Raw genomic sequence first — 144,179 nt, forward strand, 5'->3', positions numbered from 1 at the left:
TGTGACAGTTTACTTATCGCCATGGTTGCTTTCCATAGGCGACAATATATTTTCTGCCGGTGTTTTCTGCCAATAACACAAAATCCCAATTGATTTTTTTTTTTGATTGTTTAAAGTTAATAGAGAATATCTTGTAAATATCTTGTCAGCGCCTGTGCTGCCTTATACTTTCGAACAGGCCATGAGGCCTAAAAGTTTTGATCAAGCCTTGTGTCTAAAGGCCTAAAAGGAGCTAATGGGCCATGCCAACCATAACAACGTTCACCCTTTGCAATGTTTATTTATTTATATTTTGGAATTATTTATAACTGGGCTGCTGTATTCCAGGTGATCTAACTGGTGTGTTAAATATTATGTGCACAGATTTTGATGGGTTTCATCTCAAGCTAAAATTTGATTTTGCCTGAAGACAGTAAGTTCCTGTTTCAAGTGTTATATTTTTAGATATTTTTTATATTTTTTCATAAGTCTGAGGAAAAAAATACAACACCAAGGCGACTCAAATAAATGCTTGCAGTGCTTTCTTCTGATTTCAGTTAGAAAATACAACATTTTTTGTTGTTGTTTATATTTATTGGCCATTTTTGTTGTTATTATGCAGTTTAACAGATCTTGTCATATAAACACTGATTAGACTTTCTTCACATCAGCGAGAATTGCAAGATGTTTAATAGGGCTACAGATAAGTTCACAAGCATTAGATCCAGAAGGTGCTCACGGTTGCACTTTAGATGAAGAGTTCACAAAAGAGGAGGAGGAAGAGGAAAGCATAACCCAGACCAGAGACTAGATGCTAAGACAAAATATACTGTTTAGTACCAGGCAAAACAACAAAACAAAACAACAACAACAAAAAAACACACACAAACAATAAATCTGAATTTACATGAATAAAAACATCAATCAAATTTTCTGGGCGAATGGTACGGTAAAACAAATTATCTGGATAAACAGCATAATCACATACTAAATTCCCAAAGTTATACCTACAGCATAAATCTCATTATTGAATAGTTTTTATGAATAGTTTTGTAAATAGCCATCAAAGCCAAACTATGGATACACATTGAGTAGTTTTGTAACAGAAGTTGTATTGCTGTACAGTGTTTTAACAAATTGTAGATTGTTTATAGTTTACAGAAAATAGTTTCATGAAATGTCTGTTACGCCATGGGAAATTTGTATATGTGCATGTAGTCCATTAACAATAAAGTAACAATATGAAAATGCCTGTATCATATTTTATATCTCTCCCTTTTTAGGACACAATCAATAACATATGATACAACAAAGTGCCCCCTCAAACCTTTTGACTCCTGACTCGACTATTTTATTATTCATTTTCTCTTTCTCTTTTGATCAAGCCTTGTGTCTAAAGTTAATCTTTGCATTATTGATCTATCATAAAATGACTTTGTTCTGTTTGCCTTGGATTCATTCATTATTAACAACTTTGCATCCTCTCTCTTTTTCTCTCTTTCTGACCTCGACCCCATGATTCTCCCTTCACAGTTTTTCTTTCTTGAAGTCCAAACCCACCCCTTTCTTGTCTTATATCAACCCCCAGAAGCAGACCTCCCTGCTGTCTCTGTCTGTTGAGCGTCTGCTGTACTTGTTATTGAGATTCCCTGCTGACAGCCCGACTCTGGGAGACCTGTGGAGAGGGAGGGATCCTGGTGTACCTGGCACTGCCATGAGGGAGGAAGGTGGGAATAAGTACTTACAACAAGTCATGGAAGTAATTGATTGCCTTACAACCACAAACTCGCCTCAAACACGCATTAGTGCACAGCCACACACAGCCCTGGTGTAGATTATTCATAACTGTGAGAGAAAAGCGCCTGTGGTAGCCAGGCTTATTTATAAGGCTTCACACTCCTTCACAGATACAAATTTGCTCATTATTTGAGGCTCTTGGCAGTCTTTCTTTTGTGTTTTCATGAGAATATAAAAGCCTGAAAAAGTGTTTTACTAAATTAAAATGGTCTGAATATCATAGCATTAGATTATTAAATATTTAAATATTTATTTTAAAGAAAGATAGCACAAGTACACTTTTCAAGCAAACCTTTTCACAAAAAATAAGTTTGATTGATTCGTGCAACATCGCTTGTGCAACAATTGTGTTGTGTGTTAACTGCACTGGTGCATTAACATGAAAAGATGTAAAGGAGTATCATTTAAGTTCTCTAAATGCAAAAATGACATGCATTCAAATGTTGTGCACAAATATTAAAATTGTATTAAAAATAATTTTTCCTACTGTATTCTTTATATACATTAGTTCATAGGCTATAGCTATTTAGATCTTAAGCATCTGAGGAACAAGTGCACAGATGTCTTTTGAATTCTTAACTTACCTTCAGGCTGTGGAAATACAAATGGAAGACAGAAGACAATGAGCGCAACGCTGAAAATGGGAAGAGGTCATTGCACATTGCATTCTGGGTAGTGGCCGCCATGTTTTAAGACACACTAAGTAGTGTACAATGAAAACAAATACAAATCACCAAAGGAAAAAACGACTGTATTTACGTTACATTTTTAAAGTATGTAAATGTTTTATTTTAAACATTTTAAAATAAATGGACTAATATTTGAATCCCTTGTGTTCATTCGAGCGCTCAGTCGTGTGGCCAGGACACGACACATACACACTCATAGAAATCATACAGCCGCTTTCTATCGTACCACACACAGGAGCAAAGTGATTTTTCTTTTGCAGTTTTTAATATGATAGATAAAACAATAAACACAATTATAGCTGGATCTCAGCCTGTTGATCATGTATTTAATCAACATATATCATATCGCCCTAATTTCTTAATGTTAAAGTATTATGGGATAACATAACTGTATTGTCCTTTGTAATGCCATGCATTGTATTGTGGAAGCACTACACCAAGTAAGTTTTACTGGACTTAAATCTAAAAAATACAGAATTGCTTAAAGAGAAACTGAACAATGAATCAAAGGAGTGCTCTGTGATCATAACGAGCTTTATACAACACAGAGTGATTGTAATGAGCTTTATACAACAGTTCTTTCTTGTCCTCGAATCTGATTGGCTGATTAGAGTGCAATATTAGAGTCCAACAGAACCGTTTCACCATTTGTATCACTCCGCTTGCTGAAGTTGCTGTATTTCTCACATTGAGTGTCATGGGGGACGCCTAAATCCACTATAATTTAAGAATAATACTGTTTTTGTGTCATGGAATGTAGTTTTAAGAGATTTTTAGGTGAGAATGTAATTGTTTAAAACTCAAATCTGCAGTTTATTTATAAAGACAGCGCCTATTTTAAAATTTGCTATGCTGATTTCGGAGCTCCAGGTGATCACCAGGCGCTCAGTTCTCATGTATCCGCCTAGAGCAGCCTTAGCTCGGCTAGTCCTTCTGACATTTGCCGCTGGCTCTGATGTCTCTGTAGTGAATAAACATGAGATACAATTCGTTTTGGGTATATTTAACAGGCATTCGTGGCCTCATGAATCTATTATTTGTTCCTGGTTAACTTTATATATTTATTTTGAACTTTACAGTACAGCGCTGACTTTGTAGCATACGTTTGACTGAATTGTTTACATTTGTCTTTATTTCCTCTTATATAAGCCTCTTATACTTTGTACTTATACTTTTATAATGGCTATTATTGTTCATTAAAACTGACATTTAACAAAAAGAGGCAGAGTTGTGCTTATTGTCGAGCTTTATCGTCGATCGCTACTTTCCGTTATACACCATGCCTATCAAGTAAGGGTACTGTTGGCGGTGGAAACGCAAGCTGAATCAGGGTGTTCCATCCCGAATCGTACCATATACTGTATTGTAGCCTACTGACCCATACCGCTCGGTGGAAACGAGCCATAATAGACTATAAATCTACCGCCACTATTAGCCAGTCTCTACTGTAGCTCCCATGTCCTAAATTCCCAGAATGCGCTGTGACGACACATTTCAAACGATATTTATATTTTCTTAATAATTACCCTGCTGAAAAAAACAATAGAACCCTGCCCAAAACACAATAGAAAATGTAATGGTTTTAATGGATATAATGGGAATTGTATTGGTTTTAATGGAAACTATAATGGTGTCTACTGGTATGTGATGGATTCTATTGGTGGGATGTTAAATCCTATTGGAAAATGCCCAAAACACGCTACAAAAGGGAATTTTGTAATGGTTTTACTGGAAAAAGCTAATGGTATTTTAAATGGAAACCATTGGAATTTCTGTGATGGTATCTATTGGGCTTCTATTGTTTTGTTTTGTTTTTTAGCAGGGAAATAGTACTAACAAATGTCTGCTATGACAAAGTGTCACTATGAAGAGGAAATTACATCATTTGCAATCTCAGATGTCTTTATGAATTTTTGAAACAGGCTCATCACTTAATACAGACATGAAAAACATTTTTTTTTTCTCCTGATATTTCTAGAGAAGTCACACTGAAGTCTTTGAATGCCAATGACAAGGCTATAACAGTAGCGCCATTTTGGTATGAAATCTTTCCACCTCATTACATTCCCCCGTCACAAGCTTGAATTCCTTGATATTTTTTTTTGTTAATTTAGCTTCGGATGACTTAATGCAATTTATTACTTCTACATTGCATAGCAGACATTTCTTGTCTGACAGAATTGCAGAAATGTTCTTTAAAAATGACCTTTTTAACATGGAGGCGACACCCTTTCACAGAACGACTCGTTACTGTCTTCGCATTATGAATGAAGGCATGAACAGTATCCATTTGAGATATTCACTTGATTCAGCACTGCCATCGTGTGGTCATTGATCATAATGGCAACAAGAGACATGAGAATCATAAAACATTGTTTTTCATGCATCATTTGTAGTTTTATATAACTAAGCTTGCTCACACACATACACACTCGCCATTCTGTCTCCCAAGGACTGTTGGATCTGGTTCCACAAGTTACCTCAGGTCACAGAGGGCACTGGTATCGGTACAACATACACACGCACACACACTACTTGTTGGCGGTGATTGTATTTGACAGCTCAGAGGCGTAGGAGAGAGTCGGACTGAGGTTGTGACAGCCTCTCTGCTGTCGGATCTTGTGGCAGCATTGATTGCTGGGTAATGGGTGCGGCTCACAGCCATCGACCGGCTGCTGGGCTTCATCCGCCTACAACTCCCTTTGGGCCGAAGGAGGCAGACAGACAGACTTTCCTTTCCTGCTCGTGTCAGATTGTGCTAAGAGAAACAAGGTGACGAGAAAGGATGTATCTCAGTCCTAAAGCTAATCAACAGAGTGCTGGGTACTTCTAAATCTGTGAGAGTATTGATATTTTTGACAAGTGACAAGACTTTCAAACTTGGAAGGTTATTAAGGAGATTTGCAGAGAGGAACACTGTAGCAAAGTTAAGGACATTTTTGAAAAACATATATACTGTATATGTGTGTGTGTATACATACATTATATATATATATATATATATATAGACTAAAAACTGAAATCATTCATTTTTATCCATCATTCTAAAGTCAATTTAGCAATAATGTTCAGAATCAAAATGAATATTAATTTTGAGATTTACTAAATATTAAATTTGAGTGTTTTAAAGATCAACTTTAAGTGTCCTTTAGATGATGGCAAAGGTAATCTAAAAGAATTTTTTTAATGTCAATTGATAACCATATGGTACCAATATATTGTGAATCCCTACAATACCAAGTAAGGAAATTAATTTTGGTAACACTTTACAATAATTTTAATTTGTTAACATTATTAAATGCATTAACACAAACCGACAATGAGCAATGTATTTTTACAGCATTTATTAATCTTTGTTAATGATAGTTAATAAAGATGAAATAATATCAAATGGATAAAACTTTTGATTTTAAAAATATATTAATAAATGTTGAGATTAACAATGACTAAGAATATATAATAAATGCTGTAGAAGTATAGTTGATTATATAGTTATGGATAGTTTATGTTAACTAATGTACAGTCATGGCCAAAAATATCGGCACCCTTGGTAAATATGATCAAAAAAGGCTGTGAAAAGGAGGACGTGTGTCTATATCGTCCTAATGCACGGTGAGAAGGAGAGTTTGAGTGGATAGACTCTCCAAGGACCACAGCTGGAGAATTGCAGAAAATAGTTGAGTCTCGGGTCAGAAAACCTTAAAAACAAATTGTCAAAGAGCACCTACATCACCACATGCTGTTTGGGAGGGTTTCAAGAAAAATTCTCCTCGCTCATCCAAAAACAAACTCCAGCATATTCAGTTATCAGACACAACTGGAACTTCAAATGGGACTGGCTTCTATGGTCAGATGAAACTAAAAAATGAGCTTTTTAGCAGCAAACACTCAAGATGGGTTTGGTGAACACAGGGATAAAAAGTACCCCATGTGTACAATGAAATATACTGCTGTATTTTTGATGTTGTGGGGCTATATTTCTGCTGGAGGTCCTGGACATCTTGTTTAGACACATGGCATCATGGATTCTATCAAATACCAACAAATAAGACAGACTGACTCTGTTAGAAATCTTATAATGGGCCATGTTTGGATCTTCCAACCAACAAACACAAACCTCAAAAACAACACAAAAATGGGTCACTGAGCACAAAACCAAGCTTCTGCTGGCCATTCCAGTCCTCTGACCTGAACCCTATAGAAAATGAGTGGGTGAACTGAAGAGGAGAAGCACCGACATGGAGCCGGGAATCTGAAGGGTCTGGAGTGATTCTGGATGAAGGAATGGTCTCTGATCTCTTGTCAGGTGTTCTCTAACCTCATCAGGCATTATAGGAGATAATTTAGAGCTGTTAAACTGGCAAATGGAGGTTTCAAAAATTATTAGAGTATTAGAGAAAAACTTTTATTTCATAATGATGTTTCCCACCATTTTAAATTCTTATTATCCAATGAAAGATTACATTTTTGTGATTTTTTTTTAATAAAAGATCAAAATTATTAACAATGCAGATTAATTTTCACAGCCTTCTTTGATCATATTTACCAAGGGTGCCAATATTTTTGGCCATGACTGTAAGGAACTAATGAAACCTTATTGTAAAGTGTTACCTGATTTTTTGCAGCGGAAGTCAAAGTCATACACAATGATGCATCAGTTCACATGATATAAATTATTTATTTACATTACAGCAAATAAAAACAAAGAAAGAACATCACAAGTATGTTAACCTATTGGAAATATATAATACATTACAAAGGGAGCCCTGGAGAGCTAATTTCTTCGATGGTGTCATTGACAACAAATACAAGGCAACATGTGGCACACCTCTCCAGTCATTCATCCATCATCCATCCATCCATCCACAAGCACTTCTCTTTTCCAGACTGTTGCAACCCCAGGGAAGGGATGTTTTTGGCTGTACGCTCTGCCGAAGCAGACTGCCTGTTCTCTTTCCCACTGAGTCTGACTCCAGCCTGCAGGCCAGGTGGAAAAACCACTGCAGGCCCGTCCCGTGAGGCTGTCCCCTGTTTGCGTCCTACGGGAATCCAGGGACGGTAAGGTTTGTACACTGCCAGGAGTCCTGCCTCAGTTCTTACACACACCCAGCAACACCTGTCTGGAGGGGTGTGTGCTCCCACGATTCCCTGGGGCCTTTTTCTCTGCCGTCTTTAGCACATGTCACTCTAAGTTTAAGGGTTCGTCAGATGAGTCTGGTGGAGGCCCGCAGGGTGTTTTCCGAGTTGAAGTGTGGAACGTTTTGTTTCTGCCGTGCTATCCGATTCCCACGTGGACACCTTCTGGAAACACACAAAGAAGGAAGTTTATATTCCTCATTCTTTGATTTAATAGGGCTGCACAATTCATTAAAATGAATCCGAAATCGCAATATGTTTTAGTCTCATATGATCCAGTCTCAGAGTGCCTCAGTTTGCAGTAAATGCTGCTCAACATGATTTCATGTCTGAAGGTGTAAATTGTAAAACTACTATTGTGTGTATATTGTAATATAATTATTTTGTACAGGGCAATATCACAATAGTAGTAGTAATTCTTTATTACATTATATCATTTTTATTTAATAATAATAATAATAATAATAACCATCTGTTGTCAACAAAGGAGATGCTTAAAGGTTTAATACATAAAGGCCTGGTTGCACAGACAGGGCTTAGTCTAAACCAGGATTAGGCCATAGTTCAGTTAGGCCATTTAACTCATTTTTATAAACGTGCCTTAGACAAAAACATTACTGGTGTCCATCTTGAGACAAAACAAAGGCATTGATATATTTTAAGATCAATCAGTGCAAGTTTCTTTCAGTTGAAACAGCTCAGACTTACATTTTAGTCTGGGACTAGGCTTAAGCCTTGTCTGTGAAACCGGGGAAAAATCATTAATAAAATAATTAGCAAAAGTAATATTTCTTATTTTGTTTATTTCTATTTAGTAATAATTTATTATTATTATTATTACTGTCTGTTGTCAAGAGAAGAGAGGCTTTAAGGTGTAAAATGTAAATTGATTACCAACATAATAATAATAATAATTGAATATTAACAATCCAGCACTGCAAACCAGGAGCTTTTATTTTTATTCTTAAACGAAAAAAATAAAATAAAATAGATTGTAGACTAGGGCTGTCAATTAAAAAAAATATGCAATCAAATTAAATCACAACTACATGTATCAATATTTTCTGAAAAATCCCCTAAAACTATAAAGTTACTGACAGGAATGTATTGACTTTAGACATTGACATTGAATTAGACGGTAATGATTTATGACCAGACCAGATTTGTTCCTGTTTTAATTAGTTCCATCTTCTTGCTTACAAACATCAGATTTTACACAGTGAAGACAACCTTTAAGTTCAACTTTAATTGGCTATACAGGTTAAGGGAACAAATCACCTACCAAGTTTTACATTTACAAAACTTTAGCAGTCAATACAATGTTTTTTTTTTTCTATCATTAAAAAGCCTGTCACTGACCTACAGTCTAAATAGTGATCCACTTTGCAATTGCATTTTGCCAATCTGTCTGAGGCAGACTTTCACACGGGACTGTTTTTATTATATTATTGATTTATGTTCCTTATTACAGCGTTTACATAGGGTTCAGTGGGCATGATTAAATGCGTTCAATTTTTAACAGGTTGTTTTTTATATAATTAATTTTACTACATTAATACATTAAACTGACAGCTCTAATCATAATGTATAAAATGCACAGAAAGAGGGAGATGGAGAGAGACGAATGGAGATCAGATAGCGACAGACAGGCACTTGCTGTGGTTTAAATTGTCTCATTAACAGCTTCTCTCTCTTTCCTAGCAGGGGAAACCTTCCACCACAGGGAATCTTTATTATATTTTCCTCGTCGCTTTATTAAATGTCATGTTTTGCATAGGGCAGAGTGCGCCCCTGGCTCTTAAATCGGCTCGGAGGCAGCAGGGTACGCGGGGGACACTGATTCCAGACCAGACCAAAGCTGTTCCTGTTTTAATTAGTTCCATCTTCTTGCTCGCAAACATCAAGTTTTACGCAGTGAAGAGAACCTTTAACTCACTGCCTGAACGGTTTGAGAAAACTAATCACCAAGTCTTAAAGCATTCGATTCACAGCCTCAAATGAACTTTTTGCCATGACAGCCAATGGCGGGTGAATTAAGAAAATGAAGCATAAATATTCACAAGTTTTGTGCATTACTTTTTATTAAAAACTCTTTTTCTTTTTTTGCTGTTTCTCACTCGTGACAGCCTGAACTAGTTTCTCTTGCTGAAAGATCAAGTTTGAGGTTGTTAAGATTTCTGAAAGCAGTGACCCTGGGACCTTTAGCTGGTCTATAAAAACCCAGCTAAAGTCATTTCTTCGTAATTCACTGTTTTTTTTTTATTTTGTTTTTTTTACATAAAATCATTCTACATAATCTAAAGATCATTCTGTGAAAAGATAACCTTGATATCTTTAATACTGATTGAGCAAGGAATGTCAAAGTTTATGGCCCATTTACAAGCTGAGATTCATCCTTTTTTTCAGTGATATATATAATACACTTATTGGAGAATTCTTAAAGTTGTGTAAAATAGGTCTATTTATTATGATTCGCATGTCAAATATAATTGCAATTCAAAATAACTGTTTTCTAAAATAATACATTTGAAAATGTAATGTATTCCTGTGATGGCAAAGCTGAATTTAACATTTATTACTCCAGTCTTCATTGTCACATGATCCTTCAGAAATCATTCTATGCTGGTTGTGCATCTTAATATTTTCTTCTTCTTTTTTTCTGGAAACAGTGATGCATTTTTCTGGATTCTTTGATAAACAGAAAGTTCAAAAGAACGTTATTTATTTGAAATACATTTTTTGTAACATTATAAAGGCCTTTTTAGATTAACTTGACGATAATGTTCTGTTTATTATAAGTGCAGTTTTCAGCTTTAAATACTCACTTTAAAGACTGTTGGATTCTGATTGGCTGTCAATGTTTTTATCATTCATCAGCTGGAAAACAAAAGTTCCAGCAATGTGATTCCAAAAATACAGGTGCATCTCATAATGCACACAGACTGAAGTAGTTTACGTCTTTGGTTCTTTTAATTGTGATGATTTTGGCTCACATTTAACAAAAACCCTCAAATCTCAACAAATTAGAATACTTCATAAGATTTTCATAAGAAAACATTTTTAGTGAATTGTTGGCCTTCTGGAAAGTATGTTCATTTACTGTATATGTACTCAATACTTGGTAGGGGCTCCTTTTGCTTTAATTACTGCCTCAATTCGGCGTGGCATGGAGGTGATCAGTTTGTGGCACTGCTGAGGTGGTATGGAAGCCCAGGTTTCTTTGACAGTGGCCTTCAGCTCATCTGCATTTTTTGGTCTCTTGTTTCTCATTTTCCTCTTGACAATACCCCTTAGATTCTCTGTGGGGTTCAGGTCTGGTGAGTTTGCTGGCCAGTCAAGCACACCAACACCATGGTCATTTAACCAACTTTTGGTGCTTTTGGCAGTGTGGGCAGGTGCCAAATCCTGCTGGAAAATGAAATCTGTATCTTTAAAAAGCTGGTCAGTAGAAGGAAGCATGAAGTGCTCCAAAATTTCTTGGTAAACGGGTGCAGTGACTTTGGTTTTCAAAAAACACAATGGACCAACACCAGCAGATGACATTGCACCCCAAATCATCACAGACTGTGGAAACTTAACACTGGACTTCAAGCAACTTGGGCTACGAGCTTCTCCACCCTTCCTCCAGACTCTAGGACCTTGGTTCCCAAATGAAATACAAAACTTGCTCTCATCTGAAAAGAGGACTTTGGACCACTGGGCAACAGTCCAGTTCTTCTTCTTCTTAGCCCAGGTAAGACGCCTCTGACGTTGTCTGTGGTTCAGGAGTGGCTTAACAAGAGGAATACGACAACTGTAGCCAAATTCCTTGACACGTCTGTGTGTGGTGGCTCTTGATGCCTTGACCCCAGCCTCAGTCCTCAATCCTCATAAGGCTGCGGTTCTCTCGGTTGGTTGTGCATCTTTTTCTTCCACACTTTTTCCTGCCACTCAACTTTCTGTTAACATGCTTGGATACAGCACTCTGTGAACAGCCAGCTTCTTTGGCAATTAATGTTTGTGGCTTACCCTCCTTGTGAAGGGTGTCAATGATTGTCTTCTGGACAACTGTCAGATCAGCAGTCTTCCCCATGATTGTGTAGCCTAGTGAACCAAACTGAGAGACCATTTTGAAGGCTCAGGAAACCTTTGCAGGTGTTTTGAGTTGATTAGCTGATTGGCATGTCACCATATTCTAATTTGTTGAGAATTGGTGGGTTTTTGTTAAATGTGAGCCAAAATCATCACAATTAAAAGAACCAAAGACTTAAACTACTTCAGTCTGTGTGCATTGAATTTATTTAATACACGAGTTTCACAATTTGAGTTGAATTACTGAAATAAATGAATTTTCCATGACATTATAATTTATTGAGATGCACCTGTATTATGTCATTATGATTGCAGCTGTTTTAAATCACACTAACTGCAAACATTTAAATGGAAGGTGCATACCTTTTTATAAAAGGAAAGTATAACGAATGTCATTGTCACGTTGTATGTCCAAGTGTTCATTTTTCGAATAAGTTTGGTTGGTAACACTTTATTTCGATAGTCCACTTTAGACATTCTACTAACAATAAGTAACTTTGCAAGTACATGTCAACTAGCAGTCATTAGAGCATTAGTAGACTGTCTGCTTAATATCTTCTAACACTTTATTTTGATGGGTCCACAACATACAACATACTGACTATGAGAAACTTTGCAAGTATATGTCAACTTATTCTACTAACCCTAAACCTACCCTAACAGTCTACTCTGAGAGTTAGTAGATATGTAGTTGCAAATTAATGAGAATTAGTTGACATGTAGTTAGTCTCAGCCTCAGACGTCACGCCCACGGACCGTTGGCTAAACGTCTAATGCATATGGCACACAAAAGTGGAAACACTTCAGGAGTTTTGAAGTTGTCGTTGGATTGGTTGAATTATACAGGATTTCCGGGAGACGTGTGTCGCGTTCTGCCTGGAAACAAAGATGCTGACATTTCCACGCCCCGAAACGTGACACTGAACGAAATGAACTGTGATTGGTTGTTTGACATGTCGGTCAAACGGCATCATGGGCGGGCCTTGGCCAATGAAAGCTGCCATCTATTCCAGACCTTCAGCCGTCAGTCTGAAGGTCTGGCCACGCGAGACTAACATGTAGTTGACATGTAGTTACAAAGTTACTTATAGTTAGTAGAACGTGGACTATCAAAATAAAGTTTAACTGTTTGGTTTTAGTTATTTGACACTATAATAATGGGTTGTGGCTCATGATTGTGAGCTTGTGATTGGCTCTGCGGGAGTTTGGTGGGACTTTGATACTACTGCACAGACTTTGGCTCCAAATGACGGCATCAGTGCAAAATTTGAAACTGAGATTTATAATCCTGAAAGCTAAATAAATAAGCTTTCCATTGATGTTTGGTTTGTTAGGATAGGACAATATTTAAGTTTTGATATATTTACGGTAGGAAATTTACAAAATATCTTTATGGAACATGATCTTTACTTAATATCCTAATGATTTTTGGCATAAAAGAAAAATCAATAATTTTGACATACAATATTGTTGGCTATTGCTACAAATATACCCGTGCTACTTATGACTAGTTTTGTGGTCCAGGGTCACATTTTGGCTTCAATTTCCTACAGTGGAAGGAAATAAGCACACATTCCGTCTTTTTCATTCAGTCCGTCTTTTTTGCACATATGACTGGCAGACCAAATTGCGCCACTTTTTGTTTTGTTTCATTCTTTTACTAAGGGTTTGTTCTTCCTAATGATATTACGACAGTTGTAGCACCCTCCCACTTTTGATGTCCATTTAGCCCAGTTGTACACCCTCTGAAACTACAATGGTGAAAGTTATTCTAAAAACGCTGGACGTTAAATCTCTGCAAAACATTTTTGCTGCATTGTTGTGTCTCTTTGGCAAATCTTTCACCGTCTTTAATCAATAAACCCTCTCCTTTAGAATCCTACAGGGCTACTTTTGGAGAGTTATATTAAATGGATTGTAGTCGAAGCCCATTTGTGCTGATTATACAAAAGTGTGGTGGCAATTTCCCCCTTGGGAACAAACACTGAGGGCAACAGAGCCATTACGACAACATGGTCCATTCCACCGGCCCGCGTGTCCCTGGGAGCCTCGTTACGGGACAAAGCAACAATCAAAACAATCGTAACACATTAGAGCCCTCAGAAAGCCTGCTTACAGGTGGAGCGCGGAGGAAAAACAGACGAGCCATACTGAGCGTCGTAAACTTTTAAAAGGTCAAAGAGTCTGAATGATCACTCATCAGAGAGAGCTTGATTTTCTTTCCTCGCTCTTTGTATTTTCACTCTCTCAACCATTACTTTTGCTACCTCCCTATAGCTCTTACACTCTGCATGCAATGCGGCGTCAGAGAATCATTACAATCACCTAATCACTACGCCGGCTCTGCGCCCTTGCAGGAGTGTGTTTGATTAAACATGTGCTTCAGTCTGAGCATCTTTGATTAGCTCGACGGAAAGACAGAGAGCGAAAGACGCCGACAGACAGAGGAGAGCGAGGGTGCGAGACGGTGAAAGACAGGACTTGAGAAAATTAAAGGGGGAGAAAGCAAGAGGAGACAGATAAGAGAAAGACGTTCCTAAGTCACTGCTGCAGTTAGAAAGTGTGTTGCTATAGAAACCGGTTGCAGGCTGTAAGGTGAAGGAGGGCACTGCGGTGAACACCGTGCACTTCTGAAACACCTTTTACTTCATGACTATGCATGCGTGCAGGTCAGGTTTCATTATATGATGGTTATTCATAATTGATAGTTAGTTCTCTGGATATTGCAATCAGAGTTGTTCTGATTTACAGAAATTTCATTTATAAACTTGCGTGCCTGCAACTGCATGCCATAATATTTATGTATGTAGGCTTCATATTTAGCTGAGAAGTGTTACTGAATTAATTTGCTGCTTCGTGCATCAGACAATCGTGGAAATCACACTGCCCTTCTCAGGCACAGGAAAAACAAAAAACTGTTGAATTTTGAATCAATTATACAGAGGAACTGTGCAATGCGACAATACTCGAACACTCCCATTCCATTATAATCAGCAAAGCTGTGACTGCAGCTCTACATGTGTGTGTGTTTCTGTATAAACACAGTTCATAGTCACATCAAAAAATACTTGGACACTTAAAGTCTCACTTAAAATTATTAATGCAAATAAGGATGTTTTCACTTAAGTGTCAAGACACTTTTGTAGTAACTGTATATTATGTATAATAAAAAGGGGATAGTTTGTCCAAAATAACTGAAATATGACCATACCATTCAAAAGATACAATTTAATTTATTCCTGTGATGCCAAGCTGAATTTTCAGCATCACCTCCAGTCTTCAGTGTCACATGGTACTTCAGAAATAATTCTAATATGCTGAATTGGTGCTCAAAAAAAAAAAAACATATATTATTAATGTTAAAAAAACAGCTGCTTTAATATTTTTGTGGAAAACATTTTTAAAAATTTTAGGATTCTTTAATGGATAGAAAGTTAAAAAGAACAGTATTTCACAGTAAATAGAAACCTTCTGTAATGTTAGAAATGTCTTTACTATCAATTATGATCAACATCTTTAAAGACGAAAAAGTGTACATTTCTTACAAACAAACAAATAAATAAAAAATAAAACAAGCTGACTCAAACTTTTGAATGTGTGTATAGTGTTATTTTTTCTATGAAAAATAAAGAGCAGAGTTAACTAGAATGTTCAGGCAGTTTGGTTCTATACAATGATAAATAATAAATATGGCTATCCATGTCAAAAAGATAAAAGTTTAGTACAACCTCTAAAATAATTTGATAAAGAGTTAAAGTTTTATGACAAAGTAAAGAAATTAACAGTACATCAAAAAATTAATTTAATTAAAAAAATAATTAAAATAAAAAAACATATTGAATAGGTAATACATTTTTAAATATAATTCAGTTTATTTGTTAGTTTTCACACAAAACAAAAAGAAAAGAAAAGAAAGAAACTTAAAAACCTATTTTATGAGGATCACAAAAACAAGGAAAATATAACAATATGTCCTTTTTGGGCTTCCATATGTTCTGCCATGATTCCTGTCAACTTGAAATCTCTGTGCTGTTTAATACTGATTAATACTTATCTACTGATTAATACTCTTGTGAAATAACAAATAAAAATACAATTTTACAGCTTCAGTTTCATACTGAAAAAACTATGCATATGTGGATAGACTCCTGTTTAAACACTGTCTGTTCATTTAGCTCCAACATTCCTGACTTATTCCTGTAACTTTTGGATTTCATTTCCAGCTGCAAAGTGATTGTCATCAGAAACGTGTGACTGTGCATGTGTGAAGTTCTGTGTGTTTAATTAACATATCTGTGTGATTTGTGTGTTTAAGCTCACCGTGTGATGCAAAGCACTACGAGGCAGATAATGGCCACTTGCAGAGCCCCAATGATGGATGCGATCAGAGCGTACCGCAGTTTTCCCGAACCAGGTACCACGTACATCACGTTATCGTCCTTCCTGTCACACTGCGGCCCAATGAAGCCTGAATGACAACTGAAAAACACACACACAGACGAGATAAAACAATGTTAGAGTTTAAAGCAAAGAAAAGACGGGGAGACCATAATCAATAACTACTTTCAGCAGGTGATGATAGAGGGCAGTGTGCATAATCACATGGCAGTAGGATGTTGATGTCACTATTTGTGGATAATTACTAGGCATTCAGTGTTTATAGGTGCAAAAAAGCAGTGGAAGTGTGTGTGTGTGGGAGTGAGTGTGCAGCGGGGAGCTGGTGCACACTGGGAAAAACATAGTCTTGTTTAATTAGAGCCTCGACCTCTCAGAGGAGGCGGTTAAAGGGACACCTGCCAGCTGACACACACACACATACATGCACAGCTGGTAGGAATGAGTCATCTTTCAGGGGGAGGCACACACACAATTTCTCTTCTCTTTTTCTCTTTCCTTCACACTTTTTCTCATCTTCTCTCATTTCTTGTTCTCTCCCCTGCTTTTGACTTCTCAGCGCTTCTCCAAAATCAATCTCACACTGTCCTTTAAAGAGTCTGTGGGCACGTGGGTGAGGGAGAAGGAAGAGTTTGATATGTTGTCCGTGTTGTGTGGTGCGGTTACCTGCAGGTGGGGGGCGAGAGGTTGCTAGGATACTCGCACTCTCCATGGACACAGTAGTTCTTGTAACGCTCCGGACACGGGATGTAAAGACCCCACGGTACCTCGCTCACCTTGTCTTTCTCCTCTAAACACACCCCAAACAAGAGAGAGAGAGACTGTAATTCCACAAACAGGTTTATGTTGTCAGGTTAGTTGTTGTGAAGGGTCAGTTTGTGATGAAATCGTGAAAGTGGTGTAAAATAGTGTATAAAGCGTCCTCACGTAGAAAAAAAAATAAAAAATCCACAGAACCACTGCAAACATCACAAGTGGTTTGCATGGTGGCAAATTAACACCCACCACCAGCCAAATGCAGGTATTTGTTTGCAGTCTATCAGCCAACTTGGCAAGTGACATGCTCAAATTATATTTTAATAACGACTCGCTCTTGTCGAAGCAACACATTAGATTATGCTTTTGAGAAAAAAAAAAAGCTTTGCTTCAAAGGGTCATAAAATGAGAGACTCAAAATGTTCTTGATATTTACACATTTAAGAGGTTACTCTGCAATAAAAACATACTGCCCCAGTTTAACATATCAATTATTCTTTTCTACCCTTCTAAAATGGCAGGATTTTAAATCTGGAGAATTGTGACATCACATTTTACCCTCGACATGTCCGTAACATGCATCATCGTCGTATGTACTCAGGATTTGTTCTGAACAAGTCATGCCTCTCTCCGTCAATCATAAGCGTTACACTGCTGTTAGGTAAAGACCTTTTTTGGTACAAGTTTGCTTTGCAAACTTTATAAAGTAACCTTGAGAAACAAAAAATAAAAATCACGATTCCTTGATTAAATTTGAGTACTCATTATAAAAAATCCCCGAAGGCATTTAGACCGCGTTCCACACACAAGAATCCATGAAAACCATTATTAGACCGTTTTCTAAGGCTGCGCAAAATAATAAAACCATCCTAATAAAGCATAGTGCTATTGTGATTTCACAAAGGCTGCGATTCAGTTAAATAAATATATGCGCTGTGGGTTTAATATGTGCTTTATTTATATGCGTGTAGGTTATGTGCATCTGAGAGCGGCTCTGTTCACAGTAAATGCTGCTCCACACAAATACTTATCATTTCCATGCACGGACCGTCTCAAACTCCATCTCTGCATATGCTGTAAGTCTGAGTTGCTTGTAGAGTTAAATCTATCAGATTTATAAGGATTTATAAATCTAGGATTTATAAATCTACACTAACTCAGGAAAATATATCGTTATCTTTGTAAATATGCTAACTGTTTATCGTGACTTCACAATAAAAGTTTAAACCCTTGCTCTGAGTTTATATGTTTTGATGTCCAGCATTTCTATTATAAAGAAGAAGAAATTAAAGATTAATTGGACATTTGAATTAAATGTTGTTTAGTCAATATTAAACATTGATTAGATGTAAAGTGTAAAAAACAGTCGTCAGGCTGTTGAGGCCCTCTGTAGGCATTTGATATAATACATAATGTACATTAAGAATTATACATTAAATATGATTACTTACTTGCTTTTGATATTTTACATGAAACAATTATTATTGCATCATTGCTATATATGTATTTCAAATGATTTTAAAGTACATTGTTTGCTTAGGCCTATTTTTATAAAAAAAAAAAAAAAATTGATTACTCGACTAATCGTTAGAATAATCAAAAGATTACTCAATTGACAAAATATTCGTTAGTGACAGCCCTAATCTGAAACTGCATTTCATGACTATCATGACCTGTAATCAGTGTAATATGTAAGGGCTCATGTAGAGTTGTTCACAAAAGGTTTACTGTTGTTTATGCATAAGTGAATCAAGCCAGTGATTAACGATCAACTTCACACTGTTGTTAGCAGTTAGTAAACCATCTGTTATCTATATTGTGATTATTTTATATACAGAAAGTGCTCAAAGTGATTTGATTTCAGAATTTTTGCCAAAACTCCTAATCATAATCAATGACACAGTTTACACTGCTCAACGTGTCTCTTATTCTTTACTTCCAATGGACTGTTCAAATCAGAGGCTAAATTCAGGGTAGAAAATGACCATTTGTATCTAAATTTATGACGATTTTTTTTAATGAAGAAAAAAAAAAAACTCTGAGATTATAAGTGCACCTCAGGAACATTATAAAATAAAATTTGCTGTCTTTTTCAAGACACGTAAAATAACCATGTTGTAAAATAAAACGTGAAAATATCTTGAGCTTCTTTTACCCACCATATTTCAGGCATTTAAACAAAAAACATTGATTTTGGGACTTTTGGGAAGTTCAAAAATGCTAACTTGTTTCCAGGTTTTAGGACTCATTCCTGCAGGACTCTATATGTGAATGCGAATGAAATTTGAGAGCTGTGGTCTTCAATTTCTGTCTGTTCCTCACAGACCGTTCTAAAATTATATGGACTTTGCACAATGAGGGTGAGTAAATGATGACAGAATCTTAATTTTTCGATGAACTAGCCCTTTAAAATACTATTTAGGACAGAGTGCAGCGTTTCGTCTCTAAACGGTGAGGAGAAAGTGTGTGTGTGTGTATGTAAGAGCGCATTTGAAGGGTATCCATGTTAAGTCAATGGAGGGATCAATGCTACAACAGTGACACCACACCGTCCTCTGTTTACTCAATTAATCACAATCTTTCTTTCTTTTCTTCGCTATCTCTCTCACTTTTAAACTCTCTCCTGACACTGTCTGTGAAGCAGGTCACAGCACTCAGTCAAACTGTCACACACACTGGGAGGTATCAGGATATGGTGGCCTGTTGAGGACACATAAAGCAGGCTAGTTCTCCAGAGACTCGATATGCTCCTTCTCACTGCTCTGTTTATCACAGGAAAGGAGCGACACTTTGTTTTTAGAGCTGTTAACATTTATGTTTGGTGCCGTTTTATTTAATGCAATTAACACTTTTAGTGAATGTGAAAAAAATAAATAAATAAAAAATTTAACGTACTATATACTGTTCAAATGATTTTTATTGTTCATGAAAGAAGTCTCTTATGCTCACCAAGGCTGCATTTATTTGGTCAAAAATAAAAACAGTAATATTGTGAAATATTATTACAATTTAAAATAACTGTTTCCTATTTTAATATATTTTAAAATATAATTTATTCCTGTGAGGGCAAAGCTGAAATTTCAGCATCATTACTCCAGTCTTCAGTGTCACATGATCCATAGCATCCTCCTAATATGCAGATTTGGTCCTCAAGAAACATTTCTTATAATTATCAATGCTAAAAACAGTTGTTCTGCTCAATAATTTTGTGGAAAGAATGTTTTTTTTTTTTTTTTTTCAGGATTCATTCATAAATAGAAAGTTTAAAAGAATGATTGAAAGAATGATTTTTGTTTTGGTAACAATGTAATACCGCCACTTTTTATCATTTGAATGTGTCCTTTCTCAATAAACATACGTCTCTTCAAATAAAAGCTATTTTAGATTTCTTCATTTATTTTGAATTGAGCTAAAAATGCATCAAAAACTGGTGTGAGGGTTTGGATGGAAGGGGACAAAAACATTAGATACAAAAATTATGATCAGGAGTTTAATTTATGACTATGATTGGGGCTGGGCTGGGTCAAATTGTCAAAAATTATTTGAATCTACTAACATTTATGTTGCACTATTCAGTTGACTATAGTTACACTTATTAAAAACCATCAGCAAAACATAGTTGTCACGGGCGTGTGGTTGTGGCGTAAGCGGAATGAACATAAAAGAAAGACGGGAGAACGAAACGGCTTCAACACACTTTTTCCCATTTATTTTAAACTCAACTTAACATTAATAACGGACAAACACAAAGGGAGAACTGAGGATATTTAAAGGAGAGAGAACAAAAGAGCAAACAACGTAATCAAACTCAGGTGGGGACAATGACAGATAATTAACTAACAAGGAACGGAACTAAACCAAATAAGGACAACGGGGACTTCAGACGGGGCAGACACGTTACAGTACCTCCCCCTCCCGGTAGGCGCGTCCCGCGCCGTAACAGTACAACCGGGGAGTGGGGGTGGGCGCCCTGGATGCCGGTGCAGGACTGGGATACTAAGGAGGCATCCAGGGCGGAACAGGAGACTCTTAGTGACCATGGCGGGTCAGGGGACTCCGAAGGCCATGGCGGAGCAGGGAGCTTGGGAGGCCTAGGAGGAGCAGGGAGCTTGGGCGCCCAGGACGGAGCAGGAGGCTTGGACGACCATGGCGGATCCGGGAGTTTGGGCGCCCAAGACGGAGCAGGATTCACCGGGGAATAGCCCCCCCCAAAAAATTTTAAGGGTGAAATTAGGGGCTTTCAATCTTAGCGCGGACTCTTGGGGTCGCTCTGGAAGCGAGGACCTGGACGGAACCAGTGGAGACTCTTGAGGGCGCTCTGGCAGCGCAGACACTAGGGGCGCTCTGGAAGCGCGGAGCTGGACGGAACCAGCGGAGACTCTTGAGGGTGCTCTTGAAGCGTGGACTCTTGGATGCGCTCGGACAGAGCGGAGCTAGGGAGGCGCCTTCGCGGCGTAGGCACAGGGGGCCGCTCTTGAAGCGCGGGCTCTTGGATGCGCTCGGGCAGTGCGGAGCTAGGGAGGCGCCTTCGTGGCGCAGGCACTGGGTGGCGCTCTGGAAGCGCGGAGCTGGACGGAACTAGCGGAGGCACAGGAGAGCTGGACACTTCCCAGACACCGAAGAATGGCCTCTCCCCGAGCCGGAACATCTCGATGATGGTGGAGTCAGCCAACGTAGTTGTCGCGGCGAGCTCACAAAACTCCCAGGTGAATTTATAGAATGGGAGATCCAGGAGGACTAGGGCGGCGACAGCTTCCACGAATTCCATTCTGTTTTCGGTCCGTTATTCTGTTACGGGTTGTGGTTGTGGCGTAAGCGGAATGAACATAAAAGAAAGACGGGAGAACGAAACGGCTTCAACACACTTTTTCCCATTTATTTTAAACTCAACTTAACATTAATAACGGACAAACACAAAGGGAGAACTGAGGATATTTAAAGGAGAGAGAACAAAAGAGCAAACAACATAATCAAACCCAGGTGGGGACAATGACAGATAATTAACTAACAAGGAACGGAACTAAACCAAATAAGGGCAACGGGGACTTCAGACGGGGCAGACACGTTACAATAGTAAGCCTTTGTGTGTGTGTGTGTGTGTGTGTGAGAGAGAGAGAGAGAGAGAGAGATTTGTGTGAGGGTGAACCTTCCTCATAACCTCCTCAGATCGTGAGCAGAATGAATGTGATTAGACTCTCAGGCTGGAGCAGAGGTCAATACATTTGTGATAAATAAATTGAGAGTTGAGACTGACCCTTACAATGTCCGAGGTATTTGACCTCAATCCTCTCCTGCTTCTGACACGACACCTCTTTCACCTGGCAGGGGTTGTCATAGGAACGGCCGTCAGATGCACAGACTGGATTAAAACTGATGTGGGAGCAATCAATGTTGCACACACACCTGCAGAGTGAGAAAGAGAGAGAGAGTAAATTTTCATAGCGGAGTAAACTTTAGTGTTCAAACTAGATGGAGATTCATGTCTGGGCTTTGCTCATAGAAAGAAGGGTCAGGCAATAAATTCCATATAAGAGTGTACATGATTCACATACATTTTTTTGTGTAAACTTTATTGTAGTCTTGTCCCAGACCAGTGTTATTTGAGTATCATGAGATACTAATATATATATATATATATATATATATATATATATATATATATATATATATATATATATATATATATATATATATATACATATATATATATATATATATATATATATATATATATATATATTATATTTTTAATTCGTTTTTATTTTTCTGTTTTCACTTAAATGTTTTTTATTTCAATTTTTGTTTTTGACTTCATCTTAAAATAAGAAAATCCATCATGACATTCATTTTTAAACTATAATGATCTAAACAAATAGGTAAATAAACCATTTTAATACGTATTGTATGAAAATGATTTATTTACATTTTTAAACTCATCCCTTCCGCCACAATCAACAATTTTGTTGTTTTTATTAAAGTTAGTGTACTTGGTTACAATGGCAGTGTGCAAAATTGGTATGAAATATGAGATGTGATGACATTTGTTCATTAGGGATCAGTTAATGCATGTATAGTATATCCACTGTTGGACGTTTAATGAAGGACTTTAATTTCCAGAAGTCCACAGGGCCCAAAGTGCCCAGCGTTGAAAAAATGCCCATAAATAATTATGCACAATAAGAAGAAAAAGCCATTTAAACAAATCACAGCAAATTAAATGCCAACTATTAAAGGAATTAACAAACATATTTAAGTTCAGTAATAATAATTTGTTTCTGAAACTTTCAAAAAAGAGAAATACGGAGTCTGTTAACACTTTGGACTTTGATTAGTGTTGGACTTTCCACTTCCAACAAAGAAATATGTAGCTTTGGAGACACAGATGCTGAACCTCCAGCATCTCATTGATGATTTGAAACACAACGTTTCAAGTAAAATGACACATTCAGTTTCAGCAGCAGGAGGTTTATTACTGTTCGAACAGTGTGATTCTCCTCCACATTTTAAAATCTAGTTTTATTCAAGCAGCATGTCCAGAACAACTGCTGTAGCAAAGCAAAAGCAGCAATGTTGAGAAAAACAAGTAACTGTGAGACAACAGACTGTCATTTAACAACATATTTTGCTGTTGTTTTGGCTATTTAGGCAGTTGCGCATGCATTTTTTTCCTGTTTAGCCATGCAATAATTTGTTCTTTTGTGTCAGATGTTTGCCATGAATCATCTAAACCAATTCACAAAACAGGTTAGAAGATGATTTGTTCACATTGTTTTGCTCTTATTAACTGAGAAATAATTAAAATTCAATAGCAGAGCATAAAAAATAATAAATAAAAAAATAGTATGCTTGCATGACAGTTTCATCAACACACAAATAGGTTTTAATAAATATGGTTGTTAAATATGGCTGCAACAAACTGAACTGGGAAACACTGCTTTAAACCACCTTATTAATAGATAAAATGACGGGATATTAGAGACCATGTGATCGTGTAATTATGTGATGGCAAAAAAAAAAGAAAGGTGAATCAGTTCATCGAAACGAACTGTTCAAATGAACCAATTTTGTGGAAATTTTGTCAGAATTTCATCACCATTCTTGATGTTCCTATAAGAGTAGAGATAAGCACTGATGAATAGATGCACACACTCTTCATTCCTTCAAACGTTATTTCATCAACCGTATCTTTCAGTCTATTTTGCATTGCACTTACAGTTTATCTGTTCATTTATTTATCCAAACACACACTTCTGCCAGGCACCCCATTACTGGAGACTGACTCTATCCTGGCAGAATGAGCATCGTCTCTCCCTCTCTTGTACTTGCAGTCTGAGATATTTATCTATCTGGATGAGCTTCGATATTGCCATCTGTTTGCCTGTGTGGAGTCAGATTAAATATATAATTTTTTTTTTTACCAAAATTGAGTTTGCCAATTTGTATGGCTCTATGCATCTTTATGGATATGTTTGCAGTCAATAAGTCTCCACTAGTGGAAATGTAACTATTTAGCATTTTTGTAATTTAAACCTCTTTTGCATGGTGACCACTATAGTGTAAATTTCTCAGAATGAATCATTTGGAAGTATTAAATACATATTATTAGATAAGGAATCATTATGTTTTGTTCTGTTAAAAAAAAAAATCCCAAATGTTATAATATTAATATAAATTGAATATTAATATTAAGATGCTAACAAAAACAAAATATTTGAAAATAGTCGTTAGACCTTAGGCCTTAATATTAGATGAAAAACTTAAATAACATTTAAAAAAATTAGAAATGCTTCCTTGGCAACTAACTGAAATAAAATATTATATATATATATACACACACATTTATATATACAAAGTACTAAAACTGAAATAAATTAAGCAAAATTAAAAAACACTAAAACTTTCAAATTAAAATTACATTAAATAAATAAATCTAATTAAAACATTAATCTGAAAATATTGAAATATATAGGAACATGAACATATATATATTTGTGTGACATTTTATGTCAAGATATTTCTTTGGTGACATTTAAAAAAAGTTTTTCCCTACATGTATACTTTTTTATTTTCAGTTGTAAACTTGGTTATGAGGATCCCAGATTTGGTTTCAGGCTTTTGTAACCCACTGTTTGTACTCACAACATTGAATATCAAAGAACTTCATACATAGTCATATAGTTCATAAGATGAAAGTGTTGTCTGGCATTGGAAAGTGTCTAACTAGGACCATACAGTAATTGCCATACAGGTACATTTACAAATTCTTAGAGAGAGAAAGAGAGAACGCTTTTAGACCAGATATATTTGCTGCATCTCATCTGTCTAATATATTTACTGGTGAGCACTTCATCTCTGAGTCTGGTATTGATTTATAAAACCCCGCTGTAATATTTCTAATCCCTCCATATATGCCCAGAGGATAACAGACCAGACCTGGCAGCATTCAGCAAGACATACACGAGACAAAGCAACATGAACTATGTCTGACTCTATTTATCCACACTTATCGTGTTTTCACACATCCATGTGACACAAAAACACGCACATGCAGGCATGCACGCAAAATGTGATTCTTATAGCATGAAAACAGCAGATTCATTGCATTCTCACTGAGCTGAAGTAAATGTGATTAGAGGGTATGAATAGATTACTGTTAGTTTGAGCTGGATTCTATTCTATAGGACTGGCCGCATCAATGCTCGCAGATGTAGCTGCTAATTGGTTATCAGATACAACACGCACATACAAATAGATTCCAAGGGGAAGAAAGGTAAAGAAAGAGAGAGAGGAGTTCTATAACGTCTGGAATTTCAACTCTGCAAATCAATCTAGCACACTCACTGTAGTGTTCGCTGTGGCTGATGGAAACTATATTTTCTCATTTTTCACAGCTTTCCAAAAATATAATTGATGAAAGCAACTTAGAAAGGATCAGTAGGGATTTCATGACTCTCAAAGATATACTTAATCTTGTGGAATTGGAGCAGCTATATTTGGTTTAAAGATTCCCTGCATATTGAACCACAAAACCTACAGCGAATGTCACACACAAACATCTTTTAACAGGCCATATTCTACACATTTGTAGCCTTTTCCATGATTAAGTCTGCTTATAAGTTATTATTATTTTGTTTTATAAGGTTTTCTCTCTGACCCTTATTAAATAGCCTAAATATGTAAGACTATATATATATATATATATATATATGTTATATATATATATATATATATATATATATATATATATATATGTGTATTCTGCTTATGTTCAGTAAGGCTGCATTTATTTGATTAAAAATACAATAAAAACAGTAATATTATTATAATTTAAAATAACTGTTTTCTATTTAAATATATTTTCAAATTTGAATTTATTTCTTTGATGGCAGAGCTGAATTTTACTACAGTGTAATCCATCAGAAATCATTTCAGGATTCTTTGATGAATAGAACATTTATTTAAAATATATATTTTTCTAACAATCTAAAAGTATTTACTCTCACTTTTGATTAATTTAATGCATACTAAATAAAAGTAATTATTTAAAAAAATCTTACCCCAGACTTTTGGTACTATTTATTTTTTTTCTAATATTTTTGAGTATCTTGTGAGTACATTAAAACATTTATTTAACACAGGGCTTTTTAAGTGAACTCAAAAAAAAAAAAGAAAACAAAGAAGCATGCACTTTCTCTACACATTGTGTACCTGAAACAGAAGAAGCAGAACACATCTTTCAGAGTAATCAGCAGAATGAGGCAGAGGTGTGACTGCAGAAGAATAACCCTCTGATTTCACGGTGAAAAACGGAGCGCTGTTCTGACATGTAATTGGCAGGTGTGGCACAGATCATTTTGTAGTGCTGCTAAATGACATTATCTTTGGTCTGTGATGATAAAGGGGTTAAACTGGAGTCAAAAAGTATATACCGTATTGACCCGAATATAAGACGATGTTTTTTCCTTGGAAATACATCTGAAAAAATGCGTTCGTCTTATATTCAGGGTCTAGAATTTGACATGTCAGTAATACACCCACAACAACAGGTGGCGCCAAAAACGCATAAAACGAGTGTGCCATGAAATATGTAATGTGATGTGTGTTGTAAAGATCGCGAGTGAAAACAAAAGAAAAAGAAAAGCTTACAGCAGCATGATCGTGAATGTCATTGTTGGTGCATTTTACCAGTATTATTTACCATACTTTCAAAACAAAAATTAAAATAGGAAAAATATGCAATTTGAAAATAATTTAAGAAAAAAGAGTTGTACAGAGAGAGAGAGAGAGAGAAAACAAAAACAAGATTTGGTTTTCAAAAAGCCTTTTTCCAAAAGGTACATCTGGAAAAAGGGGGGTCGTCTTATAATAGGGGTCGTCTTATATTCGGGACAATACGGTACTTTTTTTTTTTTAGCTTAATGGTTTTGTAGCTCCTGGCACTTTCCATGACATTTCTAAACCATTAGTGGCACATATCCCATGCTTTTGTAGTGAGAACTATTAGATATGTTAGATATCTTACATCAGATTTATCTAGAATAAAAAGTGATGTCATAATTTAGACAGCAATGATCAAGCACATTTCTTTCATTTATGGGGAATATCAGTAAGCTATATATATATATATATATATATATATATATATATATATTTAATTTGAATGGTTTGTTGTTGTTTATTGCAAATCAGGGTTTTAGTGTAAACGATAGACATTTTTTAAAATTTGATGACAGGTTTGCTAAAATAAAAACTTCTTATTAACTGTTCGGACTCTCATTCTGAAGGCACCCTTTCACTTCAGAGGATCTATTGGTGAACAAGTGATGTAATGCTATTTTCATTGTTTGGTGAACTATTCCTTTAAGCACCTCCTTTCACTGATCATTTGTTAGAAAAAAAAAGAAAGAAAAAAAAAGCATTTATTAAAAAATCCAGGGCCTATTTTCAATCGTATTTTGAAAGTGCCCCCCGCACCCACTTTTAACCGACCACATGAACCTTAACGTAGACGCACTCACACACATTAACCGCTGCGATGCCTCATTTCCCTCTTTTCATCTCTGTCTCTTTCTGACATTTTCTCCCTCATTCGTTCCCGTCCCTTTTCACATCTCTATCTCTCTCCATCCCTCGGTCTCCCTCTGATCTGTCTGGTTAGTGTATTACCGTGAGGGATATTTGAATGGTAATTGCCCTCCCATGGTCCTGAGGTTTTAATCTGTCTGCTAGGGAAGAGGAACTCTATTAATTGAAGATGGAATTGCAGTGGAGAGCTGCACTCTTTTGCCCCTCCATCTCTTGGGTTGCCAGTCCGCTGTCCTGAACGTTGGGTCTCGTACTAGGAAATAATCCATCATCCTTCCAGACAGAGAACTGACCCTCACAGTCCGGCGACAATACAATTAACATTTACAATCTGCTCAGAATGCCACAGAATGCCACGGCATAACATGTTAGTCAATGGGTTAAATAAATTACAAGGCTGAAACGAAAGAGAAACCTGAAGGGGAAATGATGGCAAAAAAACAAGCCTTGTCCATGTGAGTGATTACAAACTGGTCAGAACATTGACCTGGAATCTATTTTTGGTATAGATGTGTCCAAGGGGAGGCTGCCAACGTCATCAAAATTGACTTTTGCAAATAAATGTTTCATCAAAATGTAATAACGGGCTCTGACTCCAAAATTAGTTTTGCTGACATCATAAAAATCAGTCTTGAGCAGTACTTTTTGTCCAGATTTCCAGTAAAAAATAGCTAAACATCCTCAAAACAGGATGAATTAGCTTATCTTGAATTAAGTTTATTTTACTTACCCTACTGGTAATTTGTTTTTCTAGCTTTAATCATAAGCCTCACTAAAGATAAGGGACAGATATCACAAGGAAGCAAGAAAGAGATGAAGAAGACAAAAAAGAGATGGGAAGACAATCGAATAGAGATTATTTACTGCAGTGCATTCCGTACAGCACGCACCCTCGGCGATGCACTGTAATGTATCACAGTGAAATGGCGTAGACTTTATCAGCCTTCAGAATCAGTGCCAGGAAGAGCAGAAACTCACAAGAAGCAGGCCTGCAGAAGACTCTACACCAGATACATGCCATTAGACACACCCCCGTATTCCTCAAGCCCTCTGGCTCTCTGAAGAACAGAACGTCAGGACCCTGAAAAGCTGTCGCGTGTCTTTGTGACTCACCACACGTCCTCAGAATCCTCGTCGCACTCGGCCCCAAACTGACAAATGTCGCACGTTGATGTCTCCTTCTGACTGATCTCTGCTGAGCCCTCGTTAACTGCAGAGAGAGAGAGAGCAAATGAGATGAGAGATCTTGAGAGCTGCACTTAAAGGGGTCATATTATGAGGAATCAAATTTTCCTGTATCTGTTCAGATAAAAAGAGTTCAGTGTTCTTTTATGAAATAATCCTAAACTGCTGTTATTTGATTTACAGGAGTCAAAAGAATAAGTGAAGAACATGTTTGAGATCAAATATGAGATATGTGAAAAAAAAACTAGGTAAATGTCACTTCTGAAATAAGTGTATATAAATTATAAAAGTAATTATAAATGTAGTTTCAAAATATGTGTTTATTTAGGATAAAATGCTAGCTGTAAAGTTTTCCTAGGCAACACAAACAAGTTACCCATTTTGTTTAATTTCCATTACAGAATTACATAGTTGAACATAATTCATGCACATTAAAAAATACTGGTAAAAACTGGGTTCTAAAAAATGCCAGCTGTGCTAGAAATGATAACTGCACATTTCATCAAGTGATATAATGTTAATATAACAGAGTCTGCTTTGTACCTTAAAATATACTGATAACCACTATAATACATGTGGTAAAATAGAAAACCACATTATGAATTTGAGTGTATCATAAGTGGCCTATCCATAAAAATAGCCACTTCCTAATGTACGTTTCTGACAACAAACTAAGAAAATAAACGTACAGTTAATATGGTGGAAATGAGTGGAAAAGATTGCTGTACATTGCCAGTATACAAATTAAATGAACATAAGTGTGTTTTAAGAGATTATTTTTTAAAGTCAACTTGACCAAGTTTCCATAGTTTAAGTAATGCCCATATACTGTACCATGAAAAAGTCATGCCATATTCCTTCTATAATTTAAACTGTGAATAACTGAATGTAAGTGGGTTCTAGATTACCATAAATAGACAATAGTAACAGCCATCAGGTGTATGGTTATATAATAAGTTGATTATTGCTGGGGACTGACCGCAGTATCAGCCAAGCTGCCCCTCAATGAAATAAAAAAATGTGATGGCAAAGAGCCATAGACACTTCCGTTAGCCATTGCCTTCATGAAAATCTGGCATTGCCACGAGTTCAACACCACAGAGATGAAGACACCTCACCTTAGTGGTTTTATGCTAAAAGAAGAACATTGTTCAGTGTGTACTTGCAATGCAATCTAAACTTGAATAGTGCCCTTTCCTAAAGCACTTCAATTAGGACAGTGCTAATTGCAAATTTGCAGTCCTTGAGCAGCTACTGGCGGTAAATGAAAGAATCTAGATAAACATAGCATGTGAGTGTTTCTGAAGGCTAAATATGGGTCAAGCAGCAGTTTTTCACTTAAAAAATATCTGGCTTGAGTGGGTGTAAAGGAACGGCCTGATTTTCTACACATCATGGAGTATAAAGTGTCAGTTGCTGCAATGTGGTCAGATTCACCGAGTCAAGGATAGTGTGTACTGTAGTGTTGCTAATAAAAGCTAGACAAAGCATTATCCACTGTGAGTTGCTCAAGGAAGCACATTTTTACATCAGTTCTTCATACTGTATAATGATTCATGAGGTAAAGTTTGAACTGTAGCTACCCGTAGGTTCCTGTGATTGTTACTGTATATCAGAGTGGATCTTACAAGCTACACCAAGATCTCTGATGGTGAGAAGAAGGTTCAAGACGTCTGTGTCTTCCAAACAAGTAGCATCATAGCTGGACATTCTGCACATGATTTAAGCATGCAAGAACAAATGAAGCGACACTTAAGTTTCCAACCACATCAAACCCAACAGCTGGGAATATATTATTGTAGTCTATTCTTGTAGGTATTGCAAGAACATAGTTTTGAACACTGATTTGTTAATGTATTTCGTCAAAATAATATTTCTAAAGAAATGTAAGATTTGGGTCATATGTCTTTCCCTATTGGATACATACGATCTTATGTTCGACCATACAATTTCTCTCGTGTTTGAGAAAATGTATGTTCAGAAAGCCCCACTTGTATCTAACAGTGAATTTCTCATTTTTTCTATGGTAAAAATGGAAGAAATGCCTTCAGCTAGTTGTGTTTTTTGTCATTACTGTACATTTACGTGTGTGTGTGTTGGAAAACTCTTGAGTAATATCTCTGCTCAGTTACATGAGGCTCTCAGTTATGTGAGAGTGAGGAGGAAGTGTTGTTTCCACGTCGATGGAACATATCTGATTCTGAGTGTGTGTGTGTATGTGTGTGATTTAGAATGTATGAGCCAGAGCTCATCAATGATTTACACTCAGACATTAAAACATGTTTGATCCTACTGGAGGAGGGGCAACGCTTTCCTCAAGCTAAACTCTTTTCTTGAGCCACACCAATCTGTCTCTTAAGTGGCCGCACCCCCTCCATCCTTCTCTCTTCTTGTCCTTTTCTTTTCTATTACCCTCCCTCTCTCGCTCCAGCTCCCTGTGTCTCGTCTCTCCCACAGTGGCTATATTTGTTCACATGTTCTGCGCTATCTATCTCCTGTGTCATCCCTGTTATAATGCTTTCAGATGCCGCTTTCGTTTTTATATCCTCTCTTATTTCACTTCTTTTCTTCTCATCCTCAATTTCCCGATCTTTGCTCTTTGAGCCACGTTCTTCTGTTGTTCCATTTTTTTTCCCCAGACCCTCGTTTTGTTATCACCTCCTGATCAGTTATAGGGATGGCCAGGATGGCTAGCCATTTAACTATTTGCGTAATAATACACTACTTTAAAAAACATTGGTGAGAAATTCAGTGAGATTTTTTTTTAAAGAAATGACTATTTTATTCAATTGATATATTAAATTGATCAAAAGTGACATTAAAGAGATATACAAAAAATTATATTTTAAATAAATGCTGTTCTTTTGAGTTTTTTATTCATCTAATACTAAAAAATGTATCATGGTTTGTACAAAAACATTAAGCAGCACATCTGATTTCAACACTGAAAAGAAGAAATGTATCTTCAGGACCAAATCAGCATATTAAAATGATTTCTGAAGGATCGTGTGACACTGAAGGCTGGAGTAATGATGTTGAAATATCGGTTAAATATTAATAATATTCCACAATATTATTGTTTACTCTGTTTTCTATCAAATAAATGTAGCGTTGGTGAGTATAATAACGTTTAGCATTCTAGAAGCATGCTGTATTGCATATTAAAGTCTCGCAGTAAAGGCCCTTTCACATGGCTCACATCAGCTTTGCCCAGTGAGTTGAACTCTAGGAGCTATTACCTCCAGCAGCACATTGCGTGCCAGTCAAGCACTGTTAATGCGTCACTCAGCGTTCAAACAATTTTAAGTGTGTGACCTTTTAAAGTACAGCCAGTGATTACTGGAAAATTCACATGATGAATGCAATTACAGGTCTGAAGTATGTGATGTTTGCACATGCTTTTGCATCTCTAACGAGACCTTTTGGAGTTTTTAAAGCCTCAGAGATTTTTTCACAAACTTTATGAGGAGATCTTGAATTCCTCAGTTTCATTTTATTCAGTTTTATATACCTTAATATTTCCAACAACAATCCGATTCAATCCAATGTAAATATAAATGTAAATGCATGTGAATCAATTTTCTGTGAGTACTTTTTCCTCATTCTGCAGTGTATTAAATCAATTCCCATGCCCCATTTATATTTAAGCTTAAGCTTAAATATGTTTTCACTGTTTACTGTGTGTGCACTCCTGCTTTCATGGTACATACAGTAGCAGCCTCATAGAATTGGCTTACCGTAACTCTATCTGCAATGCTTTTCATGTGGTGGTCAAAAGGGCACATTATGCTTGCATTGAAGCCTTGATGTGAGTCATATGAAAAGCTGATGTATATGGACAATTTGCATACTATTTTCTGAATACAGCACAGTATACAATGTATAGTGCCTACTATGTATGTATGTTTGTGTGCATATATATACAGTATCTCACAAAAGTGAGTGCACCCCTCACATTTCAGCAAAACATTTTGTATATCGTCTCAAGGGACAATACTACACAAATGAAACTTGGATATATTTTAGAGTAGTCAATGTGCAGCTTGTATAGAAGTACAAATTTACTGTCCTCTAAATATAACTCAACATATAGCCATTATTGCCCAAATAACTGGCAACATAAATGAGTACACCCTAAGTGAACATGTCAAAACTGTGTCCAAAGTGTCAATATTTTGTAGGGGCACCATTGTTATCTAGCACTGCCTTAATCCTCCTGGGCTTTGAATTCACCAGAGCTGCGCAAGTTGTTGCTGGGATCCTCTTCCACTCCTCCATAATGACATCACGGAGATGCTGGATGTTAGACACATGGTGCTCCTCCACCTTCCACTTGAGGATTACCCACATGTGCTCAATAGGGTTCAGGTCTGGAGACATACTTGGCCACTCCATCACCTTCACCTTCAGCTTCATCAGCAAGGCAGTTGTCATCTTGGTGGTGTGTTTAGGGTCGTTATTATGTTGGAAAACTGCCATTCGGCCCATTTTCTGAAGGGCATCATCTTCTGCTTCAGAATGTCACAGTACATGTTGGAATCCATGTTTCCCTCAATGAACCGCAGCTCCCCAGTACCAGCAGCACTCATGCAGCACCAGACCATTATGCTACCACCACCATGCTTGACTGTAGGCAAGATACAATTTTCTTGGTACTCCTCACCAGGGCGTCACCATACATGCTGGACACCATCTGAGCCAAACAAGTTTACCTTAGACTCATCAGACCACAGGACATGGCTCCAGTACGTGAGCCATTCATGCTCTTGGCCAGGATGTCTTCAGCAAACTGTTTGCAGGCGTTTTTGTGAGCCAGCTTCAGAAGAGGCTTCCTTCTGGGATGATGGCCATGCAAACCAACTTGTTGCAGTGTGCGGCGTATGGTCTGAGCACTGACAAGCTGACCTTCCACTTCTGCAACCTCTAAAGCAATGCTGGCAGTACTCATGCATCTGTTTTTTGAAGCCAGCTTCTGCACTTGACGCACAGCACAAGGACTCAACTTCTTTGATTGACGCTTGCGAGGCCTGTTCCGAGTGAAACCCGTCTTGGAAAACCTCTGTATGCCACTGGTCACTGTACTGTAACTCAGTTTCAGGGTGTTTCCGAACTTCTTATAGCCTCGGCCATCTTTGTGGAGAGCAACCATTCTAATTCTCAAATCCCTAGAGAGTTCTTTGTCATGAGGTGCCACGTTGAACATCCAGGGGTCAGTATGAGAGAATTGTACTCAAAGCACCAAATTTTAACTGCTCTAAAACAAGATACACAAATTGGTATAGTCCTGTCAAGCAGACAAAAACATGAACATGATGAATAGGACATGTGACTTTGCATGGTTAAACGACATATAGCTGTTTTCATGTAGGGTGTACTCACTTTTGTTGCCAGCTTTTTTGACAGTAATGGCTGTATATTGAGTTATTTTCAGAGGACAGTAAATCTGTAAAAAAAGTTGCACATTGACTAATCTAAAATATATCTAAGTTTCATTTCTATAGAATTGTCCCTTAAAAAGATATACTAAAATGTTTGCCGAAATGTTTGCAGAATTTCAGAGTAGATATATCATCCCTCACTTCATAGCATCCCTCCGTCTCTCTCTCTCTTGATCTTCCCATCACCCCATCCTGAATCTCTTTTTAATTAGCCATGCTCTAGAGTGAAATTCTTCATCCTGGATTCACTTCATAAGTACTGCTGGCATATTCACATCTATCAGGAGAGGTAGACAGAAGCTGCTGTCATCCGAACTCTGTATGAGCATCTTGGTGTGTTCGGATGTGAACAGACAATGCGAGATATGAGATCATTATTGTAATGCTCTGTATTAATTAGAGATGAGTTGAAAATACTCACCATTATCCCCTGATCCAGAGCCAGCATCTGCAAAGCAGAAAACAGACGGTCAGGAACACAAGCCTCATGCCCATTCAAACAGATTTATTTCTATTTTTGAACCTATTCTAGATGCACCTCCCAACAAAAAGACTATGTATTTGATAATTAGATTGCACACTCATAGACACAAAAGATGTTTGTCTACAGCACTGTGGCAAAATCATCCATCTAAAACCCCTTTGGCCAAACAAGTCGCTGCTTCTGTAGATTATTTGCATTAAATTGAAAATTCTGTCATCATCTACCAAGCCTTACATTGTGTCGAACTTTTCTTGTGGAACAAAAAATGAGTCTTATCAAAATTTCTGTTTTCCATTCAATAAAAATGCTTACTGATTACTGGCTGACAAGTTCAGTTGCATTTTCACTAGGGATGCACGATATTGGATATTTGCCATTATCCGATATGCTGATATTTTTCAACTTAGTTTGGCCGATAGCCGATGCCGATACCGATATATTTCCTTTTGCTTGGAAACAACACCAAGTCTCTCCTGTGTGGAAATTATAAGCAAATAATTTTTAATTTTAATTAATAACTTATTTGTTAGAATTAAATGAACAATAATTAAGTTTTTTTTTTATAATGACAGTACATTGAAGCTTTGAAAGTAACTATAAGTAAACTATATATCAATCGCTGCATTTTTTTCCAGAAATATGCATTTTATTTTAAGATTTAACATTTGTAAAAGAGTTGTAAAAGTTTTTAAAAATTTTTAAAACTCATCATTTGTTTAAAAAATATAACGTATTACACATTAATGAATAAATCAGTATATATAAAATAATTTAATTTAATAAAGTGTAATGTTTATGATTTTTTTATTCATGTAAGTCTAAATGTTATTTGAGTATATTACCTTCGTTTTATTAGAAGTAGGCCAACAGCGCCCCCAACAGATTAAAACACCTTACTGAGCAGACGTTAAGACCCGGGGGAGGCTGCCGCTGCTACCACTGCTGCCACTGCACTACTATTAGCAGTGAATCTAATTATCATTCAGGAAAAACTTTGATTCAAGAATGAGCCACACTGCTGACGTGATCTAATCGCTAGCACACCCTGAGCACATGTGAGTTAATGTATTCCTCTTATTGGCGAGACATATCGGCATAATTTTTCATATCGGGCTGATGCCGATATTTACATTTAAAGCCATTATCGGCCGATTCCGATATCGGTACGATAATATCGTGCATCCATAATTTTCACTTTATTAAAAGTAATTAGAATGGGATTTGAACACTGGCCCTCTTTGCGCACTAAGAAAAAAACTGCAGTTTAAAAAAACAAAGTGTGAAAAAAAAAGAAAGTGAAAGTGAAGTGACCCATACTCGGAATTCATGCTCTGCATTTAACCCATCCAACGTGCACACACACAGCAGTGAACACACACACCCGGATCAGTGGGCAGCCATTTATGCTGCGGCGCCCGGGGAGCAGTTGGGGGTTCGGTGCCTTGCTCAAGGGCACCTCAGTCGTGGTATTGAGGTGGAGAGAGCGCTGGACATTCACTCCCCCCACCTACAATCCCTGCCGGCCCGAGACTCGAACTCGCAACCTTTGGATTAACCATTAGGCCACGACTTCCCACCAAATAAATGCTGTAGTTTAGTTAAGTGATAATAAAATGAAGAGGAGCAAATTGATGCTAAAGGGATACTCCATCCAAAAATGAAAAATCTCTTCACAAATCGAACACGACAGAAAGAAGGAAGCACAAATTTCACGTAAAACTGTCACTTTATAGGTCAGACGGTCACGTCCTGTAACTGGACAGTTGTTGGCCAGAAGAATCTTCAGATTTTTGCCTAGAATGTGGGCTGTCGCCTATGTCATACAGTTGTGCATGCTTAGATTAGAAATACATATTCATATCTAATACCATTTTCCTATCTTTATGGCTTTTCAACAACAGAAAGCGATATCACAGATGTCATGCAAAATAAAAGTCAGCATGGCACGTGCAATTCTCTCTTAGCCCTATTTATACAAGGCATTTATGGAACACTAACGAACACTTGAGGCTTATAATTCTAGAACATTCCTGGGACGTAAACTGAGCTTTTATGAGCCCAATGGATTAAATCTGTAGAACTGAGAACTAGTGGGTGAAAGAAAAACAACTATAGAGGGAAATGTATACATTCGAGTGGAAAGGGAGGGTGGAAAAGAGCTTGGCTGTCACCTCATTTCCCATTTTTAACACTTATAAATCTGCCCTTTGGCTGCATCTGTACCTCTCAAAATATAAATAATGGAGTTCTTGTGGTTTCATTTGAGGTGAAAACAAAAAGTAGCCCCAGATAACCCCACTTCCTCTCTCTCAAGTTCAAGGGCACAGCCGCTATGACTAGACTGTACCGTGCTCTCTCGCTCTCAGTCTTTCTCGCCATCCGCCCCTGGGCTCGACGGCAGCTTTGGGAAAATCTGACATTCATCAATTTGTTATGATGGAGAGGAGCAGCTTATAGCTCTGTGCCCTCCCATCAATCACCCCACCAATTATTCCCCGCCCAGAACAAATATAAATCTTCGTTTGAGATGGCCACAGGAAGGCAAGGCCTTAATGTGTTATTCCTTTAATTCCAAGCTGTGCCTCTCCTGCATCTCTGCAAAAGTACTCTTCTTAATAAACCTTTTTGTCTCGTTTTTTAGTAAAAGTATCTCAAACCTACTAAGTAAGGGATAATGTACAGTATCACAAAATAAATAATTTTAACAATAGAAATTATTCTATTAATAAAATGTATTCTAGAGATGGTAAACAATAAAGTTTTTTATATAAGTCCGATTGGATTCGTCTAAAAGAAAAAAGTCATATACACCTAGGATGCTTTGAGTGTGAGTAAAACACAGGCTAATTTTCATTCTTGGGCTTTAATGCTTACTTAAGTGGCCTCCAAGTTACAATGTAAAAATCAGATCTGAGAAAAAAAAATGGAATTGAGCACTAATGCTTGCAGTGTGAACATAGCCTGTGAACGTGACATGGTTGTTGGTGTCAGAGTGGCTGGTCTTAGTATTTCAGAAACTCACTGATCTTCTGGGATTTTCACGCAAAACCATCTCTAAGGTTACAGAGAATGGTCCCAAAAGAGAAAATATCCAGTGAGAGGTAGTTTTATGGGCACAAATGCCTTGTTGATGCCAGAGTTCAGAAGAGAATGGCCAGACTGGTTCAAGTTGATGGAAATGCAACAGTAACTCTGAGGTGAAAAGGTTGATGAGTCTTGATTTACTATACTGAAAAAAGGAAAAGCAATCCTAGCCCTACTTAGCCATATTATTTGTGAACTACATAGCAAAATTGTTTCTCTTAACCTGATTTCTTGGCTTTCAATTAATGCAAATCTCTTAAATGTGCAATCTACTAGAATAAATTACGTACAGTGAATGTGAGCCAATCAAGCAGGTTACTGTATTTTCATACTGAAACTGTAATTCACAGCATGTGTTGCATGGAACTTATTGAGGCCTTGAAATGTTGAAATTAAATACTATTTACTATTTGACAAGGATGAAAAAATGGAAAGACATAATGGTGTTTAATGTTTAGTTATGTTGGGATTTGTTGGGACTGGTTGGCCATTGTGGTGAAGGGTGCAGTTAAGAAAAAAGAGCCAACAATTAGTTAGTTAGCTAGTACAATGTTGTAATTCAGTGATGTGACGCAAAACATATGAACCTGAATAAATCAATCCTGTCAGGGAAGCATATGAAATCACTTTGAGACTATAATTGGGTCACATAAAAATAACTTATGTTACAGTTATGTGAACAAATTATGTTTGTGTCGATTCAGGAGGAACCAATACACATGATTAAATCATGTAAATTAATTAAAAAAACAAGACAAAATAAAAGAACAGATTAAGCGAGCTATTTTGCAGTGTCCTCTTCCTCAACCTTTCTCACTTTCTCATGTTCTCTTTCCCAAACTTCTGTCCCCTGCTGGGTCACAGGTAACACAAATAGTCTGAGCTATGCAGATGAGGCTGGGGTCGTTCATATTCATGAGGCTGTGGTTTTAATGAGGGACTCAATTACAGGTTCACATTACTCTGAACCCGTGACACTTCTGCTGTCTGAAATAGAAGAGAGAGATAGAGGCTGCATGTATTCAGCATCTCATTTCTTCATCTTCAATCCGTGTTTTCAATCTCCAGATCATTCCTTGTTCCCTTTGCTGATCAGCCCAATCCCCGCTGCAGTCATGATCTTCCATAATTAGCCAAATTATTTGTCTGGGTCTGTCCTTCTGGTATTACATCAGACTGTCTCTCTCTCTGCCCGTCTCTCTCTCTCTCAAACTGCTCTGTGGGGAGCGTCTAGATGTTCTGATAGATTATACTAATGATGACTTTTCCGATTCCATCTTCCTGCAGCGTTGCCCCTTCCCCGGCACACACACACATATACACAGAGGGTCTGATTTATAACTACACTCCCCTATCTTTCTCTTCTTTACAAGCAATGGGTGATCAATTTGAGAGCAGTGTGACCTGTGTTTATTCTGTCTCCAAACACACACTCAGATTTGTGTACCCCATATAGCACACACAATGATTTGTGGTCTGTGAGGAAATGTAGCCCACTTTACTTGACACTGATTACTGCCTTTGCCTCTGAACAACCCCACATCTCTGCATCACACGCAGACAAACACAGATGGCTGTTTTTCTACCATGGTGGGGACTCTACTTTTCACATTGCACTGTTTTTGCTAGATATGCTTGTAAAACTATTAACAAACATAAAAGTTACCTTCCCTGAAAAGTAGTTTGTTGTAAACACATCTAATGTCCCCCATTTAAAATGGGAATTGTGGCCTGTTCGAAATCGCTTCAGTTCATTGTTGAAAATAGCCATTTTTAATAGTAGCATTTAAATATGTCCAACATTCTGCGTTATTTTTCCCTATTATAAATATTTAATGTTCTTTAAAATTGCGAGACACAAAACAGTAACATTTTCGGACTCTACAGCATGGCAGGAAAGTAAATGATCCTACTTTATATTCTCAATTGTTACACAAATTGTAGTGTTGATTCATTTAATCAAATTACTCAAGGCATTGCAAAAAAAAAAAAAAAAGATCAAAGTATGGCGTTGGTAAGAATTTTAATTTTTTTAAATGAGTCTCATGCTCACCAAGGCTGCGTTTATTTGATCCAAAATACAGTAAAAACAGTAATATTGCTGTACCCATGTATCTATTTCAATATATTTTATAGAAACATATTATTATCAGTGTTGAAAACAGTTGTACTGCTTAATATTTTTGTGGAAACTGTGATTCTGTTTTCAGGAATGTTTTATGAATAGAAAGTTTAAAAAGATCGCATTTATTTGAAACTTATTCATATGCTTTTTTTAATAAACTTTTTTTTTTTTAATAATTAATAATTTCTTTTAAAAATCTTACTGACGGATAATTACAAACCAATAATTGGGTCTTAAACTACCATATAAATGATGCTTATCTTTGTGGACAAACACACTCAAACACACACTAAGCTAATTTATTTTTATATTAAAAAGTATATATTTTCTATGACCTACAACTACATCTGAATGTAAGCCTCATTACACATATTTAGATATTTATTAATATATATTTATCTTTGTTCTTGATTGAATTAGACTTCTTCCTCATTTAATAAAATATGTCAAAAAGTGGGCTAATCTAGAGACAGAGGACAAAAAGAGGACATAGAAACTGGACCAAAATACATTGTGTGTGTGTGTGTGTGTGTGTCCTCACAGGAAGTCACCTCTAATGAGTAGAAGTGTGTCTTTGTGCATGTGTGTGAGAAAAACACAAAGAGGTGGAACAAAGTCATTTGCCATTATAGCAGTACACAAGCCCGATCGCGATTCCCCTGAGCTTTTCTGAATAGTCTTCCTAAAGCGGTGTCTCTACACCTCAGATAATTGATCAGATAATGAAGAAAAGTCGAAAGAAAGAGACTATGAGAGAGAAAAACAATGGATGAAGGACGGAAACAAACAAGAATTGTTTCTGGTATTAAATGTTATTTAAAGATTCAATTTCAGTGAACATTAGAGTATCAGTATCTTCACCGGTGACTGCTGTCAGCGCTGTGCTCTGTTTCTCTCTCTCTCTAATATTGTATCAGAAGGTGAGATAGGCTGGAATTGGCTTCCATCACACTGTCAGAACGTCAATCAAACCTGCATCTAAACTGTCTCCCTAAGCAAAACAAACTGTAACCTGCATAAAATGTCTTTGCTTTGTCTTTGTTTCATGTTTTTCATTAATAAACTGAGCTTTCATTTAAATCCTTATGACTGTTTCACACCACACGCATTGTAACTGCAAAAGCAGGAGAGTGTAGAATTTTCACAATGTGTTTCTGCTGTATATCATAGAAATATAACTTTCTGTGATCTCAAATGTCACAAACTGTGCTCAGTTTTGACAAAATGGCACAATAAAAATCCAAAGAGCTTAATATGATCTCAAACATTTGTCTTTGAAGACCTATTTATCTAAACAATTCACATTCATTTTAGTACTACATTATACTACATTAACTCTGTTCTGTACATTAACAAATTGTAATGTACAATATAATAATTTTAGCATAAATCTATGAGACAAAGTTCATACTAAAATGAGACAGAATTGACATAGCAATCTCTGAACACTACATTTCACAGTTTTTTTTTTTTTGTAAGATTATTATATATCCCAGTTTCAGAAGTGTCATTATCTCCATTAACATTCTGAACCAACTGTGTCGTTCTGTATTTCACCTGACACCAGGTGCATTCGTCACTCTCAGAGTCATTAGGCGTTAGTGAATGATCGTTACTTTAGCTCATAATCACTGTTATTTCCTCCGCGGCGTGGCTACAGGTCAGCACATTTAGATTGAACCCCGCTGGATGTTTCACTGTGGAATGTTGCGCCTCTGAGTGTCGAGAGCATGTGGACATATCACTGCTCCCTGCTAATGGGAGTTTGCAGTTTAATTTATCTTTGAATTTTTTGCCGCTTATTGGCAAAGCTCTAACGTCTATGTGTGAACATGGAGTGATTCTGATTCTAACTTTTTCTTTCTTTCTTTCTTTCTTTCTTTGACATACACATACATTTTTAACATTTCAAATTAGCTATGTAGTACAAAAATATATTTTTTATGAGTTAACTTATTCATAGATTAATTAATTTTGTTACAATTTTGTTTTTCAATGGTTTAATATTAACAAATTGTACCTTATTGTAGTGTTATAAAAATCATTAGATAAATAACCAAAATGTTAATATTTTTATGAATTAACTTAAACCTAGGTTAACATATTCTGTTAAAATATTGTTCTTCAACAACTGTTAACAAATTATACCTTATCCTAGGCAGTGTTGGGCAAAGTTACTTAAAAGTAATGCATTACAATAAGAAGTTACTCTATAAAAAAGTAACTAATTGCATTTCTTGGTTATTATTTATTGAAATTAATGCATTACATTACTTTTGCATGACTTTTTGTCACCTGGGCTGGGCTTGCTTATTTGTTTTTGATAAAAAAATTTTTTTTTAATTATTTGGCAACTGTAAAGTCCCTTTCACACCAAAAGTGAAATTAATAAGCATTACTTATTTGAAAAAGTAACTCAGATATACATACATATACTGGATTCAAACTCAGGACACCCATAACGCAAAGGCGTTATATGTCGGCTCACTTGCCCACTAGGCTATCGGTGCCAACACTCAGATATTTTGTTGTAAATTTAAAAGTAACACGTTACTTTACTAGTTACTTAAAAAAGTAATCTGATTACGAAATTCGTTTTACTTGTAATGCGTTTCCTTAGCGTTTTCATTAGAAAATAATCAAAATCATATTCATTTTTTGTTGTTTAGTGAAGCTATCTAAACATCTTTAAAACAAGATCAATTTATTTGAAAATCAACACTACCATATAAACACATGTTTTCAGAGAGTATATCTCAAGTTCATTTTTCTTACAATTTATTCTTTATTTTCCACATATAGTTTAAGCAGTTAGATTTATGCTTTTAAACAAGAAAAGAAACAATGTTGTAAAGCAATGTGGTAAAACAAATAATAAGGTTGTTTAAATATTGTATAGATATTATCTATACTGAATTACAAGACAAACTATTCTGTTTTGTGCAATACTGACCCAGTTTTAAGCAGAGATTTGAGATTTAACTTATTAATAAATGCTACTAAATTATTGTTCATTGTTAGTTCATGATACGTGATGCATTAACAAACAGAACCTTACTGTAAAGTGTTAATGATTTTTATAACTTCAGTTTAACAGGTGCCATTGAGACTTTCAGCGGCACACACACACAGGAAGGACAGTCACCTCTACAACACAGGGACGTACCGACAGGACAGGCGCCCTCTGACACCAGCAGCACCTCTGTTTGCAATTTACAGGCGTCTTTGCGCAGGAGACAATGGTTCTCATAGCTCTCGCCGTTAGATCCGCACACTGGAGCATAGTCACTGCTGCACTGTAAAGAGAGAAAGAGGCACAGGTGACACAGATGCATGTTTCTGTAATAAATGTTTAATGGTCAGATCAGATGAGGACAAACTTTAATTACATCTGCATTCTGAAACACAAGACACCTGTTCGGGTGTACATGCATGCAGGTAGTGAAGAGTGAAAAAATGGCTGCTATTACACCCGACCGTGACCCTACAGCACACACACACACACACACACACACACACAAAAAAAGACCACTGTTGTCATTATGGCCAGCTGTGGTGTGGTGTCTGGAGGAAACAGGTCACCCAGAGGCAAGAACGCAGAAGGTGAACCCGGTTTCACTCGTATATCAACCACACAGAAACAGATAGAGGTTATTTACATCAGCCATTAAAAAAGAGGTCATCCATCTATCTGAATACACACACAACTGACACACAGCAAACACTGTAAAATCAGTGGAAACACACACGCACACCAAACACAGAACTGCTGACTAACGGCCTGAGGGTAAAAGAGAGCGAAAGTGAGAAGGACAAAACAGAGACACCGAAGGGAGGGTGACTCTTTGAAAGTTTTAAATCTTTAGTGTGATTTATAAATCACAGGCAGCCAGCCATAAATATCGGAGAAGGTGATTTAATGAATCAGAACACAGTGAATCTGTCTGAAATGTCCATTGATATGTATTTTGCAATGATGCAGGGTGGACTTTTGTTGAGGCAAGGGAAATCTTATCTTTGTTAATTCATGAATGTAAATTCGTGTTCAGTTTCATGTTTACACCAGTTAAGTGCATATGTAAAATAATTTATCTTAAACTATCAACATTTGTTTTGCTCTGTTTTGTGCTAAACCCCAAAATCACAACTATGCAGCATATTCAATTTCCAGCTTGATTGGACCTAGTGGCAGTAAAATGGCAACAACTTTTATTCCTTTTCACACAAATTATAATTACAGGGCAGATTATTGATTAATAAAAAATTGTCATGCACAATGGTATGTTATGACCTCAAAACACTTTTACCATAGTGCATTATTTGTAAACTAATACATTTTGAGGTTTTCATCATAACTCTTCTCCTATGTATGGTATTTCTGAGAAAGTAAACTTGCTCTGTAGTCCACCTGGTACAGCAGAATGAGTCCTGTGAAACACGAGTAGCGACAAAATAGCTCAAATATTTGTAGAAGAAAACTAAAATGGCATGGCTGCTTCAGCAAATGTGTTTTTATTTCACGTTTGCTTTTGTTATACTATCAGTTAGGCTAATGTAGGGCGGTACGTTATTTTTAAATGCAACAGAGCATTAACCTTTTAGCAACATTTTATTCGAAACTGCCTTGATACATTGAATTAGATTCATGTTTATGTGTTTCAGATAAAACTAACCACAATTTTTGTGGCACTCATTGCACAATTCACTTTAAGAGGTTCGTGAAATATGCAAGAATCGATGTAATATAATTTTATTATAAGCTAGTTAATTTTTTTTCACAATGTGGTGATGTCAGAATGGGCAAATCAATTTGTTAATCTACATTTACATTTACATTTAATCATTTAGCAGACGCTTTTATCCAAAGCGACGTACAATATGAGAACAATAGAAGCAATGAGACCATCGAGAGTGCAGCAGTATACAAGTGCCATGACAAGTTTCAGTTAGCCCAGCACAGTACACGCTAGGGGTTTTTTAATTTTTTTTTTTATAAATAAATAGAATAGGTAAGTGTTAGTATTAGTTGGTCAAGTGCTGGCGAAAAAGATGCGTCTTAAGATGTTTCTTGAAAATGGATAAAGATTTTAGCTGTTCGAATTGTGATTGGGAGGTCATTCCACCAGCTGGGCACAATCTAGTAAATCTAGTAAAATCAGTCTAACACATTCAGGCCGGTTTGTGTTTGTGGGTGTGTTTGGCCTCTGACTTTTTGACCCCCACAATATATTTTATTTTCATTTATAAAACGGTTTGAATTATTGCTGTTGGAATTACATGATTTACAACGCAAAGATCCATATACCTAAATCTCAGTTGTGTAATTTGATACAGATGCGTGAGGCAAAGGAAGTGAAAACAGTACAAATTAACAAAATAAATGAGAAAGAGGAAAGAAAGTTGAAGGCAGATACTACATGATTTCAACAGGTGTGTGTATGTGTGTGTGGATATGTAGCAAATTGGTTTAATCACTGCACTTAACTCGAACACGCATGCACACACACACACACACACACAAACAGGCAAGTCAATCAGGCAAATATATGGATTTTCTAAAAGAAAACACATCATCGCTTTGAAGCTGAGATGCAAACATTTATTATCTATATTAGCGGAAAAAGAGCGAGAGAATAAGGAGAGCTCCAACATGTGATGAGCAATTGACAGAATGGAGAAATGAATGAAACACTGAGTAGAAAGCTGTAAAGAATTGAAAGGCTGAAATAAGAAAATGGATATAGCCAGTGAAGGATGAATAGAGAGGAAGGAAAGATGATATAACTGCTGTTTCCTCATACATCTTCAACCAGCAGCCGCTTTTTGACGAGGATATTAAAACATGTCATTAAGAGAAATTCTTTCTTCCTGTTCTTCCATTTACTGTAACTGCTCTCATCTATCTCTCATATCATTTTTCCTGCTCTGCAGAACTGCATCCCTCACTGTGTCCTCGCACCCAGAGCGCAGCCACAACCAGACATCTTTTACCAGCCAGTCTCATTGTTGTATGTATCATATACAGTACTGTATCCAAAACTGCAGTAATTACTACAGGAACAGCAGAGTTGGGCAAAGCAGTAGCACTTTACAATGAGGGTTCATTTGTTAACATTAGTTAACATGAACCAGCAATGAACATTTAGAATATGTCATATTTATTAAAATCAAATGTCAGATTGTCTGCTAACATTATCTAATGTACTCTGATTTTAAGTTTATTAACCTTCTTATTAGTCATATTAGTTAATGCATTAATAATGTTAATAGAAGATTTAGCTAAGTTAAATGAGAGAAAATCTAGTTACACTATAAACATTTTAGTTTTTTTATTAAATATGAAATAATAAAAATAGAGAGTTTTGGAGAGTAATTTGATCTAAAACATTTTATTTAAATGCAAAATCATCTCCAGAAGTACAACTGAAGTATTGCCAGTTGCTGTGTGTGTGTGTGTGTGTGCGTGTGTATGAGGATAGAAAGTCAATTGTAATAGTTTATATTACAATTTACTGTAGTTTTAAGTGTTTCTGGAAATTCAACCCTTAAATATGCTATATGTATATTTCAATTCATCTCATTTGATTTTTAATTTTTTTTTAATCAAATTAGATCCAACTCATTAGATTCAATTTTATGAATGCAAATCAGATAATAAGATTATTAATAACTAATGAATGCTAAGCTTGGCATCGGTGCCAAAACAGTTTGACATTATGTAACACTTAAAAACAGAAGACTTAACAGTAATACATTATGACTGAATGAGCAACATTAAACAGATGATATATTGACACTTGCACACCAATTCTAGACATTCCAGAATTCTATATGGTGTGTTCAAGTGACGTTGGAAAGATCATATTTATGAGGTGATGCCACAATGTCATAATTATGCATGGGAAACTCATAATTTAATATACAGCATGAATTAAATAAAAACCTTAAAGCAAAAACACATCTGATGTCATTTTGTGTTAGAGTTAAAAAACCTGATCAAAGTGATTGAATGCACCTGATTTCGTATCGTTCCTTTTAGAGCTTGGCAGCCCAGCAGCTCAGACATTCTTCTAAGATTTTCCTCTTGAAGAAAGTCATTTACACTTTAAAAAAAATCAACCTACTTTAAAGTGCCCCTATTATGGGTTATGAAAGGTTCATATTTTGGTTTTGGGAGTCCCCAACCATGGAGTCAATTTAATGCCACATATATATGCAAAAGAAAGTATTAAGCAAAACAAAATTGTTTTGCAAACAAAAATAAAGATCGCAAAATAAAAATAAAGTATTGAGAGAAAAAATAAAGTTTTGCAAACAGAAATAAAGAATTGCAAAAATTAAGATATAATTCATTGCAAAAATCAATGGCAGTTGTAAAAGGAGCTTATGAACTTTGATTCTATAACTTTGATTCCCTTTGCGCTTCACTTTTCTGTGCGTTTCACTTCATTGACGTGGGGGGTGGAGTCAAGAAACTGGGGCATGTTCAGCCGGCCTGGGCACGCCCCCCCCCCCCCTTCTTATAATATGCATTTATTTTTACCTCCTTTGCGTGACACTAATCTAAGCTGATTGGTTCAATTGGTTTATTTGGATTGGTTCATTTAAAGCAGCGTTTGTGAGTGCAGTGCTGCTTTGTGTACAGCGTTCCTGGGGAAACAGCTATTTATAACGCTCCAAAAGCAGCACCTAGTGGCAAAGAATGAATTTGCATTTTCATTCAGACCAACACGAAAATCAAGTTTGAAAAGTCATTTTCAAAAATCCATAATAGGGGCACTTTAATTTAAAAATATAAGTTCAGTTACTTTCAATTTCAAAGTATAATCAAGTCATTTCCACTCATTTCAACTAATTCCAGTTAATTTAAATTATATTAAACTGACAACTTCAAAAAATCTCGTTGAAGTTGAATCTCGTATAATTAGAAAAAAGTTTGTTAAATAAATTTTATGAGTTAAAGTAATAGAAAAACATGCTGGTATGACTACAATGTACAGATTTGGAATGACAGATGGGTTAGTATAATTACAAGACTTTTATTTTGGTGAAGCATTCCTTTAAAGAAAGCTGAATTTGTTGGATATTTTAACAGATTTTAGTGTATCACAGTGTGTTGTCAAAAAAAGTGTTCAAACATAACTGGCATACAGGATGTTCACTCATCTGTTTCATCGTAGAGCATCTGTTGAGAACATTAAATAAAGTGCAGTTCCTTTGATTACCTAAAGGGGTCACTGTATCTCCTAAATAAAAGAGCACAAAACATGTCCTGTATCATTAAAATGATACTGTATGAAAACCGATTCTGATATACTGTAAGTCTCATACATTAGAGATGAGTATAAGAAGATGTCCACATTCCTCCAGAGAAACAGCTGCATACAAACTCTCTCTCTCTCTCTCTCTCTCTCACACACACACACATTGGGTTTCCATGTTTTATGGGTACATTTCATATAGATGTAATGGTTTTTATACTGTACAAACTGTTTTCTATCCCCTAACCTTAAATCTACCCCTCTCACAAAACTTTCTGCATTCTTAGATTTTCAAAAAAGATCTTCAAAAAAGATTTATAAGCTGTTGTCCTCATGGGAACCAAAAATGTCCTCACAAGGTCAGAATTTACTGTTATTCCTATCCTTTTGGGGACATTTGGTCCCTATAATGTAGGAAATACCAGGTACACACACACCTGCCAAATCATACACATTAACCGACTATATATACTGACATATGATGGAAAAAAATAATCATAAGAGAATGTTTGAATTAATCAGAACTCCTAGACACAGCTAAAAAAGAGCGATGGAAAAGGAGAGAAAGTGAGGGAGGAAGGAAAGGGGTTGGGCAGAAGTCGGTTAGCATGTTGCTGTGTATGTGTGTGTGGAGGTTATGTTACTGTGTTAGTGGCTCCTAATGGAAGCTATCGCTAGCATTATTGAGCTAAAGCACTCAGTCCTTCATATCGCTTCATTAGGACACTGCCAAGGTGATGGCCTCCGTCTGTTGTGTTTTGTGTGTGTGTGTTAGTGTATGATTGAAGTACAGAGACAGGAGAGGGGAAGAGAATATCAAACACAAAAAATTGCCAGCCATTTGTGTGTGAAAATGTGTGTTTGTGTTGTTTGTACTGTGGCAGTCAGGCCCCAAGTGACCATATATACAAGCAGGTGATGGAAGCATCACTGATGCTCACACTTCTACACATGCGCGCACACACACACACACACACACACACACACATACACACACACATACACATACACACAAACAATAGACACTCTTTATAATAGTAAAATGCTCATTTAATACATTCTTAAAAATGTTATGACCATTTTCCTCATTCCCTTTATAGTATTTATTTATATTCTTTAAATTGTTTATTTATATGCTATTTATACTATTATTATTTTGTTTAATTGTTTTATTATATTACATTTTATTCCTATTTTTCACTATTCTTGTGAAATGAGTAACAGTGCTTTTTAACAGCCTTTATGTTTTTCCACATTCATTTAATATTTATAATTTTATTTTCATTTTCATAAAATTTTTCATATTTTCTCTGACCCTTGAATTTTTTTTATTTTTATTTAATGTCCTTTTTGCATTTGAAATGTGTAACTGTGCTTTGCTGAATATTATAGTAAATATAAATTTGCCCCAGCATCCTTCAATAACCTCCTTACATTTCCATATTTAATTCTTATTGTTAGTTCTTCTAATATTCAGAATTATTAGTCCACGACCTCCTTACATTTCCATATTTAATTATTATAGTTAGTTATTCTAATATTTAGAAATATTAGTCTCTATCGTGTTAGCCAATGTTTTTTTTTTTTTACCCAATAGATGTGTTAATGTGGCCGGTCTGGTCCTGGAGAGCCACTTTTCCATAGAGTTAACTACTGATTGTGCTTCAGCACACCTGGCTTTTTAAGCAAACCCAAAGATCTTGATTAGCTTATACTTTTAACAATAATTAGAGCTGGAACTAACTTTGCAGGAAAAGTGTCTCTCCAGGATCAGAAATTAGGAACCAAGAACCATGATGTTGAAGTTGTGGAAATGTTAAATGAGATATTTTTGCAGCTTATTTTCAAAGTTTTCTAGTACATTTTTATTTCAAAATATCCTATTTCAGAAAAGAAAAACACGTGTTCTTCAAAAACAATGCATTTAACAGGAAATTGGACATCATTCAATGTTCTGTTGAACTAGTAAATTTCCATTCCTGCCATTACTGATTTGAGCTTTTGTGCATGAATTCTATTCTTGTACTGGTTCCTGTCTCAGATCCATTATTCTATGACAGTTACATGCACAGATGTGTAATTTAAAGTGTGTCAGTGTATGTTTTCCAGTGTGTTTCATTTCTAAATTGGAACATGACAGACTCAAAGCCATGCCAGAACAGATATTATATAGTGCTTTGGCACTTGCACATAGCCATTTGATCACACACTGCAAGACAGATGGCTGGAGTACAAGGATAAATTAAAGAGAGAAAAAGCATTTTGCTTGACTTTTAGGCAGATAGAAATACACTGACAGCCATTATACACAGGACATAGGTAGGTATGTCAAATTCACATATACACTAGCGTTCAAAAGTTGGTGACTTTCCTTTGAAAGAAATCAATACTTTTATTCAGCAAGGATGCATTAAATGAACCAAACATTACTTTAAAGACATTTTTGTATTTCAAATAAATGCTGTATGGTTACTTGTAATGCTGCTATGGTTTCCACAAGATTTAAGCAGTACACTATTTTCAGCATTTATAATAATAAGAAATGGTTCAGCATATTAAAATGATTTCTGATGGATCATGTGACATTGAAAACTGTGCAGAGTGATGGCTGCTGAAAATGTAGTTTTGCATCACTGAAATAAATTGCATTTTAAAATATTTTTGAACAAATAAATGCAGCCTTGGTTTAAGAGCTGAGTGTTCACAGAAGATATGTAACTGTTTTTTTGTCTGTGATTGCTTATTAATTGTTGATCTAAACTTACACGTATCAGATAGATTTTTAAGCATCTCACGCCATGAGTGTTCTATTCATAAGGTGCCATGTCACATTAAAAAACAGTTTTAAACCCTCCCCATCACCTTCCACTGTCCCGCTCCCAAACCCATACTAGATAAATGTGCAAGTGTTTTTTATGCTTTGCCCAGTCGGGTCACTCAAACAAACAGATTGCGATTCCATTTTGTGTTGCTAGCGGTACAGAAAGAGACTGACCGCCTAGCATTTCTGTCCTTCGCTCTCTCTCTCTCTCTCTCAGAGTATGAGGGCTGGATCAATAGCGTGTCAGTAAGTGAACTTGTGCGAATCACATCCATTCATCTCTCTCTTACACACACTTCTCCCATTCCACTCTCTGTTTGGGAGTCTGGAGGCAGGACAACGCTCTGGGCAGCAGCGTCCAACCGCAGCAGTAGGGCATCCCCACACACGCCCGGGTACCATCTCTCGCTGCGCATGATACTTAACTGATAACCCTCCCCACCACAGCTAGAGGCACTCACATGGCCCCAGACTAGCGTTAGTGCCGCTCAATTGTATTAAGGGCAGAAATGAAAGCAGCGTGACCCTTCTTAAGTGCACAAGGCATCTTTGTGCCGAGCGAGGCTGGGCGATCGAGCAGATGCATCAAAGGAAATTCCCCCCCACGTGCTGCGCGAGCAGACAGATAATGCTATTTACCTGAGTGATGCAGCTTGGCCTGCAACAAGACACAGATGCACGATGTCTGAGCGAAGCGGAGCACTCTGACCGAGCGAGAGAATGTGTGTGTGTTTTCTGTGAGAAGGCATGTGGAGGTGTATTTTAATTTGTGACAGTTTGTTTACTCCGCGTGTAGTAATGCCTTTAACAAGGTCACACATTCAACATGTGGTGCTAATAAAGCTTGCGAATGTGTGTGGAGCACTGATTCCTACCTTAAAATCACAGATGCACGTCACTGTGTCCCCGATTCTCAGACACTCGCCGTCAAACTTGCACGTGTTGGTGTCGCACAGAAAAAGATCAGTGTCCTGCTCCTCAAACCCTGTCATGAAACAAACACAAATACAGGTTATAGTATAGGTAATAGATTAAAAACAGATATCGCACAAAACATGCTACATACTAAAAGTAGTTCTGAGGTCAAGAAGATTTTTTGTTTAATTAATATCAAAATAATGATGAAAATGATGGTTATAATTGTTTCTATCTCAAATAAATGGTCTTCTTTTGAATTTCTATTCATCAAAGAATTTATATATATTAGGGGTAGCACGGTAGACAGATGTCACAGTTCGGTACGTACCTCGGTTCGGGGGTTACGGTTCGATACGATTTCGGTACAACGGGGGGGGGGGTCTACTATGCTCAGTTTCTTTTCATTTATTTTGAACGGACAGTAGTGCAAATCACAATTTTTTCCATCTAGATGTGAAAATACTAAATATTATTGATTGTTATATATATAAAATCTGTTTTGTTTTCATTGTGAGTGTACACAAATAAAAGCAGACCTTTATACAGTCATTATTAATAAGACAATAAGTGTTTACAGTTGATTCTGCTGGTATAAGGAAACAGTTGAAGTGATCGCGCATGCGCACACACACACACATCAGTTCCAGCATTGCTAACTTGACAGCGCAGTTGGTACTTTATCAAAATAAAATACAGTGAGCCAAACATCAGCGCACCTGCCTCTGTGTCGCCGCTGGAACGCGACTGAAGTACAAAGCCTATCATTTACATAATAAATAATAGCATTCAGATACGTTACATCGCAAATATGGAAATATTATGGAATATTTGATTTGTGACAAATGAGAGAGGTAGGATACAAGAGCACAAAGCCCCATTTCCCAAACAGTTGAGTGCGCAAGCCTTTAAAGTATACTCCCTTGTCAGTCTATGTGAGAGACGCGTTCAGAATCCGCACATGGTCACGGTCACTTTTCAAGTGTGCAACTCATGACATTCGCTGTTCTTCTGCTGACGGTTATCAAGCAGTGTTTGCATTACTGCGGGCGCCCCCTTCTGGATTGGAGGTGAATTGCCTGTATTCGTCCGTCGTAAGGCCTCATGCACTGAACCGAGACGCCCGTACTGTGACGTTCGGTACGAATACATGTACCATGCCACCCCTAATATATATATATAAAACTACGATAATAATGATTTCTAAAGGATCATGTCACACTGAAGACTGGACTAATGGCTGCCGAAAATTTGTCATCACAGGAATAAATAACATTTGATAAATATATTAAAATAGAAAACAATTCATGAATTAATATATATATATATATATATATATATATATATATATATAGCGGTGGCACGGTACATGTATTCGTACCGAACCGTCACAGTACGGGCGTCTCGGTTCGGTGCATGAGGCTTAAGCACTCAACTGTTTGCGAAATGGAGCTTTGTGCTCGTGTATCCTACCTCTCATTCGTCACAAATCCAAATATTCCATAATATTTCCATATTTGCAATGTAAGGTATCTGAATGCTAAACTATTATTTATTATGTAAATGATAGGCACTTCAGTCGTGTTCCAACGGTGACACAGAGGCACGCGTGCTGATGTTTGGTTCACTGTATTTTATTCTGATAAAGTACCAACTGTGCTGTAAAGTTAGCAATGCTGGAACTGATGTGTTTTGTGTGTGTGCGCATGCGCGATCACTTCAATTGTTTCCTTATACCAGCAGAATCAACTTTAAACACTTATTGTCTTATTAATAATCACTGCATAAAGGTCTGCTTTTATTTGTGTACACTCACAATGAAAACAAAACATATATATATATATATATATATATATATATATATATATATATATATATATAACGTAATAATATTTAGTATTTTCACATCTAGATGGAATTTTTTTTAATTTGCACTACTGTATGTTCAAAATAAATGAAAAGAAACCGAGCATAGTAGATTTGTTTTTTTCCCCTGTTGTAACTTTACTGAAATCGACGAACCGTGACCCCTGAACCAAGGTACATACCGAACCGTGACTTCTGTGTACAGTGCCACCTAATATATATATATATATATATATATATATATATATATATATATATATATATATATATATATATTATTGTATTTTTAAAAAATAAAGGCAGCCTTGGTAAGCATGAAATACTTTTTCAAAATTAAATGTTTTTTCAAAACACTTTTTTAATATATTTAACACATATTACTAATACACACACACACACACACACACATATATATATATATATATATATATATATATATATATATATATATATATATATATATATATATTAGTAATATTTGTTACATTTACGTGTTTGTGTATAGGTGTATAATGTGTATGTGTAATGTGTTAATTTGGTACAAATAAGAAAATATGATAATAACATTATGTAACCTGTATAGGGTATACATTTTAAATGTTAATTGTGTACTGTAAAACAAGTATCATCATTCATTTTATTAATTAGCATTTCACATGTTTAATTTGTTCTTTTTAAAAACTAATTTTCCAGACAAATTTAGGCTTGGTTATAATTTGACCATACCAGTGAAATCGGATCACAGGATCTTGTTTAGCGGCCAAGTTTGCGTGTAATGTCTCAAAAATGGAACTGAATGTTTTATAATTGGTTCATATCAGTTCAACATCTCCAGTCTTTTCCCTAAGTGCACCAGCGGTCAGATGAAGCACTGTAGTTCATTAAAACTGAATAAACACATCATTGGTGTGAAACAACCTCACAGAATTACTTCCTCGGGACAAAAGGACTTTTGGTTGAAAGCTGGATAGAGGATATTCAAGCTAAAGCATATCATGACTGCAGTTGCAAACAACAGATACTCTGTTATAAAAGCTGCTTTGATAAAATAGAGCGTGTCACTGGTTTGAGGTCATAACAGGGTATGAAGCTTACAGCCCTCTGTATAGAATGTGGGCAGGATGTCTCTTAATGGACTGAGGTTTTTTCCATGTCTGTCAACATAAATGGAAAGTTAATGCAGACATACAACAAATAACCTGTTTACAATATTGCTGATTTTCCAAGGAAAATCTCTCACACCTACAAATAAAAGTAAGACCCAGACGGATATACCATTAGCATGATTAGGAATGAGACAAGTTCCAAAACCCTTAATTGTGTGACAACTCTCACAAATACACATCCATATCTGTATATTACGTACAATGCTTTAAGCCAAAACTGAACTCAAAGGCTTCTTCAGTAAACACAAAGACTTACAGGATGATCCAGGATGAATATTTCATAAGCTTCACCATCTGCAAGTCAAAGAACAGGATGGGCCGAGCATCCACGTCACACTGTATAACGTTACAACATGGAACCCCACTGACCGTTGTGAAAAAAGTGCACTTAAGTGTATTGATCGTTTACTTGAAATCCTTAAACTTCATTTTTTTAAAACGTATATTTCAGGTAATATCATTTATATGAATTAAAAAGTAGTATATTCTAAAGGAATACATTTTTATTAATACATGTTTTTACATAGTACAGCATATTTTAAATAAGACTGACGTGAAAAAAACAAAACAAAAGTATTGTCATGAAATAATAAATAAACATTTATATTATTATTATTGTATTGTTATTACTAAATCAAAATATTGAGTATTTAAGAAGATGTATATAATAATAATTTTAGTTTATATCTGTGAAATTACATTATTATTAATGTATATGACTGTCTTCATCATTTTCTAATGTTAAACCATCAAACTTTTATTATTTTGACAGAAACTCACAAGGGGCCCCTAAAGCTTCTCTGTAATTTGTTACAAATTACATACTTTTACTTGATCACTACTAAAGTGGGTTGAAAAAAGCACTCAGAAGTTGAAACTTCTTCGCATAAAATACATTTCAACACTATTTAAATAGTCCTTAAATACAACGAAGCTGCGATACATACTGACACAACAAATGCAGCCTTGGTGAACATAAGAGACTTTTTTTTCTTTGAACTTTTGGTATTGTATGAATAAAGTATGAATTCTGAAAATATAAATAAATATATAATTTCCATATTTGTAGCTTGTTTTGATCCTGCTAACATTGTGTGATTTGTATAACATGTTGTAAGTCTGATACACAACACAAATGAGTTAACATTTCTTTGTATATTTAAATTTTTTCTCATATTTACTGAGAAAATCATGCTGTGCTCAAAACCTTCCAAAAAACAGTAAATAACTATGAATACATTTGTCTGGCTGGTTATGCAGAATTATTGGAATGATTTTGAGATCCGGAAAAACAAAAGATGCTGATGCTGATAAATACACAAAACTCATGTAGACAAACTGACCTGTGCCCAAATTAATGAGAAGAGGAAAGAGAGAAAATAAGATGCACAAGGAAGAGAGTGAGTGCAGAGCACAGATGGGCGGTATGATTCCTCTCGCTGAGATGAGACATGCATAAAATTTAAATATTGCCGGATCAGTTGTGTCTGGCTGTGCAGCCCATCATCCTCAGCGATGGTGCAGACTACTTAGCCGAGACAAACGAGTGGGTATGCGAGTGTGTGTGTGTGTGTGTGTGTGTGTGTGTGAGAGAGAGAGAGGGAGAGATGGGGAGGGAGGTGGCACAGAGTGATACAGCGGTGCTGAAACAAGACAAGCAGCCAAAGTCTCAGGATAAGTAAGTCTGTGAGGAATGATAATGAACCAGAGACAAGCAGGCTGAGTGGAAGAAGAAGACTACACACACACACACACACCATATGACACTGCAAACGCAAACACAATAGAGAATTTCAGAGTAGGAGTTGTGTCACTCCAGCGCGGGGGTCACTTCCATTTCCATTCATCACATTCAGTGGATTCAGTGGTTCTCTTGAAAAATCAGCTCTCAGATTTTGTATTTTGAGTACAATCACTAAATTTACTATAGAGAAATATATTGGAAACGTAATGTTTCATGATTCCGGTTGCTTAATTATTCCATAATGATTCTTAGTAGTAGTTTTGAGATGTGTGTGTGTACCTGGTATTCTCTATATATGGATCCCCACAAGTATAGTACCAGCAAATTTTGACCTTGTGGGAATATTTTTGGTCCCCATGAGGAAACAAGTAAATCATTCAGTATATGCTGTTTTTTGAAAATCTAAAAATGCAGAAAGTTTTGTGTGAGGGGTAGGCTTAGGGTAAAGGGGATAGAACATACAGTATAAAAATCATTACGTCCCATTATGTCCCCATAAAACATGGAAATGTGTGTGTGTGTGGTATACCCATGCTCACATATACATAAATGATATATTATGCATCTTTTACAAGGTTTTCCTTAATTTTAAAATAACTTGAATAATCCCGCATAATCAGTAAGATAAACATTTCATTTTAATAGTATTTTTGTTGTTGTTTTGAGCATAGCATGGTTTTCTCATTTGCAGAATTCAGTAAATATGAGAAAAGCTTAAAACATACAAAATATTTGAAACTTATTTGTGTTGTGCTGTGTATTACGTAATGCAAATCACACTGTTAGCAGGATCAAAACAAGCTTAATTTTTATTAATGTTTTAGCTTTTTATTAAGTTTTATAAAGAAGTATATATATATATATATAGAGAGAGAGAGAGAGAGAGAGAGAGAGAGAGAGAGAGAGTTTGTAAACACGGCTAATTAAAAATTGGTTACATGATAGAATGATTAATCAAACATCTGCTGATAAAAGCCTTCATGAAGAATATATTTAAAGAAATTACACAGCACTGAATAGAAAAAGAAACAAGCTTTAGCCGTCAATATTCTGTTTGTAGGTCAATGTTCACAAGCAGAAGAACATCTTTGTCCATTAGGGTACGTTGCATCTCTTATTTCGAATCGAATATGACTGAAAGTAATGGCTTGTGGTTCAGCAAGTGAGTCAGATGTTAATTTGGTAACCACTCTGACTATTTCAGTGTGTAAGTGAGACCTTTTAGAGTTTGTGTGTGACTCATTTGTGAGTCATTTTGATTGACTCATTAAAAAGAATTAACTTTCAGTTTAAACTAGCCTGGTTGTTTTTTTGTCTTAATTCAGCCTTCAAGCCCATAGCTAAAATATTAGTATTTTGCCGTGGTGCTACAGTTCAACCTAACTAGCAACTTTCTGCAAAGCTTTCTTCTTAGCTTAACTCAGTTTTCTTCAAAGAAAAAAATAGTGTTGGTAGCTTAGCACGTAACATTTTTTATAGGTTGACCAACATTGAACATCACACAGGAAGTGGCATAGGAAATAGTGACAACAACAGACCTGAAAGTATACCAAAGATGACACCAGAGATAACCGAACATTTGCTGACAAACAACACATCACAAGAAATCTGTGCTTGCATATGTTGTGCTAATGAACTCGGGGCAAAGTTTCTTTGAACTAAAACATCTGCTAAATGAATAAATGAATATGCAAATGAATGGAGTATCGTTAACCCGCAGGGTGCAAAAGCTACTGAGCATCTGCAGTAGTATTACCTAAAGCTCACACTAATGTGAGTTACTGCTAGCAGACCGCTGTTGTATGAACAGAGACATTATATTACACTGTGTGATGTGCAATATTTCATAAATGGAGGGTAAAGAAAGCATTAAAAAAAGATTTATTTTTTTAATATTTATTTTATTTATTTTTTTTATTATGGAAATAAATGTAATATCCCATGTATATTTTCTTTTCAGAGAACTTCAGAAGGAAACTGCTGGGTAACTACAGCTGAAAACCAGAAAATTCTTAATAAAATGTTTTTATTATTTCTCAAATTTGCATGCTAATCAAGGATTGGGATCTGCTCAATGAATCAGATTCCATAGGGCCTCAAAGCAATTCCATTGGCTGAAAGAACCTTTATTGGTTACTCTATTCAGTGCCTGATTAGAAATCCAACCAAACTGCTTTAGGGAGTTGTCTGAACTATTTTATTATAGTTAATTAATAACTTTTATATTATGTTACATACAATATAACTGAAGCTAAAAATTAAACATTTCTCATTCTTTGTGTTTTCTTAACAGTAGCTTATGTTTTACAAGCTAACTGTTCAACGTACTTAAGAGTACCACTAGCCCATTAGCCTGCTATATATATATATATATATATATGTGTGTGTGTGTGTCTGAAAAAGTATATGTGTAGCGGCATTGCCACTTTCTAGTTGCTTCATTATTAACAATGTTTTGAACAATTCTCCTATGAATATGTTTTTTTTTTAAATAAATTTGACGCCATAATTTTAAGTTAAAATGTCATACCTCGATCATCCAGTGAAAGAACAGACTTCTCTTTTGTGACGTATGCTGGACTTCTCCAATCTTTTTCGATAATTCTCGACTCAACTCGACGTTTACTAAATTGCCACACAGTGGCAATATTAGATTAATTCAGCTGTATATGTTTGAACTAGAAACTGATTCTACGAGACAATGCGAGACGATGTTTCAGAACATCATAATGCATTTTATGTATCACTCTCTACAACATCTGACACATAATTGACATCATTACCAAAGTCTCTTTCAGGGAAAGTCTGTTCACATGGCAGCCATATTTGCAATGCCTCCGGGCAGCTCAAACAAGACCAAGTCCTATCTAAATGAATGGGGGAATCTTGAAATCTCAAAAACTGCTTGAACTCACGATTAAATTACATATTTCAAGTCAGCAACAAAATCTGAAATGAACTGTTTCATGAATGTTGTTTCTTATGCTCAAATAGCGTTTAAAAAGCGTATTTTTAAGGCTAGACCAGCCAATGCGAATGCGTAGTTCCAACGCGCTTATGACTGCACATGCGCATCGGCTGGGCCAGCCTCAGGTTTCTATGGGGACTGAAGCTTCTAACGGCCACTGCAGTGATGCAATTGCTTTATCAATCAACAATTGGCTCTTTCATTTAGAAGGCGGGACTATCCCACCATATTGCGCGTTGCAGTTTCTCCCATTCATGAGTATAGGAGTGAACTGTCTTTGTATTTCTATAGTCTTTGTCATTACCTATTGGCTTGACTACTCTATCAAACAGCTAATATTATGTTGCTAATATTACACTAACCATGTTTCCGTTTAGGTGAATCCACAGGCTTTTATGTGAGCCAATACCCAATGATCATCAAAGAATATTGTCCACAAATGATTAGAAATCTGTACTAAACAGATTTTCACGTACAGTAACATCTCGTTATTTCAGAAGTGACTTTTGAGCTGTGGGTCAGTCACTGATGATTGTTGATTCTAGCCATGTTGGTAACAAATGCATGTAAGTGAGCACTACCCTGTCTCTCGTAACAGATGGTCCAGTAAGAATAGCCCGGCCATTAGTGTAGTATTTATACTCTCATCATTAATCTACCATTGAGCTCTTTGGCTTTCATTTTCCAAAATAGACAAGCAGGAACAGAACCCATGTTAAATGAAGGACGCAGCTCTGTCTGTGACTTTTTTGGAGGTACCTTTGGATTACTGTGTTGGTGTGCACAAGGTTAATAAGGACTGAACTTCGCACCTTCTTGCACACCTGTGGAGGATCGACCCAAAGCCCCTGGGAGTCGAGCTCGGTTTCACCACCATATGGCTGCATGTGACAGCTGCCCATAAGTACCGATCGAATGAACAGAGTTTCCTGTCTGTCTCGTGTAGCCAGACAAATCACATTCGCTCAAGATTTTATCTGGAGAATCACGTCGCATTGTGAGTCCGGATGGCAGAGCGCACACTGTAAAAAGTGATAAGTTGACTTAACTTAAAAAAATTGAAGAAACATTCACTTAACTTATTTTTTAAAAATTATTATTTACTTAATCATTTTAAGGCAACGGGTTGCGCTGAAAAAAATATGCACATTCATTAATATCTGAAACGTTTCAATTGCATAACTTGTTTCCCAGAATGCAGAAAATTATATTATATGTGCTAATTTAACAAATGAAGAAGCCCACATGAATTCCACACATTCCAAAGCAGAGCAACCTTTTTACCACATGGTAAAACTGGAGAGAAAACATTGCCTGAGAGGCTGACCTTAAAGAGTTTTTCAACTGGAAGGTATTTCTCCTTTTATTCATCTGGTTTCACTCACTTCTGCTTTAGAAAACCTCTGTTTTTATTATGAAACAAATCTTGTCCAAATCCAAACCTGACCTACCTGATATTATCAGTCCCAAATTGAATTTGTGCCCACAGAACGTCACAGAAAGCTCTGCAAAACTGGCATGTCCATCGTTCTCAAACTTCTACACATCCCTAGCCTTTCAAATGGGTGTTTGGTAGATATGTTACCATGCTAACAGTTACCAATAATAGCTTAGCACTGTCAGATTTTACAATGCAATTAACATTCCAATGATTTTCATTCCAAATCAGAGCAGAAGTCTGCAGGTGTTGGGCCTGCATGTCAGTATGTGAATTTACAAGTTCATTAAAAGTACAATTTTATTCAGACCAATGGAATAATTCACATTTTTAAATTGTCATTTTGATTAAGCTCTGTGTTCGGTGTACTTAAACATTATACTTTCAGTGTGTTACTGTTACCTCACAAAGTCTAGCTGATTTTCATAAATATCAGCATTTCTGCAACATGACTGCAATAAACCTTAAAAGAAATCTTTCTTTTACTACAAAATGTGTTAAAAGTTTATTCACTTACTTTCTAACCATTTTGCCAGGAGCTTACGCCAATCAGCCTATTTACTACGCAAAGTGTGAGCCATCGAGAATAACGTTATGCAAGGTAAGTGATTTGACAGTTTACTGCATTTAAAGCTTTGCCAAGCATCAAATCTCATCGAGGTGCATCGATAAAATCTCATCGAGCTTTACACCCAAAACACAAAAATTCTCTCAGTGAAGCTGTGAATCTTCTCCTCTGTAGATCCGGCCTAAGTTTGTGAATGGGTGTGCAATGCATATTCATTTTGAACTGAGGTAGGTTACTGTATATACATTAAATATACCATAATAACAGTCACTATTGTTTCAGGGCTGTTTGTAATTTATTATCATTTCCATTCAAAGATTGTCCGAGTTTTGAAATGCACCAATGCATCTGTGTTTGTTCATTGCTTGTTGTGCGCAGGGATCATTGTTCAAACACTGAATTTGGTGTTTGTTTCTGTGCAGCTGGCCACTCCAGCCCCATCCAAATTTGTGGGCTGTGTTCTCAATCTTTCGCACCCCTAGGATATACCACATAACTGCCTACTGTTTGGCGCAAATGCGTCAAAGAATTGTGTAATTATCTGAAGAACATAAAACTGTTTAAAACTGTAAAAAGAAAGATCTGAAAATATCTACTTTTACAGAAGATTGCTCATGGTTAGCATCATCATTTTGATTAATTAGATTAGATTAGATTAGATTAGAATGGTGCAAAATCTCAAATATTTCTTGTTTATTTTACATCATAACGATACCAAAAACTGTTTATTTACACGTTTAGATTTCGATTCCCTGTTAAATGTCTAAGTTTCTATGTCTGCATGTTGTTGAGGTGTGTGAGCATGTTACCGCTGCCTGTTTTCAATGTGTAGGAATTGTAGAACAGAGGAAATAACAATGTTCAGAATGAAAAACAGAAACATCTGCCGTCATGCATATTTAAACATGGTGCTCTTCCCAACCACTCAGCTTTATGAGTGTGCACTCTGGAGGGACGTCTCCGATTACTGTCCTTTATTTCTCCTGCTCACCTCCAGGTACACAACTCACACTCGACCATTCAATACCAACTCGCTCTTTCTCCCTGAACGAGCCAAGCGGCATTATTATTTTATCACAAACACTCTTGCGTTAGCCATTCAATTAGCCCGGCAACATCTTCCTGGTGGCATACATTAGTCATGCCTCCTCTGAGCCAACTAATGATGGCAGAACCGAGATAAATAGAGGAGAGAACTCTCTTCCTCCTCGTTTTTCTTGACTGAGTAGTGGCATCCTTCCTGTGCTCTACTGGATTAAATCTCAATAATGGCATTAAAGGTGGGATAAAACAGAGAGAGCTGAACGGAAAACCCCAAGAAACCCAAAATAGAGCACCACAACTTCCTCATTAGCCCAGGAGCTCAGACAAGCTCTCCCAGAAGACCTTTCCCTCTTGCAGTCTTTCTATTTCTCTCTCTCACACACACCCAACAATCAAAACAGACTCTAGTGTACAGAGTGTCTAAGGAATGAGAAATAAAGCGCTGAGGTGCAGGATTAAACTAATCCCTATGGTCTTTCACAGTCTGAAGGAGAAAGAAATTTGCAGATGAAAGGCCCAAAAAGTCAGGTGCTCTACTCCTGCATTGAAGTTACATAGACCTGCAAAAAAATCTTCTTTTTTTATATTTTTGTGTTGATTTCCAGTAAAAATATGTAATCATCTTCAAAACAACATTCACATGAGAGGAAATAATTTGTAAGATAATGTGGGTTGTTTTAAGTGCGATCCAAAGGTCACTTTTTAAAATGCCATCGTATTCTAAATTAATTAATTCATATAATATTTGGGTTACCAATTTTAAAGTTTCCTAAATATTCATTTTAGAATGTGTTAGAATTTGGTTGGTCCCCCGTAAACTCTGCAAGTTTATGAAAAACCTTACGACTATCTTATACAGCATGATTTGAGAATGATCTCAAAAGCTTATTCGATTCTCAGTCCCACATTTTCGAAGTTGGCTGTATCTTTAATTAATTTTTATTCCCCCTCTGGCAAATTTTTTTTTGTCTTGCTTTAAGTATAAACCAAACTAGATTTGGATAGAATTATGCAATGTCAATCCTACTATCTTAACATCTTTCTCGACCAAATGCTTCTTGTTTTACATAAATGTCTTCAGGCTTTTTACTGAAAAATAAGAAATATTACGGTTCAAGAGAAATGATTAGCAGTATACCACTGTGCGAGAGCCAAGCAAGCTTTTTATACGTTCAAACAATCGCTTTATTTGCTCCTCAAGGCTCTCAATAGTTCACCACGGTGTGGCCAGCCTAAACTAGCTTGCATGACTGTGTAAGTCTGCCAAAAAGAAAAGAAGCTTACAACAAAAAGATCTGTAGTGTAATGGACTCTGATAGATCTGTATTGGAATATAGTCAAGCCAGCCATCTGGCACCTTGTCTATCTGACAGCTTATTTTATCAAGCTCTGCTTTCAACATGTGTGACAGCACTGTGGTGGGGTTACGCGATGGGAAGGAATCGATACGACAGAACCCGGCCCAACACACACAGAATGAGAGCGAGGGAGAGAAGAACATGTCAACAGCAAATTTACAGGTCTGCTGTACTCTAATTCCTTTTATTTAATTATATTTCCATCTGACACTTCTAGATAGAAAGTAAACTGTTTTACGAAGGAGATCAGCACCAAATCATCTCACATAGGCCACTGTAGGTCTGTGCAACAGATAGATTTCTTGTAGACTGTTGCCCCCCTACAGCTATTTAAAGAGAAGCATAATTGCACAGCGGGGCCCTTTGTTCCCAAAGTATCTCTGACAAGCTCTCCCTTTCAGTGCCACATTTACTCCACTGATATAGTGTAAAGTAGCACCAGATGTACTTGTTTGGGGCCAGATGATTGCCCTCACAGATTTCACATGCACACATGCCTACTGGTAAAACCTAGGGGTTGAAAATCTTTGCAAATAATTAACTCAAAACATGCATGTGTACTGAAAATCTGAGCTACCTCTTAGAACGACCAATCCACACTAAAAATTGTACCTGTAGCTAGTCACTGGAATAGCACTCTTCAACTCTAAAATAATTCATATTAGCAGATTAAGGTGTTGTGTTAATATGCACTCTCAAGGTGGACTATTAAAACAGTGTACGTGGTGTAGGGTTAAAAAGATGTACTTTTGAGAGTACTGACCTAGTGACAAGCCTCAAAGATACTATTTATTTTTCTTGACAGTGTACACACCAGTAAGCTGATAAGATGTGCTACCAGTGTTGTAATCTTCTTTTAGAATGGGCTCAAATAGTACTGAATTCTATTTTTGCAGAATATATGTTCTAATGTCTTTTAATTCAAATAGAATTATCACAAAAATACAAGAAACCCTCTACGTAGGCCTGTCTACTACATGTTGCAGTATAACAATACTGATTTAAATGTCAGGAAAGTACACACGTTTTGTGCTATTTTTTAATTAAATCACTTGCAGTTCAGAGAGTGAGTCAAATGTTGACTCATACCTGCACTGAAGAATTCAGCGAGTTTACTCGAGATGAGCAAAATCGATAACGCTTGTTTCGTCGAGTCTTTTTGAGCGATTCATTGAAAGAGTCATTTGTTCGTAAATCTGACTACACACTTGAGGTGTTGTATGTTTGTGTTTGCTTGACGCGGCGAGGTCAACCCGACAGAAAAACGTGTTTCTTGTAATTATTTTATCTCTTTTACCTCATTACAATCAATTTCCACCACAAACTCTCAATTTGTATTAGACATACTTTTCCTGGGTGATACATGACCTATCTTGACCAAGACATTAACCCCAGTTTGCAGAAGACGGACTCAACGTCTCTGAATAAAAGCCTCAGTTCAATTAATAATTAGAAACCCGATTCAAAACAGACAAACTTGCTGGAATACTAAGAGCGCAAATAAGGCGCACGGGCGCTGGAGAGAGTTAGAGAGCAGCGTGTTGAGGTCTCTTACCGGAGCAGTTCCACCCGGTGGGTGTTTGACAGTCGCTCAGCGATGATGGGAACGCGCAAAGTTGCTTCACCGGTAATATACAAAAAAAGCAATAGGTTGTGATTAAAATGACATGTGTCCGATTCTCCTGCCGCGGTCTGCGTGTCTGTCGCAGCACAGCGCAAAGAGCCATCTCAGTTCACCGGGAATGACACGGGGACATGAACCGAGGGATCCGATCCCACGACGAGCGCAGGCGACACAGATCTCAGCCGCGGAGCAGTGATACACATCTTCCGGGCAATGCTGCGATGATCCCCATGTATGTGCTCTGATACCGGTGCGGTTGGACTGTCTTGACAAGTGGAAGAGTCCGGTTGCAGTGATGAAACTCAAAGCTGAGATGAAAAGATATAAACATCCAAGCATGGACCTGGAAAAGCTGTCCGGATACACTAGTTGATCATGTTGATCACTCCTTTCTTTGAAGGGAAAAAATGCTGAAGCGCTGGCTTCAGTAGCTTTCTCTCGCTCTCTCACTTAGAGAGAGGAAATATGAGGTCTGTCTGAGACTGTCTTGTTCGGCTGGTGTCTGGCTCTGACTGTGAGGATGAGGATGATGAAGGTGAGAGGTGGGCACACGCTTCGGCGGCGCGGATTGGCTGTAGAGGGTGTAGCGGGTACCGAGCCGTGTAATTCAGCATCACAAGCAGAGATCAAGAGTGCAAGTGAGACTTCCTTTAACCTCGAGCGGTAAAGAGAAATAGCCTACGTTTACTTAGGCTATTCAGGTCATTAGCTTTGACAAAAAATACAGTTCAACTTTACTCGAGTACAAATGTTTCTGTAGACTTTTAATCGACTTAATACGTTAACTTATTTCTCCAGACGTACTCGTTACTTTTGTGACTAAATAACACAAATATAATCTGCTCGCGGATGTCCGATTCGCGAACGAATTGTTTGAATGAATCATTTGAGTCGACTCTTTTACATTTACCTGTCATGCGGGTTTGCAAAGCGGTCTGAACAATTCGTTTTGTGAATCGCGAATCTGAATCAAATCACAAGAGAAAAACTCCGGAACACGCAATGGGTTGAAGAGACTATTCATGTAAGCTTTAACCTTTTTAAATAAATGAATTTGATACGTTTTTGGCTTTGTCAGTTGAAGCGTTGTGAAAATTTGTTTGATTTGTTCATGTGACAGAAGCCTACCAAAGAGCTGTTCATATTTGTGTTAATAAACGCACATATTAGCAGTGATAGGCCTATTTTGCGCGTTGGAGGCAATACAAATGACATTCGAGCCATATGTTTAATATAAGAATCTTGGAAGTCTTACATGTCTGCAAAATTCGTTTAACCTGTAATGGAGCAAAAATAACTATTTTTTTTAGTGCAAAGATAATATAGCCTATAACATGTAAACACATTTTAAACAGTGTCACAATAAAACGATATTTTGTGTGTGCTTGCTAGCATGTTCTGGGTGCTTGGGTGTTGCTACGCAGTTGCTAAGGTGTGCTCACAGATTTTTAACTAATTTATGCTGTTTCTAGGGTGTTCTGGGACATCCCGCAGGGGTAAGCAATAATAATAGGCTACTGATAACTGCCTTAGCAAGCACCACTAATTATAAAACCAGCAGTTGCAATGCATAGGCCTACTGGGAAAACATGCATCATCCTGTATGTCACTTATATTGCATGCAAGGTATCCTTGTTGGAAACCCAACCAGTCATGCATTGTCCAGAGCACAGGGACACAAAATATGTGTGTGTGTGTGTGTGTGTGTGTTATAATTACTATTTCAGGTGTGTTGCAGCATAATTGTTTTTGTTTGCTTTATTATTTTGTTTTACGTCAGAGGTTAACCGATCAACGTTCACTAACTTATACAGCACTACCAAGCTCGAAAGCCAGTGCCGTTTCCGGTCTCCGGCATAGGTAATTTTCTTCTCCCACCCCTGTGTGTCCCGTCAAACATCTAAATTAATTGCCACGCATGAGCTTGCGTGCTTCTCTGTGTTTTATTTCACGAGCGAGTGCTGAGTGAAGCGGCGTGTCATTCATAATTATCTGCCCGTCAGCTTGAAAACAGAATACGCAAAGCACACACTGTTCACAGCTCTCCTCTCCAGTCACACCCAGTTGGTGTTTGTTCTCAGGATATGGATGCAGAAGTCCGTCAAACCTTTAAAGTCAATTAAATTCAGCACGATTCACTTCAGCGCTACTCAGATTTTGCATTATTTGTGTTCTCTAGATTTTCCTTCAGTTTTGTTTTTAATAACATTTTGACGTAGGCTGATAGCCTACTCTTGGTTACTTTCAGACAGGTATTGCAATCATTATAAAGACCTATATCCTTGACCAGTGATTCTTAAACTTTTTTCAACTTGCTGACCACTTACCTTACCTACCACAGTAAACGATAGTTTTACAGTAAGTAGTGTCCAAATTATCCCTCGTTTATACCCAATGTCTAAAATAGCTTTGCCATCACAGGAATAAATTGCATTTTAAAATATATTACAATACTAAACAGTTATCTTTTATTCTAATAATATTTCATAACATTACTTTTTACAGTATTTCTGGTAAAAATAAATGCAGCCTATTAGGCTATGTTCACACTTGGCGTCTCTTTTGAAGCTGCCAGCATCTGTTTTACATTATAGTCCTATGGAGTAGCCTAAACCGTGTTTTCAAAAAAGTCCTAAGCGCTTTTTAAAACGCCACCGCCGGCGTCCTTTTCTGCAGCTCAGAGCGTCTTTTCAAGTTGAAAATAGTTCAACTTTTCTGAAAAAACAAAAACAAAACAAGCGCCTTTTTGACAGCTGACCAATGACAAGCGAGTGGCGAGTTGTTTCCATTAGGGGTGTTCGGTTCCAGGTTTTTCGGAGTCGACTCCGACTCCCGACTCCCACCATAGGCCATCACAGCATTGATATTAAAAATACATTTAGTCATTTAGCAGACGCTTTTATCCAAAGCGACTTACAAATGAGGACAATGGAAGCAATCAAAATCAACAAAAGAGCAATGATATGCAAGTGCTATAACAAGCCTCAGTTAGTTTAACGCAGTCTACATGTAGCAAGGTTTTTTTTTTTTTTTTTTAAATTAGCCTATATAATAAATAAAAAGAAAACAGTTAGAATAGAAAAAGAATAGAGCAAGATAGTGTTAGAGGACTTTTTTTTTTTTTGCTTTTGTTAATTGTATAGTACATAAAAAGAAAACAAATAGATAGATTACAAAAAGATTAGAAAAGCTAACGTTAGTGTGTGTGTTTTTTTTGTTTTGTTTTTTGTTGTTGTTGTTGTTGTTGTTTTTAGAAAACAAGTAGTTAGTAAATGAGTAAATGCATACGAATGCAAACTTATTGATTGGTTTATTCTTGTTTATTATGTGAGTTTTTAATGATTTAAGGTTAATGATTGAACACAAATAGCCTAGGTTAACCATGGAAAACCAAATTGTATTGCATTGAACATAACATCGCATAACAACATCGATTAAACTAAAGCTATCACAGAAGCATGTATAATTACAAACTAAATTTACTATGACTGTTATTTATTTCTAAAGTAACTTTCACGTAGGATAAAAGTATGGGGAAAAGTCGTTTCTGCGAAGACAGTGAAGACATCAACGACTTCGGAGTCGACTCCGACTCTAGAGCTATTCAGAGTCGAGGAATCGACTCTTTTGGAGTCGACTCCCCATCCCTACTTTCCATAACAACAAAAACAACAAGAAAAAAGAAGATAGCCGGTAACTTAGACAGATCGTACTAGTTTCGGAGCACAAGCAGTTGTATGAAACCGTGCGTCATCCAACCGGAGCTCCTGGACTAAATTGTTGGAAGCACCATACAGTTTCCTTCCCCGTATAATGTCGCGCTCCCACAAACGTTGTGAACCGACATTAACTTCAAAAGCCGACATTTCTGCAGCACATAGCATAGCGCTAGGCTACCGTTACAGCCGTTGTTATAGCAACAAAAGATGCCCTCGGCTGCTATTTGTAACCAAAACGCCGACAGCTTTTTATTTGACTAAAAAAGCGATCTTGTCAACTTTTTCTAGTCAAAAAAGACGCCAAGTGTGAACACGACCTTATTAGTGAGCATAAGAGACTTCTTTAATAATAATAATAATCTTACAAGGTATATGATCATTTTATTACTGAAAGCAATCATAAACTATAGGCTACACACGCACTGTACATTTTACAGTCATGCCTCCAAAGTGGCAGACAAAATTGAGTAGATTTTTTCATATTCATATCGGGTACTGTATCAGGTGTGATTCTCAAACTGTCCTCTTCATATAACAGTCTGGTATGAACAAATAAAAAATAAAATCAAGCCCCTTTGCTTTTCTTATAAAAATAATCAAACATTAAGAAAATATCAAACATGGCAACTCCCATAACTCAAATTCTTAAAATAACTGACATTATTTTATATTATTTTATATTATTTTATATTTAATAAAAAAGACAAACAAGTAAATGGCAACATCCACTCAATGCAAAGTAGTGAATTTTTTAATAGCAAGACTGCTGCTACTTTAGCTAGATTAAATAAACACTAAAATACAGTTATGTTTAACTGTGAGTTATTGATTATTGAAGTGAGAAAACAGAAACGCTTTATCACAGATTAATGATAACATAACCTGTTAATTCATTGTTATGAGTTTATTAAGCAGTGGATTTGTTCAAATCTGTCAATCAACTCATGAAATATTCGAGATCCTTCATGGACCGCAGTTTGAGAATCACTGTCTTAGTGTCAACTTGTTTTCGTCTAAATCCTCTGAGGCTGGTATTGAAGAATTGAGGAAATTAAAGAAAACATGATCACTGTAAGTTTATTTAAAAAGTCTTAGTCATACAATTTTTTTCTCTCAAAATATATGATCATTAAATTATGATAATTAAATGTAAAAAAGTATACTTTAGATCATAAAACCACAAAATTAGTCTTTCGTGATTAAATACAGTGACTTGGCCGCATTTCCCCAAAATATCCTGAACTTAAGTTGATCATAAAGACCACTTGTGATCTGTTACTTCAAAGTGCAAAAAAATATTTTATAAAGTAACTTGTGTGGCATTGATTAAAATATAAGTTACCTGGTTTTATTAAAGACAAAAATATTATTCGGTATGACTAACACAACCTGATTACAGAGATCAGAGTACAGCTGGCATTGCTTTATCAGATTACTGCTGCACTTTATGTTCAATTTGACTTTTTTCTAATTATTTTAACAGCAGTCAATGGTTGGATTTAATCCTTCATTAGCATTAAGCCTCAGACTTATCCTCTTTCTCATTCCCTGTCTCTTTTCCCTTTGTAGACGTTTCGCCAGGCTCACAGCTCAGACCGGGTCATTGCACGTCCTGTTAGAGCACTCGGTGTTCCCTGCTCTCCATCCAGCTGTGCAGTAATTCACTTCTGAGCTGGTGGGATAGGACAGAAGCTCTGCTCAATAGCAGCAGGATTTTTTGGGATTGTACGAGGATCTCGGCAAGGAGTGGAATCCACGGTTCTTCGAGACAGCTCAGAGGTGAAGACAAAGAACGGAAGATTGTTTGAGCTAATGGTGTGTGTCAGTGTTTGCGCAGACAGGGGAATGTAAGCATGCAGACTTGTGTATGATTGGACACCTGTTGTGAGTGAGAAGGTGTTTTTCTTTTTCTTTTGTGTAACCCGTAGTGTCAACTCACATGTCTGTTACTGTCTAACACCGTCAGCCGCCTATTTCAAGACTGTTTCAGCACAACAATTCCCACACAATTCAATTAACAGACTGAAAATAGGGCTCCCAAGACTGTCTTTGTTGCAGCACTAATATGACTGCCAATGGAAGAATGTAGTCCGTTAAAAGATTCTCCTCCACTAATTCTCCAAGAAGGCCATATTCTAATTATGGCTAAAGAGGCCTTTGTCTTACACTTTCCTTTGCACACAGCGCTCCGGTGTCCTCATCTCACATTGTCGTCACTCCTATTGTGTTCTTCAGACGAGCTCCTTTAATTGAGCTTTCATCTAGATCTCTTTAATTTAACTGGAAAGATATTTTCTTTCATTACTGGAATGAGTTTGGTCGGCTGAACTTGACCTTTAAAGTACGTATTTAGAGCCATGTGGTTAATTGAAAACTTTTGTAAAGCTGCTATGAAAGTAACAGCAACACATGGATAAAGAAAATGGTTTTCTGGGAAGCACGCTCATATTTGGTATGAACGGAAAGATTAGTGTTATCTGGTGAATATAAATGGAATATTTACAGGGTCGCTTCTGTTATGCAGTGCATTTTGAACTGTAACTTTTACTAAATGAATATGCTTGGCTGCATTTACAGTCACGCACTGACTGGGATTGACTGCATTTATTGACTATACTGTACGTGTCCACTGGCGCAGAAAGAGAGGTGCGAGGGACAAAAACTTTATGCAGATCAGAGGCAGCCAATAGCTTTGGGGCAGTGATGTCTGTTACATGTTTAAATTGGTAGATAATGCTTGAGTTTCTCCTCCATTTAGTGCTGGAATCACATAATTGCATATTAGTATATTTAAAATAGATTTTATTTTATTTTATTTTAATTTGCTGACACTGAATACTTACTTGCATTTGGAAAAGTTTGTCAAACAGCACACCAATGTTTAAAATTTTGGGTTCAGTAAGATTTTTTATTTATTTTTGAAAGAAAGTAATGCTTTTATTAATCAAGGGCACATTATATTGATCAAAAGTGACTGGAAAAAGTGTTTCTTTTTTTTTTTTCTCAAAATAATGCTGTACTTTTAAAATTTCTTTTAATCGAAAAATCCTGAAAATTATCATGGTTTCCCACAAAATATTAAGCAGCACAACTGTTTTCAACATTAAAAATAATAAGAAATGTTACATGAACACCAATTTAGAGAATGATTTCTGAAGGATCATGTGACATTGAAGAATAAAAAGCCGAAAAGTCACATTAGTTACATTTTAAATTATATTAAAATACAAAAATATTTAAAGGTTTTTACATTTTTTAGAAGTTATTTTTCAAATGTAATTTACTGTTTAATTGTGTTTTTTAAATAAAATAAATGAGTTAATCCAAAAAAAAAAAAAAAAAAAACATCCACTTAAACCAAAGAATTTAAATAATTTAATAATAATTGCATTTAATTATGATATTATGATAAAAGAACCATCTTTAAAAAGTGTGAGTTTAATATTTTGGGTAATATAATGCTCACATGAAAATGTACTACATAGCATAAATGACCCTGCAAATATAAAACATAATTTGACATATTCATTACATTGCATGCAGATACATTACCTCTAAAAGAAAACATGTCATAAATACAGTTTAGAATCATCATAAATCACAGTCAGCCTTTCCCGACAATATATAATATATAATATGAATTAATGTTGAATGCACCCTTGCGGTAAAGATTCGGAATGCATTTTACCCTCGTGATAGTGTTTTAGATTGTATAGCAGTTGTACAGACGGGCCATGCACCTCCAAACCACAAGAGTGCATCTGTGGTTTGTCCCAGCTCTGCCGGCATTCAGGGCAGCAATAAAAGACAAACCGATCCGATGACTCCCTCAAGGTATACCTAACCTGATTCTGCGTGTCTGTGTTCTCATCTGTCAACTTGACCCGACTGTGACTATTGAGTTTTATATAGCTCTTGTATGACTATAAATCTTGACTTCATCACGCCTGTAGACCTCAGGGTTTGTCTTTATCTGTCTATCCCCCTTCCTTTCTCTCTTCAGGACAAAATATGAATGTTTTAAGCGAAGAGTGGATCTAGGCAAGGGCAAATCAGACAACAGACTGTGTCTTCAACAGCCCACATATTCACCTGCTAACCAGCACGTTCAGTATGGATGCTTCACAAGGACACCAGATTAGAAGGTAGTTCAATTTTAAAAATCGCATCAAATGTGTTTAACAGGCTTTTCAACATCCCACAATGTCCAACTGAGATTTTTGCTGCTTTATCATTTTACCGTAAGCTTCTGCAACACATTATGTCACAGCGTAATTCAGGGTACTTAAAATGTCTTAAATTTAATTGTATCAAATTAAGGCCATAAAAAGTTAAATGGTACAAGAAAGTGTTAATTATGATTTTAAGAAGTCTTAAATTTGGGGACGGAAGGACAGGAATTGCGATATGGCTTTAATGTGATGATTAAACTTCAAAGGGCTATGATTTCATTTAATAAACATGAGAGCTGCACATTTCAAAGTGGTGCTGTGCTGCTTTGTGTACTGCCGTTACTGGGGAAACATTCGGAATATTTTTGTCATTCCAAAAGCTCCACCTTCTGGCAGAGAATGAATTAGCATTTTCGATTAGTCTTTCTGCTGTTTTTGTTAAAGGGGTCATATGACGTTGCTAAAAAGAACATTATTTTGTGTATTTGGTGTAATGCAATGTGTTTATGTGGTTTAAAGTTCAAAAAACATTATTTTCCACATACTGTACATTATTGTTGCTCCTCTATGCCCCGCCTTTCTGAAACGTGCCAATGTGTTTGCTCTGATTGGCCAGCTATCCAGTGCGTTGTGATTGGCCAAATACCTCAAGCGTGAGATGGAAATGTTACGCCCCTTACCGTATTGAGATGCTGTATCCCGGCGCGACGACACAAAAACAATAAAACCCATTACAAACGAGGCATTTGTTGCATCAGTGGGGACATAATTACTAATTATAATGACTTATACGGTCTTTTTACGCGTGGCGTTGCATCGCGCCGCATAAACATTACCATGTCTGCATTTGTGATCGGAGAAACCACAAACAACAAGCACTACTCTACACTGCTCAAAACTTGTATTTTTTAATAGTTAGTGGCAAATTCTTTAAATATGAAAACATACTTACAGGCTGTGAGTCAGAAGCGCCAGACTGTCCTTGCAAAGTTGGAATTGCCTCACTTTATAGAAACAGTCTTTGAGCAGCTGGCAGGCTACTCTCAGGTTCAGGAAATAGTCTTCCATAAAATGTGCTGCACGCCCACTAATATATTGGGGTTGAACTGTTCTGGAACAGTGTTGTAAATACAACTTAACCACTGATTTCTAGTTGTGTCATCTTTTGGAAGCCCAAACAAAGTAGTTTCTCTTTCACAACGAAACACACCGTCTCCAGGACATGGCGCCGGCAGCAGCAACAATACTACAGCGGGAATAAAAGTCCCTCCCTCTTTCTTTGCGTATACGTTTGGGCAGTGTTTTGCACCGTGACGTAGACATGTGGGTTCGTGTTTAAATGAGCCGTTTTAGGGGGGCTTGGTCGAGTCTTAACTTTTATAAAGAATATCTTAGTTTTGAGACTTTAGTCTTTGCAACTTCAGGGATCTTACCTATGCACAAACAGCTTGTAACACTCCAAAGTGAAAGGAAAACTTGAAATCGCATCATATGACCCCTTTAAAGAACAATGCGAAAATCGACCCATATTTTGATGCAGCAAACACGCACTTATAAATGTGAACTGGTGGATCAATTTTTACAGTTTGATATGATATGGTCTCAAAAAGGTCTTAAAAAGTCTTAAATTTGTTTGTTTTTTTAAATCCTGCTGATACCCTGGTCATTGCTTGCAGGCTGTTTGACCCTGTAAAATCGGACAAATGAAATAATAGTATGCTAAAGGGTTAGTTCACCCAAAAATGAAAATTAGTCCATGTTTACTCACCCTCAAGGGATCCTAGGTGTATATGACTTTCTTCTTTCAGATGAATCCAGTTGGAGTTATATTAAAAATTGTCCTGGCTCTTTCAAGCTTTCTAATGGCATGGGCAGGTGTTTTTGTTCAACAGTCCAAAAGAAGTCTAATGAAGCGCACGCATCCATATTAAAACATGCATCACATGGCTCCGGCGGTGAATAAAGGCCTCCTGTAGCGAATCGATGCGTTTTTGTGAGACAAATATTCATATTTAAAACTGTATGAACACCTTTTTCTCACTTCTGCTAACTGTCGTAGGCGGAAGCCGTTCCGGTGGATGACGTAGGACAGTTAGCGGAAGTTACACAAAACTGTTTATATTGTTTTAAATATGCATTTTGTTTTTTTTTTTTTTACAAAAACGCATCGATTCACTATAGAAGGCCTTTATTCACATCCCCCTGGAGCCATGTGAAGCACGTTTTAATATGGATGGATGGATGCGCTTTATTTGACAAATTTTAGACTGTTGAACAAAAACACCCTCCCATGCCATTATAAAGTTTGAAAGAGCCAGGACAAATTTTTAATATAACTCCAATTGGATTCGTCTGAAAGAAGATATACACCTAGGATGCCTTAAGGGTGAGTAAAACATGGACTAATTTTCATTTTTGGGTGAACTAACCCTTTGATTTAACTATTTTTAAAAATCTTTAAAAAATAGTTTGCATATGTGTTTTTGCAGAGTATATTTTATATAGTATGATATACTGAGGATATGGAGCTCATAATCAAGGAGGGGGAAAAAAAACCCTTTACATTTTATGCAGTTGCTGATATTCATTTGGCCAAAAAGATAAAATTCTGATAGCTTGTAATGTAAATCCATGGTGGTTATAACAGTATAGCAAACTACTTAAATAAAATACATATTAATATTGTTTTCACTCTCTTAGTAAGATGATATTTAAATGTCTAGATTTATGATGAGAGCTTTATTTTTTTCTTTCTTTTTGTAGGTGGAAAAACATATAATGCAATTTAATATAATGATTAGTGAGAGATGTACATATAAACATTCCTCAAAAGCCTGATGTATCATATTTTATACTTACAGTTTAACAGTTCTTATATTTACTTTATAAAAATCTCACAGCAAAAAGACGTGTACCATGGCCTGAAGGTGGGCATTTTTAGAATTACAGTAAAATACCTTTTACTTTGAAATTTGCATATTAAATATGAAAGAGTTGGCTTTATATGGTTAAATTTGTTGGCCATAACTATTGCTTTTTGTTCTCAGTTATCAGCATGCTTTGGACTGGATAGAGAAGGTAATTGTTGAACTTAAGTGATGTTTTATATGCCCATGTACTGTACACAACTGAAGCAAGTTCACCCAAATAATTTATTTTTGGAGTGCAGAGTTGTAAACGTACAAACATGTCCATAGTATTCACAAGTGGCCCGATCAGCGTGAGTCTTTTGCAGTCAAACGCACAACACAGTCCTTTATTTATCATAGCATTCAACTCTTCATACCAACGTGTGAGGGTTGAAGCAGATAAAAAGATGAGAAGATTTTGAAGGCCATAGTAGATTTCACGGGTACTTGTCAAAGCTGAATGCAAATCCAGATCCCTGATGTTACTGCATAAAAGCAGGTCAGGCATAAAATGGAGATACAATAAGAAAAAATAAAAACTTACAATGGAAGGTGAAAGAATAAGCTACGCATTTATGCTGAGATCATGACTGCTGCTGATTTTGCCTATGAATAAAACAAAGAGAAATGCAACAGAGATGCAGAGGGAGGGGAAGGAACATAAAGCAATATTGAAGTGTTCAAAAATGGAATCTGAATAAATCAATTCTGGTAAGAAAGGCAGATTAGAGCATGCAGGACGCAGACCCAGAGAAAATAATATCTCGTGTCATTCATTGACAAAAGCGGCTTTTTTTCTCTTTTTTTTTGAGCTTATAAATGAGAGGCTCATCTGTCTGAGGAATGGAATAACAGCAAGTGTGTGAGGGAAGAGGAGGAGAGAGACAGAGTTGTCACTTAGTTTTGTATTAATGTCTCAAATCAGGGAGTAATGTTATGGTTTATCTTCTGTTATGGATGAAAAACATTTGTCATTGCGGTTCATAAAATATACCGTATATTTATTTAGTGGCTTGAAGAGAATGAGATAAAATAATACTCTATAATATCCATCACAGCAGTATGAGAAGTACAAAGTCAGAAGTTAGTCTAGAAGTTGGAGTCTTTGTTATTTGATTTTTAAGTGGCTTTTCACTGTTAGATCTTTGTGCATGCTGTGTCCTTACAAAGACCTTCCTCTGGAAATATCAGGATGAATGATGGGTACTCATGTCACCTTGATCCAAAAATTACATTATGATTTTTGGATCAAGTGTCACTTAAGGTATGGTTACATCACATAAGAAAGATGGGATCGCTAACTTGTAGAACCTCTTTCTGTATCATCAACACAAGGATGACACAAGTGTAATAAAATAGGAATAAAGTGCATAAGATGCATAAAATGCAAGTATGTTAGGTGTTACTATGTCAGAGCTACATTATCTAGAAAGATAAACTGTTGCTATACTCTGAAACAAATAAGGTGAAGAAACGTATTATGCATCCAACAAATGTGAAAGATTATTTGTTATCAACTGCAATCAGCTATATACATAATATCTAATGTAAATTAGAAAAATCATATACTGATAATACACAACAATGCCAAGGTCTCTGGAAGAGGTTTGGATAAGTGATATTTACGTTCTCTGTGGTTGAGTGTGTTGGGGGTGTGTTGTGGTTTGCGTCAGTTTTAAGGTTTGAAAACATTAGGGATCAGTCTGTTGGTGGGTGAAGGGCAAAAGCTGCATTTTGACCAATGAGAAGTCCTGTCCTTCCCAGGGTTTGTACCGAAGGTCATCTTCTTGCCCTCTAAAAGGTGTCTGGTTGTTGTCCTGACATCTTTATCTGATGGTGTTGAACAGTTTGCTTATGTTAGTCCACCAAGATCCAATCAAAATGTAGCAAACCCTTGTCCACTATTGTGGTCAGAGAGGGGCCCTACCATAAACTGGGCCCTGGAATGTGCTATCCACTACAATTTTATATAGATTAACTGGAATAATTAAATATTATTCATATATTTTAATATAATGTTTGCAAATTTAATAACTTATATAATCAGTATAATTACGTTTTTTCAATAATTACTTACCTACAGAATTTTACATTTACAGTTAGGTATTTTTTAAAGGTCTAGAATCAAAATGTTTTTATTTACACACATAAGAGGTTAAAACTTTGCATAGCCTTCCTAAAAATCAAGAGCATTAGAAATGCATAGCTGAAGTTTTTTATGAAGTTTTTAATAATGTGCATGAGTTGAGTTCATTTGTTCTTCAAATTGTGGGGAATCATTCCAAGAATATTCTTTTATTGAATGACATTGCATTGCCAAGTATTTTATCCTTAGAGACTACACAGGTAAGTACATTTATTTTTAACCTTACAGTGTCTTTTTTTTAATAGACGTCAAGCTAGCATTTAATGCTATTAAGACACCAAGCATATCATTGAGTGCTGCTAATAAAATAAGTACATACCCTCGTACATGTAGCATCTTTTGTAACACGACAGTTAATTATAATACTTTTAATACTATATAATTAAGTGATTAAGGAAGCAAAAGCAAGTACCATGATGACAAAGACCGTTGCAATCGTTGTGATTGCATTGTTTCAGTTTCTTCTGCCTCTGGATCTGATTGGGGTTCAAACACATATGGTTTTATCACAGCACTGGTCATTTAGTGTATCAAACACTTAACATGCTATGAGGGCGTAGATATGGTGCGATGTATTAGCCAATCACAGAGGTGGGCGTTTACTTCTGTTTCTGCAAGAGGTAACACCCCTTTCACGTCTCTGTTTTTGACAAAGAGTGAAAACGTTCATGTAAAATAGTCACTTTCTACAAATATTAGACTTTTTTGGTGCCAAAAATTTGCAAACTTAAGAACGTAATAGAAAAATCTGCAACTGCATTTAATGACCACTTTAAAATCTGACAGAATATTTTACAGATACATTGCTATGGAGTCAATTTAATGCCGCATATATATGCAAAAGAAAATAAAGTTTTGCAAAAGAAAATAAGTTTTGCAAAGAAAAATAAAGAATTGCAAAAGAAAATGAAGTATTGCAAAAAGAAAATAAGTTTTGCAAATAAAAATAAAGAATTGCAAAATAGATAAATAAAACAGAGCAAAAGCAATGATTTTGAAATACATATTTTCCATGGCCATATCTACTAATTTATTTGCAATGCAGCTTTTATTTTGCGTTTCAGTCAAGTTTGAGCTTGCGATACCGTTTTCCCTTTGCGCTTCACGTTTCTGCGCGTCTCACTTTGTGGTGCTGTTTTGACATGGGGACGGGGGCGTGTCCAACAGGCCTGGGCATGCCTCCCTGGAAGTGACCTCATCGGTCCGAGACGCAGATCACAGCTGATCCAGGCACCGTCATTGAGCAGAGGCATGCGGGTGGATCGTTTTCTTTTATTCACTAGCTTTAAAACATGCATGCTTTCGTTTTATTAACAAATGTATATGTGTATTAGCAGCGTTTGCTCAAGTTAAAGAAGTTGTTAATATGAACATCTGCTGTTTATTTCTCTCAATGTGTGCACACTTTTATAGCATTAAAATGTGTATTGTTTCATCTGGTTAACTAAATGTGCATTAATAGTGCTTGTTTAAAATCTCTTAACCTGTGCACAGCGCTCTTTGTTTACATTAGTTCAGAGTTACTGCTAGTTTTAATGTAAAAGAATGCAATTAACTTCACAAACTATACATCATTAAAAAGGTCTAAGACTCAAGCTTCATATCCATCTCGACTTCGTTTTTCATTTACATAACTCCTGGCATAAATTAAGAAATGAATAAAAGGAAACGATCCGCCCGCATGCCTCTGCTCAATGACGGTGCCTGGATCAGCTGTGATCTGCGTCTCGGGCCGATGATAAATTAGTAGATATGGCCATGGAAAATATGTATTGCAAAATCATTGCTTTTGCTCTGTTTTATTTATCTATTTTGCAATTCTTTATTTTTATTTGCAAAACTTATTTTCTTTTTGCAATACTTCATTTTCTTTTGCAATTCTTTATTTTTCTTTTGCAAAACTTATTTTCTTTGCAAAACTTATTTTCTTTGCAAAACTTATTTTCTTTTGCATATATATGCGGCATTAAATTGACTCCATACATTGCAGTCTGCTACTCTACAAATGATTTAGATGAAACATGCACATCAAAGCTTTTAATGCATAATATTTAATTGAATCAGGTGTTAGGGAATAGCGCATTGTGACCCTTGAATGATAGAACAATCTGGAATCCCATGAGTAACATGGAAACAGCCAGTAATTCTCTTGTTTTAATGCTAACAAACAACTCCTATGGCACATATTTTGACAAACAAAAACAGAAATCACCCTGTTTTTTGTACTTTGTTTTTGGTGCTAAGACAGTGAAATTGCAATTACCCGAAAAGACTTTAAAAAGGGAAATGTTGAAAAACCCAAACCGCCTTAGACTTTGTTGCCATGGCTTCCAGATGTTTAATTTGTTATTTATTATTATTTTCTTGCCTTTTACTTTCTAATGGTTTTGACATTTATCTGTGCCTCCTGAGAAGAGTGTCTGATCATGTAAAATAAATTGCCTCTCTTGAGGAAGCTTCAAAACAAGCAATGCTATTATATTTATGGGTGTTTTTTTACTTATTTTTTTATAATTTTTTATTTTTTGAATATCTGCCTTTAATTTGCAGGAGATTAGAAGCCAACAGAAAACTAACTATTACATGAGAGTGACGGAAACAGGCCAGATTCAAACGTCCATCATGAATACCAATCATCCCACAGCTCCTAATTCTTATGTGCATTTTTATGTTCATTTTTTCATAACTAAACGTCTGCTTTTGAAATGTAGGAACTCACTCTGATTATGTGATAAATGAGTGTTTATCAGTGTGCACAAGCCAAGGAGATCTGTAATACCTGAAGAAGCATTTATGTTAAAAGAATAGTTCACCCAAAAATGAAAATTTGCTGAAAATGTACTCACCCTCAGGTCATCTAGCATGTGGATTGTTAGTTTCTTCATTTATTCTTCATTAGAACAGATTTGGAGAAGTTTAGCATTACAAGAGTTGCTCAACAAATGATCCTCTGCAGTGAATGGGTACCGAAATTATGGGTATGAAAGTCTAAACAGCTGATAAAAGCATTACAATAATCCGCAATTAATCCAAAACAACTTCAATCCATCAATTAATGTCATGTGAAATGAAAAGATGCATGTAACTTTTTCTTCTGACTAAAATATGAGTTCTCTATTATATTGCTTTCTCCTGTGAAAAAGTTGCATAATCTGAATAAGGAGATCAATCACAATTTAAAAGCAAAAACACTTCCGAACAAATATATTGGTGGAATTTGATGTAAGCGAACAACAGTGGATGGACTGTTGACTGGAGAAATGTTATTATGGATTATGGACTTGTATTTTGGCTTAAAGCTAAAGTTAAAGTTAAAACGCCTTAATGATGAACAGCTTTTCACTTCACAAGATGTTAATTGATGTACTGGAGTCGTGTGGATTACTTGTGGATTATTATGTTTCAAACCAAGTTTTTATCAGCTGTTTGGACTCTCATTCTGACGGCACCCATTCACTCCAGAGGATCCATTGGTGAGTAAAGTGATATAATGCTAAATTTCTCCAAATCTGTTCCGATGAAGAAACAAACATATCTACATTTTGGATGGCTTGAAGGTGACTAAATTTTCAGCATTTTTTTTTTTTGGTGTACCATTTCTTTAATCTAAATTAAGTTTGGGGGTGAAAGGCAGCAGACAGGGAAAAATATAAGCCTATATGCCTAACATATATGATATGAAACATCAGAGAAAATGATTTAGACAGATAGTTTGGTTACGGCATCTGCCAGCTGGGGTTAATGGGGTCACATTAACCAGCCAGTCTTTATGACTTGGGGCATGTGTTTTGGTAAAAATTTATGGCTGCTCTGCATGCTGTATTTCGGTAGTCAGTGACAGAGTAAAGGCTGTTCTCTATTGTCTTTGACTTGAGAGCATCAGTCCCATGACCGCGTTTTGCACTGGTGTAGACGGATCTGTTCAATTTCAAGTGCGTATGTGAGCATGTGTGTCTTTTGTTCCCTTTCTGAAGGGTCTGAATTGTATTAAGTCAAACTGCTATTTCTGTGCCCACAAACATAGTCGTTGTGATAGATGTGGCCAATCATGTGATCTGCTCCAAGGGAGAGGTGTCTGATGGGAGATTTCTCGGGGCTATGGAGTAACCTATTTGTTCCAGTCTGTAAGAGCACTGGGGGTCTCGTTCACTTTGAGGAAGTGCTTATAAAGATCCGCTCTGTGTCTTCTGCGTTTGCTAATCTCTATTCTTAGATCTTTGGGGGGTTGAGAGGAAGCTGTTGCATTTGATGTGCGTTAATTCTCACATCTCCCAAATTGTGGTATTTCAAGCAAGGCCTTGGTTTGATGACGAGAGGACGGATAAACAAAAGCATTAAATGTCTGCTTGCTGAGTGCCTCATCAAGGCTTCCTATTGCATTTGTCACATCTGCTTTGTTTTCTGGATGCAGGGAGTCTAAATAAATCTTTCTCAGGCTTTTCTGTCCAGCTGTTTCGCTTTTGTTTGATGTAGATGTCACCCTTTGATAAAGACAAAATACATTTCACAGTTCAATTATGCTGAAAGAAAACTAAAACTAAAAATAGCTCTTTTTAATTGCTAACTGTATAAGTTACCTTACCATAAACAGTGAAAAACTGTAATTGCAGTTTAACATTATACATAACTTTATTGTAAAACTGTTAAATTTATGATTTTTACAAGAAAAAACTATGGATTACAGCATTATTTACAGTGAAAAACATTTTTTTATTTAAATAGTCTTGTTCTTCTTTTTTTTTTTTTTTTTGCAATTAATAAGGTACATTAGGGTGTTTGATTACATTTTACTTATTTACTTATATACATTTTATTTTCTGTTTACAGTAAATTAATTATGTAATTAACTTTACCACTCTGTGAAATCTGCATTTGCAAGTTGCCATCTTGTAATACCTAAAACATAGTCAATGTATTTTTTACTGTGAATTTCTGGCAACCACAAATGACATTTTTTACACCATAAATTTAAAAGAATATTTTTTACAGCATACTATGAACAATGAAGTCATTAGTGTCATTCTCTTTCTTACGGGGCATTTACACAACAATGTTTTCAACTAAAAATGGAAATCTTTCGTAACGCTTTATTTTACGGTGTCCTTGTTCCACATTGTTGAACTTACTATTATAATAACAATAAATTATGCATAAGTACATGCAAGAAACCTAACATATAGTAAGTACATGTAGTTAAATAATATTACTCAGTACTTAAATGTATAATTACAATGTAACAAGTATACATTAAAATAAAGTGTGACCAAAACTTTTTATGCATTTGTTCATTCATTTACATGACAGCAGCATTTTGCGTGCCTGAAACACAAACTTTTGAAAATGCTTTTCAAAGTGCAAGTTTTTGAAAATGATACGTTATCGTCTCTGTGTAAGCTAAAATAAAGTCATACACATATGCATTACATTTTCAGTATGTGCACAGACACGTTTCTTTAAAAGTGACAACACTAACTACTGGCCTAGGATGAGTAATATACAGCATTTTTGGTACTTTTCACAGTTTTGTGTGAATGGGGATTGTTTTGACAACACTGTTGTCTGTACTTGAAACTTTTCAATAAAGAAAAAAACTTTTCAGTTTTTAATACAATTGTTGTCATGTAAACTTACTTGTAGGTGTGGAGAAAGGATTCTCAAAAGGAAAACCCTTTTTGAATCAGATTCACAACACTTCATTTTTATACTCATTCTAATGTTGTCCGATCCATCTTTAAGAAATTTCTGCACAACCCCAGTGTTACAAGATCTTGTAACCACTATGTTACAAGATTCCAGAAAAATTGTCTGTCTACACAGAATGTGAAAATGGTTGTTTGATGCAACACAATCAATCACAGAGATATAGACAATCAAAACAATTCTCATAGATGAGGAGATTCTTCTGATGAGCTTCTTATGACGGAGTCCCATTTTCTTTTCATAACCTTTTGACATGCAGTGCATCCCATCAATGTCAGTTTCAACAGATTTTACAAACAAATACACATATATCCAACGGCTATTAAATGTGACCATTGTCAATTCACAGTGTGACTATTGCCCTTCACTATCAGACACTTCAGTCGGGGGATTAACAGGTCCCATTCACGGAAACTCTATTACTGTGACTTAATTGAGTTCATAATTGCATTAGCTTGCTTCACTTACCAGCCGAGCTCACTGGACAAGGACAAAGTTGCCTTTGGCTCTAACTCAACAGCTTAAGCATTATAGTGACAAAATGGCCAAGTACATTAAATGGATACTACCTAGTTTGTACTTGCTAGGATAACCTTAATGAAAACTTAAGCTTTAAAGTGTTCCCACTATCTTAGTTCTGGTTTGCTATACACAGTTGCTTAGTCATTAGCCAATTAAGACATTACTGGTCTGTTAAACAATTTCCTTTTCAACTGGGCTTGTAAAACAGAGTAGAGGTGTGCTGTGGTAATAATATAATACATTTACATGACATGCATCGTGTCATGCATCTACGCACTCATTCAAACATTTGGGGTCAGTATGTTTTTGAAAGAAGTCTCCCATGCTCAACAAGGCTGCATTTATTTGACTAAAATACAGTAATATTGCTAAATATTTTGTTTTCTATTTTAATATATTTTAAAATGTAATTTATTCCTGTGACGTAAAGCTGAATTTTCAGCGTCATTATTCCAGTCTGTAGTTGTTATTTAGTGTGAAATGTGACCTGTTCAAATCACAACCTATAGTTTTTTATTAATCACGCAAAATTGCAACCAGTGATCACAATAGCCAAATTTATATGATTTCTGCCACAGCATTTTAGACGAGCACCTTATTTATTTATTTTATAACTTTTTTTTTCAAAGATATTATGAATTATTACCAATTATGTCCACTAGTTTGAATAGGCATGATGTTTCTGCCTACAACCTTTTTTGTTACACAAACTAGCATCGGCATCATTAGCGATACCAGGCGAGAGCTTCCTGAGGTCTTTCTCGGTCAGAGACAGCAACATTTCCATTAGCTCTGAATCACAAATGCCAACTTGATGATACTGAGCTCAGAGCTGAGATCACCATTAGGGCTACGATCCATTGACAAGTTCCCTGAAAGTGATGCTTGGCGATTGGTGAATTAGACGGCTCCTGTCTTTTGTTGTTGACGCTAATGGAACGATAGCGCTGGCCGATGATTGTCAGGGTGATATTGGAAGCTCAATAATACATCTTTATTTAGACCCACGCAGGAGCAAGCAGGATAAGGGGCTTGAGTGAAGAGAAGTGCATTAGCAGGCATTAGCGAGCATGCTAATCATCACTCAAGGGAGGAAAGAGGAGGCCAGGAGAGAATACAAAGGACTGAAGCAATGCAATCACTCCACTCTCAAACATGAGAGAGCACATTTTCTCTACACAGGGATGCAGATCATCAGATTCGAGTGTTTATGGACTTTTCATAGAATCAATATCGAATTCAAAAAAAGGGCACCATGTTTTCTCATTCATGATAATAACCCTTTTTTAACCAAAACACTATGCAAAGACTCTTTTCTTCCATGAATACTTGTGTCAGTCCAATAGGTATTGTGTGTAATTGAATGTCCAACAGTGTCCATTTCAGTATCAACCAAAGGTTTGGAAGTGTCATGAACCTTACACTTACACATCCAATCACAAGTGGACAGCAAAAAGTACAGGTGTAAACTGTGTCCACTCAATCTACAATCATAGTCTCTAAGCGTTAAAACTTCCTGAGCAACAGCAAATGACTGTCTGCTCGCTTGTCAATCAACCATTGTACTAAAACAAGGGTTGTACTTCAAATGTTACATTTGTGGTAAGCCTTTTGTGCTTTTTCTGCTTGCAGTAGTGATGTAACAGGCACAGAAAAAAAATTGCTGTAGAAACAATTTTCACTCAGAAATTGAATTGAAATTGAAATTGTATTTTCTTGTAAACATATTCCAGAAAACTTTGAAAAATCTTTTTTGTTTTGTTTTATATATATATGTATATATATATATATATATATATATATATATATATATATATAGTGGGGTTGCAAGCCGTTCAGAATTAAAATCAGGAAAGAAAACAGGATGCAAAACTGCAATTTAAATTTGAATGCAAGAATGAAATTAAAATTTGAAGAAGTTCATATTACTTCAATTTTTTAAAATATCAAAACAAACTTTGATTGTTGGCTTGATAAAGCCATGTTTAAAAGTTATGGAGAAAAAAATCCTTAATGTTTGAAGATAGATCATATTTGAATTGGACAACAAATGGGTTGTTCAAAAGGAATGAAAAAAAATGTTTCTGAAATCGGATTGGATTCAATAGTTTCAGGAAATATATAGTCAAATATTAAAACAAATATTTACTTTATTATATACAGTATACTGTGTGTGTGTGTGTGTGTGTAGATTTATAATTACCTTTTAGTACAGTAAAAAATGTTTTGTCTCGATAAAGCTGTCAGAATATTATATTTAATTGTATCTGTTATTTATCACCTGTATGTAATTTACAATGGCACAATCATCAGAGATGAACCAGTCAAAGGTGGTTTCATTCTTGCATCCCTTGCAAGAATATTTGTTTATTTTCTGTGTTTGTTGAGAGGACTGATTGATTGAAAATGGAAGAGGATGTTTATATTGATTTGTTGTGGTGTTTTTCAGATAAAAACACTTGAAGTGATCCAACACTGACTGTTCTACCTGTTGATTTTTACATGAATGTAGCCTACATTATGATGTGTAGTCCATTTAGTGCACTGGTAATCCAGATCTGGAAATGTATGTATCTAGATCATGGTGTTCCAATCCAGTGTTACTGGTCCAGGATCACAAAACATGGGTTTTCCAAAGCTGGATCATTGTGATCAAGAATAAACTTTTTGAACTTGATGTAAACAAACCCTTTGCAGAGATACAGGTGCATCTCAATAAATTAGAATGTCGTGAAAAAGTTATTTTTTTCTTGTAAGTTATTTCAAAAAGTGAAACTTTCATATATTTTAGATTCATTGCATGTAAAGTAAAACATTTCAAAAGTTTTTTTGTTTTAATTTTGATGATTAGAGCTTACAGCTCATGAAAGTCAAAAATCAGTATCTCAAAATATTAGAATATTTACATCTGAGTTTCAATAAATGACCATCCCTACAGTATAAATTCCAGGTATCTCTTGTTCTTTGAAACCACAATAATGGAGAAGACTGCTGACTTGGCAATGATCCAGAAGACGAACATTGATGCCCTCCACAAAGACGGTAAGTCACAGAGGGTCATTACTGAAAGGTGTGGCTGTTTACAGAGTGCTGTATCAAAGCATATTAAATGCAAAGTTGACCCAAAGGAAGAATTTGAGTAGGAAAAGGTGCACAAGCAACAGGGATGACCGCAAGCTTGAGAATACTCTCAAGCAAAGCTGATTCAAACACTTGTGAGAGCTTCACAAAGAGAGAACTGAAGCTGGAGTCAGTGCATCAAGAGTCACCACGCTCAGACGTCTTCAGGAAAAGGGCTACCAAGCCACTTCTGAAACAGAGACGACGTCAGAAGCATCTTACCTGGGCTGTGGAGAAAAAGAACTGGACTGTTGCTCAGTGGTCCAAAGTCCTCTTTTCAGATGAAAGTAAATTTTGCATTTCATTTGGAAATCAAGGTCCCAGAGTCTGAAGGAAGAGTGGAGAGGCACAGAATCCATGTTGAAGTCCAGTGTGAAGTTTCCACAGTCAGTGATGATTTGGGCTGCCATGTCATCTGCTGGTGTTGGTCCACTGTGTTTTCTGATGTCCACAGTCAACGCAGCCATCTACCAGGAAATTTTAGAGCACTTCATGCTTCCTTCTGTTGACAAGCTTTATGGAGATGCTGATTTCATTCAGTGTTGGGCAAGCTACTTGGAAAATGTAGTGAGCTAAGCTAACAGTTACTCTTCTTTAAATGAAGCTTAACTACACTAAAGCTACAGCCCTGGGAAATGTAGCAAGCTAAGCTACGGCAACATGGCAAAAGTAGTTTACTACATCCAAGCTATTTAAAAAAAAAAAAAAAAAAATTCTATTGAACCAACATCATACCAAGTCAATGCTCTCTCAGTGATCAATAAAACGGTCAGTCAAGCAGATAGACAGGCATAAGAGCTCAGTTTAATTGTTTATTCAACAACTGTTCCAAACCAATTTGGCAACACAATCAGTGGGGCACAATCAAGGGCCGGATTGACCTCAAATTGTGACATAGGCAAAATAAAAAAATTTCTGCCGGCCAGAAACCTCCTATTTGTAGTTGGTATTGTGGCTTTATTGTATACAGATACACTTATATAAATGGCAACACTTCACAATAAGGTTCAGTAGTTAACATTAGTTAACTAGTGTAGTTAACATGAACTAAGAACGAACAATACTTCTGCAGCATTTATCTTAATGTTAATTTCCACATTTACTAACGCATTATTAAAGTCAAAAGTTGTTTGTTAACATTTGTTAATGCACTGTGAACTAACATGAACTACCAATGAACGACTGTATTTTCATTAACATTAACAAAGATTAATAAATACTGTAACAAATGTATTTTAATGAAATCGTATTGTATAGTGTTACCATATAGATGTTTAGGCCTACAGATAGGCTACGTTTATTTGCATTGTTGCATGTGTCATTAGATATTAATATAAACATTTCACCAAGATCAAGTTCAAATACAAAGCTTTTGACCAGCAAAGGTTTTTTTTTTTTTTTCCTGACTTGTGTCCCATTTTCCCCAGGTTTCTGTCATTATGTGGGCGTTCAGTTTTTTTTCTGTTATTTGGCCAAAGTATCATATTATGAAAGATTCAGCGCTGTGCACGAGCTATTTGGCTGTGACTTGACAACAAATGCTAGACTAAAACTAGAAACTCTTCTCCGCTCCTCAAAAAAAAAAAAAAAAAAAAGCATTAGCCTTTATAAGTGTTTGAGTAAAGAAACCGCTGTACTTATTAAATCAACAGTTCTTTATTTACCTTCAGACTGCAAACAAGCTGAGATGCTCCAAAATGTGCGCCGCACTTCATTGACGAGAGAGGCGGGAGGAATAATGAGGTTTGACTGACAGTTTGAGGAGCCAATGGCTTTACGAGCTTTAGTGTCTGTGCCGTCACTTACTGATCCAGAATCAGTGATCCGTAGCAGTTATATTCATGATTTGAGCTCGAGTTTCAGAATGCTTTCTTTGGAAAATGTAACGTTAGCTTTTGTTGACGCTACCGCGCTACTTGATCAAAAAAAGAGCTTAACTACTGAAAAGCTATTTGATTCAGAAAGCAGTGACGCTACCGACACGCTACTGAGAAATGTAGTTAAACTACTAGCGTCACTACTTGTAGCGACGCTACTGCCCATCACTGATTTCATTTTCCAGCAGGACTTGGCACCTGCCCACACTGCCAAAGGTACCAAAAGCTGGTTCAATGACCATGGTGTTCGTGTGCTTGACTGGCCAGCAAACTCGCCTGACCATAGATTCTCTATGGGGTATTGCCAAGAGGAAGATGAGAGACACCAGACCCAACAATGCAGATGACCTGAAGGCTGCTATCAAAGAAACCTGGGCTTCCATACCACCTCAGCAGTGCCACAAACTGATCACCCCCATGCCACGCCGAATTGAGGCAGTAATTAAAGCAAAAGGAGCCCCTACCAAGTATTGAGTACATATACAGTAAATTAACATACTTTCCAAAAGGCCAACAATTCACTAAAAATGTTTTTTTTTTATTGGTCTTATGAAGTATTCTAATTTGTTGAGATCGTGAATTGGTGGGTTTTTGTTAAATGTGAGCCTAAATCATCACAATTAAAAGAACCAAAGACTCAAACTACTTCAGTCTGTGTGCACTGAATTTATTTAATACACGAGTTTCACAATTTGAGTTAAATTACTGAAATAAATTAACTTTTCCACGACATTCTAATTTATTGAGATTCACCTGTATATGGAATATTTTTTTTCATTGCTGAGGCAGCCACACTTAAAGAGACACTCTATACACTATAGTGGCAAGTGGAATTGGATAGTCTAAGATTGATTCAAACACATATGCATTTTTCTGCCACCAAATGAAGATAAAACTGCAACCAGCTAGATTTTTGGACTGAAGAAAATGAGCCAGGTCAGAGCTCAAGGACAATAAATAATTCAGAAAGTTAGAGGCAGTATTGATGAGGGCAAACACCTGTGTTTGTCAGCAGCCCAGATGTGAGTGAGGTATAATTTGATTGAGTCAGTGTCTTACTAAAACACAGCACTGCTCTGTGCTCTAACATGCCTGAATAACTGTAATGGTGATGGATCTTCCAGGTGGTCTTATCACATGTATATTCTCTCACTAGACACACACTTTGAGGATTTAAAGAACAATCTGTCAACCACTTTTTTCCTGAGTACAGATAATATGAATACAACAGGTGCCTTGTCAAAGTCTTTATTTCATGTGTTGAATTTTCATTTTGATTGGAGGCACCATTATATGAATCAGGGGAATTTCAAGTCTTACAGCTCATATACAGTATATATATATGAGGAGTTCAGATGCAAAAGCCTGTAAGTGCTGTCTGTATATATAATAGCCAATGAGCTCACTGCTCAGCATTCAAATACTTGGCTAGTGCTTGCTGTAGCAGTTGCTGCGCGCTTCAGGAACCCTCCACCTTCCCCAGCTCCACCTGTATAGCTCTGCTATGGGGTCATTTATGTATGCTATGCTCACAGCAGCATGTTGTGGATATATTGGCAGTTGCAAGTTGATATATATTTGCTACTTCAGTCATTGCCTAATGGTTTGAGAGTCGGACTTGTAACCTGAAGGTTACAGGTTCGAGTCTTAGGTCCGGCAGGAATTGTCTGTGGGGGGAGTGAATAACCAGCGTTCTCTCCCACCCTCAATACCATGACTGAGGTGAGACCCTTGAGCAAGGCACTGAACCCCCAACTGCTCCCTGGGCGCCGCAGCAATATGGCTGCCCACTGCTCTGGGTGTGTGTTCACTACTGTGTGTGCACTTGGATGGGTTAAATACAGAGCACAAATTCTGAGTAAGTGTCACAATTCTTGGCCACACTTCACTTCACTAGATTGTCTTTACCTGCAATAGAAGATGCAAGTGCAATAAACAGCTGTTTCATCACTTACAAATGAAAGAGGATATTTGCAGGATTTGTTTCCTTTTTGTTTCAGCACTCTTTTTGTTTTGTCTTAATCTATATCCATTACAATTTAATTGTGGAAAACCACTGCAAATAGTGCTGTCCGAATGAATCAACCAATAAATAATTTTAGACCTTTTTGCAAAACTGTTGGACCAGTTAGATCAATGGTGATTCACCTGGCATTGGTAGTTCTGATGCCAAACAGCTGAAAGAAAACACGCAAAACATAATTGATGAAATATCAGGAAAAATTATTCTCAGGTTGACATACCGTAATCATCATTGTCAGACCAGGATATATCAGTAATATTTTACTTAGGCACAGCTGTATCGCGCTGGGGCTCATGCCCAGTAAAAAGTGTCTTGCAATGCTCCTGACAGATCTTTTTATCCAAATGTGAAATGTGTTCCACTCTGTATTGCTTTTGGAAGTGATATGGTAGTAACTGCTGCAAAGTAAGGTTCAAGGCCTAAACTGCAATTCAAGACAATTGAGTTATATTATGATTCACATATTGTCATGAATCCTGTCCATGCACTTCCGCTTGCTCACCATTTTGCACTCCTAGTGATAGCACTTTACAGAGACATTTCCTGTCTTAGTTCCCAGTTTCTAATTCCTAGTTCTAGTCTAGTTTAATCTCGTTATGTTTCCAGATTTCCTAGTTCCTGATTCTTGCCCACATATTTTGGATTAACCCTTTGCTTGCTGTTTCAGACTGTGTTTGCTCCTCGCCTGGACTTTTGCTCATGTTTACGGCTACCCCTCTTGTCTAGCCCTCTGGATATCGTTTGCTGATCGAAGACCCACGTATGTCCTAGGATTACTCTTTGTCTTGCCTGCGTTTTACCTGTTTGCCATTATCTGAATCTTGCCTGTTTAATGACCTCGTCCCTGAATAAAAGTCTTGCAAATGGATCCGCACGTCTCGTTTGCACCGTAACACATATGTTACAGAAGCAGACTTAGGCCGGGGATCAGATCGACAACAGATGTTTATTTAGATTGAGCAGAGCAATAGGGACTGAAAGTGGAGAGTATGATATCCAGTTGACCGCCGATGAGAAGTTGATTGGAGATCTTTGTCTTGACAGGAATACGGGTCAGAGCACACACCTCACACAGGCAGAGTAGCAGACTTTGGGAACAGATCACTGGAGCAGACAGACTGGGGTACGCCGGAGACACAATGCTGGAGAGAAGGAGTGGAGGTACGTCCACAAGGAGGTACGTCCACAAGGAGGTACGTCCACAAGGAGGTACGTCCACAAGGAGGTACGTCCACAAGGAGGTACGTCCACAAGGAGGTACGTCCACAAGGAGGTACGTCCACAAGGAGGTACGTCGCTGTGATAGCATAAGGAATCCACTTCGTAAAAACGAGAACAGACAATGAGGTGCTGTGAGGTGTGTGCTTTTATGCCAGAGTTGATTGGTGTCCAAATGATGTGCAGGTGTGTGTGATTAGAACTCTGGTGAGAGAGTGTTGTGACTGGCTGGTGACAGAGCCTGGTTGATCCGTAACAATATAAGCCATAAAAAAACTGATTTCAATGTAGCTGTTTAGTTTGTAGTTCTAAAAACAGTTATGAGAATATGTTTTAGGGTTTACGAATAAAATAAGATTTTTGGTTACCATTGCTTGAAGAGACCTTACTGTTTTGAACTGTTGTAAATACATCATGAACTTTTGTGCAGCTTTTTGTAATTGGTTCTGCCTTCAGGCTCCATGACAAATGTGATAAATAGCTTTTTCAACAATATATACCACAATAAATACATGTACATAGTTTCCCCATTTTTTTCAGGTTAATTTGTCAGTTAATTTGCCAGTAAAATAACTGTGAAGATATTGGCAGATTTCATAATTGTGTAGATAGAGATCAGCAGAGGCTGTACATACTGTCTTCTCCTGTAAAAGCCTCTCTTTCTATTTCTCTCTTCCTTTTTCCTCTTCTCCCACTGTCTGTCAGCAGTGTGTCAGACATTGTTCAAAGCCAAACAGTTTGTTTTCTTTATAATCAATACAGCTCTCAGATTCATCATGCATTTGGATGCTGTCGTTTCCTTTTTAAACTGAATCTGGACCAAAATCAACACAATTTGCTTTTGTTTTGTCATTTCCAAAAGACAGCCTAACATTGTTCACTGCAAGCCACATTAGAGATGAATAGAGTAATTTACATGTTGTCTTTTGAGATAATGGATGAATGGATTTTTACCATTACATCACTTGTTCACCAGTGGATCCTCTGCAGTGAATGGGTGCCATCAAAATGAGAGCCAAAAAAGCTGATAAAAGCTTACTTATGAACCAGCAATCCACATGACTCCAGTTAATCAACTGATGTCTTGTGAAGTGAAAAACTGTGTAAGAAACAAATCCATTATTAAAGCATTTTAACATTAAACCATTGCATCTGGCCAAAATACCAGTCCATAATTCATAATAACGCTTCCTCCAGTGAAAAAGTCCATCCCCTGTTGTCCTCTCAGTTCAAAAAACTTGATCTGGGCATGTTTCTCTTCTGATTTAGACAAAATTACCTTTTTACTGGAGAAAGCAATATTATGGCTAAACGAGCTGAAAGCAACAGTTTGAAGTTAAAAGCATCTTAATAATTCCAAAAATGTACTTTTTATTAAAATCACTGGACTATAAAAAGCTTAACAAGATGTTTCGGTGTCTATCCAAACACCTTCATCAGTTGTAAAAACAGGAAGTAACTCTGGCAAATATATCCACAAAAGTCACACGATCAACAGGCCTATAGAGGTCATATGACTACTAGATTAAATGCGTAACACATGCCAGAGTAGATGGTGTTACAGCTCATGATGGTGCCCCTCCTACTCTCCTAACGGAGCACTCCGATCTCTCCTTGCAGCGGCGTGGCACTGTTTCCAGCACAGTATCATAGGTGTGGGATGGTGTCTCAAACCCCCTCCCCTATTCAAAGAGGGACACTCCACCTTTACGTGAATCGCTTCCTTTATGCCTCATTCAAACCACATCTCTTCTCTATCCATATATACAGAATTCTAAGGATTTTGTTGATAAAATCAAAGGACTCACTTTGGAGTCAGATGAGACTATGGTGTCGTATGACATTACATCATTGTTTACATGTGTGCCGACAGCCCAGGTGATTGAAATCATAAAGGAGATGTTGAGTCAGGACAACACACTGAGTGGGAGAACACAACTGTGCCCGGAAGAGATTGGTTCACTGCTGGAATTGTGTTTAAACACAACATATTTTAAGTACAAAGATGAGTTTTATCGACAGAAGCATGGATGTGCGATGGGTTCCCCAGTGTCACCTATAGTGGCTGATCTGTACATGGAGGAAGTGGAAAGAAAAGCTTTGGACACGTATAGTGGGGAGGTTCCAAGCCACTGGTTCAGATATGTGGACGATACATGGGTGAAGATTAAGAAAAGGGAGATTAATTTGTTCTCTGTGCACATTAATTCAGTAGATATAAATATCAAGTTCACCAAAGAGGAGATGTTGGACAACAAACTTCCTTTCTTGGATTGTGCTATAAGAGTGGGTGAAGACAGAAGGTTACAAGTGGATGTGCACCGTAAACCCACTCATACGGACCAGTATCTTCTGTTTGATTCACACCACCCATTAGAACAAAAATTGGGTGTGATTCGCACCTTGCAACATCGAGCGGAGAGTATACCCACATTTCCAGAGGTCAGAGAACAAGAGAATAATCACATCAAACAAGCATTAAAGAAATGTGGTTACCCAAATTGGACATTTATCAAAACTCATACAAAACGAAAAAGGGAGGTGAAACAGTCAGAACAAAAGAGACATAATTTCTGAAAAAAAACATGTGGTTATCCCTTATGTGGCTGGAGTATCTGAGAAGTTCAGAAGGGTTTTCTCCAAGCATAAGATTCCTGTGTATTTCAAACCAATGACTGCTTTGAGACAACGTTTGGTCCATCCTAAGGACCGGATTCCCAAACATCAAAGAAGTAACGTTGTATATGCTGGTAAGTGTAGTGAGGAGTGTGAGGATTTATACATAGGAGAAACAAAACAGCCACTTTATCGACGCATGGCACAGCATAGACGTGCAAATTCTTCTGGGCAGAATTCGGCTGTCTTCTTGCATTTACAACAAAAGAAACACAATTTTCACGACCATGAGGTGCGAATTCTGGATAGAGAAGAGAGGCGTAAAGGAAGCGATTCACGTAAAGGTGGAGTGTCCCTCTTTGAATAGGGGAGGGGGTTTGAGACACCGTCTGTCCCACGCCTATGATACTGTGCTGGAAACGGTGCCATGCCGCTGCAAGGAGAGATCGGAGTGCTCCGTTAGGAGAGTAGGAGGGGCACCATCATGAGCTGTAACACCATCTACTCTACTGTGTTACACATTTAATCTCGTAGTCATATGACCTCTATAGGCCTGTTGATCATGTGACTTTTGTGGATATATTTGCTAGAGTTACTTCCTGTTTTTACAACTGATGAAGGTGTTTGGATAGACACCGAAACGTCTTGTTAAGCTTTTTATAGTCCAGTGATTTTAATAAAAAGTACATTTTTGTAATGTTTTAAACACCTGGATGGTTTAGTGATGAATCTACACAGACATCTTAATAATTAATTTCTTTATTACAAACAAGCAGCTTTTTGCTTTACAAGACTTTATATTGACGGATTGAAGTTGCGTGGATTATACTTGTGGATCATTGTGATGTTTTTATCAGCTGTTTGGACTCTCATTCTGACGGCACCCATTCACTGCAGAGGAACCATTGGTGAGCAAGTGATGTAATGCTTTTCTGATGAAGAAACAAACTCATCTACATCTTGGATGGCCTGTAGGTGAGAGAACTTTTCAGCACATTTTTCTTTTTGGGTGAACTATTCCTTCAAGAATGGTTTACTGAAACATCCTTTTTAGGGAATACAAAATCAAAATCTCTTTAATAGTATCATTGCGAAAAACCCCATCGGAATCTTTATTTTTAAAAGTGAAATATCAGTTGCAGCAAAACTGCTTTCTTTGAATATTGGGAGTCTTTGAATTCTTTGAATATATGGGAGTCCAGATAAAGTGAAAGAGAGCCTTCTTTTTATGTCGTTTTCAGCCCCATGGCTAAGATCAAGTGAAGAATCGGTTCTCTTTATGACCAACTCTCAGGTGTGAATTACAGATGAAGCAAACAGCCCCTGGTTGCCAGATTATAAAACAGCACTTCAAAAACTGATGCTTGAGCATATGTAAAACCATCTTCCCGTGAGGCCAGTTGACAGGTATTATGAGTTCCCTTGCTTTCCATTAAGAGCACCTCAAAACACTTGTGTCGCATCTGGAGAATATGGAAGCACTCGAGTGGAACACAAGAGTCCTCTTCTTCCTCTGTAGGAAGATAAGTGATGAAAGGAAACAAAACCGATAAGGAGATAGTGTATAAAAGATCTGTGGTGAGCTGTAGGCATGTCACAGCCAGAGACTGCACAGGGTATTAAAAGCAGATCTGTTACTCGACGAATGAATGTGCAGTGGAATACGTGATGACGTCATGATCTTCAGTGCATTGCATAACTATACCGTGCAGTCAGAGGGCAGAGATGATGGAGAGATGGACGAGGAATTGGAGATGTAATTAACCCCAAATTCTCAGCCTTGTTGCAATTTGAGAATATTATTAAATAGCGTTCAAATTACAGGTGGGCTAAAAGGGGCTGAGACCCTCTACTTGCAGCTATACGTAGCTCCTTAGCTATTTCTGAAATCTAAATAATAACTACAATTAAAATAATAGCCTCATTTAAAATAGCTACTGACAGTGTTTGCCCCAGTGCTAGACATAGTCAGCAGTGCATTATGTACCAGAGCCATGATTTAGTGTTTTATTTTTTTGTTTTTCAATTGAATAAAATATAATCTTTAAGAAAATTACAGTCGAGACGGACAGCTTTCTAAACGCGTATGTTCGCTACAGATTTTTATTAAAGGTAAAGTAAACAAATATTTTGAGTCTAATGGGATTGATTACCTCCACAGTAACCCAAAGGCCCAATATAGGCTGCTGACTGACACGTAATGAGACGGAATTGAAGGCTATATTAATAAGCATCAATCATCACCAGCGAACTGCTCCCACTGATAAAATACAGTATGATGAATTATGTTCAAGACAATACACAATACCTGGCAAAACTTGAGTGCAGCTAGTATTTATTGTACTTTTATTATAAAAATGAATTTCCACTGTGGTGTTATTGTACAGTACATAATTGTGTTTTGTACAGACTGGGAGGGGGAACTAGTAATTTAGTACCAATTTAGTAGCCAAAAGCTATTGAGGAACGGATGAACTGTGTTGTAGCAGTAGAACAACTTCAGATTTCAAAAATTTAAATATCACTGTGAATAAACATCTTTTTTGCATGTGCTACTTTGGCATTTCCATCTTTTGTTTCTAAGACCTACTTTCCTCAAACACTGGTTCCTTCTGAAGCATTATATAATTCAAGAACTGTTATGAAACAAAGTTTAGAAGAATGTTTGTGTTTTTTTTTGTTTTTTTAATGTTCTTGTTACATTTTTGTTATTTATCATTTTGAAAGTCACTGACAACAGGATGGTCTATGTCAGCAGTTTGTTTGTGTACGAGAGACGTGTGGTAAAGAAGAGATTAGAAAGAACAACGTGTATATTTTCTGAAGAGAAAAAATAAAATAAAATAAAAAGCTGTGTTTGCCCATACGGCGGTGTAGGTGGTTGTACCTGAATGAATACGATGTGAGGTGTTCTAAACGTTTTTAGCACATTGCTATTCGGTGTTGCTATGGTTTACAGTATTAGCAATTTAACACTCCAGATCCAGATTTTATACATGGTTCTAAACAATGTCAGATTAGGATACTTCAGCTTGTAGAAATAGCAGAACTGTTTTTATAAGATTCCGAACCTGAAAATGCTTTGTAATACCTTACAGGGATAGTTTAACCAAAAATTTTTACTCACCTACAAGTTGTTCTAAACCTGTTTGACTGTGTTTTAGCTGCTGAACGCAAAAGAAGGTATGAAGAAGAATGTGGTAACCAAACAGTTGACGGTAGCCACTGACTTTCATAGTATAAAAAAAAAAATGCTATGGAAGTCAATGGCTACCATTGTAACGGGGCGAATGAGATGGGAATCGAGCGGATCCAAGTACCAGCTTTTATTCCTCAACATGGTCATAAAACAGGTAGGGTCAAACAACAGCAAACAGGTATGGCACGGGCAAGACACAAGAGTATTCCTAGGACAAGCGTGGGTCTTCGATCTGCAAACAATATCCAGAAGGCTTGACAAGAGGGGTAATCCGTTAACATGAGCAATAATCCAGATAGGAGCAAACAGAGTACAAAGCGACAAGACTAAAGATAGATCCAAGGCGGGCTATAAACTAGACTTAAACTAAGAAATCACAGAAGGGCTCCGTAGAGTAGCTATAACTGGAAGAGCAATAAACGCTAGACAATACTCAACAACTAGATCAGGATTTGAGTGTGTTTTATATAGTGGGTGTAATAGCTTTCAGGTGAGCCTGTGACTGGTGACAGCTGTTTGATCAATGCAATGGATGATGGGAAATGCAGTCCAGTGTGAAGTGTGGCGTGAGAGTCAATATGATGGAGAGGCGACCTCTTGTGGCAGTCGGACGGAAGGCCACGAACCAGATTCGTGACAACCATCAACTGTTTGGTTTCCAACATTTTTCAGAATATCTTCTATTGTGTTCCACAGAGGAAAGAAACTTATACATGTTTGGGACAAGTGGAGGGTGATTAAATGACGATAGAATGTTTCCTGTAATGGTGTTGTAAAGAATGTTTTTATTAGTAGTAGTAAGTTAGTTTAATAGTAGTACTAAATAGTATAAAAATATTTTTTAAATAATAAATTAAAGGGGCCCACTGAAAGGATGCTGTTGCTTTTCCCTTTGTTCTGCATATTATTAAAAAGGATTTAAAAAGTGTATATATATATATATAGCCTATATATATATATATATATAATAAAATAGAAACTTATAAGTGCATGTGCAAAAAAAAAAAAAAAACAAGGGGGAAAAAATACAATATATACATAAAACATATTGTATGATGTATACAGTGGTGGCCAAAATGATTAGAATACTAGTATTTTCACCAGCTAAAAACGGTTTTAAGTCAGTTATTTCTATCTTTTGCTGTAGTGTGTCAGTAGGAAATATCAGTTTACATTTACAAAAATTCATTTTGCCATTTAATTGTAATTATCCAGTGAGATTTTTTGTTTGCACAAGGAGTCTGACAACAGCCAGTGCTCCACACAGAGATCTGATCTGATCATCATCCAGTCTGTCTGGAATGACATGAAGAAACAGAACAAACTGAGACAGACTAAATCCAGAAGAACTCTGGCAACGTCTCCAAGATTCTTCAAGAGACCTATCTGCAAAGCTGCAGTACTGTTAAAAATTCTGTAAAATGAAGATGCTGTCAAAAATAAAGTCATAAATAGATTTTCTTTATCAATTAACTTCTATTAACTAAATTAAATCAACATTTGGTGTGACATTTAAAGAAGCTTTTGCCCTAGGTGCACTTGTTTGCAGTTTTTTCCCCCCACAGTTCTTCTGGATTTAGAAGAACAGTTTGTTCTGTTTCTTCATGTCATTCCAGACAGACTGGATGATGATCAGATCAGATCTCTGTGTGGAGCACTGGCTGATGTCATAATCAAACAAAAATCTCACTGGATTATTACAATTAATGGCTAAATTAATGTTTTTTAAATGTAAACTGATATTTCCTACTGAGACACACTACAGCAAAAGGTAGAAATAACTGACTTAAAACCATTTTTTTAGCTGGTGAAAATACTAGTGTTCTAATCATTTTGGCCACCACTGTATATGTATGATGAATTGATCCCAGGTCAGCTCTCCTAATGAACTCCCACGGTGTCAGATTAAATGTGCAGATACAGCAGAGTGTACAGTGATCACCATAACACACCGGAACAAGAGCATAGGCACAGAATCGATGCCAAGACAAATGCTGAGCAATATAGAACCTCCCAGGACTCGCTGTGCATACGTCTCAGTAAACAATCTCCCAATGACTCAACAACACTGACCATACTAAATAACTTAGCACACTTTGAACTTCTGTTAGAAGAAATTACCTAGAAATTTCCTGTGGGAGGTTGACAATACCTGGGCTTGGTTACACCTGCACTCATGCCAACATTATTTCACATTATCTGGAATTCCTGGCCCTGAAATAGAGCTGAGATATTTAAGAAGAGCTAATCACGGTGAGAGAAGCCAGTGCTCAAATTATGCCTCGGCATCTGTTCTTCAGATTGCTTTCTAATATCTGGAGCCAGTGGCTCAGTGCTCCACTTTATAAGAGCAAAGAAAACTTGGAACTTACAACTTCAGAAACATTTGTGTAAAAAGGAGGCTTGGGGATAATTTAATACCATTTCAAATGATTAAACTTTCCTAAGTGTGCTGACACCGTGTGTTCTGAGCACGAGAAAAAATCCCTTGCAAGCAAGATATTGATGTAATCATAAACTGTGTGAAATAAAAAAAAGTCATTATATTTACACTTGCATGAAATATTTTGTAATTTACAGATGCATTAAAAACCTAATCAAATTAATAAAAAACTATGTTTGGAAAAGAGCAGTGCATACTGGTAATATCTGTGGTTGTGCACTGTTCAATATTTACACTGGAAAATTAGCAGTGAAACTGGCATTATCTCCTGATTCTGGCCCAAATCCTCAAGAAACACAAATTAGATCCTTGCCTGGCACAACAAGCACAGCAAGAAGTTAAAAAAGTCTCTTCTAGCCCTCTTTCGTCAGTTTATAGTGTAATTAACTGCTGCTATCTCTGGTAAGCCTTTTCAGTCTTTGAACTGACCTTCAGTGACCCACACAATGATTTGTAGAGATTGTATGCAATAAAAGTGCAAATAAAATTGCAAAAACAATGTACACTGTGCATTTTTTGAATAGTATTCAAACACCAAGGAACTTTATCTCATACAGAAGGATTTGACGCCTCTTCTTCATCTGTCAAAATGACAGATGGCCGTAAGTTACATAGTCATAAAGTGAGTAAAAGCATATCCTACTCTCTGTTCTGATCTCTCTTTCAGATTCCAGACTGAACGTTGTACAGTTTATAATAGTCTTTTATGATAGTTGCTTTCCGAACATGATCCCAGCTAATAGACACACACAAGAAGACTCTTCTGGAGTTTTATATCATGAATCTGTGATATTTTCTGTGACAGCGAGCCGACTAGCTAGCCAACAAAAACAATATAGCATTACTTTTGATCATAGATTGTCTTTAGAAAGAAAGCTGAGGAAAAAAGTGGTGGTTTGTTGTGGGAGAAGCCATACTGCAGGACTCTGCCTCAAAACTTCTGACACTGGCAGACTTTAATTGTAGGTGAAATTCGATCTCAATGGTCATTAGTCAGTTGATGACTAACATATCAAATTAATGATCAAAGACTACAGATTGTGGTCTAGGATCAGAGGAATAATTTAGAAATTGTCCAGTGTGCACCTGGTTTTACATAATTATACATTATAAAAAATATTAATTTCATAGCTTGAATTTGTTCATAAACAATAAGTTGGCATGTGATGAAAATTTACCCTATCCATTGTTTTAATGCATTTCATTTTAATGCAACAGAGCTGGGGGGAACTCATTGCCACTAACAGCATTGAAAATTATACCATCTAAGACAACGATGCACATACAGTGGGGCAAAAAAGTATTAGTCAGCCACCAATTGTGCAAGTTCTCCCACTTAAAAAGATGAGAGAAGCCTGTAATTTTCATCATAGGTATACCTCAACTATGAGAAACAAAATGAGAAAAAAAAAATCCAGAAAATCACATTATAGGATTTTTAAAGAATTAATTGGTAAATTCCTCGGTAAAATAAGTATTTGGTCACCTACAAACAAGCAAGATTTCTGGCTCTCACAGACCTGTAACTTCTTCTTTAAGAGGCTCCTCTGTCCTCCACTCGTTACCTGTATTAATGGCATCTGTTTGAACTCGTTATCAGTATAAAAGACACCTGTCCACATCCTCAAACAGTCCAACTCCAAACTCCACCATGGCCAAGACCAAAGAGCTGTCAAAGGACACCAGAAACAAAATTGTAGACCTGCACCAGGCTGGGAAGACTGAATCTGCAATACGTAAGCAGCTTGGTGTGAAGAAATCAACTGTGGGAGCAATTATTAGAAAATGGAAGACATACAAGACCACTGATAATCTCCTCGATCTGGGGCTCCACGCAAGATCTCACCCGTGGGGTCAAAATGATCACAAGAACTGTGAGCAAAAATCCCAGAACCACACGGGGACCTAGTGAATGACCTGCAGAGAGCTGGGACCAAAGTAACAAAGGCCTCAAATCCTGCAGTGCCAGACGTGTCCCCCTGCTTAAGCCAGTACATGTCCGGCCCGTCTGAAGTTTGCTAGAGAGCATTTGGATGATCCAGAAGAGGATTGGGAGAATGTCATATGGTCAGATGAAACCAAAATAGAACTTTTTGGTAAAAACTCAACTTGTCGTGTTTGGAGGAGAAAGAATGCTGAGTTGCATCCAAAGAACACCATACCTACTGTGAAGCATGGGGGTGGAAACATCATGCTTTGGGGCTGTTTTTCTGCAAAGGGACCAGGACGACTGATCCGTGTAAACGAAAGAATGAATGGGGCCATGTATCGTGAGATTTTGAGTGAAAACCTCCTTCCATCAGCAAGGGCATTGAAGATGAAACATGGCTGGGTCTTTCAGCATGACAATGATCCCAAACACACCGCCCAGGCAACGAAGGAGTGGCTTCGTAAGAAGCATTTCAAGGTCCTGGAGTGGCCTAGCCAGTCTCCAGATCTCAACCCCATCGAAAATCTTTGGAGGGAGTTGAAAGTCCGTGTTGCCCAGCGACAGCCCCAAAACATTACTGCTCTAGAGGAGATCTGCATGGAGGAATGGGCCAAAATACCAGCAACAGTGTGTGAAGACTTACAGAAAACATTTGATCTCTGTCATTGCCAACAAAGGGTTTATAACAAAGTATTGAGATGAAATTTTGTTATTGACCAAATACTTATTTTCCACCATAATTTGCAAATAAATTCTTTAAAAATCCTACAATGTGATTTTCTGGATTTTTTTTTCTCATTTTGTCTCTCATAGTTGAGGTATACCTCTGATGAAAATTACAGGCCTCTCTCATCTTTTTAAGTGGGAGAACTTGCACAATTGGTGGCTGACTAAATACTTTTTTGCCCCACTGTACATGACCCCTCATGAAGGAAAAACAATCAAAACATCCTTGATAAACTTCAGTTATGTACCGTAAGCATCAAACATTATATGACTTAGTTTTTATATTTGACTTGCAGTTCGCCCATGCCTATTGGTTCCCAAGCCACACCTGCAATGCTAATGACAATGTAAATATTTTTACACCCAGTAAATCAAATATTAGTGGTTCACCCGTCAGGTATCTGCCCATGTGCAGGACTCTGATCACAGTTATGGAAAACAATGTATTACATGTTTGAAGGTACAGTAGGTTCTTATGCAGAGCCAACAGAAAAAAAATACACCCTTTTCAGAGTCTCATTTTTTCTCTGTCTGCAAGACGTATTCAGGCTTCACTCTATCAAATATTCCTCCTCCATCCTAATTATATCCTTTTCTTTGATCACTGTGATACATTATACTTATAGCAAACAAAAACCTCTTATTTCATTACCTTGTTATACCTTAACAGAATAGGTAAATTGTTAATTCTGACCAAAACATTACAGTATTTTGAATTTAGTTTTTTGTTTTCAAGTTTATATGCACTACTTAGTTGTTTACATTCACATTTTGCTTATAAAACTACTTTTATTTGAAAAGAAAAGGAACATGACACAGAGAGAAAGAGACAGAATAGTCTCGAATTTTGTATCAGTTCATAAAATGAGGGAATAATGTCTTCATTTATCTTCTGTTTGCGCCCTAAATAACATCATTAATCATTTTTTGTTAGATTTCATAAAATAGATATTTATTGATTGGTACAAAGGCAATGAAATAAAATATTATCAGGCACAGCAGTATGAAGTTATTCATGTCTAAAGGTGGGGAGTCTGAGCTATTTGATTTTGGTGGGGTTTTCTCAGTTGGTTTTTGTGATGAACATCCCTCCTGGCAAAATCAAATGATGAACGATTTACTGCAGGAACACAAGCACGCGCACGCGCGCACACACACACACACACACATGATCGAATACAAATATTTCAAGTACTCATACAAAATGCACTTGTTCCTTGTCCTTGAAATTTGAACAAATTTTTTACTTCTTTTATTATTTGCTTCACCTTATGTTGAACACAGGTTGTTTCTGGTCCACATCTAATTTTGTTCTATATGATAAACAGCAGCTTGAACATTCTGCTAAATTTCACCTTTCATGTTCTACGTTTGGAATGACATAAGGGTGAGTAAATGATGACAGGAATTTCATTTTCACTATTATTTTTTTGCTGACCATATATTTCTGCCTTATTTTGACTCAGAACCTCAGCGTGTTTAGAGTAAATTATGCTGATGTAGTGTTATATTTTCCAGCTTTCCATCTGCAAGTTCGAGTCCTGTTTTCAGTCTCGTACTTTACTCTGAAAGCATTCAGATAGGTCTCTGCCTTCCTTTGCACACTCCTTTAGATGGTTTGTGTTTGATCTGATGGTGAAGGACACTGTGCATCTCTATCTTTTTTTCGGTTTCTCAGTGATGGTGGATGTTATATCATGTATTTGCACCGCAGGGCAGAATTTTCTGATGGATTTTCAGGGTAGTTCATAATTCTATCATTCTCAAATATGGTTTCTGTCACATCCTCAAGATTAGCTAGAGAGTTTTTTTTCAAGCTCTTGACCACTTAATTGAACCAAAAATGTTATTACATACTAAGTGCCCACATTTAGAACACGATCAAAGAAATCGTTAACTCCCACTACACCACATAAAATAAAAGATGAAGAGCTGTACAAGGGAAGAAATGAATAATTCATAAAAATATATACTGGAAGACATGATGAAACATATGTGCAACACTTCATGTTCTCACTTACCTACATTTGTTTGGTTTTGTTCTCATCTTTGCTGATTTCTTCAGTATTTTTTTTTTAATTCAGTGCATTTTCCATGCACAATTATGATGCCTACTGACATAAATCCTTTCATGAATGTTTTCATTGTTTTCCTCTGTAGTTGCTTTTGTTTCCTGTAGCTTTCAGCCATTAACTTTCAAACATAGCTGGGGTTTTTTCAAACTTCTAATAAAACCTTTTGTTAATGTTTTTTTGAGGTCAGAACTGCATTAAAAAAACTTCACAATAATGAATAAAGGCATTAGTGATATTTTGGTGTAATTAAATGTTTGCATGGTAATTAATGATTCATGTGTTCGGGTGATACAAATTTGGCTGTGTTCCAATTGCGTACTATCAGTATAGTACTCCCACCCCCATTCAGTGTAAGTTGTGAGGTGGACCTTATTAGATCAGATGTGTTGGCTCAATTGGATTGAAATCTTGGGAATTTGGAGGCAAAGACAACACCTTAAACTCTGTCGTGTTCCTCAAACCATTCCTAAACAATTGACCCAAGGTTTCAGCAGAACATTAGTCAGAGCGTTACACCGTCTCTGCCAGCCTGGCTTCTTCCCATAGTGCATCCTGCTGCCATTTCTTCCCCAGGTAAATGACATACACACATCTGGCTGTCCACCTAATCTAAAAGAAAATGTGATTCAACGAATCAGGCAACCTTCTTTCATTGCTTCATGGTACTTTCCGCAGTGGACAGGGATCATCATGAGCACTCTGACTGACATGTCATTAATTTTTTCCTCAGTTTGCGATACAGTAGCTCTTCTGTGTGACCGGAGCAGACAGTCTAGCGTTCGCTCATCACATGTGCCCACAACCCTGATGCAGGTTCACCAGTTGTCCTTCCTTGCACCACTTTTGTTAGGTTACTTTTGAGATGTTCTGACCCTGTCATCGAGCAATCACGTTTTCGCCCTTCTCAAAGTTACTCAGATCTTTTTTCTGCTTCCAACACAAGAAATTCAAGAACTGACTGTTCACTCGCTACCCAATATATCCCACCTCTTAACAGGTGTCATTGGAATGGTATAATCAATATTATTCACTTCACCTGTCAGTGATTTTAATGTTGTGGCTGATTAGTGTATATTTATTTGCATTTATCAGTTTTGTGACAGTAGTTTTCGAAATTGGTGTTTTAAAAAGCTATTTCCAGCATGCTGCTTTAAAAAAAAACAACAACAACAAAATTAAAACACTATATTGCTTGAACTGAGGAAATAATTGAATGCTCCATTATCATTTTTATTATTTCAAATTTCTTTTATTAAATTTTCTGCACTGAACATCAAATCCACAGACAACAACGCACTGTTAATATCACAGTAAGCACATCCCTGAATCAACTACCTAAGAAAAACTTGCCTTTCAAAATATATATAAGGGGTGCCAACGTTAACGCGTTAACGCATGCAATTAATCAAAAACATTTAACACGTAATGTTTTTAACGCAGATTAATCGTTTGATAAGGTTGGACTCCAACTTCTTCCCGTCATCGCAGCGCGGAAGGTTATCTATCATTGTGTGATAAGAGTACAGCGAACCAGTGTTACCAGGGTAACGGCACAAGTGGGCTATTTTGAAAATACAGTCACGGGAAAAAATTATAGAGCCGTGGGTTGCGGGTTTTTTGGGCTACTTTTTTAATGTACCGCGGCCGCCCAAAGTGTATATAGACAAATAAAAATTTAATTAGATCCTTTTACTAATGTGTATTTGTTACGGTGCACACAGCAGGGAGGAACGAGGAACACGCAGACGAGGAGTAACTTCAAAATAATAGTCTTTAATGAGGACATCAGGACAGGGCAAGACGAGGCAAGGTTGACACAGACAGGAACACCGGGGAATAACGAGTAGACCAGACGAAAACTAACTAAACAGGCAGGAACTAAATACACATGACAATCACTGATAATTAGACGAAACACAGCTGGACAAGACTTAACTAACAATAACACTTAACAAGGACAGGAACAAGACCAAATATGGACACAAGAGGCGGGAACACATGACACACACCACAGAGGACATAACAGTATTATACTTGGAATGTATCCCTGGCAACTTAAGAACGGAGAGGCGGTTGTAACATCACAAACAACAAGTGTTTCAGCAGAGCAGCAGAAATAAACATGACAACAGCCATTAAAGATTATATAAGATAATAAACACACGATTCCGATAGATATGGTCTGTATGTGATTTTCATGAGATTGAATGTGTACATCTGAAATGCTCATTTGTGCAGCGATATAATAAATAGCATATTTTAAAAACAGTAAACGATCAAATTCCACATGTGATTGTAAAAGGAAGTTATTACAAACACTCGATGGTGGTTTGAAGTGAGTTCTGAGTAAAAGTGTACTATTAATCACATAAATTGTCTTATAAAGCACGCAGAACAGGTCCAATTCTTCTTCATAATGCATTTTGTCATAATACTTCACATAAGGTCGCAAGAAATGTTTTGTTGTATTTATTTAGAAATACTTTTGATAATAGTTGGGTAAATGTATGCTGGGATTGAAGCAATGTGGCATGGTAAATGTTTTATTGCCAGTTTAAAGGCTGATAATGGCTGAATAAAAACAAAAGAATAATGATAAAAGAATAATAAGGATTATGTCTCATACCTGGCGGAAGTGTGAAAGGTTCTGTTTCCTTAAACTAGTTTGTCATCATTTCTTTTTCAACACATTTACAGGTAAATCCTAGTATTTAAAATTTGCGATTAATCATAGCCCATGACTGTGATTAACGCTATTAAATTTTTTAATCGATTGACAGCACTTATATATTATTAAACTGGCAATAAAACATTTACCAAGCCACATCGCTTCAATCTCAGCATACATTTACCCAACTATTATCAAAAGTATTTCTAAATAAATACAAAAAAACATTTCTTGCGACCTTACGTGAAGTATTATGACAAAATGCATCATGAAGAAGAATTGGACCTGTTCTGCAGCTGCATTAGAGCTAATATTAGCATCATGCTTCATAAGACAATTTATGTGATTAATAGTACACTTTTACTCAGAACTCACTTCAAACCACCATCGAGTGTTTGTAATAACTTCCTTTTGCGATCACATGTGGAATTTGGTAGTTTACTGTTGTTAAAATATGCTATTTATAGCCTTTTATATCGCTGCACAAATGAGCATTTCAGATGTACACATTCACCTCAAGAAAATCACATACAGACCATATCTATCGGAATTGTGTGTTTATTATCTTATATAATCTATAGTGGCTGTTGTCATGTTTATTTCTGCTGCTCTGCTGAAATACTTGTTGTTTGTGATGTTACAACCGCCTATCCGTTCTTAAGTTGCCAGGGATACATTCCAAGTATAATACACATTAGTAAAAGGATCTAATTAAATTTTTATTTGTCTATTTTTTCCAGCGATTGTATTTTCAAAATAGCCCACTTGTGCCGTTACCCTGGTAACACTGGTTCGCTGTACTCTTATCACACAATGATAGATAACCTTCCACGCTGCGATCACGGGAAGAAGTTGGGGTCTAACCTTATCAAACGATTAATCAGCGTTAAAAAAATATTAACGAGTTAAATTTATTTGATTAATCGCATGCGTTAACGCTTTAACGTTGACACCCCTAATATATATATATATATATATATATATATATATATATATATATATATATATATATATATATATTTACTTTTTTCTCTCTTTTACTTTTATTTTATTTATATATATATATATATATATAATGTTAGACAATATACAAGAATAGCATGTTAAATAAAATAAAAAAAAGAGGCTATTATTATTGTTTGTGAATCTGTTCAACGAATGTTCATTAATACCTGCAAATACACAACAAATCTATCTCAAATGCAGACTCCCGCAGCTCAGGTTCTCTACAGCAGTACTTGTTTGTTAATTGAGATTAAAGGTTTAAAATGATTGTCCACAACACTCAAGGTTTTTATTTTTATTTTTTTTTTTTCTTGAGTCTAAAGACTACATCAGCCTTTTCCTTTCATACTGCTATGAAAGAATTTACCTTTCTCACTCTATGTGTGTGTGTGTGAGCGTTTGACTCTGTGTGTGTTTAATTACTGTGAACACTGCATTGCTTTGGCAAACTGCACTGACTGCATGTTACCTCAGCAATATTTAGTGTGTTCAGACACACCGATTCATTCCACACACACACACACACACATCCTCACCTTCATCAGCCTATAATTTGACAGATAAATGGCCTCTAAAACAAAGTCTGACAGCTTGTTGAGGGAATAAACTGTGAAAGAAATTGTTATTGAGGTACTTTTGATCCACTTCCACTTTATGCACCATTAACATGCTGAGGAAGTTGAGTTCTTTTTATTCACATCTACATTAACTTCTAAATGGTGTTTGAGCAGGTCCAGGTGCTGATATCTGAATTCTTCCGGGGTAGAGCAGCTAATCAGGACATAGAGGATGGCTAATTTCTGATGGTGTGATTATATCTCTTTGTTCTCCTCTTTTAGTGGTCATTATCTCTCAGAAGACTCTGTTCGCAGTACTTCTCGTCAGGATGTATGTGTATGTGTGTGTGTTTGGTAGTGATTAAGATGGCCTCAGGATATCAAAAACCCAATCAGGACCCATCTGGCTTAAAGGCCAGTGTGCACTTGTGAAATAAAGTATTGGGCTGAGTGTTCTTTTCCTGAAAGCATCAGTGAAGGAAGGCTTGAAAAAGCACAGCAGGTGCAAGAAAACAAGGATATGTGAAGTTCTGGCAAATTTTACTCATCAGCTCTCTCACTCTCAGCCTCTTAGCTTTGTAGGTGGCACTTTTCACAAGAGGGATACACTTTGGTGTCTCCCTCCTTATAATTGTGATTCTAGCCTATCTGACCTCAGAGGTCATTAAACTCAGCTCTTCAACCATCTCATTCTAATAATTAGAAACATTATTAAATATTTTTCTTTAATTTATTCAGTCTCTTATGCTCACCAAATAAGGCATTTATATGATTAAAAATTATTTTAAAAATGTATTTATTCCTGGGATGCAAAGCTAAATTTTCAGCTTCATTACTCCAGCCTTCAGTGTCACGTGATCCTTCAGAAATTATTCTAATATTCTGATTTAGTGCTCAAGAAACAATTCTTATTACTATCAGAGATGAAAACAGCTGTTGCTGTCTTACAGTATATTTGTATGAAAACCATGATACATTTTTTTCCAGGAATTTTTATGAAAAGGTAAAAACAATATTTATTAAAAATAGAAATGATTTGAAACATTACAAATGTCTGTACTGTTACTTTTGGTCAATTTAATGCATCCTTGCTGGGAAAAATGCTGAATATATATATTTTAAATAAAGTCCCAAACAATTGAACAGTAGTGTAGTATATCAAAAACAACATTAATTTAGATATGAGGAATTTAATTAAAATAGATTTTTCCTTAATGTTCACTGCTAGAATTGCTAGATTTTTTTTGTTGTTTGTTTGTTTGTTATTGATGTTGGTTTCACACACTATTTTGACTGGAAATTTCACAAAGGGTTCATATTGTCATTAAGGGCTCGGCAGGTACAATACATTTAAAGGAAGGATATGACATCCATTTGGGACTCAAAAACAGCCAATCACTGAAATGGGGATTTTAATTTATGTTAATTACTGTATACCATCTGTGCTTGTGATTTCTAAGCAGCAGTTGACCCATAAGTGGCTGTAAAAGAGCCCTATGTGATACGCATGTGTACCTGACACCATGAAGGACTCAATCACTCCATCTGAGCTTGAAGGAAACAGGAAGCCTAAACAAAGGTTAACCACTGGCTAATGAATGTGACACTACTTTGTACAATATTAAGTAATTAGACAATCTATTCATTATGGTTGAACATAAAAAGCGAGAGCATGGCACGCAAACCTTGAACATTATTTCCAAATTACTGAATTATCTAGTATTGCAATTAAAACCAGGACAGCGAAGCCATTTCATTTACATATTAACAAGGGCACAGCTGTCCCTCATTCTTTTTCTGGCGTATAATCCATACCGAACTGGTATAGATTACTGTATTTGGACTGAATGAGTAACTCATACTTGTCCATAATTTCTGCTGGCCTGGAGTCAGCTGTTACATTCTTACAGAAAACATCAGCACAGACCAAATAACACCAGAAAAACATGGAAATTTTTGAATGAGAGATAATGTATATAGATATTCTCATGACATTTTAATGTATCTATTATTTAATTATGCAGTTATATCATACACCATATTCATTTGTACAAACATGAATGTGAAATACATCACAAGTCAGCAGCAAAAAGAACTTTGATAAATATGTTAGATTAAGTATGAGGGAAAACTGATTTACTATTTTGTACAATTATGAGATGTGCATGCAGTTTGGTGTTTGCAGTAATCATGCATTTGTATGCATTGTGCGGATTATAGAATGTCTGTTTTTGTTCAAGCGAGATAAATACATTGTTGCATAAATCTGCCTCTCTCCAGTGTTTTTTATATGCACATATATTTTACTAAGTGTCATCCAAACAAATTGCAGAATCCAACACTTTTTGTTTTGTTTCATTTCTAAAAAGGAACTGAATGTACAGTATAAACATATTAACTTCAAAAAACAAATGAATAACTAGTATTTATATTAACTGATTAACATATCTAACATGTCTTGTTATTACTGTTTGGGATTCACTGGTCTGTGAGAACAGTTGCAGTTTGCACCATCTCTGACATTTATTTCAGTGCAAATAAAGGTCAACATCCAAGTGAGCAGCCAATGAAAACAGGTAAATATGTTCTTTGAGAAGACATATACTGTGGTGCTGCTTAGTGACCTTAGCTTTCACACACTCAGACAGACAGACCGAGAAAATAAGGGAAATCAAAAAGAATAAAAGTGAGAACTAGATAGACGAGATCCATAAGTCAGACTGGTTGCTGTAATTGCAGAGAAATTAAATGTTCTGTAAAATCACTCTGATCCTGGCCACCAGATGAGAGATGTATTGAAGGAACACAGTTTCACAGTCTAGACGGTTTGAATAGAGTCGGCATTTTGCTTTCGCCTTACACTGTGTCCTAACCAGGTGTGAAGCGATAAGATTCCAGCAACAAGCAATTTGTCTGTCCACACCTAAGGTGAAATTGCTGCACGACATGACATGATCACAGCCAGTCAGAACATATTTGATGGTTAAAAGTATAGTTCAAGGAAAAATGAAAAGTCTGTCATCATTTACTCACCTTCATGTTGTGCCGTCTTCTGTTGAACACCAAAACGGACGTTAGGCTGAATGTTCATGCTGCTCTTTTACATTCAGTGAAAGTAAATGGTCACTAAGGCTTGTCAAAGCCCAAAAACGCACATTAAAGGGTTAGTTCACCCAAAAATGAAAATTAGCCCATGTTTTACTCACCCTCCAAGCATCCTAGGTGTATATGACTTTCTTTCAGACGAATCCAATCAGAGTTATATTAAAAATGATCCTTGCTTTTCTAAGCTTTAGAATGGGAGTAGGCAGTTGTTTTTGTCAACAGTCCAAAAGACATCAAATAAAGCCCATGCATCCTCCATAATAAAACGTGCCTCACACGACTCCGGGGGGTGAAAAAAGTAGCAAATCGATGTGTTTTTGTAAGAAAAATATCCATATTTAAAATGTTATAAATACTTTATTCCCACTTCCGCTGACTGTCATACGTGCAAGCCATTCCGGGCGGATGACGTAGGATGTATCCATCGCACACACGCCTGTGAGATATGCGAGTGTGTTTACAGGAGCAAAGGAAGCAAAGTTTCCTTACTTTAGCAAAGGAAAACCAGTCTCCTCGTGGCTTGATTGGATTCGTCTGAAAGAAGAAAGTCATATACACCTAGGATGCCTACATGGGCTAATTTTCATTTTTGGGTGATATAACCTTTTAAAAGTAGCATAAAAGTAGATGGCACTACTCGTACACTATAATCCAGAACTTCTGAAACTATACAATAGCGTAATCTAAAGAATAGACCAAAACTTAATATGTTCATTACTAAAAAAAATCCCCTCTGGAATTCTTTTGTAAATTTTTATAGCATCAAATAATTGAATTGTAGATTTGACTTTGAAACAATTATGAATAATGATTATTGTGATGTTTTTATCAGCTGTTTGGACTCTCAATCTGACGGCACCCATTCACTGCAGAAGATCCATTGGTGAGCAATTTCTCCAAATCTTCTGATAAAGAAACAAACTCATCTACAGTACATGTTAGATTGCCTGAGGTTGTAGCACATTTTCATTTCTGGGTGAGCTATTCCTCTAACAGTTGTAAATCTCTCTCTGCCTTTACTCGTTCTTGATGTGTGCACTGTATACACACACACAACACATTGTGATAGAAAATCATGTACCATTCATTAACTCCATTTCCTTAGTCTACATTTAGCTGAAATTGTCTTTGACGCAAGCAGAAAAACATTGATGAATCATAATGATGCAGACATGAAAAGAATGAAGAGCTGTTTGTGTTTCATTATGTGTAAAAACATTTGTATCTTTACACTCTGTTGTTTCATTGCAGAGGTGATTGGATTAAATTTGTGTGTGAATTCTCTCTATCTCTCAGGTTTTGAATTTCTAAAACTCTCTCGTCAGGCCCTTTACATGTTGAGTGACTTCACAATATTTCAAAATAAGCACTTTGTTGCTTTCATGTACTCAGGAAAGCTTGTGGCAGATTTTTTTCAAGCCCATTAAGGGTTGCTGTTAAATTGCAGTGTTGCCAGAGCCTCCAGACTCAGCAGAGCTTTTTTGTTGAAGTCGCCCTCACAAACCCAGCCTCTAGCTACACTAACCCACAGAAACTGCAGACCTGGTTTATATAATGAGCTAAAACTTTATAAGCAAGCATATGTTTCACTGCTTATGATGTATGATTTTATGGCATAAACCGAAAGCCTTTGAATGACCGTTTTCTTTTTGGTTTGAAAAAAAAGAGTTCATGTAGAGGGTGCTCATACTGAGCAGAGTTACCTTGTTTGTGGTCTGTAAATCACATTACTATAAGAAAAACCAGCATGATTTCAATTAGTCTTCAGGAATGAAGCATAGTATTTTTTTTTTAATTTGGAGACACACTGATACGTACAATGGGTCTAATTCAGTAACTGTACATGTATTAGTGGAGCCAGTATGCAATTCATCTACCTGCATCTACTAGTGTAGGTACTGGTGTTAGATGCGGAGCAGCAAACAATAAGTGCTCATATACTGGCTTTTATGAGTCTAAAAGAAAGAAAGCATGTCGTGCCTTCCACAGAGAGGAATGGTCTGCAAGACACTTGCTGAAGTCAGCAAGATACTTTTGTCTTGCTGACATTCAAAGACATTGTTAATTCTGCATCATGTTGGCCCCTCACCTCTTTTCTGTACACTGTCTCATTATTGATTCTAATGAGCTCTGTGTCATTTGCAAACCTGATAATACTTTCTGAAACGAATCCCATGTTTGTTTGTTTTTTCATAGTTTAGTCATGAAACTCTGAGTGACGATTTGTTCTTTCAACACTGTGGCAGTAGCCAATCAGACGTACTTCCTAATCAACATAACCATTTATTTTGTTCCCCAGCTGGCAATCATCCTGCGGCGCGATTATAAGACCTCTTGTTTACCTTCTTCCTGCCCAGCTCCACCTGTAGAGATCTTTTTGTTCTTAGCATGTTTCCTTATTATGTATGTTATTTTAACTAATCTAAACAAATCCTTGTGATCTTGAAGTTCTTGACTGTATCCTATAATCTAATATAATGTGAAAAATATTCTGTTTATTGTAGTAAAAAAATAATTCTAATTGCAAGCTAATTTTAATTGTATGCAGTATATGCATGCAGGTCCATTACAAATATATATGGGAAAGATCTTATGGTAATGTGATGATCTTTTTTGATATAAACTAACAATTATTCCCACACTAGCTACTACAATGGGACAGGTTAATTGAGGCTTAATCTGCAATTCTGTTAACTGCAAACCTGTTGCTCATTCATATTGGCTTAAATTTATTTGTAATTTTATTTATTTATTTATTTATTTATTGTTATTTTTGATGTTTTTCTAGAAAATTACTAAATCAAATCATTTTAAATTTTGTATAATCAGAAAATAAAACAGCTCATATAGTACTTAGTTTGAACTCCTCAGGTTTGATCAACATTTTCCAAATTTTTAAGCACTTCTTTTTATTGACCAGTTGCTGAAAAAGAAAGAGTGTTTTTTTGTATCTCTATTTTGTACCATATTCATGGAAAGTGCTAATAAAATCACATCATAAAGCATGACACATTATCTGCTGTACTCAACGGTATTGCTTTCCTAAGGTTTATCACTGTGCACAGATCTACGCTGTGACAGAGAAGATATTTCTCTGTATCTGTGTTTACAGCAGAGACTGCTGGGAGTTTGAGCCTAGTGAAATCTCCTGCTTTACGGTCTGTACATTGCCATACTTTAAAGCTGTCCCGAAGGCCCCATTCTGATCTCATTCTTCCCCTGTTTTATCTCTTCCTCATCATTTTTTCTATGGCTGACTACAGCTCCCATGGGCTGCCTGGAGTCACTGACATACACATTCACCTGTGTTGCTTAGACAATTTTAATGCACAGATGTTTCATATTGTTATGTTTTCCTAAAAGATTCACGCCATTTACTGGGCTTATTATCCTTTGGTACGTGATCGTCATGTTCATCTTAAAGTGGAATATAAATGTCTAGTCACAGAAATAATACCAAAAGTGGCTTCTTTCAGCACCATGGACAGTGACATATCTGAAAAGCTGCGTGTTTGTAAGAAACATATCCAAAGCGTTATTATGAATTAAGGATTATGGCCTTAATGATGGATTTTTTTCCACAAGATGGACTGGAGAAGTGGATTACTTGTGGATTTTTGTGATGTTTTTATCAGCTGTTTGGACTCTCATTCTGACGGCACCCATTCACTGCAGAGCATCCATTGGTAAGCAAGTGATGTAATGCTACATTTCTTCAAATCTGTTCTGATGAAGAAACAAGCTCATCTGTATCTTAGATAGCCTAAGGGTGAGTAAATTCCCAGCAAATTTTCATTTTTGTTTAAAAGTATTTTTTTATGGTTTCAGTTTTAATTTTAGTTTTATTTAACGGTAATAATTGCAGATTTTTAACTCCAACCCTAATTAAACATACCTGAACCAGCTAATCAGGATCTTCAGGAATACTTTAAAATTACAGTCAATGAGTGAAGATTCAGCAAATTTGGGCAGAATAGGCATGAATATATAAAATGTTCTCTCACATGCTCTGTTGAGTTCAGTACTGTGGCAAGATGTCAATGATAGACATGAGCGGAGGGAAGAATATCCGTCCTGTCTTTCCACAGTGACAGCGTTCAGCATTTGCTTGGGAAAATGTCCTGGCATCATGCTGGCTCTTACATCATTACCATAGCAAAGGATGTAGATACACCGGATACAGACACTGATAGATCACAATGTATATATAGTGCAGACAGTCAGTTCTAAAGATATGAAAACCAAAAACCAGTGGACCAAATCGGACTTGTGTGCAGTGTGAACATTATGACTCTTATAATGTCTCTCCTGGTTAAAAGTAGCTTATCAGCACTGAACAAAATTAAAATCTGCAGGCATATTAATGCACTGAAATCTTAATAGAGTCTCTAATGATAATGATCAAGGGTTCTCTTCCCATCTCTCTCTTCCTCCTGTTTCTTTTCAGGGATGAACTTGGTGTTAATTGCCAGTTGTATCTGTATCTTTCCTCTTCCTGTCCCTGTTCAGTGAGAGATTTGATTAAATAATAAAAAAGTTTTCAGAAGCTCGCCTTTTCACCCATGTCTGTTGGCATAATGAAAGGAAAAACATGCAACGGGAGAGGTTTCAGAAGAAAGCTTGATTTCAGCGTAAATCATCTTTTTTGGATCAAAGTTCAATGCAGCTTAAGTCATTAACGGAGCTCTGATGAGAAACGTCACGCTTGTGTTTTTAAACACTAAAGCCTTGAAGTGGGGGAATATAGTGTCTGGCAAGACAGATGAAGTTAAAAGTGAGGGCTGGTTTAAGATTTCAAGAGCTCAGAAGTCATTTTCTTTCATGTCAACCGCAATGATAATGATAACCAATGAACTTGTCAGACTTTTGAAAGTTCTGCTCATCTAGTTGTCACGTTTGCAGAAAAGGAGAGAAATTCCAAAGAAAAAAAAAAGAAGTAAGATTTAAATTAATGTTGGGAGAGATAGGAAAAGCAAAAAAGAAAATAAATAAATATATATTTACACAAGTACTCAGCATTGATATCCCCTAGTTAAATATAATGGAGTCAAAGTATGCTGTTGAAAGCCCAGGTCTTTGATCTTCTCAGAAGAGTGAGGCAAAGAAAGAGGATGTATCATGCAGTCACATCAAAAACTGTGAAAACACCCCCAAAAATCTTGTTTTTTCATCATTTCAGGTCTACCGTCTAAACATCCTGCTCGTTTTCTCCCTTCGCGTGTGGAGAAAGAGGATCTCTGAATGTGGTGAGTTATGCAGAGGGCAGATAGAAGAGATAAAGCATGAAAGCAGCCAAAGCATCCACATCAATACACACCCTCAGTGTATATCCATAAAACTTTACTTAACCAAATAATAAGCGTCTCACATGCAACTTCTCTCCACTACTGACTCATGAGCTTCAGGCAGTTTGAATTTACTGCCTTTCACTAATTTAGTTTTCCAGAAAATAAAGAAAGGAATAGTTCTTAGACCTCTGTTTTAACTTCCTGTCTTCCTATCTCTGTTTATCTTCTCACAAATCTCACAAAGAGCCATCAGATATTATTTTAATTTTTGCCTGAGGTGGGTAACAATGTTCTTTTTTATTTTTATTCTAACCTAGTTTAGTAAGATTCTGTTCTTATGTCTATTATTGCAACACTCTTGATACAAATAAAGAGAATGTATGAAAAATACATGTGCAAATCCAAAATAATACAATTCAAAAGCATTTTCTTACTGTTCTAAAGTTTGAATTTGGTACTTTTTAATGTTTTTGAAAGAAGCCTCTTATGCTCACCAGTGCTGCATTTATTTAATCAAAAATACAGCAAAACGGTAATATGAAATATTATTACATTTTGTTCTGTTTTAACGTAATAGAAAGGATCATTTATATGTTCATTTTTATTATTTTTTATACAGTAATTTTATAAAATTAATATGATTATATAATAAAACTGATCTTTTTTCCAGCATTTTTTAAAAATAGAAATCTTTTGTGAAATTATAAATATATTTACTGTCACTCTTAATTTTCAATTTAAACCAGTCCAATTTAAACAGTGAATCAATTATTTAATGAAAAAAATTGTCAATATAATATATTATAATACAGTATAGTATAACATTTAAAACACATGACAGCTTATAGAAATGATGCAAATTGGATGGATTATTTCCACTGAGCTCATTATGTTTTCTCCATGAGGGATACATGCGATGATTATGCAGGCAGCTCACTAGGTTTGGAAGCAGATTCCTTGTGTGCTAACAAATGTATATTAAGAGATCTGACTTCTAAATGACCTTAAAAGCTGCAAAGACCTCGTCCCGTCTCAAAGGAAAGCTAAGGTCAAAGGACTGTGAAAGAGCGAAGAGAGAGCATTTCAAACCTTTCAGGATTCTCCCACACTCCTGTGGAAATACTCACATACACAACCTGCATTAAAAGTAGATTATTGATATGCATGACCTTTTAGGTCTTGAATACATTAACTCAACCATGTGTCATTATCTGAAAACTGAAGCGGGAGAAGCTGAAGCATTTTCCATGCTACATTCCATCCTTTTTCTCACTCTCATCTCAGGAAAAAAACAAGATGTTTCACTCCCTCAGTCTGTTGTGGGAAAAGAGGTGCATGCGTTTATGTGTGTGTGCTTACAAAAGAAAAGAAGAAAAAAGATATGAGAGGACCTGTCTCATTGCACTGTTTAAATGCCATTTTACTGCAGGGTAAAAAGGAGAATGAAACCGCGAAGAGTTATCTGAAAGAAAAATTTGTTTTTATCTGTGATAAATCATGCTGTCGCTTTCAGCTGATTCACCGTTAAATGACAGGTCTTTCAGCTTCTGTAGCTCCATACAGCTGTTAAACGTGAATCTTCATAGCAGCATGGAGACAAAATTTCACAGCCTTTCCACAACGATAAAACATTTGCAACATGCTGAAGAAAACTGACGCACCTGGTTGAGCTTTGAAAAGTAACTAGTGAGAATCTTGTCACATTGCAAACTTTTGAAAACAGATTAATTACAAAGCAAGAAAACGCTGTGAAGGGTAGAGAGAGAGCGGGAGAGTTTGGAAAGACAGATGCACGGATACTTTTTCTGTCTCCATCTGTGTTAGAATCAAATCTGTAAATTATCTTTCTACTTTCGCTGCAGGAGGTGGGGCGGTACTATTATTTTTTTTTTAAATCTTTTATCAAATTCTTTTTTCCCCATCTGATCTCTCTCTTATATTCAGACACTAACGCTTGCACCAGAGAAATGTATCTGACAGAGATACAGGAGCCTCCCGCTGAGCATGTGTGCTGAGGATAAAAGAATCTCATCTCATTTAATAGTTTAGAATTACACAAAGAATCAGAAAGTTCTTCAAAGCTTTCCTCTGGAAATTACTAAATCTGCCAATCTTCTGAAGATCTAAATTTGATCTGAATACACACAAAAATGTATAGCAATTTTCAATCTAAAGTAGTTTTTTTTTTTTACTTTTGACCGTTATTTTGTTGTGCTGTATCAAGCCTATAGCATAAAACAAGAAATTAAAACTGCACAGAAACCTACAGTAAGTAGGGAAATTACATATTTTCAAAATCTGCTATTGTTTCATTAGGTCAATGTAGGTCAATGACTCATAAGTGTTCACAATAAAGAAAAGAAAAACTCTTAAACATCTATTTAAAAAAAAAAATACATGTGCCTTTTATGCTATTTTCAAGAAAATTTCAATTTAATGACTCTAAAAATGTTGTGTAACCATCAAGTAAAAAATAACACAAACATTTTTTTTTACAATGTTTTTGAAAAAAATTACAAATACTGTATCATGAATGTTTCTTATTATAGAATCTTATTATATCTTATTAACTCAAGTCACACCACCTGATATTTTTACAACCTAAAAATATGTAATAATTGATATAATAATATGTTGTATGATATAATTGTTTGTTGTTCTATATGATTTAGGGTTTTCAAATATTAATAAGCAGTGAAGATATTTTTTTTATAGAACGTTAGACCTAACTGTAAATTTTTTTTCAAGAATTTCATGAATTTCAAAATTAATTTTAATACAGAAATTACAAACATTCTCATCACAAAAGATGTTTCTTTAAGTAATTTTGAACTGCATTTAATGTATTTAAATGTGTAAATTAATAAATGATTAAAACAACAATGATCCAAGTAGTGTGGAAGCCCTGGGTGACAGATATTTAACAAATAAATAATCTAAATAACTTTACATGACCTTTCTTTTGCACATATTTTCATAATCCTCAGAAATAAATGAAAAGCTATGGATTATGCATAATAACAGTAATACCGCTCACAGCAAGTGATCTGAAGTGCAACAGTTGTCTTGAAATGTATTGTAGAAGCCTGAATTTATTAGAGAAACAGACTTTGGCTGTAGCAACAGAGCTATAAAGGAACTGAATTAATTTTTTGCAGAGGTTTTATGATGATCGTCTAACAGTTATAGCTACAGACTATGAGCAAACTAAACCTTGCTCTGAGAATTTGCATATAAATTCATTCACTTTAAATCAATAGACCAAATCACACTAAAAATATATATTTTTAGTTGACCTCAGTAACTAAAACTAGACCGACCATGCTGAACTATCAGTAACTGTAACACTAGCAAAAATTCAGTCACAATGGATTAAACTGTTCTTTTGTCATTTTCGTAAAGGTTTAAAACTTCTTTACTGAAACCTGAATGATCCACTTTGCTTGTTGTAATCCATAATGGGCCAAAGCCATATATACCGAGTAAAGGAAACTCTTGTGAAATGTGAAACTCAATTAAACAAATGCATTAAAATTTTCACAAATGTTATGAGAATGGTGGCATGCGACTGGGTGGTGTGTTTGGGGCATCTGGGTGGGTGTGGCAGGCTCGTATGTCACTTTCTCCTCTGCTGTGATTGGCGAAGGTTGTTCGCTGCTGGCCTCATTAAGATTTAATGCGTTATATGAAAGGAGATCACATCACCAGCCCAGGGATGGACACATCAGCATGGAAATCGGATATCATGATCAAAACTCTCCTCAGTATGGAGAGAGAAAGCAGAGTTTTGCAAAAGATGTAAGATGTTACAACCCAAATTCCGGAAATGTTGGGACGTTTTTTAAATTTGAATAAAATGAAAACTAAAACACTTTCAAATCACATGAGCCAATATTTTATTCACAGTAGAACACAGAGAACATAACAAATATTTAAACTGAGAAATTTTACACTTTTATCCACAAATTTGACGCCTGCTACAGGTCTCAAAAAAGTTGGCACGGATGCAACAAAGGGCTGAAAAAGCAAGAAATTTTGAAAATATTCAGCTGGGAGAACATCTAGCAACTAATTAAGTTAATTGACATCAGGTCTGTAACATGATTAGCTATAAAAGGGATGTCTTAGAATTAAAGATGGGCAGAGGCTCTCTAATCTGTGAAAGAGTGCGTAAAAAGATTGTGGAATACTTTAAAAACGACGTTCCTCGACGTCAAATTGCAAAGGCTTTGCAAATCTCATCATCTACTGTGCATAACATCATAAAAAGATTCAGAGAAACTGGAGAAATCTCTGTGCGTAAGGGACAAGGCCGAAGACCTTTGTTGGATGCCTGTGGTCTTCGGGCCCTCAGATGACACTGCAGCACTCATCGGCATGATTCTGTCATTGACATTACTAAATGGGCCCAGGAATACTTCCAGAAACCACTGTCGGTAAACACAATCCGCCATGCCTTCTGCAGATGCCAACTAAAGCTCTATCATGCAAAAAGGAAGCCATATGTGAACATGGTCCAGAAGCGCCGTCGTGTCCTGTGGGCCAAGGCTCATTTAAAATAGACTGTTTCAAAGTGGAAAAGTGTTCTATGGTCAGACGAGTCCAAATTTAACGTTCTTGTTGGAAATCACGGGCGCCATGTCCTATGGGCTTAAGAGGAGGGAGACCTTCCAGCGCGTTATCACGCTCTTAGAAGAAAAGGTTCTATATAGAACCTTAAAAGGTTCTAACAGGCGCTACGTATTTGGAACCCCTAAAAGATTCTATATAGAATCCTTTTTAAGGGTTCAATCAAAAGAACCCTTTAGGGTTCTTTGTAGCCAGGAAAAAAGGTTCTATATAGAACCCTTTAGGGGTTCCCATCATGGGATCATTTTTGGGATTAAATTTTTGTTTTATTTTAATTACATTTTAAGACTTAAACAGCTCATATAGCTACTTTATCACTAGAAAAACTGAAATAACTATAAGCATAAGACATCAAGGAGTTGTGTGATCATTTAAGACACTTTTATTAGCATTTACAATGACAAGCAATATATACCACAGCAATTCATAGTGCAACAGTTACAGGGATTAACATAAATCCATGTTTCTTTATTTATTTATACTTTTTAAAAATACATATTTTTACCTGTCAACCTAAAATAGCACTCTCCATTTTAGAAATATTGTTTTTTCAACCCCCTCCACCTTACTCACCCATCCAACATGTCAGTCACAAATAAATGTTGATTGCTAGAAACCACCACCAAAAAAAAAAAAAAAAAAAATTGAATGTTAACTTGCACAAATAAATAAAGTTAACTTGCAAAAATAATTAAAAAAAATTAAATACATAAGTAAAATTAGAATGTGAAAAGTTTGTCATCAAATAGTATATTAATGACAATCTTATTTTGCATCTCACCACCAGGTCATTACCCTTTACCTTAAATAAATGTCAAGTATTTACTCCACATTCTCCTATAAACCTATAAATCAAGTAGTCTGACTTTTTTTGTATGCTGCAACTTTCCCCAGTTCTGTAACCCATGAAAAATGGTAAACCACATGTTTCTGAAAAGGGAGCTAAAAGACTAAGTATTGTTTTTTTATTTATTTATAAGCATTAAATATTAATTTTACATTCAGATTAGCATTTAAACAATAAAAACAAAGGACCCAGGACAATTTCAGCACTGGGAAGGGCTAAATAGTAATGATTGAAATTAACTGAGTGATGGATTTTGGATGCTCCATACTGAACAAAAAGTAAACTGCAAACAGATACTTCTGGCATCTCTGTGTTATTGGTCAGTGACACGTCCATTTTGATGCTAACTCTCTTTGCGTTGAGTAGGCTTGACATCCTAAAATGGGGATACAAGTCAGATAAACATTTATTAGACCTATGGAGAGTACAGTACAACAGGAAAAAGAAAATAATCTCTCACAATTACATTAAAATTTACTTGAATTAGAGAGAAGTGTGGTGTTTTCATCGGAATGTAGATGACCAAACAAGTAATGATGCACTCCAGAGTCCAGACCTGCAGTGAAAGTGCAAAATATTTATTTATTTATCAATCAATCATAAGAACTTGCATGATAAAAGGTGGAAAATAGAAAAAAAAAAAAGATATCAGTAATTTAAGATTAGCTGATTGATGAGTTTCAGTTGGTACTGCTAGGAAAAATAAATGTACCTTTTGTGTTATTGTTTTGCAGCAGGTTGGTCATGTTTCCTCTGACTCCCACTTTTCAGCTCTCTGATAAGGTGGAGCTAAACTTTAACAGTGCTCTCTGGGATAGATAAACATCTACAACAGTGTGTTTTGAATAATATTCAATTACTTCCTCAAAACAAATATTTATATTTCACTATACTATAACTGCAAACACCAAATACTCACAGTAATCCACAGAAAAAATGGAAACATCTCCATCAGCTTCTCTCTTTATTCTTCTTGGTTTTAATTCATGTTTGTAACGGCAGTCTGACGGCGATTTGACGGAAACTTTGTTTCATCTTTTCCTGTATATGTATTGGTCCAATCTAAAGGGCAAAAAATATTACGTTAGGCTATAACATGTACTCTCGCCAGCATTATTGATCAATTCACAACAGTTTTATCAAGATACTTTAGGGATTAACGTTAATGTTAAAAATGACAAACCTCCCGGCGGAGAATTTCTTCTTTTAGCTTCTTGAAAGAAACGGGTTGCTAACTAAAAATGACAAGGGTTTATGTAAAAATTAATTAAAATAAGCTAAAATTAATTAATATTCTCACTTACCAGTGTAATCGTCGTTCTCCCGAGCGCTGAGCGCAGTCAGCGCACCGTGAACCGTTGAAGTTTAAACAGCGGCGCTCGCGCGCTTTTATGTGATCGCTCTCGCGAGAGGCGCGCGACCGACATGCGGCGCTGTGCAGACGGGACACAACTGATCAGTGCATAGATACACATTAAAGTTGTTTGCCGTTTATGTCAAAGATCATTTTATGCATCTGTTTGGAAGAAAATAGCCTTTTTAAATTAAACACTGAAACTCCATATGAGTATGTTGCTCGTAAATAAAAGAGCTGCACGGCATCTTACATCGCATGATAACTAAAGAACTTGCAACCATGTCAGTGTGCTGATTAAATAGAAGACTAGCGTGTACCTTTTAATAGATAGATAAAACTGTCCAGATTGCTATACACTGCTAGTACACATGTATTTATACCTGATCAGTTTGTTGGTATAAATTATAGGTTGATTCAGTGCAGATGTAAATTTTAAGTTTATTTTCTTCAGAATAAAGGTGTGTCAAAGTAAAATGGAAATAAAAACACAAATATAATGTAGTATAATCATTTTAAATAGCCTAATGTGTAAACATACATAAAGCATGGTTCAGCCCAAAGAACCCTTTTGTGCCAAAAAGAGTTCTTTCTCCTTATATAGAACCTTTTTGGCATAAAGGGTTCTTTGGAGTTGAGTAAAGAACCCTAGGGTTCTATATAGAACCCCAAAGAACCTTTTTTTCTAAAAGTGCAGCGTTCAGTTCAAAAACCAGCATCTCTGATGGTATGGGGGTGCATAAGTGCATACAGTATGGGCAGCTTGCATCTTTTGGAAGGCACTATGAATGCTGAAAGGTATATAAAGGTTTTAGAGCAACATATGCTCCCCCCCAGACGACGTCTATTTCAGGGAAGGCCTTGTGTATTTCAACAGGACAATGCAAAGCCACATACTGCAGCTATTACAACAGCATGACATCGTAGTAGAAGAGTCCGGGTGCTGAATTGGCCTGCCTGCAGTCCAGATCTTTCACCTATAGAGAACATTTGGCGCGTCATTAAATGAAAAATACGTCAAAGACCACCATGAACTCTTCAGCAGGTGGAAACCTATATCAGGCAAGAATGGGACCAAATTCCAACACCAAAACTCCAGAAACTCATAACCTCGATGCCCAGGTGTCTTCAAACTGTTTTGAAAAGAAGAGGAGATGCTACACCATGGTAAACATTCCCCCGTCCCAAATATTTTGAGACCTGTAGCAGGCATTAAATTTGAAATGAGCTCATTTTGTGCATAAAATTGTAAAATTTCTCAGTTTAAACATTTGTTATGTTATCTATGTTCTATTGTGAAAAGAAATACTGGCTCATGTGATTTGAAATTCTTTTAGTTTTCATTTTATTCAAATTTAAAAAACGTCCCAGCATTTCCGGAATTCAGGTTGTACATTAATTTTTATTTCATTTTTCCAAACCTCTCCTTTGCGTGACGCTAATCTGCAGTGATTAGTCTCATTTTCATTTCATCATGTCTGTAATGCCTGATAAAGCAGCATTTGTGAGTGCAGTGCTGCTTTGTGTACAGCATTACCAGGGAAACCTCTATTTTTAACGCTCCAAAAGCAGCACCTAGTGACAAAGAATGAATTTGCGTTTTCATTCAGACCAACATGAAAAGACCAACAAGTGGGCTGGCAATATGCTAATGTTTCATGTTGACGTCATAAAATTAATTGCAAAAACAACTCGTTTCAATGATTCAGAGTCGACTCTTTCTTTTGAGAGACAATAACTTTATACACGGTGCACTTTCAGATTTAAAACTTTTTAGGATGTTTTCATTCACTAAGAGCTGTGTTACACACTGCATGAAAGGTAATTTTCAAAAATCCATAATAGGGGCACTTTAAACTCCATTTTAGGAGTGAATTGCCTGTTCTAAACTCCCCCACAGTGCTCAGGGTTGGTTGCCAGGCTTAATTTTAAAATTGGCTAATGGTATAATTAATTTAACCTAAATGTAGCCTGATCAAGCAAACCTTTCAGAATACGGTATATGAACAGAATGAACACTTGTATTTTGTGAAATTCCTTTAGGAATAGTAAGATGCCTTGAGACCACTGTACTTTGTAAGACACAAAATTAGAGTGTTATGTTTTCATATAAGTTCATTTTTATACGCTCCGGGAGTTTGGGGGCATCAAATGTTTTTGCAATGGTTCCAACCCTATTTATGCCACTGGATAGAAATACCATCACCTATCTTTGGCATTCGATCAACTGTAACTAATTGCTCAGCAAGATTCTCATTAAATTGATGCTCTGCCATGACAGTAGTTGAGCTAAATGGAAAACCTGATCACAGAAGAACACATTAATGCCCAATAGACTACCCCTTGAGTCATTGAAAACATGTAATCTTTGTTTTAATTACACTTCTAAATATATTTCTAGTGTAGTTTTAGTTTCAACATTAGCAACTTATTTACCTTTTGTCTGTCCAAGGGTAGAGTAATTCTATATATGTCAAATATCCTTCACTCACAACACTCCTCCTTACAGAGAGAGAGTATCTGAAGAGTTCCTAACTATCCTTTATTTTACGCTTCTCTGTCTGTTGGACAGAATTGCTGCTCAATAGGGTGTGAAAACCCTCTCTGCCTCTTTCCTTACCACTATTAGTTCTAATTAGCACAGAGTTGCAGCCATTATGTCCAGATTGAGTCTCAGAATGGCTGTGTGTTCTTTATTTAGGCTATTAAAACTCCCAACACCTCATCTCTCAAACCCAGAGAGCACCATTACTCTTTAAGGACGAGAGGAGAGGAGAGGAGAGGAGAATGGAGAGGAGAGGAGAGGAGAATGGAGAGGGGTAGAACAAAAGAGAAAGAGAAAGAGGATGAAGTGAGTATTCATGAAATTATTAATAGATCATTCCTGTTATTTTGCTCCTTTTGAACTCTGACTTTGAGATAAATGACTATGCTTGCGTTATAATTTAATGATTTCGATTAAGTGTTTTTATAGAATGGTTTGCCAGACTTAAGAAATATGTCTGGTTGAGTTCATGCACTTTGACTTTATTAATTATAATTCAATTATTTGCACAATGGTAAGAAAATTAAGAGCTGAAGTTAGCAATTCCTCAGTGAGGAATTCGGAGTTAGTTTACATGAGGCTTCAAACTGATTTAAAAATATTAAAATGAACTTCATCTTTTAAAATCTAGACAATATACCAGTTTTGCAATTTTATTAAACAGAATGAAATTTTTTAGAGTGAGATAAACCAACTAATAACATAGAATATTGCTAAATACTGCTGGTACTGATGTTTTGTGCTCTTGTTCCCTCCAAAATTATGTCACAGCATGTCATTATGGAACTAGTTTTTGTGAAAGGAATGGAAGTAGTGCAGCCAGGGCAATGGTTCAGACAAAACATGCTTTTCCATCCCACTGCACTACTATTTCATTGTTTTTCTATGCAAATGCACTAGAGACGGACATCTTTGATGTTGCACTTCCATCTTGAGCCTTTTCAAACATGATGCTTAAGCTAAAGGAAGTTCAACTTTTAAAAGGCGTTCTGAGACTTTGCATTTTTCTCCCCATTTCTGTACCTACTTCTCTCATTTTTCAAAGCAAAAATGCATTCTACGTGAATGACCCTAACAATTTAATACATTTTTAAAAATTGAACTATAGTTTTTAAAGTATTGCACAGTAAAATTATTTAAAATTAATGAAAAATAATTTTAACTTAATTTTGATATTTAGATTTTTTTTGATAGTTTAACATTTTAAACAATATATATTAAGACATCTACTGTAGGAATGACCCTGCAATAAAGCAATAAAATCTTTACATGGCCATTTAAAGTTGGAGTTGAGGGGGGAAAAGGATAGAAATAAACAAAGGACAGACTAGAAGAAATGTAGGCTGTAAATCAGGCCGCTTCCTCTGCAACATCCTTCCCTTCCTCTCTCTCTTTCTGGACTGGGAGAGAAGATCAAAGCGTTGAGTGCTGAGGCACTCTGCTTCGAGACAGAAATGTCTAAAATGAGCCAAGAAGCTCTGATGTATGTGTGTGTGTGCATGTGTGTGTGTGTGTGTGTGTGTGTGTATGTGTGTGTGTGTGTGTTTGCAGCTGATGCATGAACTGTACTTGTGTCTCCACACCTGAAATTGCCCTCAAACACACACACGCCACAAATATGTAACATAAAAGGTTTACATGACAGTGACTCTGAAGCTTTGTTCCAAAACCTAGTGAGCTGCCTTGCTTTCCACATAGACAGCTACCATCTAACACGGTGTCATAACCAGGCGCAATGGGATGAACTGACAAGTGATTAAATTTATCTCTTCCAAAACCTGGATTTTTGTCCTAACCAGCCATGACCAAAACAAGTGACAAGCCACATCAATTTTCTGCTGTTTCTGTTCATGTGGTGTTGTGTTTGGTCTTACTGGTCCATACATTATAAAGTTCTGCATAACTGCATATGTGATTGGCAGTTATATTCACTTAAATCTGTCACTGAATGCTTGCTGCTTCTTCCCTGGTTATGACACAATGTAAGTGTCCATGCCTAACCTCATTAGTGAAGGTTAATGATTCAGAATGCTTTACATATAGACAACAACTCTATGCTAAATAATGCAAGGAACACACAACTGATTATTACTATAGATTAGTAATAGCATATATTCTATGCAGTATTCTAAAAAAAAAAAAAAAACATCTCAAAAGTATATTACATATATATTGTGTAATATCCCACATGCACACTATATATACAGTAATATTGTGAAATATTATTATTACAATTTAAAGTAACTGTTTTCTATTTTAATATATTTTGAAATGTAATTTATTATGCAAAAAGTTGATTGTTCAACAGCGAATACACCAGTCTTCAGTGTCACATGATCCTTTAGAAATCTTTTAATATGATGATTTGCTAATAACATTTCTTATTATTATCAAAACAGTGGTGCTTATTATTTTATAGATTCTTTCATTATTAGAAAGTTTAATTTAAAGTTTAAGTTTAAAATAGAAATCCTCTGTAACACATATTTTACTGTCACTTTTGCATCCTTGCTGAATATAAGTATTAATTTCTAAAAAAAACTAAAACTTAAACAAAAATTTTAATGAAACATATAAAAATAAATGCTAACTCCAAGTATTAATAAATCATATATTAATATATAAATTAATTATTATAAATTGTCTTTTCTTTTCTTTTCTTTTCTTTTTATTTATTATACAATTAACAAAAGCAAAAAAAAGCCTCCCTTATAGCACTTGCGTATCATTGCTCTTTTGTTGATTTTGATTCCTTCTATTGTCCTCATTTGTAAGTCGCTTTGTATAAAAGTGTCTTCTAAATGACTAAATAATACATAAATAATAATAAATAAATAAATAACTCTAAAATAGCACTGTATCTCTCCTACTTTAGTGTTCACAGACAAGTGGTCAGTTAATAGGTTCCCAAAAATTGTGAACATGAAAACGTGGCACCATAGTTCATGCTAATGTCCTCTACAGTGCCCCTAGTGGCAAGGTTGAGAATGCAATGCATACTTGTGTTATAAGGAACTGTCACAGGGTTTCGCATTTGTTCACGTACTTACAGTATTTTCCCCTTTCATCCACCATCTTTTATGGATTTTGTTTCACTTACTGTACCTTGCCAAGAAGCATTATGGGATTGCCTTTTCCATAAGGATATATGTGATGCTGCCTTAGAATTTAGCCAAAAGACGGTACCTTAGAAAGCAGCATCATGACTCCCTTTTGTGTTGGGAATGTGCTTATGATGCTTTAAAATGCTGTATATGCAGGCAGCTCACCAGGCTGTGTAACAGAGTGTGTGTGCCGTGATATTGACAGGTTTATTGACACATTTGGATTCATTTCGGGTTCATTTTAGGCTCTGGCCCTTTCTAATGTGCTTACTTCTCTCATATGACTCCTCTCCTCTTTCCCTGTGACTGCGTGGGTCTCTCTCTCTTTCATTCCTCTCTTTCTGAGGAAAATTTGATTTGTTTGAAGCCGCCTGACAGAGTTCATATGACTCGTACCTCAGGCAGCAAGACTGTGAGAGCAACCACAGTCTGGTTTGTCAAAAACAGACCTGCTGTTCTCTCTCATCTCAGCTCAGCTCAGCTCTGATGAGACACCATGTGGCTGATATGAGTCCCATCAACAGCCTGTGTGTGATCCTTATCAAGAAGTTGATTGATCAAAATGAATCAAGGAATAAAACCGACTGAGAACTACCGGCGGCGCTTTTCTGACATGATTCTATTAAGGGGGAGATTACAAAGTTATGCAGCGCTTCTGAAAAGATTTTGAGCTGTCCACATAAGTCACAACAGTTTAAAGTCTAAAGATAGCTTTGTAACAGTGGACTTTATACATTTTTTCATGCATGTCATTTCTTTAATAAATACCACTACATAACTGTTTTAAAAAATATGTGCTAGGCAATGTTGCTACTGAAAACTAATTTATTTTTTAAAAAAAATTAATTGAAATAAAGCTCAAATAAAAAATAAAAATAAATAATAATAATTAAACTTTGAAATGTTGCCTTGGCAAGCTAATAAAAATTACATAATAGAAAAGAAAATACAGTGAAAACTGAAAATATAAAAATAAATGCAAAGTCCATATATCAATAAGTCATAGTGCACTAAAACAACTATAAGTGATCCATTCATAGTTTCCTGAAAAGTGTAAACAATATGATTCTGTGGCACTTTTTAAAACCATCAATATTTTTGTGTTATTCTGTATAGCGGCTAGTGCAGAAATTACACACTTCACCTTTAAATATTCATTTTATTCTTCATTAATTCAGAGCTTTTTCCCCCACGCCTTCCAATGTCTCATCTACTTAGAGAGATGCATCAAAGCATGATTATTTGTGGGCTATTACACTATATTCATTTCATAATAATATCCTGACAGCTGGAAATACACTGAAGTGATTCTTAATGGTCCTCCAGGTTTTTAGCTCCATCCTATGGGCGGAAACTGATTAACAAATAACTTGGGATTGCTGTTATGTTGGTACAAATAGAAGTGTTTGGTTTATATGCTTTGTGTGCCAGTCGAGCATGAAAATAACACTTAAAGCAATGGTCCATGTTTATATCATTAGAGGAGAGCATGAAGCATTCATTAGCACTATTTGGACAGTAATTGTTTTACATGGAGATGTGATGTTAGAATGTGTAGGTGCTAGTTGGCTGTCCAAATTGGCTCAAAAAAAGCACACACTTTTAACACTTTTTTTTTTTTAAATACAAGCACAAATCTCCTATTTTTATTTTTTTCCTGTTTGTAATGATTGCAAAATAGACACATTGGAAGAAAATGTGCATATATTTTTGCAAAACTACAAATAAATAAATAAATACATTTTTAAATAAAAGTGTACCTAGAAATACAATTCACTGCATTTTTTCAACTGAAATGAACACTGGTGGCAGTAAAACACCTTTAAAACAAATGAACAGTTCCTTGTACAGTACTATATGTTATGACCTCAAAACACTTTTACCAGTGCATGATTTGTAAACTAATGCATTTTCATATTTGCATCACATAATCGGTTTCATATGAATGGCATTCTGATGTAGTAAACTTGCACGGTAGCTCACCCAGTAAAGCACTGATGCAGAGCACCTGTGAAACACAAGTCGTGATAAAAGAGCTCTAAGATTTGTAGAAGCAAGATAAAGTAGCATGGCTGCATCAGGAAAGAAAACTAATGTTTGCTTTTGTTAGCACTATCAATTATTTAGAGTAAGGTTTAGTGTAGGTGGTATGCTATTTTTAAATGAGATAACACATTATCCTTTTAGCGCCATTCACTAGACATCTCCTTTCCAAACTGCTGCAATACACACAATGACCAACATAAGAAAACATTCGCACTGGACATTTCACACTAAAAGTGTTACGGAATCTGCAAGAAGCAACACAGGATCATTTTGCAGAAATGTCACCACATAACAACATGTGATAACAACAGCAACACTTTGCCATCTCTTACAACTCTTACAAATGTTCTTTTAAACCTTTGACTCATCGTACTCATAATTTCATACTGTACCGAATAATACTTCACACTGTAAAAAATTTAGAAGCAGTGGTAACCCTGCTGTGAAGCAAAGTGTGAATCACTACTTGACCCCGAGTTAAAACCCCTAAATAACTTGTCCTCAGAACAATGTTGATGGTCCTAAAGTACCATATTGTTTCTCATTGTTCTTCATTATATACAGTGCCATAAAAAGGCTTTTGCCCCCTTCCTGTTTTTTTGTTTTTTGTTTTTTAAATTTTTTTGCATATTTGTCACACTTAAAAGATTCAGAAAATTTTTTAATACTACACAAAGATAATGCAAGTAAATACAAAATGCAGTTTTTAAATGATGATTTCATTTATTAAGGGAAAAAAGCTGTCCAAACCTACCTGGCCCTACGTGAAAATTTAACTGCCCCCTAAATCATGAAAGAACTGTGATTAACCACATTATTTTAGAAAGCTGAGTTAAATTTCACTACCCAAACCCAGGCCTGTGTAGCAAATTAGCTTAAAAGGGAATTGTATATAAATAATTACAATTAATTATGATTAATTACAATTATTTATATCGGCTGACAGTGATAACTGTAGCAGAATTAAATTGCCATCAACTGATCTGGTCGTCCAGCGACCATTCAGTGTAAGTTTATATCAACTCTAAAAAAGGATATTTTCGTGGCCACAGAAAATACTTTCTTAAGTATTATTGCATTAGAGCATGTAGAGAGGATCAAAATCGTAAAGAGACATTAATTTGCAAGGCAGAACCAGAAACTCATGTAATTTGTGCACACAACTTTTATTAACTAAACGCTAACACACATAACTAATCTAAACAACCAAACAAACATACATACACTCACGCATACATACAAAAGGGGAGCTAAAGTGGATGAATGAAGCCATTAGAGAAAACTGAATGCAGTTATGGAAAGAGTCAGTTAACCACCTGAGTTAAACCATCAGCGCCGTTTATAACGGGGTCTATAACTTATACTAAATCTCTGTTTAGTTTAGTTAGATGTACCATACTTGCACTTCCACAGCTGTTGACGTGTGTCTGGAATGCAGTCTTGGATGAAAAGTCTTGATGGTTTCAAGGTTTTGGACTCGCAATCACGTTCTTCCGGGTTGAAGAGTGATGAATTCCAAAGAGGTTATTCTGGTTCTGAGGTCCGCGGAGCTTTGGTTGAATGGAAAGTCAAGGCCGCAAGGCCTGGCGCAAAACTTAGTTTCAGAAGAGTTCTAGCTCACATCCTTCTAGGATCTAACAGAACCGCAAAACTGAGATATGTTGGAGCCCACCGGGCACGCCGGTACCGGCTCAGGCTCTCCACACGGGCAGCAGTCCGGAGATTTGGCAGTAGAGTTTTTGCAGAAGAGCACTGTGCGTGAGCCCTTTAAGGTGAGAAAAGTCACGCCTCTCAGGATGGGCTTGACCAATGAGAAAGGCTGAATTTCCAAGCGGGAGTTTGGAAATACTGGGGGGGTTTATGTCCCTTTGTCTGCGAGCATGGTAATTTGCAAAGGGGTTGGATTGGAAGTTGCTATACAAACTATTAAAGATTCTTAGGACATTAATATGTTGCATTGGTATCAACATGTAATATTCACTTTCAATTAGATCATCCGAAGACAAATTGATAGAGACCAAACATGTTACAGTTAGAGTGATATCAACTAGTGATCTATCCTAAGCATGCATAAAACAGTATACAATACACAAAAACATATACAAGAACAGTAATAATATACACAATGACCTAATGATATGTGTGCTCATTCAAAGAAAGATTTTTCTATGAATTAATTAGAGAAGAGTCCATTTTATGGCATAATGTCTTTTTCCTAAAGGGGATATGAAGTGAGTGTTGCTCGGCCATTTGCATTCCTTTGAGCAATAAAACTAGTGTTATCTGATGGGTTGCCATGGGACCGGGGGGCCTGAAGTCCTTGACAGTCCTACTGGCTCTGGGTATGTGTATTGGTGAGGGGTCTGTGACCATTTGTTAATCTAATAGCTAATTGATTTGTTAAATCAAATGCAAAATTGTGCGTCTGATTGGTCCAAATGCTACACCTGATTACTGCCAGACCTGTTGAATCAAGAAATCACTTAAATAGAACCTGTCTGACAAAGTGAAGCATGCTTAAAGAGCAACACATCATGCCGCGATCAAGAACAGATAAGAAACAAAATAGTTGACATGTATCAGTCTGGAAAGGTTCATAAAGCCATTTCTAAGGCTTTGGGACTCCAGCGAACCACGGTCAGAGCCATTTCTCCACAAATGGAGAAAACAGTGGTGAACCTTCCCAGGAGAGGCCTGCCTACTAAAATTACTCCAAGAGCACCATGACAACTCATCCAGGAAGTCATAAAAGAACCCAGAACAACATCTAAAGAACTGCAGGACTCACTTGCCTCAATTAAGGTCAGTGTTCATGATTTAACAATAAGAAAGAGACTGGGCAAAAACAGCATCCATAGGAGAGTTCCAAGGCAAAAGCCATTGCTGACTAAAAAGAACAGAAAGGCTTGTCTAACATCTGCCAAAAAATATCTTGATTATCCCCGAGACTTTTGGGCTAATATTCTGTGGACTGATGCGACAAAAGTTGAACTTTTTGGAAGGTGTGTGTCCCGTTACATCTGGCGTAAAACCAATACAGCATTTCAAAAAGGAACATACCTACAGTCAAACATGGTGGTGGTAGTGTTATGGTCTGAGGCTGCTTTGCAGCTTCAGGACCTGGATGACTTGCGATAATTGATGGAACCATGAATTCTGCACTCGATCAGAAAATCCTGAAGGAGAATGTCTGACCATCAGTTTGTCTGACCATCAGCACTCGCTTATATTATTTCAAACAGTGTTTATACTTAGATCGACAGTATATTTTGTGCATTCTACTTTGCAGTTACCTGGAAAGAAGTGTAAAAGAATTAAAGAAAGGATGCTGGTGTGATGGCTTCACGTGTCTGCATTTACTGAGAATGAAGCGCATCACAGGCGTGCACCCAGACCGATGACGTCATGCAAGTATGCCGAATGGAAATAATTCATTTACTAAATGCACAAAATATATTTTCCTTCTCATAAACACAAATAACAAATTAAATACTATTTTACAATATTAGAAAAATAACATTAACCAGTTTTATATTAACTTTGAGAACTTAATCACCATATCACACTGGCCTCTCCTGGGAAGGTTCACCACCGTTCCAAGTTTTCTCCATTTGTGGATAATGGCTCTGACCATGATTTGCTGGAGTCCCAAACCCTTTCCATACTGATATATGTCAACTATTTTGTTTTTCATCTGTTTATGAATTTCTTAAGATCACGGAATGATGTGTTGCTCTTTAAACATGCTTCACTTTGTCAGACAGGTTCTATTTAAGTGATTTCTCGATTCAGCAGGTCTGGCAGTCATCAGGCCTGGGTTTGTCTAGTGAAATTTAACTCAGCTTTCTAAAATAATGTGGTTAATCACAGTTCTTTCATGATTTAATAGGAGGGGGCAAGCACTTTTTCACACAGGGCCATGTGGGTTTGGATTTTGTTTTCTCTTCATAATAAAAAACTTCATTTAAAAACTGCATGTTGTGTTTATTTGTGTTATCTTTGATTAATATTTAAATTAGTTTGATGATCTGAAACATTAAAGCGCGACAAACATGCAAAAAATGTAAAAATCAGGAAGGGGGCCAACACTTTTTCACACCACTGTATTAGATTTAGGGATTTATTACTTTTTCACGTAGGGCCACGCAGGTTTGGACAGCTTTTTTCACTTAATAAATAAAATCATAATTTCAAAATTGCATTGTGTATTTACTCTGGTTATTTCTGTGTAATATTAAAATTTGTTTGATGATCTGAATCTTTTAAGTGTGACAAATATGCAAAAAATTGAAAACAGGAAGGAGTCAAATACCTTTTCACGGCACTGTATATATACACACACACTATTATATATATATATATATATATATATATACTACTTTTTTTTTTCCTGTGAGAGAAATAATAGTATTCAAGTTGTTTTTTGTTGTTGTTTTTGACATGTGAAATGAGCATCAGCATTTTTGCAGCTCTCATGCACAGGATGTGGGTTTGCTGTCAGGTCAGATATTATTTTTGAACTGCATCATCCTTCAAAACCAGCCTCCTTGCAAACCCTGCAAACATTCTAGAAACCCAATAATCTAGAACAAGCTGTTTTTTGACAGGTAAGGAGGTTTTGAGTCCTATCAAGTTACATGATTTCATTCAATGATGCCAGTTTGATTCCTTAAAAAAATCTACACAAATGCGTGCACACACACACACACACACACACACACACACGCACATACACACAAACACACCGGTACAGGCAAGTGTGTAAAGACAGAATATTGATAGGTACTGAGAAGTACACACACTTAGAAAAGATGCCCATGATCACTTAGCCATTGATTTATAAATGTCATTTAAGATGATTTTCCCATAATTTATTGCTCTGAGATTCTAGTTTACTGCTGACCTGGATATATTCATATACTTCTTTCTTTCTTTCTTTCTTTCTTTCTTTCTTTCTTTCACTATCTCACTCTCTCTCCATCTGAACGGTATTTCACAGTAATTTAGAGGGCTTTATTGCCTTTTTGATAAGCTCTTGGTGAGAGATGAGAATGAGTGCAGACCCTGAGCTCTCAAATGCACCATTATAGAGAATATGACCGCTGGAGATGAGGCAGGTTTATGCCACGCTCAGCAAAGTCCAGAGACAGACACAGTTAACGAGCTCATTTACATGACCTGATACAGCCATTACCAGGGCCTGAACCGGTATCAGAGGCTGGTTATATTTATATAGAATATTTTCTGAAAATTGCAACTCTAAAATATGAAAATTCAACATCCGAAAATTATCTAGTTCCTCTCCAACTGACGACCTTCACAGAATTGAAAAGGTTTTTAAAATTTTTTTATATGAAATATGGTATTTAAGAATGATATTTTAGAATGAGATGTGAGTTCATTTAAAAAAAAGAAAAGAAGAAAAGAAAAATTACATACAAAACCATGACTTTTAACCTGCAAAGATATGGAGAAATGTTTTCAGTTTCAGTATTTTCATCTTTAATTGGGAATTTTTTTTAATGCATTTTGGCCATTCATTTACACAACAAAAGTGTTTTAGAGGCCTGAAAATGCAAACTTTGTAAAAAAATAAATAAATAAATAAATAAATAAACGGGTTTCAAAGTGCTTGTTAGTTTATGCATAATATTTGTTTGTTTAGTCTTTTTCGCAGATCCACGTGAACAACAACATGACAATATTGTCGTCTGTACACAAACCTTTTAAAAAACGCAACGGAAAAACTTGTCATGCAAATGTACCCTAATTGGGAATTTACAGTAAATCTGAAGCACTAAAAGGAATAAGCCACAGTCATAGTCCTTGTATTTGTGTGTGTGTGTGTGTGTGTGTGTGTGTGATATTCATTTTTTTAACTTCCCCACATAAACCCAGTTTGAGTTTTACACTGTTCCAGGCATGTACTGTTCATCCCGTTAGTTGTGAGTTGACAAATGGACAGACACACACATACAGTACATACAAGGACTATGTATGTGGTGATTCGTTTCAATCTTTAAACACACACACATACATGCCTGGCGTGTATAGCAAGCGTCAACCCCCAGGGAGCTGCAGGGTGGGCAGAATAACTGTTCTACATTTACCTGCTGATGGCTTTTCAATGGCTCAGCAGGGTCTGAGCATCCCAGATCAACCGGACGTGACACATGCAGCAGCAAAAAATGACACACAGAGAGAAGGAAAGCTAGATATAGAGAGAGATGAGAGATAGGTCACCATGGAGTTTTAAAGAGAGACAGTAATAGAAAGAGGCCTTGATCAGTGTTGAGGCCATTTAATTTGACACAAAAGAAAATAAATACTGTTCAGAAATATACAGTAGACAAAAACATCTGGTAAACCTATTGATCTGTACATACTTCATTCAAAGTCTTGTTTTCACCTGGGATAAAAATGAAAATATGGCATCTATTGTTCTAATGAATAGGTTTTTAATGTAAAGAACATAAATCCAAAAGTAATAAATACAAGTCTCCTCTTATTTTACCACTTTTATAATCTTAAAGTCAACCTTGTCACGATGCCCTTGTGAAAAAGAAATACACTTTAGAATACCATTAAAATCACATAATATAATATATTTTTTAAATATTTTCTTAAGTTATTTTTGAATTAGAGTGCTTTTTGATCTACTTTAGATCTAATTTTATAATTGCTATGTTATCCCTAAAATATGATTAAAGGGACCTACAGTATCAAAGTAGATATTTGCAGAAATACCAGCTTCAGATTCTCTATACTGTAGATTCACAACCTTATAGCTTGTTAATGTTGGACTGTAAAACTGGCAACCCTCTTGTTGTCAAACTTGTTAAACTTCTAAATGAATATTTATGTTTCAGCATATTTTAAAATGTATTTAATCAGCAAAAAAATGCAGTTTACAAATAATTTATTAGAAAATATTTCAAATATTACAGCGTAAAAGAAGCATCGTACAACTTTTACATAGTTTGCATAGACACATTTACATGGATTTGAACTGATCTATGGTCACAGTTGTGTGTTGTATAATGTCTTGACCCATCTAATCAGATTTTAATGCCAAAATTCTACTGTCTACTTGTTTTATAAAATAGTTTAGCCAAAATAGTATATCAGATCCCTCAGTAGGGTTCATACATTCAGACTTTTCTGCATAAGATCTTCTTCCCAATTGTCATTTCATTTTAAGATGACTAATTCTTGGGTTTATTGAATGAAACGCAAAGTGTTTTCTTAATAATTTCTCTCATGTGAAAATGCCTAAAATCTCCAGTGGTCTTTTCAGTAACGATAATACCACAGACGGTGCATTTCACTAGCAGATGACATTTCAGTCTCCGTGAGCTTTGACGATATTTAACTTCTCACAGAGGCTGCGAATGACTTTTGTTAGCAGTCTGAACCACATGAATTTTAGTGCAGAAAATGTTATTGCAAAGAGCTTCACACTATCTTGTGCGTCATCAGCCAGGGTGTGTGGCGATCGTCTCCTTGAACAGCACAGACGAGGAAGTATTCTGACGGGTTTGAAGGTTTATGGCAATAGACAGGCCCTGATTTTGTCTGATTGTTTATGAAAGCAGCTACTCTCACAGAATGTTCTGGTTTGTTCTGTGTGGAATTTCCTGTCAGGGCCATCATCTCTGACTCAATTACGGTGATGTTATTTTCATATACACAGACTGTGCTGAAAGCACACTCTGCTTCGGAAATTAAATCGCAAGCAAACACCTGGGGCCTGCGTTGGGCCCTCGCTGAGCCCTCATGTTGAGATCATGGAGAGCTGTCGATACATGCTCACAATCAGAGGCAGCGCTCTAATTACAGATGTAATTAAAAGAAGAGCTCTGTGTATGTGTGAAATCAAAACAGTGCTAAGTGATATTTCATTGGTCTGCCGGTTATAATAGTCTCACAGTGACAGACAAAGTCCAGATTGCAATTTACTCTTGCCAAGAACTGCCCACTTAGAATGGTACAGTCTGACCGGCAAAATGATCAAGCACATGCAGTTTGTTTTTCTTTCTGCATTTAGATATGGTAATTCAATAATGTGATGTATTTCTGAAAGAATACTGAACAAGAAAAAATTATGGCGGAACCTTATTTGAGCAATTTTATCCATATTTTATCAATTGACAGATGCCGAATGCATGATTATAGTTGACTCTTTGAATGGAATGAGTAAAACTACAAATAGTCTGCGATTGGCTACAATACTCAATGCTGCAAAGCATTTTAGCCAGATATGAAAAGCCCTGCCCTGCAGATTGACTAATGTTTAAATGTTAAATATTTGTGACGGTAGGAAAGCAGGGGCGTTGTTAAACCGTGTTTTTGAGCTTGTCTTTCACACACCGTTTTAAAGGAGTAGTTCAATTCCAGAATGAAAATTTCCTGATAATTTACTCGCATGTCATCCAAGATGTTCATGTCTTTGTTTCTGGGGGGTTTTTTGTTGAGGAAAACAGTCCAGGATATTTCTCCATGTAGTGGACTTCAATGGGACCCAGTGGGTTGAAAGTCCAAATTGCAGTTTCAGTGCAGCTTCAAAGGGCTCTACACAATCCCAGCTGAGGAATAAGGGTCGTATCTAGAGAAAAATACAAATTTATATACTTTTTAACCCCAGAGGCTCAGTTCTTTCTTTGACATATTGCATATTCTGATATTCACATAACACAATATTCTGGGGGCCATGAAATATTTGTGAAAATGATCAAAAAATGCTGGCAGTGGCTGGCAACATTTAATGCCTTTTAACACTGGCAGTGAAAGAGCTAAAAGGCTAAAAGCACAATTTTTTTTTTTTGAAAACACAGCTTTGTCATAACTACTGGCGAAATACTATGGGGTGGCCTTAATAAAAGGGGTGGGGGCTTTGGATATAGTGTTGGATAATGTGGGGCCTTTGAGGCAGAAAGGTTAAGAATGACTGCTTAGCACAACAAAATGGAACAAAATGCAGGAGGCTTGAGACATTTTTAGCATGACTATTTTTAACATGACAGAACAAATATGTTGGATCTTGTGATATTGAGAAAACTCTTACCAGTAACATCTGAGGAGATTAATAACTTACAGCACTGGTATAACAGATCGGTATTTTAGCAAGAGTGTGTGTTTGTCATTAGGTATTTTTCAGTGCATTTGGGGTCAGTAAGAATTTTTTTAAAGAATTTAATATTTTTATTCAGCCAGGACACATTAAATTGATCAAAAGTGACAGTAATGACTTTTACACTTTTACAAAGAAATCACTTCAAATAAATGCAGTTTTTTTGAGAGGAGAAAAGAACTTGGTATGACAGATTGGTTGAGGGGGTGTTTACACAACACCATTTTCAACTAAAAATGGAAAACTTTTTATCCTTTTTTTTCTTTCATTTACACAACCATGGCAAACTTTTGAAAATGCAAATCTGTGAAAAATTGTGATGTAATTTGCATGCGTAATACAGTCATGGCCAAAAATATTGGCACCCTTTGTAAATATGATTAAATAAAACTGTGAAAATTAATCTGTATTGTTAATCATTTTGATCTTTTATTTAAAAAATCACAAAAATCTAACCTTTCATTGGATAATAAGAATTTAAAATGGGGGGAAATATCATTATGAAATAAAAGTTTTTCTCTAATACACATTGGCCACAATTAATGGTACCCTTTTATTCAATACTTGAAACCTCCATTTGCCAGTTTAACAGCTCTAAATTATCTCCTATAATGCCTGATGAGGTTAGAGAACACCTGACAAGAGATCAGAGACCATTCCTTCATCCAGAATCACTCCAGACCCTTTAGATTCCCAGCTCCATGTCGGTGCTTCTCTCTTCTTCAGTTCACCACTCATTTTCTATAGGGTTCAGGTCAGAGGACTGGAATGGCCATAGCAGAAGCTTGGTTTTGTGCTCAGTGACCCATTTTTGTGTTGTTTTTGAGGTTTGTATTTGGATTATTGTACGGTTGGAAGATCCAAACATGGCCCATTATAAGATTTCTAACAGAGTCAGTCACTTATTGATTTTTTATTTGTTGGTATTTGATAGAATCCATGATGCCATGTGTCTAAACAAGATGTCCAGGACCTCCAGCTTTTTATCCCTGTGTTCACCAAACCCATCTTGAGCGTTTGCTGCTAAAAAGCTCATATTTTAGTTTCATCTGACCATAGAAGCCAGTCCCATTTGAAGTTCCAGTTGTGTCTGATAACTGAATACGCTGGAGTTTGTTTTTGGATGAGCGAGGAGAATTTTTCTTGAAACCCTCCCAAACAACATGTGGTGATGTAGGTGCTGTTTGGCAATTTTTTTAAGGTTTTCTGACCCCGAAACTCAACTATTTTCTGCAATTCTCCAGCTGTGGTCCTTGAAGAGTCTTTAGCCACTCAAATTCTCCTTCTCACCGTGCATTAGGACGATATAGACACACATGCTCTTCCAGGCAGTTTTGTAACATTTTATGTTGATTGGAAATTCTTAATTATTGCCATATGATGGTGGAAATGGGAATTTTCACTGCTCTAGCTCTTTTCTTAAAGCCATTTCACTAATTTGTAAAGCTCAATTATTTTTTGCTGCACATCAGAAATATATTCTTTGGTTTTTCTTATTGTGATGGATGA

At 36.3% G+C, this 144,179-nt stretch overlaps 1 protein-coding gene and 1 long non-coding RNA gene across 6 annotated transcripts; one reads left to right on the forward strand and one right to left on the reverse strand.

The window, feature by feature from the left end:
• Nucleotides 1–7,103: 7,103 nt before the first annotated feature.
• Nucleotides 7,104–66,518, reverse strand: tmeff2b (transmembrane protein with EGF-like and two follistatin-like domains 2b). 4 transcript variants are annotated; one of them, XM_058779162.1, is made up of 9 exons: nt 65,929–66,518; nt 52,182–52,291; nt 43,370–43,520; nt 34,953–34,979; nt 29,022–29,118; nt 22,078–22,226; nt 16,734–16,857; nt 15,993–16,151; nt 7,104–7,763 (listed from the first exon to the last, which is right to left on the reverse strand). In XM_058779162.1, exons 1-9 carry the CDS (start codon nt 66,098–66,100, stop codon nt 7,670–7,672), a joined length of 1,083 nt encoding a protein of 360 aa, XP_058635145.1. In that variant the 5' UTR covers nt 66,101–66,518; the 3' UTR covers nt 7,104–7,669. The 4 variants fall into 4 exon arrangements, with proteins under 4 accessions (XP_058635145.1, XP_058635144.1, XP_058635147.1 ...); XM_058779161.1 differs by having other exon boundaries at nt 7,105–7,766; XM_058779164.1 differs by lacking the exon at nt 65,929–66,518 and adding an exon at nt 52,941–53,240 and having other exon boundaries at nt 7,105–7,766.
• Nucleotides 66,519–66,954: 436 nt separating this feature from the next.
• On the forward strand, nt 66,955–93,659 carry LOC131542451 (uncharacterized). Of its 2 annotated transcripts, none has more exons than XR_009271715.1 (5): nt 66,955–67,021; nt 71,286–71,495; nt 73,720–73,861; nt 92,853–92,945; nt 93,230–93,659. It is a non-coding gene; the product is annotated as an uncharacterized LOC131542451 (long non-coding RNA). The 2 variants fall into 2 exon arrangements; XR_009271716.1 differs by lacking the exon at nt 66,955–67,021 and adding an exon at nt 69,558–69,690.
• Nucleotides 93,660–144,179: the final 50,520 nt, after the last annotated feature.

This window comes from Onychostoma macrolepis, chromosome 06 (assembly GCF_012432095.1).
Source record: "Onychostoma macrolepis isolate SWU-2019 chromosome 06, ASM1243209v1, whole genome shotgun sequence".
In the NCBI taxonomy this organism is placed as follows: Eukaryota; Metazoa; Chordata; class Actinopteri; order Cypriniformes; family Cyprinidae; genus Onychostoma; species Onychostoma macrolepis.

What these genes read in the sequence shown, in the direction of transcription:
- tmeff2b (XM_058779161.1), bottom strand. Translation starts at nt 66,100, where the DNA reads ATGGCTCTTTGCGCTGTGCTGCGACAGACACGCAGACCGCGGCAGGAG. An exon ending in CACCGGGTGGAACTGCTCCG is followed by an intron (nt 52,292 to 65,928) that starts GTAAGAGACCTC and finishes GTTTCATGACAG; the next exon opens with GGTTTGAGGAGCAGGACACT. An exon ending in GAGGATTCTGAGGACGTGTG is followed by an intron (nt 22,227 to 29,021) that starts GTGAGTCACAAA and finishes CTCACTCTGCAG; the next exon opens with GTGTGTGTGCAACATTGATT.